The sequence below is a fragment of the Oncorhynchus masou genome, chromosome 24 (genome assembly GCF_036934945.1).
Source record: "Oncorhynchus masou masou isolate Uvic2021 chromosome 24, UVic_Omas_1.1, whole genome shotgun sequence".
In the NCBI taxonomy this organism is placed as follows: domain Eukaryota; kingdom Metazoa; phylum Chordata; class Actinopteri; order Salmoniformes; family Salmonidae; genus Oncorhynchus; species Oncorhynchus masou.
In genome coordinates, this window is record NC_088235.1 from 97,320,138 (window position 1) to 97,443,736 (window position 123,599).

The following is a 123,599-nucleotide window of genomic DNA, read 5'->3' on the forward strand; positions in this document are numbered from 1 at the left end:
TCTGTAACAGTTTGGGTCCAGGGTGTCTCCCCCTTTGAAGAGGGGGATGACTGCGGCAGCTTTCCAATCCTTGGAGATCTCAGATGATATGAAAGAGAGGTTGAACAGGCTGGTAATAGGGGTTGCGACAATGGCGGCGGATAGTTTCAGAAATAGAGGGTCCAGATTGTCAAGCCCAGCTGATTTGTACGGGTCCAGGTTTTGCAGCTCTTTCAGAACATCTGCTATCTGGATTTGGGTAAAGGAGAACCTGGAGAGGCTTGGGCGAGTAGCTGCGGGGAGGGGGGGGAGCTGTTGGCCGAGGTTGGAGTAGCCAGGAGGAAGGCATGGCCAGCCGTTGAGAAATGCTTGAAGTTTTCAATAATCATGGATTTATCGGTGGTGACCGTGTTACCTAGCCTCAGTGCAGTGGGCAGCTGGGAGGAGGTGCTCGTGTCTCCATGGACTTCACAGTGTCCCAGAACTTTTTGGAGTTGGAGCTACAGGATGCAAATTTCTGCCTGAAGAAGCTGGCCTTTGCTGACTGTGTGTATTGGTTCCTGACTTCCCTGAACAGTTGCATATCGCAAGGACTATTCGGTGCTATTGCAGTCCGCCACAGGATCTTTTTGTGCTGGTCGAGGGCAGTCAGGTCTGGAGTGAACCAAGGGCTATATCTGTTCTTAGTTCTGCATTTTTTGAACATGCTTATCTAAAATGGTGAGGAAGTTACTTTTAAAGAATGACCAGGCATCCTCAACTGACGGGATGAGGTCAATGTCCTTCCAGGATACCCGGGCCAGGTCGATTAGAAAGGCCTGCTCACAGAAGTGTTTTAGGGAGCGTTTGACAGTGATGAGGGTGGTCGTTTGACTGCGGGTCCGTAGCGGATACAGGCAATGAGGCAGTGATCGCTGAGATCCTGGTTGAAGACAGCGGAGGTGTATTTGGAGAGCCAGTTGGTCAGGATGACGTCTATAAGGTTGCCCTTGTTTACATATTTAGGGTTGTACCTGGTGGGTTCCTTGATGATTTGTGTGAGATTGAGGGCATCTAGCTTAGATTGTAGGACTGCCGGGGTGTTAAGCATATCCCAGTTTAGGTCACCTAACAGAACAAACTCTGAAGCTAGATGGGGGCAATCAATTCACAAAAATAGAGGGGGGGTCGGTAGCAGGCGGCAACAGTGAGAGACTTATTTCTGGAGAGAGTAATTTTTAAAATTAGTAGTTCGAACTGTTTGGGTATGGACCTGGAAAGTAAGCCTGCAAAGTAATGTCAATCTCTGCAGTAGACTGCAACTCCTCCCCCTTTGGCAGTTCTATCTTGACGGAAAATGTTATAGTTTTGGGGATGGAAATCTCCGAATTTTTGGTGGCCTTCCTGAGCCAGGATTCAGACACGGCAAGGACATCCGGGTTAGCAGAGTGTGCTAAAGCAGTGAGTAAAACAAACTTAGGGAGGAGGCTTCTGATGTTGACATGCATGAAACCAAGGCTTTTTCGATCAGAGAAGTCAACAAATGAGGGTGCCTGGGACATGCAGGGCCTGGGTTTACCTCCACATCACCTGTGGAACAGAGGAGGAGTAGTATGAGGGTGCGGCTAAAGGCTATCAAAACTGGTCGCCTAGAGCATTGGGACAAAGAATAAAAGGAACAGATTTCTGGGCATGGTAGAATATATTCAGGGCATAATACGCAGACAGGGGTATGGTGGGGTGCGGGTACAGCGGAGGTAAGCCCAGGCACTGGGTGATGATAAGAGAGGTTGTATCTCTGGACATGCTGGTTGTAATGGGTGAGGTCACCGCATGTGTGGGAGGTGGGACAAAGGAGGTATCAGGGGTATGAAGAGTGGAACTAAATCAAATCAAATTTTATTTGTCACATACACATGGTTAGCAGATGTTAATGCGAGTGTAGCGAAATGCTTGTGCTTCTAGTTCCGACAATGCAGTAATAACCAACAAGTAATCTAACTAACAATTCCTAAACTACTGTCTTATACACAGTGTAAGGGGATAAATAATATGTACATAAGGATATATGAATGAGTGATGGTACAGAGCAGCATAGGCAAGATACAGTAGATGGTATTGAGTACAGTATATACATATGAGATGAGTATGTAAACAAAGTGGCATAGTTAAAGTGGCTAGTGATACATGTATTACATAAGGATGCAGTCAATGATAGAGAGTACAGTATATACGTATGCATATGAGATGAATAATGTAGGGTAAGTAACATTATATAATGTAGCATTGTTTAAAGTGGCTAGTGATATATTTACATCATTTCCCATCAATTCCCATTATTAAAGTGGCTGGAGTTGAGTCAGTGTCAGTGTATTGGCAGCAGCCACTCAATGTTAGTGGTGGCTGTTTAACAGTCTGATGGCCTTGAGATAGAAGCTGTTTTTCAGTCTCTCGGTCCCAGCTTTGATGCACCTGTACTGACCTCGCCTTCTGGATGATAGCGGGGTGAACAGGCAGTGGCTCGGGTGGTTGATGTCCTTGATGATCTTTACATTTACATTTGCATTTAAGTCATTTAGCAGACGCTCTTATCCAGAGCGACTTACAAATTGGTGAATTCACCTTCTGACATCCAGTGGAACAGCCACTTTACAATAGTGCATCTAAATCATTTAAGGGGGGTGAGAAGGATTACTTTATCCTATCCTAGGTATTCCTTGAAGAGGTGGGGTTTCAGGTGTCTCCGGAAGGTGGTGATTGACTCCGCTGTCCTGGCGTCATGAGGGAGTTTGTTCCACCATTGGGGGGCCAGAGCAGCGAACAGTTTTGACTGGGCTGAGCGGGAACTGTACTTCCTCAGTGGTAGGGAGGCGAGCAGGCCAGAGGTGGATGAACGCAGTGCCCTTGTTTGGGTGTAGGGCCTGATCAGAGCCTGGAGGTACTGCGGTGCCGTTCCCCTCACAGCTCCGTAGGCAAGCACCATGGTCTTGTAGCGGATGCGAGCTTCAACTGGAAGCCAGTGGAGAGAGCGGAGGAGCGGGGTGACGTGAGAGAACTTGGAAAGGTTGAACACCAGACGGGCTGCGGCGTTCTGGATGAGTTGTAGGGGTTTAATGGCACAGGCAGGGAGCCCAGCCAACAGCGAGTTGCAGTAATCCAGACGGGAGATGACAAGTGCCTGGATTAGGACTTGCGCCGCTTCCTGTGTGAGGCAGGGTCGTACTCTGCGGATGTTGTAGAGCATGAACCTACAGGAACGGGCCACCGCCTTGATGTTAGTTGAGAACGACAGGGTGTTGTCCAGGATCACGCCAAGGTTCTTAGCGCTCTGGGAGGAGGACACAATGGAGTTGTCAACCGTGATGGCGAGATCATGGAACGGGCAGTCCTTCCCCGGGAGGAAGAGCAGCTCCGTCTTGCCGAGGTTCAGCTTGAGGTGGTGATCCGTCATCCACACTGATATGTCTGCCAGACATGCAGAGATGCGATTCGCCACCTGGTCATCAGAAGGGGAAAGGAGAAGATTAATTGTGTGTCGTCTGCGTAGCAATGATAGGAGAGACCATGTGAGGTTATGACAGAGCCAAGTGACTTGGTGTATAGCGAGAATAGGAGAGGGCCTAGAACAGAGCCCTGGGGGACACCAGTGGTGAGAGCGCGTGGCGAGGAGACAGATTCTCGCCACGCCACCTGGTAGGAGCGACCTGTCAGGTAGGACGCAATCCAAGTGTGGGCCGCGCCGGGAGATGCCCAACTCGGAGAGGGTGGAGAGGAGGATCTGATGGTTCACAGTATCGAAGGCAGCCGATAGGTCTAGAAGGATGAGAGCAGAGGAGAGAGAGTTAGCTTTAGCAGTGCGGAGCGCCTCCGTGATACAGAGAAGAGCAGTCTCAGTTGAATGACTAGTCTTGAAACCTGACTGATTTGGATCAAGAAGGTCATTCTGAGAGAGATAGCGGGAGAGCTGGCCAAGGACGGCACGTTCAAGAGTTTTGGAGAGAAAAGAAAGAAGGGATACTGGTCTGTAGTTGTTGACATCGGAGGGTCGAGTGTAGGTTTTTTCAGAAGGGGTGCAACTCTCGCTCTCTTGAAGACGGAAGGGACGTAGCCAGCGGTCAGGGATGAGTTGATGAGCGAGGTGAGGTAAGGGAGAAGGTCTCCGGAAATGGTCTGGAGAAGAGAGGAGGGGATAGGGTCAAGCGGGCAGGTTGTTGGGCGGCCGGCCGTCACAAGAAGCGAGATTTCATCTGGAGAGAGAGGGAGAAAGAGGTCAGAGCACAGGGTAGGGCAGTGTGAGCAGAACCAGCGGTGTCGTTTGACTTAGCAAACGAGGATCGGATGTCGTCGACCTTCTTTTCAAAATGGTTGACGAAGTCATCTGCAGAGAGGGAGGAGGGGGGGGGGGAGGAGGATTCAGGAGGGAGGAGAAGGTGGCAAAGAGCTTCCTAGGGTTAGAGGCAGATGCTTGGAATTTAGAGTGGTAGAAAGTGGCTTTAGCAGCAGAGACAGAGGAGGAAAATGTAGAGAGGAGGGAGTGAAAGGATGCCAGGTCCGCAGGGAGGCGAGTTTTCCTCCATTTCCGCTCGGCTGCCCGGAGCACTGTTCTGTGAGCTCGCAATGAGTCGTCGAGCCACGGAGCGGGAGGGGAGGACCGAGCCGGCCTGGAGGATAGGGGACATAGAGAGTCAAAGGATGCAGAAAGGGAAGAGAGGAGGGTTGAGGAGGCAGAATCAGGAGATAGGTTGGAGAAGGTATGAGCAGAGGGAAGAGATGATAGGATGGAAGAGGAGAGAGTAGCGGGGAGAGAGAGTGAAGGTTGGGACGGCGCGATACCATCCGAGTAGGGGCAGTGTGGGAAGTGTTGGATGAGAGCGAGACGGAAAGGGATACAAGGTAGTGGTCGGAGACTTGGAGGGGAGTTGCAATGAGGTTAGTGGAAGAACAGCATCTAGTAAAGATGAGGTCGAGCGTATTGCCTGCCTTGTGAGTAGGGGGAAGGTGAGAGGGTGAGGTCAAAAGAGGAGAGGAGTGGAAAGAAGGAGGCAGAGAGGAATGAGTCAAAGGTAGACGTGGGGAGGTTAAAGTCGCCCAGGACTGTGAGAGGTGAACCGTCCTCAGGAAAGGAGCTTATCAAGGCATCAAGCTCATTGATGAACTCTCCGAGGAACCTGGAGGGCGATAAATGATAAGGATGTTAAGCTTGAAAGGGCTGGTAACTGTGACAGCATGGAATTCAAAGGAGGCGATAGACAGATGGGTAAGGGGAGAAAGAGAGAATGACCACTTGGGAGAGATGAGGATCCCGGTGCAACCACCCCGCTGACCAGAAGCTCTCGGGGTGTGCGAGAACACGTGGGCGGACGAAGAGAGAGCAGTAGGAGTAGCAGTGTTATCTGTGGTGATCCATGTTTCCGTCAGTGTCAAGAAGTCGAGGGACTGGAGGGAGGCATAGGCTGAGATGAACTCTGCCTTGTTGGCCGCGGATCGGCAGTTCCAGAGGCTACCGGAGACCTGGAACTCCACGTGGGTCGTGCGCTGGGACCACCAGATTAGGGTGGCCGCGGCCACGCGGTGTGGAGCGTTTGTATGGTCTGTGCAGAGAGGAGAGAACAGGGATAGATAGACACATAGTTGACAGGCTACAGAAGAGGTTACGCTAATGCAAAGGAGATTGGAATGACAAGTGGACTACACGTCTCGAATGTTCAGAAAGTTAAGCTTACGTAGCAAGAATCTTATTGACTAAAATGATTGAAATGATACAGTACTGCTGGAGTAGGCTAGCTGGCAGTGGCTGCGTTGTTGACACTACACTAATCAAGTCGTTCCGTCGAGTGTAATAGTTTCTACAGTGCTGCTATTCGGGGGCTAGCTGGCTAGCTAGCAGTGTTGATTACGTTACGTTACGTTAAAAGAACGACAATAGCTGGCTAGCTAACCTAGAAAATCGCTCTAGACTACACAATTGTCTTAGATACAAAGACGGCTATGTAGCTAGCTAGCTACGATCAAAGAAATCAAACCGTTGTACTGTAATGAAGTGAAATGAAAATGTGATACTACCTGTGGAGCGAAGCGGAATGTTGACCGGGTTGTTGAAGTTTAATTCGGTAGACGTTGGCTAGCTGTTGGCTAGCTAGCTAGCAGTATCTCCTACGTTAAGGATGACAAATAAGGACGACAAATCTTTATGGCCTTCCTGTAACATCGGGTGGTGTAGGTGTCCTGGAGGGCAGGTAGTTTGCCCCCAGTGATGCGTTGTGCAGACCTCACTACCCTCTGGAGAGCCTTACGGTTGAGGGCGGAGCAGTTGCCGTACCAGGCGGTGATACAGCCCGCCAGGATGCTCTCGATTGTGCATCTGTAGAAGTTTGTGAGTGCTTTTGGTGACAAGCCAAATTTCTTCAGCCTCCTGAGGTTGAAGAGGCGCTGCTGCGCCTTCTTCACGATGCTGTCTGTGTGAGTGGACCAATTCAGTTTGTCTGTGATGTGTATGCCGAGGAACTTAAAACTTGCTTCTCTCTCCACTACTGTTCCATCGATGTGGATAGGGGGGTGTTCCCTCTGCTGTTTCCTGAGTCCACAATCATCTCCTTAGTTTTGTTGACGTTGAGTGTGAGGTTATTTTCCTGACACCACACTCCGAGGGCCCTCACCTCCTCCCTGTAGGCCGTCTCGTCGTTGTTGGTAATCAAGCCTACCACTGTTGTGTCGTCCGCAAACTTGATGATTGAGTTGGAGGCGTGCATGGCCACGCAGTCGTGGGTGAACAGGGAGTACAGGAGAGGGCTCAGAATGCACCCTTGTGGGGCCCCAGTGTTGAGGATCAGCGGGGAGGAGATGTTGTTACCTACCCTCACCACCTGGGGGCGGCCCGTCAGGAAGTCCAGTACCCAGTTGCACAGGGCGGGGTCGAGACCCAGGGTCTCGAGCTTGATGACGAGCTTGGAGGGTACTATGGTGTTGAATGCCGAGCTGTAGTCGATGAACAGCATTCTCACATAGGTATTCCTGGGCATTTGATTTGAACTAGGGGCCCCATTGTAAGCTAAAACAATGATAACTAACCTGAACAACAGTATACAAGGCATATTGACATTTGAGAGAGACATACAGCGAGGCATACAGTAATCACAGGTGTTGATTGGGAGTGCTAGCTAAACCAGTAGGTGAGACAACAGCTAATCAGCTAGCACAACAACAGCAGGCAAAATGGTGTTGACTAGGCAGGGAGGGTCGGATTTACTACACACAGAGCCTGAGTGCGGCTGGTGCCGACAGATAAAACATAACCAAACAGAATGGAGTACCGTGATGAATGGACAGTCCAGCAGGCATCAGCTATGTAGCCAAGTGATCACGGTGTCCAGGGGGCAGCGGTGGATGGGACAGGGAAGCTAGACTGGCGAGTATTATCCAGGCTAATGAGTGAATTAACATGTTCAATGCTTTCATGAGCTTTTTCTCTCACTGCCCTGAGTCTAAGACAATGGTTTAGCTATCTTAGAATTAAGAACATTTCCAATAACTTTATTTTCAATAATCTAACTTCTTAACATTAAAACAGCACAATACATGTTCCAAGAACCTTTTTGAGGAATAGCTACTTTAACTTTCTTCTTAAGTTTATAGTTAAGGAAAAAAATGTCAGTTAAGAAGACATTTCTTCTTAAGAAGGTTTTGTGAATCTGGGACTAGGCTTAGCGGTTAAGTTTAGGGTAAGGGCTAGGTTTAGGTGTTAGGTTTAGTTTCAGTGTTTGAGGTTAAGGTTAGGGAAAACAGGATTTTGAATGGGAATACGTTTTTTTTGTGTGGTTGTTTGTGTGGGTGTGCGTGTTGCATGGCAGGCTCACCGAAGGGTGAGTTTTCAGGGAACTAAGTATGCACTCTGAAATATTAAAGACTAAGCGTTGCACTTAGTCAATTAGCCTTTATTAAAGTATGTACAGCATCACAATTATCCTACTTTATCCTGCTGGTGTGTGTGTGGAAAGCTCTCCCCACAGCAGCAGCACAGACATATAGTGCATTCGGAAAGTATTCAAGCCCCTTCCCTGTTTCCGCATTTTGTTACGTGAGCCTTATTTTAAAATGTATTAAATTAAATGTTTTCCCCATCAATCTACACACAATACCCTGTAATGACAAAGCAAAAACAGGTTATTAGGCATTTTTGCAAATGTATTAAAAAATTACATTTACATTTAAGTCATTTAGCAGACGCTCTTATCCAGAGCGACTGATACCTTATTTACATAAGTATTCAGACCCTTTGCTATGAGACTCGAAATTGAGCTCAGATGCACCGTGTTTCCATTGACCATCCTTGAGATGTTTCTATAACTTGATTGGAGTCCACCTGTGGTAAATTCCATTGATTGGACATGATTTGGAAAGGCACACACCTGTCTATATAAGTTCCCACAGTTGACAGTGCATGTCAGAGCAAAAACCAAGACATGAAGTCAAAGGAATGGTCCATAGAGCGCCGAGACAGGATTGTGTCGAGGCACAGCTCTGGGGAAGGGTACCAAACTATTTCTACAGCATTGAAGGTCCCCAAGAACAGAGTGGCCTCCATTATTCTTAAATGGAAGAAATTAGAAACTGCCAGGACTCTTCCTTGAGCTGGCCGCCTGGCTAAACTGAGCAATCGGGGGATAATGGCCTTGGTCAGGGAGGGGACCAAGAACCCGATGGTCAATGTGACAAAGCTCTAGAGTCCCTCTGTGGAGATGGGAGAACCTTCCAGAAGGACAACCATCGCTGCAGCACTCCGGCAATCAGGCCTTATTGGTAGAGTGGCCAGACGGAAGCCACTCCTCAGTAAAAGCCACATGACAGCCTGCTTGGAGTATGCCAAAAGGACTCTGACCATGAGAAACTAAATTCTCTGGTCTGATGAAACTAAGATTGAACTCTTTGGCCTGAATGACAAGCGTCACGTCTGGAGGAAACCTGACACCATCCTTACAGTGAAGCATGGCAGTGGCAGCATCATAATATGGGGATTTTTTCAGCAGCAGGGACTGGGAGACTAGTCAAGATCAAGGGAAAGATGAATGGAGCAAAGTACAATGAGATCCCTAATGAAAACCTGCTCCAGAGCATTCAGGACCTCAGACTGCGGCGAAGGTTTTACCTTCCAAAAGGAGAACGACCCTAAGCACACAGCCAAGACAATGCAGGAGTGGGTTCGGGACTAGTCTTTGAAGGTCCTTGAGTGGCCCAGCCAGAGCCCGGACTTGAACCCAATCGAACATCTCTGGAGAGACCTGAAAATAGCTGTGCAGCGACGCTCCGATATCAAACCTGAAAGAGCTTGAAAGGATCTTCAGAGAAGAATGGTAGAAACTCCCCAAATACATGTATGCCAAGCTTGTAGGGTCATACCCAAGAAGACTTGAGGCTGTAAACGCTGCCAACAGTGCTTCAAAGTACTGAGTAAAGGGTCTGAATAAATGTGATATTTCCATTTTATATTTTTAGAAAAATTTGCTAACATTTCTAAAAACCTGTTTTTGCTTTGTCATTAGGCGGTATTGTGTGTAGGATGAGAATTTAAAAAAATTAATTTAATACATTTTAGAATAAGGCTAACGTAACAAAATGTGGGAAAATTGGATGGTTCTGAATACTTTCTGAATGCACTGTATTCCCAGGGAGATGTGACTGATTGGGAAGAGGAGAGGGCATCAGGGGAATTATAACATAGTAGAGTACAGTGGAACAGCCTCTTTGGTCCCTCAGGGGAATACTAAAGGACCTGCCATGACTATTTATGATCTACTGGTCTAAACCATACTATATTGCACACACCAACTACTGCATACTTAGTGCTACCAAAACATAAGCGGCTGCATTATCACTTTGATAATGCCCTGCCTTTAGAACTATCTGTTTTCTGTTATCCACCTGGGGTTTCCTCCGACACATTGGTCTCTCCCAAGACCCTACGGGAGTTGTAGCGATGAGACGAGATAGTAGCTACTAAAACAATTGGATACCACGAAAAAGGGGTAAAATAAAAAATAAAAAAGGTTTTACATATTTCCCCATTAGGCACCAATCCATAAACTGATCCTCATTATGGCCAAGGAATGTTACATGGAATCCTCATTTTAGATCCATGCACATAACTCAAAAGTTCCCCTTTGACATCCTTGCATGGTTTACATTTTGTATAACACAAAAGTATAACATGCTGACCAAACCGTCTGCGTTCGGTGTGCGAGCACCGAGTACAGATGCATGTTATTCAACGTGCTTCTTTAGACTCGAGACCCTTTTGTTGCCTGTTTTGCATGTTATTTTATCATTAATATGTGTCACATATCAGTTTGCAAACAATGAGTTAATAAAGCTTCATACAAAACATGGACTCTTTTTTGTTTTCTTGATTAAGGCAGCCCCAAAATGCAGGTGTTTCAGCCTGGCTCAGTGCTTTCTGTGGTGGTGGGGCAGCCAGCAGAAAATACAAAGCATAGGGGTTGGCAATGTCACTCATGGAGACACTACATCACCGCAAAATTTACAGGTAGAGCTCGAAAATTTAAATCTCTTGGGTGCTACCATAGAGTTACATTAGACGTGCCCATCCAAGAAGGCTCAAGGTCATTGGCTGCAGATAAAATGACGTCAAATCACATATCTACCGTAGTTTTGATTGGATTGATTATGTCAACATCATACTTTCAAAATCTTAGCTAGCAAGCTTGACAAGCAGTCATCATCAGGAATCATGTCAAAAATCTACTGGCAAATCCTTTTCAATCCTTGAAATATAAAGTGAAATTATAGATAAAATATCCTCATCAGCCATTGGACATAAACATTACACAGGTTGGAAATCGGTTGCCAACCGCAATATAAAATCCACAGAAGAACAAATGATGATGATATTAATTTTACATTTAAAAAAAAAATGAACTAGGTTCCCCCTTTAATCTGTGGGTTAAATGTCAGAGTAGAGAACACACGACTCAAAGTGGGTCAAAAAGATCCAGCGAAAAAAGAAACATGCATTTCAGGTAAAACAACAACCCAATATTTATCTCCCAGGACAAATTAGCTAGCAACAGCAAGCAAGCTAAATGTCCATGAATGTTTTGTGTAGAGGTCAACCGATTATGATTTTTCAACGCCAATACCGATAATGATTATTGGAGGACCAAAAAAGCCGATACCGATTAATCGGCAGATTTTTAAATGTATTTATTTGTAATAATGACAATTACAACAATACTGAATGAACACTTATTTTAACTTAATATAATACATCAATAAAATCAATTTAGCCTCATAAATAATGAAACATGTTCAATTTGGTTTAAATAATGCAAAAACAAAGTGTTGGAGAAGAAAGTAATATGTGCCAATATGCAATATGTGCCATCTATGTGCCATGTAAAAATGTGTGCCATGTAAAAAAAGCTAACATTGAAGTTCCTTGCTCAGAACATGAGAACATATGAAAGTTGGTGGTTCCTTTTAACATGAGACTTCAATTTTCCAAGGTAAGAGGTTTTTAGGTTGTAGTTAATATAGTATTTATAGGACTATTTCTCTCTTTACCATTTGTATTTCATATACCTTTGACTATTGGATGTTCTTATAGGCACTATAGTATTGCCAATGTAACAGTATAGCTTCCGTCCCTCTCCTCGCCCCTACCTGGGCTCGAACCAGGAACACATCAACAACATCCCTCTCCTCGCCCCTACCTGGGCTCGAACCAGGAACACATCGACAACGGCCACACTCAAAGCAGCGTTACCCATCTCTCCACAAAAGCCACGGCCCTTGCAGCGCAAGGGGAATAACAACTCCAAATCTAAAAGCGAGTGACGTTTGAAACAGTATTAGCGCACACCCAGCTAACTAGCTAGCCATTTCACATTGGTTACACCAGCCATTAGGCTGATAGGCTTGAAGTCATAAACAGCGCTGTGCTTGTGAAGAGCTGCTGGCAAAACGCACAAAAGTGCTGTTTGAATTAATGATTACGGGCCTGCTGCTGCTCAGTCAGACTGCTCAATCAAATCAGACTTAATTATAACATAACACACAGAAATACGAGCCTTTGGGAATTAATATGGTCGAATCCGGAAACTATAATTTCGAAAACAAAACGTTTATTCTTTCAGTGAAATACGGAACCGTTCTGTATTTTATCTAACGGGTGGCATCCCTAAGTCTAAACATTCTTGTTACAGTGCACAACCTTCAATGTATGTCATAATTAAGTAAAATTCCGGCAAATGAGTTTGCAATGAGCCAGGCAGCCGAAACTGTTGCATATACCCTGACTCTGCGTGCAATGAATGCAAGAGAAATGACACAATTTCACCTGGTTAATATTGCCTGCTAAACTGGATTAGTAGTTATGACTAGTGATTATGATTGATTTTTTTTTATAAGATAAGTTTAATGCTAGCTAGCAATTTACCTTGGCTTCTACTGCATTGGCGTAACAGGCTGGCTCCTCGTGGAGTGCAATGGTTAGAGCGTTGGACTAGTTAACTGTACGGTTGCAAGATTGGACCCCCTGAGCTGACACGGTGAAAATCTGTCTTTCTGCCCCTGAACAAGGCAGTTAACCCACTGTTCCTAGGCCGTCATTGAAAATAAGAATATGTTCTTAACTGACTTGCCTAGTTAAATAAAAGGTATAAAAAAAAAATACAAAAATTAAAAATACATTTTAAACAATCGGAAATCAGCGCCCAAAAATACAGATTTCCGATTGTTATGAAAACTTGAAATCGGACCTAATTAATTGGCAATTCCGATTAATCGGTCGACCTCTAGTTTTGTGTGTTTCAACCTGTCCCCAAAGTAAAATAGTTGGTTCACAGTTGGTTTGGTATTTTAACCTGCGTTTCATGAACTTGTCTGGTGGGGACAGGCAAAATCAACATGCACACGATGGTGGACAACATGTTCTGAGTGTGGATCTTAAGTTAGGATTCTAGAGTCTGGGGCTCAATTCAGATGTTTTGAATGTTTTGGTGCCATTGGCATTTCCAGAACATTTATGTAAAGGGTATTAGCATTCAGCAGTAAAATCACTTGAAAGAGACATCCAGAGTGCAAATTATACCGTGACAGTCGGGGGCCTGATATGTGTGCACAAACAAAAATTATTCATGGTGTTTATAGTAAAGACATGTCATTTAACAGTAAAAATGTATTACCTTTTAATGTGCCATGAACACATCTAATTGATTGTCTAACAATCACTTCAAGAAGTAGGTTATCTGCACACGTTAATCTCCTCCAAAATGAGTCCAGCATCCCAACAGTGCACCTGCCATTTGAATGGAAAGGGGCATTCGTTACAAAAAGTCTTACTGTCAGTGTAGGTTTTGGAAAAAATTATCAATATATTTAGAGGCCACCCAACCTGATCTCATAGTTTCACTTCGTAACTTGCCGTAATTGTATGAACGTCAATTGTTTTACCCATTAATTCTGCACGGTTACACGGTTAATTCCGCGTGGTTGCAGGGTTAAAACTGAAACAACTTAAAGGATTAAGTTAAGGTATTCATTTCGAGTGGTTAAGGTTAGGGCTGTGATTTGGGTAAGGCTTAAAATAAAATACTTAAAAACAATGTGCTGTTTCCATTGAGTATCATTGAGCCCTCTCCCTGCTTGCTAAAGGACTGTGAGCTGCAATGGTCTAAGCAGTGTGCTCTGGCTCTGAGCCTTGTGAGATTGAGCCCAGTGTCGTACCATATATCAACATCCTCAGGACCTTTTCAAACGTCCAATATCGAAATCTTTATCTTTGAAAGACAGGGTCCTGAAAAGGGGACGTTTTTTGATCTGCAGAGAAGAATGGGAGAAACTCCCCAAATACAGGTGGGCCAAGCTTGTAGCATCATACCCAAGAAGACTCGGTGCTGTAATCGCTGCCAAATATGCTTCAAGAAAGTACTGAGTAAAGGGTTTGAATAATTACAGTGGGGCAAAAAAGTATTTAGTCAGCCACCAATTGTGCAAGTTCTCCCACTTAAAAAGATGAGGCCTGTAATTTTCAACATAGGTACACTTTAACTATAACAGACAAAATGAGAAAAAAAATCCAGAAAATCACATTGTAGGATTTTTAATGAATTTGCAAATTATGGTGCAAAATAAGTATTTGGTCACCTACAAACAAGCAAGATTTCTGGCTCTCACAGACCTGTAACTACTTCTTTAAGAGGTTCCTCTGTCCTCCACTCGTTACCTGTATTAATGGCACCTGTTTGAACTTGTTATCAGTATAAAAGACATGTCCACAACCTCAAACAGCCACACTCCAAACTCCACTATGGCCAAGACCAAAGAGCTGTCAAAGGACACCAGAAACAAAATTGTAGACCTGCACCAGGCTGGGAAGACTGAATCTGCAATAGGTAAGCAGCTTGGTTTGAAGAAATCAACTGTGGGAGCAATTATTAGGAAATGGATGACGTACAAGACCACTGATAATCTCCCTCGATCTGGGGCTCCACGCAAGATCTCACCCCGTGGGGTCAAAATGATCACAAGAACGGTGAGCAAAAATCCCAGAACCACACAGGGGGACATAGCGAATGACCTGCAGAGAGCTGGGACCAAAGTAACAAAGCTTACCCTCAGTAACACACTACGCCGCCAGGGACTCAAATCCTGCAGTGCCAGACGTGTCCCCTGCTTAAGCCAGTACATGTCCAGGCCTGTCGAAAGTTTGCTAGAGAGCATTTGGATGATCCAGAAGAAGATTGGGAGACTGTCATATGGTCAGATGAAACCAAAATATAACTTTTTGGTAAAAACTCAACTCGTCGTGTTTGGAGGACAAAGCATGCTGAGTTGCATCCAAAGAACACCATACCTACTGTGAAGCATGGGGGTGGAAACATCATGCTTTGGGGCTGTTTTTCTGCAAAGGGACCAGGACGACTGATCCGTGTAAAGGAAAGAATGAATGGGGCCATGTATCGTGAGATTTTGAGTGAAAACCTCCTTCCATCAGCAAGGGCATTGAAGATGAAACGTGGCTGGGTCTTTCAGTATGACAATGATCCCAAACACACCGCCCGGGCAACGAAGGAGTGGCTTCGTAAGAAGCATTTCCAGGTCCTGGAGTGGCCTAGACAGTCTCCAGATCTCAACCCCATAGAAAATCTTTGGAGGGAGTTGAAAGTCTGTGTTGCCCAGCAACAGCCCCAAAACATCACTGCTCTAGAGGAGATCTGCATGGAGGAGTGGGCCAAAATACCAGCAACAGTGTGTGAAAACCTTGTGAAGACTTACAGAAAATGTTTGACCTCTGTTATTGCCAACAAAGGGTATATAACAAAGTATTGAGATAAACTTTTGCTATTGACCAAATACTTATTTTCCACCATAATTTGCAAATAAATTCATTAAAAATCCTACAATGTGATTTTCTGGATTTTTTTTTTCATTCTGTCTGTCATCGTTGAAGTGTACCTATGATGAAAATTACAGGCCTCTCATCTTTTTAAGTGCGATTACTTGCACAATTGGTGGCTGACTAAATACTTTTTTGCCCCACTGTATGTAAATGTGAGTTTTTTTCTTTTTATTATACATCTGAAAAAAAAGTAACTTCTTTTTGCTTTGTCATTATGGGGTATTGTGTGTAGATTGATAAGAAAAAAATGGCATTTTAGAATAAGGCTGTAATGTAACAACATTTTGGAAAAGTCAAGGGGACTGAATACTTTCTGAACGCAATGGAAAAGACTTCAAATGATAAATTTAAAAAATACTGCAGAAGCCAGCTAAGTCTACATGAAGGTTGGTGTCCTTAATTCAATGCTGACATTAATGAAGGTCAATAGGTGTGGTGCTTGGCTGTGGGGCAGAGAAGGCAGAGATGTCGCTGCACTGCACTGCACTGATTAACAACATGTTACTGATGGACCTGTGGGATAGTGGAGCAGGTGAACCAAGACATCAGCATTCTGAGGGGTATCGAACACACAAGTAGACCTACATGCAGAAAGACACACGCAATTAATTTACATACATTTACAAAAAATATGAGTGCTACGCACAGTTCAAAAGCTAACCTCCAAACACAATAAGCAAGGAAAGTAACCTGCTTTGAGAAAGGACTTCCTTCAAAAAAAAAATGCAGGCATGATTCATTATTCTACACAACAACAAAGAAAGATTTTGGCTGCCATTATGTTTTGCTTTATCATAATGTGTTAACATTACATAATCAATTCATGTTTTATGCCAGAATGTAGTGTCTCTTGTAGAATATACTTCATTTGGCGGAATTTGACGTGAACCAGATTACTTCATGCAGAAATCAACTGACCAAATTTAGTTTAGTCGAAAAGTTTGTCTTGTTTGGGGGCAGAGCTCATTAGAATAACATCCAGCATGCTCTGCAAGTGTTTTTTATTTTCATTTTATTTTTTTACATTTTGGTGGCTTAGAATTCACTTTTATCCAGAGAAACTTCAGTCGGTGCATTCAACTAAGGTTGATGAAACACCACAAAAGTTCAATGTTTCTGTAGCCATTACTGAGAATGTAGTTCTAGTTAAAGTGGTCTGTTGGTTGGGTAACTTTTTACATAATTGCTGCCAGTTCTGAAGAAAATTAAAAGGCTCACAGAAGAGCAACAGACATATGGGTGCGATAATGTTCTGTACTAACCCCAGGCATGTGCTGCTGCTGCTTGAACCCCTATAGAAGGGACTGGCCAGTTAGTTTTATATTAATTTTCTTCATCAGCCAGCGCTCTCTACAGTTTAGCCTGGGGATGAGGTATGTTTTATATTGACCCACCCTCAAGCATTATGAATACATTAGTGTGTGTGGTACATGTGAAGGAGGCCAGGAGGCTTAAAACCGGCCACTAGACTCACAAGTGTGATATATTGATTTTATGCTGCTCAACTTTCCCTGTGGCAGGCTACTTTGAGTGGACAAAAACTGCTGAAAATATATGTAGGCCAACATAATAGCCACCCATGTCCAGCCTTGTTAGTTCCTCCAGCTAATACTGTAGGCTACTCGGACTGAATACCCATGGTAGTTAAGCAAGTCATCATGTGTGCTTTTCAAAGGTGCAAGGTGCACTTCAACATGTGTGTGTGTGTCACAGTGATGTGTCATTCTATCACTGACAGTGCACAGAGAAACAATTTATACGCAGCAGGTCCAACTGTGCACAGTGTGAGCGCGCAGTGTGACAGGGACTGCCCCATGGTCAGTATGACAGTCTCCTTATTCTCGCTGTTTCGGGTCGCGTATCCTGACAGCTCTGTCACTGTGGAATCCAACTGTGGCTGTGCGCCATGGTAAAGCGTAAGGTTGACCAACCTTCCCAATTGTTACAGCAAACAAAACACTCCGTGCTGTCATCCACATAGCCTACAATTCTTTGTCAGGTCTGACGCATGCGGCACCTGTGGCTATCCATCCTATATACATCCTCTGCCTAAAATCACCCACCCACCACCCTCTCCTAGTACATCGAGCCTTACCTCTGTGGTTCTCTGACTCTGCCAGTCTCAGTCTGTATAATTCCCTGTGAATCGAGGGAACTCCTCCCGTCATGGCGCGAGGATGCCTGTGCGCAGTTGACACTTCACCTGTGAGTGAACGGAAACGGTTCCACACGTTCAAAAGACGTTCATGACAACGCGTGAATAAAGGACACTTCCTCTCATGTTAAATCAGAATGGCAGTCCAATCAGGTACAGCGCGAAACGTGGGTAACGGGGGAGGTGTGTACCAAAATCCAATATCCTCCGGCTCAACGCGCATGGCAGTGGGGCAGTAGTGGCGAACTCAGTATTTAGTCAATTTAAAAAAGCCCAGCATGCCGCGGGATTAGTCAATGACGATACGACATGCCAGTTCACCCGGGTGTCCGCAGATTTCTTTGAATATATCGAAAAGTTCGGATTTAAAGCTACTAGTTTGAGCTGGGGAACAGCCCTTTTTGGGTGGGAGATTCATACACATGCTTATCAGACCAATTAAGGAACCCATTGGGTTCTTTTCCGAAAGAACGACTCTGTGAATGAGGTCACTTTCTCACTCCACAGCTGAGGTCAGGTATTGAAGATACGGCTGAGCCGAGCGCGCCTCGAGTGCCCCTTTCATGTTCGACAACACAATTATCTAATTATTTTTCAGAAAAGGATAATAAACCAGCCTCAAAACGTGGTTGCCCGTCTGTTATTATTAAGGTGCTATAATAGCCTAACCAAATACTGTTTCTGAGAAATAGCCAACGCTATTTCATAACTCATTCATAAGTAATATAGCCAAATGTTAAGATTTTTCGAGCTTTTCAGAAAATCACGATAGGTCATCCGATCATAAAACCAAAGGGACAAGAGGCCCTCCGGGTGCACGTGCTTACCTCGGGTATTAAGTAGTCTCTCGTTGGCAGACTAAGTAAACATATCAGACCGAATTAAGTGAGATTTTAGTTGTGTTGAACGAGATTGCTCAGGTTGTGGCGTGTGCAGGTGTGTCAGTCAAATGCGTGATAAAACACTCGAGCACGAAACAGGTCGGTCATTGGAGCATTTTATTTAACATTATTGGAAGTGATGCACGTTTACCCTTTACCTGAAGTCAAGGGAATCTAAAACATCCCTTAACTCAATAGGCTAATAAGAAACGCTTATTTTTTCCGGCAAAATAACAGACGGAAATAGCACCATACGAGGTTCGAGTGTAGCCTACTTGTCACCAATGTTAACCCTAAACTGCGCGCATGCCGCACTCCTCTTGGACTGCCGCCGCACAGAAGAAATGCTAAGCCGCGCAGAGACGAGTTCGCCTCATTAGTTTGCAGCATATAGAGTTTTTTTCTGTTATCAAATCAACATTCAATCATCCCCTTTTCAATAGAACAAATCAAATCTAACTATGCAAGACTGAGTCTATGGTTTTGTTGTAGGGAGAGGCACAGCGCAACAGAGTATACATATATTGTCACGGGTAGCCCACGCGCGAGTGAATGCGCTTTTCAGTTCAGATCACAGCGCAGAGCAGCGCGTTTGCAAATTTGTTGATATTATTTTCATGTTAACGAGTTATTAGCCCAATTATAGACAAGTTTACAGTCGTGGCGGCCAAAAGTTGAAAATGACACAAATATACATAAAGTCTGCTGTCTCAGTTTGTATGATGGCAATTTGCATATACTCCAAAATGTTAAAAAGAGTGATCAGATGAATTGCAATTAATTGCAAAGTCCCTCTTTGCAATGCTAATGAACTGAATCCCCCAAAAACATGTCCACTGCATTTCAGCCCGACCACAAAAGGACCAGCTGACATGTCAGTGATTCTCTCGTTAACACAGGTGTGAGCGGCATTCAACACCATAGTACCCTCCAAGCTCGTCATCAAGCTCGAGACCCTGGGTCTCGACCCCGCTCTGTGCAACTGGGTACTGGACTTCCTGACAGGCCGCCCCCAGGTGGTGAGGGTAGGTAACAACATCTCCTCCCCGCTGATCCTCAAAACTGGGGCCCCACAAGGGTGCGTTCTGAGCCCTCTCCTGTACTCCCTGTTCACCCACGACTGCGTGGCCACGCACGCCTCCAACTCAATCATCAAGTTTGCGGACGACACAACAGTGGTAGGCTTGATTACCAACAACGACGAGACGGCCTACAGGGAGGAGGTGAGGGCCCTCGGAGTGTGGTGTCAGGAAAATAACCTCACACTCAACGTCAACAAAACTAAGGAGATGATTGTGGACTTCAGGAAACAGCAGAGGGAACACCCCCCTATCCACATCGATGGAACAGTAGTGGAGAGAGAAGCAAGTTTTAAGTTCCTCGGCATACACATCACAGACAAACTGAATTGGTCCACTCACACAGACAGCATCGTGAAGAAGGCGCAGCAGCGCCTCTTCAACCTCAGGAGGCTGAAGAAATTCGGCTTGTCACCAAAAGCACTCACAAACTTCTACAGATGCACAATCGAGAGCATCCTGGCGGGCTGTATCACCGCCTGGTACGGCAACTGCTCCGCCCTCAACCGTAAGGCTCTCCAGAGGGTAGTGAGGTCTGCACAACGCATCACCGGGGCAAACTACCTGCCCTCCAGGACACCTACACCACCCGATGTTACAGGAAGGCCATAAAGATCATCAAGGACATCAACCACCCGAGCCACTGCCTGTTCACCCCGCTATCATCCAGAAGGCGAGGTCAGTACAGGTGCATCAAAGCTGGGACCGAGAGACTGAAAAACAGCTTCTACCTCAAGGCCATCAGACTGTTAAACAGCCACCACTAACATTGAGTGGCTGCTGCCAACACACTGACACTGACTCAACTCCAGCCACTTTAATAATGGGAATTGATGGGAAATGATGTAAATATATCACTAGCCACTTTAAACAATGCTACCTTATATAATGTTACTTACCCTACATTATTCATCTCATATGCATACGTATATACTGTACTCTATATCATCGACTGCATCCTTATGTAATACATGTATCACTAGCCACTTTAACTATGCCACTTTGTTTACATACTCATCTCATATGTATATACTGTACTCGATACCATCTACTGTATCTTGCCTATGCTGCTCTGTACCATCACTCATTCATATATCCTTATGTACATATTCTTTATCCCCTTACACTGTGTATAAGACAGTAGTTTAGGAATTGTTAGTTAGATTACTTGTTGGTTATTACTGCATTGTCGGAACTAGAAGCACAAGCATTTCGCTACACTCGCATTAACATCTGCTAACCATGTGTATGTGACAAATAAAATTTGATTTGACGAGGACAAGGCTGGAGATCACTCTGTCATGCTGATTGAGTTTGAATAACAGACTGGAAGCTTCAAAAGGAGAGTGGTGCTTGTAATCATTATTCTTCCTGGGTCAACCATGGTTACCTGCAAGGAAACACGTGCATTCATCATTGCTTTGCACAAAAAGGGCTTCACAGGCAAGGATACTGCTGCCAGTAAGATTGCACCTAAAATCTACCATTTGCCGGATCATCAAGAACTTCAAGGAGAGAGGTTCAATTGTTGTGAAGAAGGCTTCAGGGCACCCAAGAAAGTCCAACAAGCGCCAGAACCGCCTCAGGCAGGTGAGAGTGCATTTGCACGCACAGTGAGGCGAAGATCTTTGGAGGATGGCCTGGTGTCAAGAAGGGCAGCAAAGAAGCCACTTATTTTGAGGAAAAACATCAGCGACAGACTGATATTCTGCAAAAGGTATAGGGATCGGACTGCTGAGGACTGGGGTAAAGATATTTTCTCTGATGAATCCCCTTTCCGATTGTTTGAGGCATCCAGAAAAAAGCTTGTCTGGAGAAGACAAGGTGAGCGCTATCATCAGTCCTGTGTCATGCCAACAGTAAAGCATCCTGAGATGATTCATGTGTGGGGTTGCTTCTCAGCCAAGGGGGTGGGCTCACTCACAATTTTGCCTAAGAACACAGCCTTGAATAAAGAATGGTACCAACACATCCTCCAAGAGCAACTTCTCCCAACCATCCAGGAACAGTTTGGTAACGAATAATACCTTTTCCAGCATGATGGAGCACCTTGCCATAAGGTAAAAGTGATAACTAAGTGGCTCGGGGAACAAAACATCAATATTTTGGGTCCATGGCCAGCAAACTCCCCAGACCTTAATCCCATTGAGAACTTGTGGTCAATCCTCAAGAGGCGGGTGGACAAACAAAAACCCACAAATTCTGACAAACTCCAAGCATTGATTATGCAAGAATAGGCTGCCATCAGTCAGGATGTGGCCCAGAAGTTAATTGACAGCATGCCAGGGCGGATTGCAGAGGTCTTGAAAAAGAAGGGTCAACACTACAAATATTGACTCTTTGCAGCAACTTCATGTAATTGTCAATAAAAGCCTTTGACACTTATGAAATGCTTGTAATTATACTTCAGTATTCCATAGTAACATCTGAAAAAAATATCTAAATACACTGAAGCAGCAAACTTTGTGGAAATTAATATGTGTCATTCTCAATACTTTGGCCACGACTGTAGGTCAGCAATGGGGAGTTACTGCTTCTCACAAGAGCAGGGAACGCGTAGACGACATTTCAAGCTGTCTTAAAGCTGTCTTAAAGCCAGTCAGGTAAAACGTTTGTCTTAAAGGGGTAGTGTTGCATTTTGAGACAGGCTTGAATATGCAAATAAGCCAATAGGCAGAGGGTGAGCTTACATTGTTTAATTATCTGTATTGTAATAATAATAATAATTTTTTAAAAGTGGTTTCTTGCAACATACAACACTGTGATTTAGTCAGCTGTTTGGCCCATGGAGTTACAGACCATTTAAAAAATACATTACTGTAAAGTTCAGAGAGAATCTCATGTTAAATATTGTTTTAGAAATATAGCTACAGGTTCCTCTGCCTCACCTACAGCCCATTCTGGTGGGAAGCTGCTATATACCACCAAGTCAGTATCTGGATAACATGTGTGAAATGCTTGGTAATGTATGTGATTTCAAGAGAGGTATATTGTCTGGGTGATTTGAATATTGACCAGCATTCATAAGGCTGCCCACTCAAGAGAAAGCTTCAAACGATAACTACCAGGGTAGTTACAAACAGTACAGGAATGAAATCGTCAACATGTATGGATCACATCTTAACAAATACTGCAGAAATTTGCTTTAAAGCAGTTTCCAAATCCATAGGATGTAGTGATCACAAGCCATACCTAGTAGCCATATCTAGGAAAACCAAAGTTCCAAAGGCTGGACCTAATATAGTATAGGAGGTCATATAATAAGTTTTGTAGTGATTCCTGTTGTTGATGTAAAGAATATTTGCTGGTCTGTGGTGTGTAATGAGGAGCAGCTAGATGCTGCACTTGACACTTATATTGCTTGTCCTCGTTACTTATACGCATGTACCCATTAAGAAAATTACTGTGAAAACTGTTAAATCCCTGTGGATTGATGAACTGAAAAATGGTTTGGTTGAGAGGGATGAGGCAAAAGGAATGGCAAATAAGTCTGGCTGCACAACTGATTGGCAAACATACTGCAAATTGATAAATCATGTGACTAAACTGAAGGAAAATAAACTACACTATAAAACAAAGATCCATACAAAGAATGATAGTAAAAAGCTTTGGAGCACCTTAATAAATTACATTCTGGGGGAAAAAAGGCAAACTCTGCTCCATCATTCATTGAATCCGATGGCTCATTCCTCACAAAACCCATTGATATTGCCAACTACTTTAATGATTTTTTAATTGGAAAGATTAGCAAACTTAGGCATGACATGCCAGCCAGAAATGCTACTCATCCATGTATAACTGATTAAATTATGAAAGACAAGCATTGTAATTTTGAATTATGTAAAGTGAATGTGGAAGAAATAAAAATATTGTTGTCTATCAACAATGACAAGCCACCGGGGTCTGACAACTTGGATGGAAAATTACTGAGGATAATAATTGACTATATTGCCAATGATATTTGAGATATCTTCAATCTAAGCAAATGTGTGTGCCCTCAGGCATGGAGGGAAGCAAAAGTAATTCCGCTACCCAAGAATAGTAAATCCACCTTCACTGGCTCAAATAGCTGACCAATCAGCCTGTTACCAACCCCGAGTAAACTTTTGGAAAATGGCGTTTTACCAGATACAATGCTATTTTACTGTAAACAAATTGACAACAGACTTTTAGCACACGTATAGGGAAGGACATTCAACAAGTACAGTACATACACAAATCACTAATGATCGGCTGAGAGAAATTGATGGTAAAAAGATTGTTGGAGCCGATTTGTTAGACTTCAGTGCGGCTTTTGACATTATCGATCATTCTGCTGATGGAAAAACGTGTTATGGATTTACACCCCCTGTTATATTGTGGATAAAGAGTCACCAGTCTAACAGAACACAGAGGGTGTTCTTTAATGGAAGCCTGTCCAACATAATCCAGGTAGAATCAGGAAGTCAACGCTTAATAAAGAGCAGCAGTTAGTTTCAGAATTGGTGGCAAGGAATAAGTTAGTCCTAAATATTTAAAAATCCAAACAAAAGCATTTTATTCGGGACAAATCATTCACATAACCATAAACCTCAACTAAATCTTGTAATAAATAATGTGGAAATTGAGCAAGTTGAGGCGACAAAACTGCTTGGAGTAACCCTGGATTGTAAACTGTCATGTCCTACGGGTTCTAGTTTTTTCGCACCTGGACTACTGTTCAGTGATGTGGTCAGGTACCAGAAAGAGGGATCTCAGAAAGTAACGGTTGGCTCAGAACAGGGCAGCACGGCTGGCCATTAAATGTACTCGGAGAGCTAACATGAATAATATGTATGTACATCTCTCATGGCTCAAAGTGGAGGAGAAATTGACTTCATCATTAACTGTTTTTGTAAGAAGTGTTGACATTCTGAATGCACCGAGGTGTCTGTTTAAACTACTAGCACACAGCTCAGACACCCATGCATACTCTTCAAGACATGCCACCAGAGGTCTCTTCACAATCCAAGTCAAGAACAGACTATGGGAGGCACACAGTACTACATAGAGCCATGGCTACATGGAACTCTATTCCACATCAGGTAACTAATGCAAGCAGAATAATCAGATTTTAAAAAACAGATAATACACCTTATGGAACATCAGAGACTGTGAAGAGACACACACACAATGATTTCGTATTGTAGATATGTGGTGATGGAGTGGTGGCCTGAGGGAACACACTGAAAGTGTTGGGTCAGGTGTTATGAAATGTAATGTCATGTAGTATTTTAAACTGTATGTACCCATCTGGACCCCAGGAAGAGTAGCTGCTGCATTGGCAGGAACTACTGGAGATCCATAATACAACTGCAAATAATGTAAAAACATTCTTAAAAGTCTCATGCAATGTAAGCCTGCAATGAACACCACATATAGGCTACTGCAGGCTATATCATAGAAATTGAAAGCTATTTCCATGTGAAAATGTTATAGGATTTGCTCCATTTGTTTTGTTTGTAGGCCAACATTATACTCAAATAGCCACTGTCTAAAACTGTAAGGGTACAGCCTGCACCGGAAGTTGTACAAAATTCCCCCAATTATCAAGTTTCTGAATTTGCTCAGTGGCCCAAAACATTTGAGGGAACATTGCTTGCCACCAACCACCTCGCAGAGTGAACCATGGACAGTGATAAAGCAAGGTTCAGCATCAGAGCCACACACAGAACCCCCCTCATGTGTGCAGGGGCAGTTGAGAAGGGAATAGAGCAGAAAACACATTACTTTTGTTTTCTGTCACTATGGACAACAAAGTTCTTGGCCTATTGTATTATTATTGTAATATCTTGTGCTCTGAATTTACAGCAAGCTTTGTCAACCTAGGTATGTCACATAACTGTCACTGGTTGTTTTGCAACATGGGGTTAACTGTAATATGCTTTTTGAAGGTGAGCATCAGAGCCCATGAAGAGATGAGTGTCCAATTGTCACCATTTGGCACAGCTGTAAATTGAGAGGAGTAGGAGCCAGGGGTGTTGCTACTGGGAGAATCACAGGTAGGAAGTGTTTGAGTGGGCAGGGATAATCAGGGGGAAGGAGCCATTTCTTAGCCTGATCCCAGATAGGTTTGTGATGTCTTGCAAACTCCTACAGGCAGCTAGCCATTACTGTAGCATGTGTCTGAGTGGACTCTCTCCCAGACCTGCTGTCTCGATATCTGAATGTTCGCCTATGAAAAGCCAACTGACATTGAACTGTTGCACCCTCTATAACCACTATGGTTATTATTTGACACTGCTTGTCATCTATGAACGTTTGAATGTCTGGCCTTAATGGCCATGTACAGTGCATTAGAAAATGATTTAAACCCCTTGACTTTTTGTAAATGTTGTTACGTTACAGCATTATTTTAAAATTGATTAAATAAAAACAATTCCTATTCAACCTATACTCAATACCCCATAATAACAAAGCGAAAGCACGTTTTTCAAAATGTTTGTAAATGTATAAATTACATTTATTTTCATTTTTTATACCTTATTTACATAAGTATTCAGACCCTTTGCTATGAGACACAAAATTGAGCTCAGGTGCATCTCGTTTCCATTGATCATCCTTGAGATGTTTCTTCAACGTGATTGGCGTCCACGTGTGGTGAATTCAATTGATTGGAAAGGCACACATCCGTGTCAGAGCAAAAACTAAACCATGGCGTCAAAGGAATTGTCCGTAGAGCTGAGGCAGGATTGAGTCAAGGCACAGATCTGGGAAAGGGTACCAAAACAATTCTGCAGCATTGAAGGTCCCCAAAAACACAGTGGCCTCCATCATTCTTAAATGGCAGAAGTTTGGAACCACCAAGACTTTTCCTAGAGCTGGCCGCCCTGCCAAACTCGGCAATTGGGGGAGAAGGGCCTTGGTCAGGGAGGTGACCAAAAAAACGATGGTCACTCTGACAGAGCTTTAGAGTTCTGCTGTGGAGATGAGGGAACCTTACAGAAGGACAACCATCTCCACAGCCCTCCACCAATCAGGACTTTATGGTAGACTGGCCAGGCGGGAAGCCACTCCTCACTAAAAGGCACAACAGCCCGCTTGGAGTTTGCCAAAAGGCACCTAAAGGACTCTCAGACCATGAAACAAGAATCTATGGTCTGATGAAACCAATAATGAACTCTTTGGCCTGAATGCCAAGTGTCACATCTGGAGGAAACCTGTAACCATCCCTACAGTGAAGCATGGTGGTGACAGCTTCATGCTGTGGGAAGGTTTTTCAGTGGCAGGGACTGGGAGACTAGTCAGGATCGAGGGAAAATTGAATGGAGCAAAGTACAGAGAGATCCTTGATGAAAACCTGATCCAGAGCACTCAGGTCCTCAGACTGGGGCAAAGGTTCCCCTTCCATCAAGACAACACCCCTAAGCACACAGCCAAGACAAAGCAGGAGCGTCTTCGCGACAAGTCTCTGCATGTCTTTGAGTGGCCCAGCCAGAGGCCGGACTTGAACCCGATCGAACATCTCTTGAGAAACCTGAAAATAGCTGTGCAGCGATGCACCCCATCCACCCTGACAGAGCTTGATAGGATCTGCAGAAAAGAAAGTAATAAAGTCCCCAAATACAGTTGTTTCAAGCTTGTAGCATCATAACCAAGAAGACTTGAGTCTGTAATCACTGCTGAAGGTGCTTCAACAAAGTACTGAATAAAGGGTCTGAATACTTATCTAAATAAGTATTTTTAGCAGTCCCCAACCGATTGTGTTTTTTTGTTTGTTTATTTGCGTTGTTTGTTACTTGTTTTTTTAAAGCTATTTTATATATAATGTTACCGCCACCGTCTCTTATGACCCCCCAAAAATTCTGGACATCAAGACTGCGATTAATCACCATGGACTGGCAGAATCCTTTTTTCCTTTGACGAGCCCGATGCAAACGATATACTGCTTTCTCGGGAACAAGCCCAGATCCCCTTTGATTTGCGAGGCAGAGAAAAAAGGGCCAGAGGGCGGGCTGTGTTCTGAGAATTCGTAGGCGATAAATAAACCCCCACTTCCTTCCATTCTGCTAGCAAACGTGCAATCTTTGGAGAATAAAATAGATGACCTATGGGCAAGACTAAACTACGAGTGGGACATTCAAAACTGTAACATCTTATGCTTCACCGAATCGTGGCTGGACAACGACACTTTCAACATACAGCTGGCTGGTTATACACTGTCCAGCAGGATAGAACAGTAGTGTCTTGTAAGACAAGGGGCGGCGGACTATGTATTTTTGTAAATAACAGTGGGTGCATGATATCTAAGGACGTCTCAAGCTATTGTGCGCTTGAGGTAGAGTATCTCATAAGCTGAAGATCACACTACCAAACCAGAGAGTTTTCATGTGTATTTTTTGTAGCCGTTTACATACCACCACAGTCAGAGGCTGGCACAAAGAAATCATTGAATGAGTTGTATTCCGCCATAAGCAAACAAATGCTCAAGCAGAGGTGGTGCTCCTAGTAGCCGGGGTCTTTAATGCAGAGAAACATAAATCCGTTTTACCAAATTTCTATCAGCATGTTAAATGTGCAACCAGAGGGGGAAAAAAAAAACCAAGCTCTGGACCACCTTTACTCCACACACAGAGAAACTTCTCACACACCCTCCATTTGGCAAATTAAACCATAATTCTATCCTCCTTATTCCTGCTTACAGGCCAAAATTAAAGCAGGAAGCACCAGTGACTAGGTCAATGAAAAAGTGGTCATATGAAGCAGATGCTAAGCTACAGGACCATTTTGCTAGCACAGACTGGAATATGTTCTGTGATTCCTCTGATGGCATTGAGGAGTACATCACATCAGTCATTGGCTTCATCAATAAGTGCATCGATGACGTCGTCCCCACTGTGACAGTACGCATATACCCCAACCAGAAGCCATGGATTACAGGCAACATCCACACTGAGCTAAAGGGTAGAGCTGCCGCTTTCAAGGAGCGGGACTCTACCCGGAAGCTTATAAGAAATCCCACTATGCCCTCCAACGAACCATCAAACAGGCAAAGCTTCAATACAGGACGACGATTGAATCGTAGTTCACAGGCTCTGACGCTAGTCGGATGTGGCAGGGCTTGCAAACCATTACAGACTAAAAAAGGGAAGCATAGCCGAGAGCTGCCCAGTGACACGAGCCAACCAGACGAGCTAAACCACATCTATGCTCGTTGAGGCAAATAACACTGAAACATGCATAAGAGCACCAGCTGTTCCGGAAGACTGTGTGATCACGCTCTCCGCAGCTGTTGTGAGTAAGACCTTTAAACAGGTCAACATTCACAAGGCCGCAGGGCCAGGCGGATTACCAGGACATGTACTGCGAGCATGCGCTGACCAACTGGCAAGTGACTTCACTGACATTTTTAACCTCTCCCTGTCCGAGTCTGTAATACCAACATGTTTTAAGCAGACAACCATAGTGCCTGTGCCCAAGAACACAAAGGTAACCTTCCTAAATGACTACAGACCCGTAGCACTCACGTCTGAAGCCATGAAGTGCTTTGAAAGGCTGGTCATGGCTCACATCAACACCATTTTCCCAGAAACCCTAGACCCCCTCCAATTTGCATACTGCCCCACAGATCCACAGATGCAATCTCTATTGTACTCCACACTGCCCCTTCCCACCTGAACAAAAGGAACACCTATGTGAGAATACTATTCACTGACTACAGCTCAGCATTCAACCCCACAGTGCCATAAAAGCTCATCAATAAGCTAAGGACCCTGGGACTAAACACCTCCCTCTGCAACTGGATCCTGGACTTCCTGACGGGCCGACCCCAGATGGTAAGGGTAGGTAGCAACACATCCGCCACGCTGATCCTCAACACAGGGGTCCCTCAGGGGTGCGTGCTCAGTCCACTCCTATACTCCCTGTTCACTCATGACTGCACAGCCAGGCACAACTCCAACACCATCAGTTTGCAGATCAAACAACAGTGGTAGGCCCGATCACCGACAACGAGGCAGCCTATAGGGAGGAGGTCAGAGACCTGTCCGTGTGGTGCCAGGACAACAACCTCTCCCTCAACGTGATCAAGACAAAGGAGTTGATTGTGGACTACAGGAAAAAGAGGACCGAGCATGCCCACATTCTCATCGACAGCGCTGCAATGCAGGTTGAGAGCTTCAAGTTCCTTGGTGTCCACATCACCAACAAATTACAATTGTCCAAGCACACCAAGACAGCTGTGAAGAGGGCATGACAAAATCTATTCCCCCTCAGGAGACTGTAAAGATTTGGCATGGGTCCTCAGATTCTCAAAAGGTTCTACAGCTGCACCAGAGAGAGTATCCTGACTGGTTGCATCACTGCCTGGTATGGCAACTGCTCAGCCTCCGACCGCTAGGCACTACAGAAGATAGTGTGTACTGCCCAGTATATCACTGGAGCCAAGCTTCCTGCCATCCAGGACCTCCATACCAGGCCCCCCCCCTCTTTTACACCACTGCTACTCAGTTATCATCTATGCATAGTCACTTCAATAACTCTTACCTACATATACATATTACCTCAACTAACCAGTGCCCCCTGTATATTGCCTCACTATTGTTATTTTACTGCAGCTCTTTAATTACTTGTTACTTTTATTTCTTATTCTTATCCTTATTCTTATCCGAGGACTAACTGGCTACTCCTTCGGATCCAGTTTTTTTCTTCTTAGTTTCCTGCCTTTCTTTTCCTACCCACTGTGCTTCTACATCTGCATTGCTTGCTCTTTGGGGTTTTAGGCTGGGTATGTATGCATGCATGTCAGGATGTGTACATATGTTTTACACTTGTTTGGTTACTACATGTGTGTTATTTCTTAGTTTTGATGTCTTCACTATTATTCTACAATGTAGCAAATAGTCAAAATAAAGAAACCCTTCAATGAGTATGTGTCCAAACTTATGACTGGAACTATATATTTATATTGTCGTCATTTAGCAGATACTTTAATCCAGAGTGATTTACAGGAGCAATTGTTCAAGGGCACCGACAGATTGTTCACGTAGTCAATTCTGGGATTCAAGCCAGTGAAATTTCAGTTACTGGCTCAACACTTAACCACTAGGCTACCTGCCTCCCCAGGTAAGTAGCTTTGTCAGTTGGTGACAACTGCCTATGTAAAAAGGGCTTTATAAAATATTTGATTGATTGACTATACCTTGATCCTGAAGCAATGCCAAGGAAGTGCAAGTGTGTGTGCCAGCACGAAAGAGTGACAGGACAGAATGAAGACATCACTCTTAATGCATTCAAATCATAAAAAGCATGATAAGTGCAATCTATTTAGCAGAGATGGCATTGAGACGAAGCAGACGAACAGAGGCTAATTGAAGTTTGGACTACATTCATTGCATCTACAATCAACCCTTCCTTAAACCATAATAAAAGAGGAAGTCATTAATGTTGCCAATCATATCAGATCTTTTTCAGAGCTGATCTGATTGGTCAATAGACAAATTAGTGAGGTAGAAAGGAGCCTATGTCTGCTTCCCAAATGATACCCCATTCCCTTTATAGTGCGCATAGGCCTCTGGTCAAAAGTAGTGTAATGGAGAATAGGATGCCATTTGGAAAACATCCTAAAACTTAGTCTATAAAGTAGAACTACAAATCACAACATTGTCTACACATAGGGGAGACGGTTACTTTCCCACAGCCCATATCATTGGTAACATTTTTATTTCTATTTACAGTAAATTTGTTATAAATATAATACATAATCTGAAAAGCATTTGAGTAAATACATACATTTAAATAACAGCTTGAGCACAAGGTGGAGGTCCAATGAGGGAGATGTATAGGGATCATGTTGACTTTACTGGTTCATACGTTGGTTTGTTTTGTAGAAAACTAAATGTGTGCACGTGGTGACTGACAGCACGGTCAGTCCAGATGGACTACAAGCTCACAGACAGGTGGGCAGGCAGTATCTGTATTAGAACCTCTCAGTCAGTTTGTTTGTCAGTCACATACTGTAGTATAGTGGTTAAACGCTGGGTCATATTCTAAAATGTTTGTGATGTGCTGATGGTCTGGTCCATGTGACCACACAACAGAAAACCCTGGTCATGGTCAGTCTCATTGAGGCAGAGGCAGTTTTTCCTACTTTCTCATCCTGGTTAATCCAAGAAGTAAATGACATCTGTCGCCACGGTGACAAATGCTCAACAACATGCGTTTAGTTGTTCAACACTAAAAATAAAAATAAATCTCTGGCGGTAGACAGACGACACCAGTGTCGTAGGAGACAGATGTAAACTCAGACGACACCAGTGTCGTAGGAGACAGATGTAAACTCAGACGACACCAGTGTCGTAGGAGACAGATGTAAACTCAGACGGCAACAGCGTGTCTGTTCTCCTCCCCGTTCACAGGTCAATTTCATCAAATAAAAAGGTCAAAACCAAAGTGCATCAGCTGAGATGACAGAGGAATAATACACAGAGAGACAACAGATCCTTCTTCCACATGTAAGTCCATGATGCTTTGCTTTGTTGCTGGGACATAACATAGCTACTGGGGGGTTTATTTAACAACAGTCTGACCATCGCAGTGGTTACAAGCTCAATTGATGCCCAATTCCATTCAAACATTTTATATATATTTTTTAAATACATCTTACATCAAAACTGCTTTCCTTAGTCCAGTATTGAGTGTACTAGTTTGGAAAAATGGTTCAAATTTTTAGGGAGTGGAGTGGATGATTTGAGACTTGGTGGAAAGATATTTCTGCTTGGTAGCTGGTTCCGAGCTTTCAACAGTTTCTTAACCAATGGGGAGCCTTGGTAGTGGTGATTTGCAGATAATTGTTCATTGGTTATTGTTGGGTGGGCGGGCAGGCAGAATTAGGATCCTAATCATTAGGGCACACTGTAGGGAAACCTTTTGCAACAGAAAATGAAAAATAGCCTTTCAAGTAGTCCCTCCCTGTTTTCTTCAGGTTTATGCCTAATGAAGACAGCCCAGTGTTCAAGCATTGTTGATCGTAAAGAGCGGGTGATGTGGGATTTGGAATATATTTCTTGCTGGGTGGGTCTCTGAGCTCTCAACCCTGTTGTTGCCAACCAATGGGGAGTCTTACTAGTGATGATTGACAGATGGTGGTTAATTAGTTGAGGATGGGGGGCAGGACAATGTTCAGGTGCTGTTAATGATGATTAGTGCAGGCGTGGCAGTCTGCTGGCTGGTCTCACACATGGCTCCCTGGTCCGCCAGCTTGGCGAAGACCCGTGGAGTTCCCAGGTTATAGACGCCCGCATGCAGGAAGCCGGCTCTCAACGGCAGCCGCATCACTTCCTGTGCCCTCAACTGCAGCTTGTATTGAGTCTGGCCCAGCCATGTAAATGAACCATGCACCTCAAAAGACTCAGGACTGATGGAGGGAGGAAGAGAGAGAGAAAAAGGGATGATGAAAGAGGTGGATGAGAGGAAAACAATGAAAATTAAAACCTGGAGGATGAACGGGACGCAGTTATCAGGTAAACATTTGCTCAGGGACATGAGGAAAAGTTGGCAGATTTAAAGATGCACTGTGCAGAAATCGCTCCGTCATTTCCTGGTTGCTGAAATTCTAAGTGTGCCTAATTTAAGTTTGTGTCAAAACAATGAAGTATCATGTAGAGAATCATTGCGTCATCTAAACCGCTGTGAAATATATTTTTCATAACCAAAAAGATTGTATTTTGAAGCTGGTGTACAAAACCAAAAGATGCAAAAATGAAAGATTAAGCAAGGGAAGCATAGAAATAGTGCACATAGAACATATCTACTGCTTCTTAGACTTGCCTTCAATGAGAATGACAGATCGACAAGTACAAGTTCTACGTGAATTTAGTTGGGTCGCCCAAAAAGTTACATATTGCATCTTTAACAGTACAGTGTGGAGCTAACGCACTAATAGGAGAAAATAGGACTAGGGACTACTGTGGGTGTGCGTGTGATTATATTTACCTGGTAGTTTTGTGTCGAAGGTCAATGATGGCATCAACTTGAGCCAGGGAGCAGTTAGATAGAGTCAAAATGACTGGAACCATACAGAGACTACATATAGACAGAGGGGGAGAGAGGCAGAGGGCGGGTAGTGAGGGGGAGAAAAGGGAGGGGGAGTGAGCGACAGCGGGGGCGAGAGGGGGTGGGGGGTGAGGGGGGTGGGGTTTATTATACTCATTCTATGTCACATTAGCACTGCACTTAAGGTTCCCGACGATCAGTCTGTTTCTCCTCAGTGTCTCCAAACCACACTAATAGTTATAATTGAATCTCCTCAAAGCACCTCTCTTCTGCCAGCAACAACAGTTCTAGAAATAATGACATTAATAGAGTTTAGAACAAAGTCATGTCAAAAGATAATCGTGTAAGTCCAGTTCTGACTAGTGAATTATGCGAGAGTACGCGTGTCACACAAACAACCACCCAGGCAGGCTGACAGATTCCTCATGAACGGTTTAAGTTTAGAGTAGATTAGTATAGTGCCTGCTCAGAAGTAATTCTGCTCTCCCATATCCTGTGGAGATCCGAGAGAGAGCAAGAGCGAGAGAGAGCGAGAGAGAGAGAGCGAGAGAGAGACATTGCACTATCATCACAGCCCTAGCATTTCTGTCTTCCTGTCTCTTCCCCTGTCTGTATTTCAGTGCTCCAGGTGTCACCTGGCCCCTGAGCCATTCTTTTCTTCTGTTTAGAAGTCCAGTCATTGATACTGCTATAGGGCAAGTGGCATCCAAACCCATACAACCAGGACAGGTACCAAGACGAATGGGGAGAGAGAGAAGCAAAGAGATCTCTCCCCTTTTCTTGGCTGGGTTGATAATGCATGCGTGCAAACATGTCTGTGTGCGTTGTGTATGGAATGTGTGTGTGCGTGTGTGTGAACGTGGGAGTGCGTGTGAACGTGTCTGTATGCGTGACGTGTTACCTCTTCTGTACGAAGGAGTGGCTGTAGCTTTCGGGGTAGTGCAGGTTGGTCTTGATGAGGTGGGAGAGCTGTTCCATGGAGGGCCGTGTCATAGGAGGAGGAAGCTCTGGTTTAAACTTCAGCAGCACCATCTCTTGAGCCTCCTACAATTCCACAGGTCAGAGGAACACAACAGAATCCACACCATTATACACACAGCCTCCTACAACAGGACAGAGGAACACAACACGAGGTCAGGACACAGGGACAGATGCCATTTCAACACACCATCTATACATCTCCTAAACCTCCTACTAAACAACAGAAAAACAGAGACCATTGTGTCAAACAAACACTGCATTTATATACATGTAGTTACAGACATTTTGTTATGGCATAATTTGTTCGCCATTGTGCAGCCTGCCCCGTCCAGGACGTTTGCCGTTACAAAATATAATGAACGGCCTCTTTGGCAAAATGACTCGATAGAGACATTCGGAGAACGATAATTAGATGTTTTGACAAAAGACAACTTTTCAGTTGGTGTGCGCGCAGTCGTGGCCAAAAGTATTGAGAATGACACAAATATTAATTTTCAAAGTTTGCTGCTTCAGTGTATTTAGATATTTTTGTCAGATGTTATTATGGAATACTGAAGTATAATTACAAGCATTTCATAAGTGTCAAAGGCTTTTATTGACAATTACATGAAGTTGATGCAAAGAGTCAATATTTGCAGTGTTGACCCTTTTTCAAGACCTCCGCAATCCGCCCTGGCATGTTGTCAATTAACTTCTGGGCCACATCCTGACTGATGGCAGCCCATTCTTGCATAATCAATGCTTGGAGTTTGTCAGAATGTGTGGGTTTTTGTTTGTCCACCCGCCTCTTGAGGATTGACCACAAGTTCTCAATGGGATTAAAGCCTATTTATTTTGTTACAAGCCGTGTTTTGTTTAAAAGCCTATTTATTTTTGTTACAAGCCGTGTTTCGTTTAAAGGCTGTGTAAAGTTCATTTGTTTCAATGTACCGGTAGGCACCAGCGGCTTATAGACATGTGCAGCTTATTTATGTACAAAATACATATATTTTTTAAATTCAGTGGGTGCGGTTTATATTCAGGTGCGCTTAATAGTCCAGAAATTACGGTACATCAAGCTTTTGAGTCTACAAATATGTTGGATGCATTTGCTCTTTTTTTTAGTTGTGTTTTAGATTATTCTGTGGCCAATAGACATGAATGGTAAATAATGTAGTGTGTCATTTTAGAGTCACTTTTATTGTAATTAAGAATAGAACGTTTCTAAAAAACCTCTACAGTAATGTGGATGCTCCCATGATTACGGATAATCCTGAATGAATCGTTAATAATGATGAGAATGATATTCGTGCATCTAACTTTCTCACTTATCATTATTCACCCGATATGGATGAAAATACCCGTAAATTAAGGTTGACCGTCTGCACTTTACCCTCAGTCATTGTTTGATTTCAAATCAAAACTTTTGGAGTATAGAGCAAAAGAAGAATAAAATGCTTCACTGTCCCAATAATTACAGAGGGCACTGTATGTACGTGTGTGTGTGCCTGGAGTGTGTGCACCTCTTTCTGTCTGAGGGAGCAGGCCTCTTTGCCAATGGTCTGTAGTGCCACATGAAGCTGTCCTTCCAAGATCACCTGCTTGTTGTCTTCAACAACAAATGCCTGTCAACAACAAACAAATATTAGCAACCAACAACATATGCCTGTCAACAAGCATAAACAAATATTAGCAACCAACATACACCTGTCATCAACAAACAAATATTAACAACCAACATACGCATGTCAACAAACAAATATTGTCAACAAGAACAAACAAATATTAGTAAATTCATTGGCCTGATGTCAATAGCAAAACAGCAAAAACAACTTTAGCAATCAGCTCAACAAAAACTTGACATAAAATTGATTATCAACGCATAATTAAACAATGAAACAGGATGGAGAAAAACAACAAAAAACAACTTCAGCATTTATTGACAACATCTTCAATAATGACATGAGCTAAATATACACTGCTCAAAAAAATTAAGGGAACACTGAAACAACACAATGTAACTCCAAGTCAATTACACTTCTGTGAAATCAAACTGTCCACTTAGGAAGCAACACTGATTGACAATAAATTTCACATCCTGTTGTGCAAATGGAATAGACAACAGGTGGAAATTATAGGCAATTAGCAAGACACCCCCAATAAAGGAGTGGTTCTACAGGTGGTGACTTCAGACCACTTCTCAGTTCCTATATTTCCTGGCTGATGTTTTGGTCACTTTCGAATGCTGGCGGTGCTTTCACTCTAGTGGTAGCATGAGACGGAGTCTACAACCCACACAAGTGGCTCAGGTAGTGCAGCTCATCCAGGATGGCACATCAATGCAAGCTGTGGCAAGAAGGTTTGCTGTGTCTGTCAGCGTAGTGTGCAGAGCATGGAGGCGCTACCAGGAGACAGGCCAGTACATCAGGAGACGTGGAGGAGGCCGTAGGAGGGCAACAACCCAGCAGCAGGACCACTACCTCCGCCTTTGTGCAAGGAGGAGCACTGCCAGAGCCCTGCAAAATGACCTCCAGCAGGCCACAAATGTGCATGTCTGCTCAAATGGTCAGAAACAGACTCCATGAGGGTGGTATGAGGGCCCAACGTCCACAGGTGGGGGTTGTGCTTACAGCCCAACACTGTGCAGGACGTTTGGCATTTGCCAGAGAACACCAAGATTGGCAAATTCGCACTGGGCGCCCTGTGCTCTTCACAGATGAAAGCAGGTTCACACTGAGCACATGTGACAGGCGTGACAGAGTCTGGAGACGCCGTGGAGAACGTTCTGCTGCCTGCAACATCCCCCAGCATGACCGGTTTGGCGGTGGGTCAGTCATGGTGTGGGGTGGCATTTCTTTGGGGGGGCCGCACAGCCCTCCATGTGCTCACCAGAGGTAGCCTGACTGCCATTAGGTACCGAGATGAGATCCTCAGACCCCTTGTGAGACCATATGCTGGTGCGGTTGGCCCTGGGTTCCTACTAATGCAAGACAATGCGAGACCTCATGTGGCTGGAGTGTCAGCAGTTCCTACAAGAGGAAGGCATTGATGCTATGGACTGGTCCGCCCGTTCCCCAGACCTGAATCCAATTGAGCGCATCTGGGACATCATGTCTCGCTCCATCCACCAACGCCACGTTTCACCACAGACTGTCCAGGAGTTGGCAGATGCTTTCGTCCAGGTCTGGGAGGAGATCCCTCAGGAGACCATCCGCCACCTCATCAGGAGCATGCCCAGGCGTTGTAGGGAGGTCATACAGGCACGTGGAGGCCACACACACTACTGAGCCTCATTTTGACTTGTTTTAAGGACATTACATCAAAGTTGGATCAGCCTGTGTGGTTTTCCACTTTAATTTTGAGTGCGACTCCAAATCCAGACCTCCTATGGGTTGATAAATTTGATTTCCATTGATCATTTTTGTGTGATTTTGTTGTCAGCACATTCAACTATGTAAAGAAAAAAGTATTTAATAAAAATATTTCATTAATTCAGATCTAGGATGTGTTATTTTAGTGTTCCCTTTATTTTTTTGAGCAGTGTACATTCCATCTATGTATAATTGGAGAAGGGAACAGCAACACCATAGAAGTCCTGGACTAGCGTGGGAGAACTAACAGTAAGTGAGTTGTAGTGGTTTAGGATTTTAGGATTTATTAGGATCCCAATTAGCTGCTGCCTAGGCAGTCCAAACAGGACCCGTCAATTTCATTTTTTATATATAACAAACATACTATTGATGCGTAGGCTATGGTGTAATGGAATGTTTTTCCTTATGTGGTAGGTTTTGTGGGTTGACACTTATGTAGATGTCATAACCAGCCATAAAATAACGCAATACATGTCACAACAGGTCTAAATATGTGTCATAAGTGCTGTGACCATATAACAGGTTATGACAAGTTATATCAGCTGTTATGACATTATGACATGATTATGCCCGTGTCATAACGTGCTATGACGCTGGGTGTCAAGTAAAGTGTTTACCAGTAATTGCAATAGAGGTCTATTTAAATTATGCAGTCGTACTAATCCTAATACAATTAGTAATAGTAGTGTATTTTAATTTTGTGATTTACCTTCCAGAGGACGATGATGTCGAGGTCCACCTCGTTGCACTTCCTGACCACACCTGTTATATCCTCAGCCCCACCCCCAGGACCCGCCCCCTGACTCCTGAAATGTCTCCCCTGTGTCTCCACAGCAATAAGCGGTCTCCAAGACTCCGAGGGCTGACACCTCCGGAAGAAGAAGTCTGCACACGGAGTGGTGGAGCTGATGATCTGAGGAGAGGAGGAGAAGAACAAGGGAGGAGAGGAGGAAGGAGAGGGGAAGACAAGAGGAAAGAAGAAAGGGTGAGTAACAAGATAGCAGATAAAAAAGGGGGAGAGGAAAAGAGATGGAGGAAGGAAAACGTGGGAAAGGAAAGAAGGGAGGGAGAGAAGGTTTGGGTGGAGAGGGTAATGGTACAGCTATTTATTTTTATAAATTCAGCAACACCGACCAGCAGTGACAGATAACCATTATAAGAGGACAATAACAGTGTTAACATACCTGTTCATTTCCAAGGCTCAGGTCTGCAAAGGTGTACTTCTCTAGTGACTTTGAGGTAGCTAAGACACAGAAGATAAGTCAGGAGAGAGAAAAGAGATTCTCCTCATTGTCTGACATTGTTGGTAATGAGAGTGTGTACCTTCGTGGGGTTTGCATCGTGTTGCTCTGAAGCACAGCTTGCCCCTCTCTCTGGTGGTGAGTTTGCAGTCTGGAATGACAAGAGGAGGGTGAAAGAAAGAAAGAAAGTGTCCATGTCCTGTCTCCATCTGAACCGAACCCCCAACTCTAACCCCTAAGCCTAAAATAGCCCTTTTACAAGTGAGGACTGGCTAAATGGCCTCACTTCTCAGAATTGTAGTTAGTTTACTATTCTTTTGTCCACTTCTGGTACTCACAAGTATAGTAAAACATGTACAAACACAACACCTCTCTAAAGGCCATCTGATCACATTGGAGAGACCCTGGATGTTCTTTTCAGCTTACTTATTACTATGGGCCAGCTGCAGCTCAGTGTCCTAAGCAGATAGTGTGTGAGTGAGTGTGATCAGTGTTCTAAGCAGATAGTGTGTGAGTGAGTGTGATCAGTGTTCTAAACTCAAAGATGTGTGTGATCAAAAAACAGTTGTTACTATTACAGGAGAAGGAAACCCTGATGTAGCTTAATGTATTGTTATTACAGGAGATGGAAAACTGTTTGTAGGCAACTAGCACTCTAGCCTCAGGCTGTGAACTAGTATGATCAATCAGTGGAACAGAGAGGGGAAGAGAGATGGAAAGAGACCATTTTGGCATATATACAGTACCATCTCTCTATAATCAGCAGCAGCACACGAGTCAGACAGGGAGAGACCAAATAGGACAGGATTGAATAAAATAGCATATATGGGTGTGGGGTGGTCTCTCTTTGCCACTCTGTCCTGGTCACTGCCAACTCTATAATCACCACATTTCCCTATTTGATTACAGAGCGAACAAGAACAAAGTGACCTACTTGCAAAATTCCCCCCGGTGGTGTGTGTGATTATTGGAACTACCCATATCGCACACTGCTCTAGAGAGCAGCTAAAAGATAATTCTGCCCTCGGCTATGTGTCCTGGCCACCAGCCACACCACTGGTCTTCAGTTACAAAGCTAGTTCCCACAGGGATCATCTACCCAGCCTGGCGGAGCTGAATAAGCTGAATAACAAGCTCTGAATGAAAGCATTTAACACTGTATGAACTGCGAAGGGCGGTCCCATAGCTATAAATACAACATGAAAAGCCACCAATTGTAAGCCGCTCTGGATAAAAGTGTTGACTAAATTACTTAAATGTCAAATGCACTGTGACTTAGCAGCATACAAGATTCAGTAGCCTACTCTTACCATCTGAACAAGGCTAGATAACCTAACCAAGCTTACCGCACTGATCAAACCACCAAAAGGCATATATCTAATGAACACAACATCTAAGGAACACAACCCAATACACCAAAGCAATCCAATAGATGCCAAATAGCTAAACTGGAAATTACTTTGTTTTCACAGAGACACCGTTCCCTCTAATATTTTTCAGCACTGAACAAATTTCAGGAGTTGTGAGCGGAAACGTGATTTTTTATTCTGTGAGACTTTAAAAAAACGTTATGCACATTATGACAACAATTTTGGGACTGATGTTTTACTTGTCCGAAAGCTCAAATCACTTTAAAAAAGAAATTATATGTAACACAATTGGCCAAATAGGTGACTTGCAGAGGGTAGTATTTGAAAAATTGAAGCTTGTCTCAAAACAGGACACTGCCCTTTTAAAAAAACTCTGTACTTGACTTGCTTTTCAAAGACAATTAGATATGTACAAGTTTTGTATTCTTGTAGGAAGCAATCACTCCCTCAAAATGTGCTGTAACTGGGCTAGACCCTCTGTGATCTCAAATGCACATCTATGCTTCTCTCTGAACACAGATGGAAAAAATGCTTGTGCTCGTGAAATAGGCTACTCTGATGCACTCCTCAGCCTACAACAAAATCAACAACTCGGTCTTGAATTTAAATTTGGTTTGTTGCATTGAAATGGACTAATGGTGATTCAATCCCAAGTTCCACAGTAGAGGGAACATTTGATCTGTTTAAAGCCATCGCGGGCTAACAATTCTTCTGCGTAGGACTGCTATATTGCATTTCACCTAGGGATGCAGACTCCTCAGCAACATAAAAAGACTGAATGTAAATGTACAAATCAAAACCTGACACCAAAAAGTCAAACAGTTATCGAGTAAATGAGTTTAAAACTATTGTAGTGCTATCTGAGAGGGTTACGGAGAGTAGAGGGACAAACCTTTGTTTTCTGCTGGGTTTATACACTTGTGTAGTCTCCACTGTTTACTGCTGCTAGAGACCTGAGCAATGTGGAACTCACGCACCCCAGCCTCACTCTGTGGATGGAGAGAGTGGAAGAGAGAGAGTGCAATTTTTAAAGTCTCCATACTGCAGTGATTCCCCTCTATTCATTTAGCAGCAATGGGCAAATGTTTTTATTTTTGAAAATACTTTTCGGGATGGTAAATCATTTTCAGTGTAAAGTAATACCTTATACCAGATAAAGTATGTAGAGAAGATAATGGACCTATATATTTTATAATAAGGTCATCTTTGAGAACTAACAATCACCCAAATAAAAATAAGACAGTCAAGGAGAATATAAAATTCTAAAAAAGTCATTGCACGGGGACCCCAATGATTTTGTTTTGATGTTTGAAGTCATGGCTCACAACGTCATCCTGGAAACCCAAGACCCACTCCAATTCGCAAACCACACCAACAGATCCACAGATGACACATTCTCAATTGCACTCCACACTGCCCTTTCCCACATGGACAAAAGGAACACCTATGTGAGAATGCTGTTCATTGACGACAGCTCAGTGTTCAACACCATAGTGACCAAAGCTCATCACTAAGCTAAGGACCCTGGGACTAAATACCTCCCTCTGCAACTGGATCCTGGACTTCCTGATGGGTGGCCCCTAGGTGGTGAGGGTAGGCAACAACATCTGTCATGCTGATCCTCAACACAGGGGCCATTCAGGCGTACGTGCTTAGTCCCCTCCTGTACTCCCTGTTCACCCACGACTGTGTGGTCAAGCACAACTCCAACACCATCATTGAAACACAAATCGGGAGGAGATCAGAGACCTGGCAGTGTGGTGCCAAGACAACAACATCTCCCTCAACATGAGCAAGACAAAGGAACTGCTCGTGGACGACAAGAAAAGTAGGGCCAAACACACCCCCATTCTCATCGACTGGGCTGTAGTGGAGCGGGTTGAGAGCTTCAAGGTCCTTGGTGTCCACACCACCAACAAACTATCATGGTTCAAACACAGATGACACGACAATGCCTATTCCCCCTCAGGAGACGGAAAAGATTTGGCATGGCTCCCCAGATGCTCAAAGAGTTCTACCGCTGCACCATCGAGGGCATGCTGACTGGTTGCATCACCGCCTGGTTTGGCAACTGCTTGGCATCCGACAGTAAATAGCTACAGAGGGTAGTGCGTACGGCCCAGTACATCACTGGGGCCAAGCTTCCTGCCAGAGGCCCTCTATACAAGGCAGTGTCAAAGGGAGATTTTTTTGTTGTCAAAGACTCCAGTCACAAGTCATAGACTGGTCTCTCTGCTACAGCACGACAAGTGATACCAGAGCACCAAGTCTAGGTCCAAAAGGCTTCTTAACAGCTTCTATCCCCAAGCCATAAGACTGCTGAACAATTAATCAAATGGCCACTTGGACTATTTGCATTGACACCACCCCCCTTTGTTTTTACATTGCTGCTACTCTCTGTTTATTATCTATTCAGTTACTTTACCACCTACCTACAGTGGTTTGTCCTTTAAAAGTTGCAACGAACTGCAGCACAGCTTGCGTAGTGCCGCAGAATTCTATGGCACATTATTTAAGTGCCAACCACTGGTACCATTAATGCTAGTTTTACCACCACAGGGCATCTTTGAGAAGCATTTGATAGCCTTCAAAAGTTGCTGTACTAGAGAATTTAAAAACTTTTTTGTAAGAACATAGTATATGGGACTGATTTTTAAGAAAATTTGCTTAATTAATTTGCTTAATATTATGGTGTTTCTCTACCAAGAAAAGTTAAAAACCCTCGGAAAATATGGAGCTGTACAACGTGACGTTCGGGAGTAGGCTACAGTACTGGGCTATTTAGCTAAATAATCCCTGTGTCGTGCGGGCACGCGGGAGACCAGGTTTCAATTCCCCGACGGGGAGGAAGGAGTAGCCTGTCCTTGTAAATTATTATTTGTTCTTAACCACCCATCCCGGATCCTGGATAATTGTCATCAGCAACGCTGAATAGCATAGCGCCACAGTCAAATAATATTACTAGAAAATATTCATATTCATAAAATCACAAGTGCAATATTGCAAAACACAGCATAGCCTTTTGTTAATCCAACTGTCGTCTCAGATTTTGAAATTATGCTTTACAGCGAAAGCAATACAAATATATTTGAGATTTTGTTTTCAAATAACATTTCTCTGGAGCCAGGAGGGCCGGAATGCATGTGACCATGAATAACAATGTTCCATCAAATGTCAGCTTGACAGAGTGATTAAGTGGTATATGAGTATCGTGTTGACGTGTGTTGAGCTCACTGTGTTGATGTTCTCCACATCGACAAAGACCAGCATGCTGCCATTCCTCCCCTCCTCCTCGGGCAGTGTGTTACTATGGCAGGCGGTGGCCCGGACCGACAGAGAACGACTGGCACAGATAAATACTGTGTGACGCAGCACCCTGTGACTGAGGGAGGGGGAGATGGAGGGTGATTGGGGAGCGAGGGAAAGGAGAGGGAGCAATAGAGAGAAAGAGGAGACAAGAGGCAGGTAGGAGATGGAGAGAGGGTAGAGAAAGAAACAGGTAAAAGCAATGAGAGATTGAGTAATATAACTATGTTCTTCTTCTTAAGTAGCATGAGCATATGCTTTCTCAAAAGTGCCCTGATTTGACCTCATTCTATCACCAATGAGCTCAGCAGTGAGCACCGTCATTTAAAGCGAGACTGACGAACATTCAGGATAACTAAGGCTGCATTTACACAGGGAGCAAAATATCAGAATTTAGCTGCCTGTGCAACTTGGGGTGCCGACACCTACAATAAGTACCGGAACCATTTTTTATTCTACATCTGCATCTCAGTGTTGAAGGTGTCACTACAGACCCTGGTTCGATTCCAGGCTGTAATCACAACCGGCCGTGATTGGGAGTCCCATAGGGCGGCTCACAATTGGACCAGCATCTTCCGGGTTTGGCTGGGGTGGGCAGTCATTGTAAATAAACATTTATTCTTAACTGACTTGCCTAGTAAATGAAGGTTAAATAAAAAAAATTAACTAATTTAATTAAATATACTTTACATCAGTATGAATATACTTTACATCATAGTATTCCCTTTGAAGAAGAGACATGAGGAATCTCTTTCATGATTCACTCTTTGGTTCGTGTACTTGTGAATAACTTTCAACTCTCCTTATGCTTCGGTCCTACTTGAATATAAAAGGCTGCTCTTGCTCCCCTAATCTTTCACATCACACTACTTGGCTTGTGTAATGTGTTGTTGTAGGTAAATAGACGTCTTCTCTCTCTCTCCCTACCTGATCTCCACTTGTGTGTGTAGATTTCATGATTATTTTTTTTACTGGATCACCTCTGTTCTTTTTCTTTATCGTAATGATAATAGATAGTTTCTTGCATCAGGCAGCTTTCCCACAGCCCTACCTGAATATAATAGCTCCTCTCTCCTACCTGATAAGCAGTCTTCTAGTAGGCCTAATGTGTAGCGAGTAAAACGCTTCTCTTGGAGAACTCTCCCCTATGTGATTATAACAGGGTGCTCCTTCTCTCTCCACTACTTGATTAACAGGGTGCTTGCGCTCCCCTACCTGATTACAACAGGGTGCTCGTTCTCCAGTACCTGATTACAACAGGGTGCTCCTTCTCTCTCCACACTCCCTGATTACAACAGGGTGCTCCTTCTCTCTCCACACTCCCTGATTACAATAGGGTGCTCCTTCTCTCTCCACACTCCCTGATTACAACAGGGTGCTCCTTCTCTCTCCACACTCCCTGATTACAACAGGGTGCAACAGGGTGCTCCTTCTCTCTCCACACTCCCTGATTACAACAGGGTGCTCCTTCTCTCTCCACACTCCCTGATTACAACAGGGTGCTCTCTCCACACTCCCTGATTACAACAGGGTGCTCTCTCCACACTCCCTGATTACAACAGGGTGCTCTCTCCACACTCCCTGATTACAACAGGGTTCTCTCTCTCTCTCTCGCTCTCTCTCTCTCGCTCTCTCTCTCTCGCTCTCTCTCTCTCTCTACTACTTGATTACAACAGGGCGCGCTCTCTCTCTCTCTCCCCCCACTACCTGATTACAACAGGGTGCGCTCTCTCTCTCCCCAGTACATTATTACAACAGGGTGCGCTCTCTCTCTCCCCAGTACATTATTACAACAGGGTGCGCTCTCTCTCTCTCCCCTACCTGATTACAACAGGGTGGGCTCTCTCTCTCTCCACTACCTGATTACAACAGGGTGCTCTCCCTCTCTCTCTCTCCCATACTTCAATGGCTGATGTAATGTGGCTTGTGTAGTGTGTACCGAGTTCTCTCTTGAATAACTCTCCCCTACCTGATCTTGACTTGCGAAGTGTGTAGTTAGAATACCAGACTGCTCTCCCCACCTGATCTTTCCTCCTTTCTCGGCGCCCTCGTAGTAGAACAGGAAGTTGATCTCATGGACTCCTTCCTGGTCTGGTCCTCTTAGCCACAGGGGCAGCTGGGTAGATTCTCCAGGCATTAGCGTTCCCTCTCCTAGAGGGATCTCTGCTACCCTTTTACCCCCCGTACCAGACACTACTCCCGACCCAAAGTCAGCGGCCGACACTAGCGTTACCGCGGTTACCGACCCGGGCGTGGCTCCTGGGGGTGTGGCCAGGGTCTTGTAGGCAGAGCAGTTCTCAAAGGAGGTGGGGCTGAGGGGGGTGAGGGGTGTGGCTAGGGAGGAGCTTCCGAAGGTAAAGAAGTCTGGGTGCGTGGACGCCACCCGCAGGCCGCACAGGGGAACGTGACTCACATTACAGAATTCTACGTAGGCCTTCCTGATTTCACCGCATAGTAGGGCAGTAGGGAACTGGATGAAGAATACCTGGAAGGGTAAAAAAACAAAAAAAACAAAAAAAGTAGAATTAAAGCAGACAGAGACAGACAGGGGGGGAGAGAGATGGTGACTGAGACATGGGGACAGATAGAGGTAAGTTATTGTGCAACCTAATCCAGTGTAGCGGTCTTCCTCAGGAGAAAGACAGGCAAATATAAAATCAGAAGCTGTTGGCTGCAAGTCATTTTTAAATATATACTAGTCTGAATTACTCCCATACTGTCCAGTTCAATCTAAAATGCTAAAACAACAAAAAAAGTTATTAAAAATGTAAACAAGTAGATGAAATCCTTGAAGATGAAATAGTTAGAAACCACCCCCATTTTATTTCCACAACTATGTATGGAACATATTATGTATGTGCATGGACCAAAGACACATATACACCTAAACAAAAAATATATACAGCACCAGTCAAATGTTTAGACACACCTACTCATTCAAAATGTTTCTTTATTTTTACTATTTTCTACATTGTAGAATAATAGTAAAGACATCCAAATTATGAAATAATACATACGGAATCATCTAGTAACCAAAAAAGTGTTAAAGATTCTTCAAAGTAGCCACCCTTTGCCTTGATGACAGCTTTGCACTCTCTTGGCATTCTCTCAACTAGCTTCACCTGGAATGCTTTTCAAACACTCTTTAAGGAGTTCCCACATATGCTGAGCACTTATTGGCTGCTTTTTCTTCACTCTGCGCTCCAACTCATCCCAAACCATCTCAAATTGGGTTGAGATCGGGTGATTTTGGAGGCCATATCATCTGATGCAGCACTCCATAACCCTCCTTCTAGGACAAATAGCCCTTACACAGCCTGGAGGTGTGTTGGGTCATTGTTGAAAACAAAATGATAGTCCCACTAAGCGCAAACCAGGATGGCGTACCGCTGCCATCATTCATGCAGTCTCTTCTAAACGATTGATGTTGAGATGTATCTGTTACTTGAACACTGAAGCATTTCTTTGGGCTGCAATTTCTGAGGCTGGTAACTCGAATGAACTTATACTCTGCAGCAGAGCAAACTCTGGGTCTTCCTTTCCTGTGGCAGTCCCCATGAGAGCCATTTTCATCATAGCGCTTGTTGATTCTTTTAAAACAACTCAAATAAATATAGCTAGCTGCAAGAAGCAATGCCCGGGGTTCAAGCTTTGGCCCCATAGCACCACCAGCAGGACAAATTGCCCTAGGATGAGCTAATTATGTACTCCATATCATGCTTTACAAATAATAGAACTCAACATCAAAAAAATCATGCAATATACTTTTGATGTATTTTGGACCATTTTCAATGATGTTGACTACATTCAAATACCTTCTCTAGAACCGTTGCGCCGATTGGCAACAAATATGGAATATAGAGTCTATTTACCCTTCTATTTTCCAGGACTAGTGCAAACAATATGGCCGTTATGAGCCAATGAGCTTGTGTGAATGGTTTTTCCTGTCCACCATGCGGTCAAACTTAACCATAGTTTACAGCTAACAATAGGAGTTGTTGTCCACAAAGCAGCATGGAGGGCTCACAAGTGCCTGTCTATTCCTTACTTTGGATGGTGGATACATTATTTTAATATTCAATTAGAGTTGTTGACGTCAACCGCCTGTATTCTATGAAGAGAGATGCTACTTACCTCATGTCATGAATATGAATAGCAATATAAAGGGCAATTTTTTTATAATAAATTTGCTGGAATGTTACATGTCCTACTTATATCAGTACACTCAAATAAACCTCACGTAGCAAATAAGCCATTAAATGTTTTGTTGACCAAATTCGAAACACTTTGACCTACATAAAAAAAACTCTGCTAGGTGAGTGAAAGAAACTAAACAACGCCTCCTGCTGGAGAAGACAGATTTTCACCTCTTCCTTTCTGGCTAGTATGCTCATATCTGAGCATGCGTGCCAAACAGGTCAATAGATAAATATGTGCCGGTTATAGCGCCACCCTATGGTAAATCTGAAAGTGCTTGCATAATGTTGAGTCTTGGCAGTGTTTGGAACATGTGTACCAAGTTTTGTTACAATATGATGGCTTGTTATTGAGCCACCATGTGGCCAATTGGCACGGCATGAGATGATGTGACATATGGGCCTTGGTAAAGTTGCACCTTCCTGGGCCTTACCATCTTGCTGGAATTAGATTTTTTTCCACCCATTTGGCATAAAGTACATAATTTGACCCATAATATTGGGTCAAATGACATTCATTAGACCTGGATTCATTGAATAGTTTAGTTCCAAAATGACGAAAAAAACACTGAAGCTCATTTCTGGGTAAGGGGTAGTGGACAGTGGTGAGTCAGTACCTCCAGCAGGGGCATGGGAGGGGTGATGGTGGGGTCAAGACGTCGGTCAGGACCGTGGCTGACAGAGGTCTTCTCCTCTTTGGTCTGGTTTAACCGCGGTCCCTGAATCTCTAGGTCCTGTCGACCACGAACCAATGTCCCCGCAGTCGCTGAGGGACCTTTAGAGAGTACCGCAACCACAACAAAGGTTGGGTGAGAAGGACCAAAACAAGTTTATAGCACTGGTTTTACAGTGTGTGTGTGTGTGTGTGTGTGTGACTGCATGACCATGTGTATGTGTTACCTCTGTTGCTGTTAATAGTATAGTCTCCAGTAGAAGGGGTGGAGGCCAGGTTATAGACTAGACCCAGGATGGTGAGCTGACCAGTCTGGCGAGGAATTAGCTTCAGACGAGCCTGCCAGGAGAGGAGGGAAAATACCGTTGAAGTCAGAAATTTACACACACCTTAGCCAAATGCATTTAAACTCAGTTTTCACAATTCCTGACATTTAATCCTAATTCCCTGCCAGTTAGGATCACCACTTTATTTTAAGAATGTGAAATGTCAAAATAATAGAAGAGAATTATTTATTTCAAATTGTATTTCTTTCATCACATTCCCAGTGGGTTAGAAGTTTGCATACACTCAATTAGTATTTGGTAGCATTGCCTTTAAACTGTTTAACTTGGGTCAAACGTGTCAGGTAGCCTTCCACAAGCTTCCCGCAATAAGTTGGGTGGATTTTGGCCCATTCCTCCTGACAGAGCTGGTGTAACCGAGTCAGGTTTGTAGGCCTCCTTGCTCGCACATGATTTTTCAGTTCTGCCCACACATCTGCTATAGGATTGGAGGTCAGGGTTTTGTGATGGCCACTCCAATATCTTGACTTTGTTGTCCTTAAGCCATTTTGCCACAACTTTGGAAGTATGTTGGGGTCATTGTCCATTTGGAAGACCCATTTGGAACTAAGCTTTAACTTCCTGACTGATATCTTGAGATGTTGCTTCAATATATCCACATAATTTTCTCTGCCTCATGATGCCATCTATTTTGTGAAGTGCACCAGTCCCTCATGCAGCAAAGCACCCTCACAACATGATGCTGCCACCCCTGTGCTTCACGGTTGGGATGGTGGTTCTTCGTGGTGGTGGTTCTTCGGCATGCAAGCTTCTCTCTTTCTCCTCCAAACATAACGATGTTTATTATGGCCAAACCATTCTATTTTTGGTTCATCAGACCAGAGGACTTTTCTCCAAAAAGTACGATCTTTGTCCACATGTGCAGTTGCAGACCGTAGTCTGGCTTTTTTATGGCGGTTTTGGAGCAGTGGCTTCTTCCTTGCTGAGTAGCCATTCAGGCTGTGTCGACATAGGACTCGTTTTACTGTGGATATAAATACTATTGTACCCGTTTTCTCCAGCATCATCACAAGGTCCTTTGCTGTTGTTCTGGGATTGATTTGCACTTTTCGCACCAAAGTACGTTCATCTCTAGAAGACAGAACGAGTCTCCTTCCTGAGCAGTATGACTGCGTGGTCCCATGGTGTTTATACTTGCGTACTATTGTTTGTACAGATGAAGGTAGTACATTCAGGTTTATGGAAATTGCTCCCAAGGATGAACCAGGCGAGAGGTCTACAATTTTATTGCTGAAGTCTTGGCTGATTTCTTTTGATTTTTCCATGATGTCACACAAAGAGGCACTGAGTTTGAAGGTAGGACTTGAAATACATCCACAGGTACACCTCCAATTGACTCAAATGATGTCAATTGGCTTTAGAAGCTTCTGATAGGCTATGACATCATTTACTGGAATTGTCCAAGCTGTTTAAAGGCACAGTCAACTTAGTGTATGTAAACTTCTGACCCACTGGAATTGTGATAGTGAATTATAAGTGAAATAATCTGTCTGTAAGCAATTGTTGGAAAAATGACTTGTGTCATGCACAAAGTAGATGTCCTAACCGACTTGCCAAAACTATAGTGGTTGTGGTTGAAAAACGAGTTCATGATTCCAACCTAAGTGTATGTAAACTTCTGACTTCAACTGTATCAGAAAGAAGAGTCGTATACTGTTATCACATGACAATGACGAGCGGGGGGGAGAAAGAGAGAGATTGAACATGGAGTTAGAGAGAAGTCACAGAAAATAAGAGGCGGAGAAAGAGGTAGAGAATGGGGGAGAGAAAAAAATGTTAAGAGATGCCACATCTTACCACTCTTGTCTCCTCGGGGTTCATGAAGAACTCTGGGATGACTTCTGTGGTGATGATGCTATCTTTCTGCACTGTCTGTAACGAGACCGGTTGTAAAAATGAGAGGTTTACTAGTTGAATGTGATGAGTTGAATGAAAAGTAACTACTCTTACAGCACTGTAGCATCACAGAGCAAAGGTAACACCAACAGTTGCTCTGATTCAGATGGGTTGGGAAGACACATTTCAGTTCAAGGCATTCAGGTGTACAATTGACTAGGTATCCCCCTTTCCATTTCTTACCCTGGGAGCGATGGCTTCCTTCTCATTGGTGATGGTGACAGCGTCTCCAACCATGACGTCCTGCGGTTGTGGTCGAGAGAAGTCTTTGAGCGTGAACTTCCAGAGCAGCGAGAGGTCTGAGAGAACCAGCGGAACCTTTAGAGGGTTCCGGAACGCCACCTCAACTATGATGGGTTCTACATAGGAGCAGAAAGAGAGACACCAGGATGAGGACAAACACAACCAAAGAAATGTGAGATTATCTAAGTATAGCGAATTCAAAACCACATGTAATATGCAGTACACGGAGTACACAAAGATGAAGAAAACCTTCCTAATATTGAGTTGCACCCTTTTATGCCCTCAGAACAGCCTCAATTCGTTGGGGCATGGACTAGAAAGTGTCCAAAGCATTCCACAGGGATGCTGGCCCATGTTGACTCCATTGCTTCCCACAGTTGTGTGAAGTTGGCTGGATGTCCTTTGGGTGGTGGACCATTCTTGATAGACCCGGGAAACTGTTGAGCATGAAAAACCCCTCTCTCAGTTCTTGACACACTCAAACCGGTGCACCTGGCACCTACTACCATAACTCTACCATAACTCGTTCAAAGGCACTTAAATCGTTTGTCTTACCCATTCACCCTCTGAATGGCACACATACTAGGGCTGACTCCATTTAGTCAACTGGTTGATTGTTTGGTTCTGACTTCAAATATATCAGAAAGAAGAGTCATATACTGTTATCACATGACAATGATGAGCGGGGGGAGAGAAAGAGAGAGATTGAACATGGAGTTAGAGAGAAGTCACAGTTGGTTTGACCCGAGATTCCATTAGGCAAGAAAAAAAAGTTACTTGTGCACAAAACACCTGTCTGAGTGGACTAATCCATTGAATAATGCATAATCCATTGCGGAGTCCAAGACATGTGCTACCGAAATTGTGTATGGTTATATTTCGTAAGAACAATGGTGCAACACTAATACAAATATTATTTTGTAACAAATGTGTTTTCTCCCGCGTTGGATAACGGTGGTTGTCCACAGTTCTGAAATACCAGCGTGCTGTTGAATTGGCACCTTTCCCTAGACCATGTTGCTCTATGCCTAATAGCAAAGTTGCCCATATTGGTGTTGAGGACAATGCCGCAGAGTTTGGAAACGAGAAAACAGCCTTTCAATTTTTCAGAACTTATTTAGCAGGCGAAACCCTTTTTTTTTTTGAGGTCACTCTTTTCAATGGGTTTTCATTGGGAATCCACTTCCACTGCATGTCACCAGTCTTTAGAAATTGGTTGAGGTTTTTCCTTTGTGTAATGAAGAAGCCCTGTTCAGAACGAGGGTCACTTGTAGAGTACTGTTAGATAGAGGCGCGTGACCAGAAAGCTAGCTACAATTTGTTTTCCTCCTGTATTGAACACAGACCATCCTGTCTTCAATTTTATTGAATATTTACATTAAAAAAATACCTAAAGTTGTATTACAAAAGTAGTTTGAAATGTTTTTGCAAAGTTTACAGGTAACTTTGAGATTTTTTGTAGTCACATAGCGCAAGTTGGAACCGGTGTTTTTCTGGATCAAACACGCCAAATAAATAGACATTTTGGATATGATTCGACGGAATTAATCGAACAAATGGACCATTTGTGATGTTTATGGGAAATATTAGAGCGCCAACAAAAGAAGCTCGTCAAAGGCATGAATTATATTTTTATTTCTGCGTTTTGTGTCGCGCCTGCAGGGTTGAAATATGCTTTTCTCTCTCTGTTTACGGAGGTGCTATCCTCAGATAATAGCATTGTTTGCCTTCGCCGAAAAGCCTTTTTGAAATCTGACATGTTGGCTGGATTCACAATTAGTGTAGCTTTAATTTGGTATCTTGCATGTGTGATTTCATGAAAGTTTGATTTTTATAGTAATTTATTTGAATTTGGCGCTCTGCATTTTCACTGGCATCCCACATATCCCAGTGAGGTTAACTAGGCAAGTCAGTTAAGAACAAATTCTTATTTTCAATGACGGCCTAGGAACAGTGGGTTCTTACCTTGTCAGCTCTGGGATTTGATCTTGCAACCTTTCGGTTACTAGTCCAATGCGCTAACCACTAGTTAACCTGCTGCCCCTCGTATTAACTGTCTATGAAAAATGAGGAGAGAGGAAACCCCAACTTAATTAGGTATATAATCAATAGCCTAACTGTTAAATAAACCGTTCCATGTCGGCAATTGCATTCACAAATGCATGCGACTGATTTTAGTCGTGCTCAGAAGACCACTCTTCCAGAACGAATACAAGGAAACAAGCAACTAAGAGAAAGGCTATTGTGACATCTTGTGGACAATCAGAGACTTACACCTGAGAACGAAGGAGACTGCCATCCAAAGAACAAGGCCTACGTCGAACCTATAAGACCTTAAACACGTAAATATATGCATTACACTTCTTACCCATAAGAGTGGCAGTTCGGGGCAAGGTATTATGGCTAAACTAAGCGTAGTTTACAAATGGATCCAAGTGTTGTTTCTCTTTAAAGCCCATCTTGTATAACACGTGTCATATTGTGTTGGTCCGCAAGGGACCTGTTGTCATGGTACTAAGTTTCAAGTCAATAACCTATACAGTGTGTGTGTGTAATGTAAAATATATATATATATATATATAAAATTATCATTTAGCTTGTTAGTCAATAAATGACAAATCAATTTTTGTGGTACGAATGATCAGTGAGACCCGAGTCTACAATGTTCAGAATAAGACTGTATGAGGAAATTATTAAATTGATGACTGGCATGATATCTATATACTCAAGTTAATTTGGGAAACGTTACCTCATTTAAACACACTTTTCCCATGGTGCCCCAGATTCCTAATGAGTTAGTTGTGACATGATTAATTTAAGTCTAATAATAATTCAAACGAAAGGAGGTAATTATTAGATGAATAGCAGTCATCACATTAATGATAGTCACGTCACATGTATATACACTACCGCTCAATAGTTTGGGGTCAATTAGAAATGTCCTTGTTTTTGAAAGAAAAGCACATCTTTTGTCCATTAAAAAAAACATAAAATTGATCAAAATACAGTGTAGACATTTTCTTTTTCTTTTTACCTTTATTTTACTAGGCAAGTCAGTTAAGAACAAATGCTTATTTTCAATGACGGCCTAGGAACAGTGGGTTAACTGCCTGTTCAGGGGCAGAACGACAGATTTGTACCTTGTCAGCTCAGGGATTCGAACTTGCAACCTTTCGGTTACTAGTCCAACACTCTAACCACTAGGCAACCCTGCATTATTAATGTTGTAAATAACTATTGTAGCTGGAAACAGCTGGTTTTGAATGGAATATCTACATAGGCGTACAGAGGCCCATTATCAGCAACCGTCACTCCTGTGTTCCAATGGAACGCTGTGTTAGCTAATCCAAGTTTATAATTTTAAAAGGCCAATTGATCATTAGAAAACCCTTTTGCAATTATGCTAGCACAGCTGAAAACTGTTCTGATTACAGAAGCAATAAAACTGGCCTTCTTTAGACAAGTTGAGCATCTGAAGTATCAGCATTTGTGGGTTCGATTACAGGCTCAAAATGGCCAGAAACAATTAACTTCCCTTTTGAAACATATCAGTCTACTCTTGTTCTGAGAAATTTAGGCTATTCTATGCGAGAAATTGCCAAGAAACTGAAGATCTCGTACAAGATCTCTTATCTACCAACATAGACAGGGCTCCAACTCCTCTTGCTCCACAATGAAATAGGGTGCAGGCCAGGCAGCAGGCTGTTAGCCAGCCTGCCATCTTAGTGGAGTCTGCCACTAGCACAGTCAGTGTAGTCAGCTCAGCTATCCCCATTGAGACCGTGTCTGTGCCTCGACCTAGGTTGGTCAAAATTAAACATGGCGGTGTTCGCCTTACCAATCTCACTAGGATAAAGACCTCCTCCATTCCTGCCATTATTGAAAGAGATTGTGATACCTCACATCTCAAAATAGGGCTACTGAATGTTAGATCCCTTACTTCAAAGGCAGTTATAGTCAATTAACTAATCATAATCTTGACGTGATTGGCCTGACTGAAACATGGCTTAAGCCTGATGAATTTACTGTGTTAAATGAGGCCTCACCTCCTGGTTACACTAGTGACCATATCCCCTGTGCATCTCGCAAAGGCGGAGGTGTTGCTAACATTCACAAAAGCAAATATCAATTTACAAAACAAAAAAAACGTTTTCGTCTTTTGAGCTTCTAGTCAGTCTAGCTACTGTTTACAGGCCTCCTGGGCCATATACAGCGTTCCTCATTGAGGTTCCTGAAATTCTATCGGACCTTGTAGTCATAGCAGATAATATTCTAATTTTTGGTGACTTTAATATTCACGTGGAAAAGTCCACAGACCCACTCCAAAATGCTTTCGGGGCCATCATCAACTCAGTGGGTTTTGTCCAACATGTCTCTGGACCTACTCACTGTCACAGTCAAACTCTGGACCTAGTTTTGTCCCATGGAATAAATGTTGTGGATCATAATATTTTTCCAAATAATCCTGGAATATCGGACCACCATTTTATTACGTTTGCAATTGCAACAAATAATCTGCTCAGACCCCAACCAAGGGGCATCAAAAGTCGTGCTATAAATTCGCAGATTCATAAATTCAAAGATTCCTTTATGCCACATATGTCAGAGTCAAGGCCCGCGGGCCACATCCGGCCCGCGAGAAGGTTTTTTACGGCCCCTGGGATGATCTTGATTTATTATTAGAACCGGCCCGCAGACCGCAGCAAGCCGGCAGCCCGCAGATCTTTTACACGCACCAATACTACATTTCCCACAATGCAACGGTGACGCACCGAGCAGTAGGCTGCTTCATTTCAATATTTATTGGCACAGCAGTCGTCAGCATCACAGTAAAATTAACTTTCAGATACCCATCAAAAATGGCAAAACGGAAGGTGGACACTGAGAACCGGGGTTTCAAACAAGGTGGGAGTCGGAGTATATGTTCACGGAGGTAGCTGGAAAACCTGTGTGTCTTCTGTGTGGAGAAAGTGTGGCGGTACTGAAAGAGTATAATCTGAGACGACATTATGAAACGAAACACGCGGACAAAAACAAGAATATGGACATGGAACAAAGGCTACAAAAGGCAGAGGAATTAAAACGAGGCCTCAAATCTCGACAGGCTCTGTTCAAAAAAGCCAAATCACAAGGCCAGGCTGCTGTCAAGGCCAGTTTTATTTTGGCAGAAGAGATCGCTAAATCAGCCCGGCCATTTACGGAGGGGGATTTCATCAAAAACTGCATGATTAAAGTTTGTGACGAAGTTTGCCCAGAAAAAGGCAACTCTTTTTAAATGTGAGTCTGAGCAGAAACACCATTGCCGAGAGAGTAGACCAGTTGTCCATCAATCTAAAAGAGCAGCTTGTGAAAAAGGGAAAAGATTTCATTGCATATTCCTTGGCTGTGGATGAGAGCACCGACATTTCTGACATTGCCCATTTGTCAATTTTCATCCGCGGAGTGGACTCCAGCCTAAGCGTGACAGAGGAGTTTTTGGCTTTACGTCCTATGCATGGCACAACTACGGGGCATGATTTGTATGAAGAGGTGTCAAGATGTGTAAATGAGATGGAGCTGCCTTGGGAAAAACTCGTGGGTTTGACAACCGACGGAGCACCTGCGATGTGTGGACACAGGAGCGGACTGGTGGCGAAGATACGGGAAAAGATGCAAGAGGAAAACGCGACAGGTGAGCTGACAGCTTATCATTGTATCATACACCAGGAAGCGTTGTGCGGTAAAGCCTTGAAAATGGAGCATGTAATGAGCATCATCACGCGCACAGTTAACTTTATCAGAGCCAAAGGTTTGAATCACCGCCAGTTCAAGGCATTTCTGACGGAGTTAGAAACGGAGCATGGTGATTTGCCTTATCACACAGAGGTGCGATGGCTAAGCCAGGGAAAGGTGCTTCAAAGATGTTTCGAGCTTTGTCTGTTCTTGGACAGCAAAGGGAAAGACACAACACAACTCCGAGACGAAATGTTTCTGTGTGAAATGGCTTTTCTGTGTGACATTACGAGTCATCTGAATGCAATGAACTTGCAGCTGCAGGGTCGGGATCATGTCATCTCTGATATGTACAGTACAGTGAAGGCATTTAAAACCAAACTGACTCTGTGGGAGACGCAGATGCGGAAAGAAAATTTGAGCCACTTTCCCAGCTGCCAGACCATGAAAGAGAAGCTCTCTACCAGTGCGTTCCCGAGCGCACAGTTGGCTGATAAAATAGGTATGCTTGCCGCTGACTTTCGACGCCGATTTGCTGACTTTGAAGCACAAAAAAGCAGGTTGGAACTGCTCGGTAACCCATTTGCTGTTGACGTGGAAAGCTCACCAAAACCTCCAAATGGAGTTGATTGACCTCCAATGCAATGATGCACTGAGGGCAAAATATGCGGCAGTGGGTGCTGCGGAGTTCGCCCGTTTCCTCCCCGACACAATGCCCCAGCTGCGCATCCAGGCTGCTCAAACGTTGTCTATGTTTGGCAGCACATACCTGTGTGAACAACTTTTTCTTTGATGAACCTGAACAAAACATCACACAGAAGTCGACTTACTGCTGAACACCTCCACTCAATTCTGAGGATTTCCTCAGCTCAGAGCCTTACCCCGAACATTGATGAACTTGTGGAAAAGATGGGACACCACCAAGTATCACCCTCAACCTCAAACAAGTGAACATTACTGTGCAATCACATATTTAGAGTTTTTACTCAGTTCAAGTTTAAAAGTTAAAGTTTAATATTTGTTTTCACTGCATGTTACTTCTCCTTAAACAAAGTGTTGTTTTTGATTAATAGATTTTTGCACTTTATTTTATTGTATTTCAATCCAATTATATTTTAAAAATATTTCAGTTGAGTGGATGATAGAAAATTGCTATTATTGTTTTTTTCTTTGAAGTAAATTTAGCCCACTTTTGCTAAAATAGAAAATATAGGCTACTGATGGTGCCTTGAATACCGGTTTCTTTCATTTAATGTTCATGTTATGGGGATTTTTATATAAAGGAAATTTGTCTTTTGTGTCTGTTGAAAATTAAAGATTACTGACAGAGCCATAAGAAAATATTGCTTTATTTATCTGATCATATTGGAATATATTTGTTAGGTTTTCAGTAGGTTCAATTAGGTTCACTAGACTATATGCGTCATTTAAAAATTTTTCAATGAACATTCGAACAGTTTTCAATGAACATTCGAACAGTCCGCCCTCGGCTTGTAAAATTTTTTATTTGGCCCTCCGTCCATTTGACTTTGACACCCCTGCTTTATGCCCTTCGACTCCCTGTGCCTACCCAAGGACTTCAGAGGACAACAATCAGTTAACCACCTAACTGAGGAACTCAATTTAACCTTGTGCAATACCCTAGATGCAGTTGCACCCCAAAAAACTAAAAACATTTCTCATAAGAAACTAGCTCCCAGGTATACATTGGAACGGAAATGGCGCCACACTAAACTGGAAGACTTCCGACAAGCTTGGAAAGACAGTATCGAGCAGTATTGAAGAGCCCTCACTGCTGCTCGATCATCCAACTGAGGAACTCAATTTAACCTTGCGCAATACCCTAGATGTATTTTTCCAACTTAATTGAGGAAAATAAGAACAATCCGAAATTTCTTTTTGATACTGTCGCAAAGCTAACTAAAAAGCAGCATTCCCCAAGTGAGGATGGCTTTCACTTCAGCAGTAATAAATTCATGAACTTCTTTAAGCAAAAGATCATGATTATTAGAAAGCAAGTTACGGACTCCTCTTTAAATCTGCGTATTCCTCCAAAGCTCAGTTGTCCCGAGTCTGCACATCTCTGCCAGGACCTAGGATCAAGAGAGACACTCAAGTGTTTTAGTACTATATCTCTTGACACAATGATGAAAATAATCATGGCCTCGAAACCGTCAAGATGCATACTGGACCCTATTCCAACTAAACTACTGAAAAAGCTGCTTCCTGTGCTTGTTTATTATGTTCAACACAGAATGGCCGTCTCTCTATCCACTGGATGTGTACCAAACTCACTAAAAGTGTCAGTAATAAAGCCTCTCTTGAAAAAGCCAAACCTTGACCCAGAAAACATAAAAACTATTGTCCTATATTGAATCTTCCATTCCTCTCAAATTTAGAAAATGATGTTGCGCAGCAACTCACTGCCTTCCTGAAGACAAACAATGTATACAAATTGCTTCAGTCTGGTTTTAGACCCCATCATAGCACTGAGACTGCACTTGTGAAGGTGGTAAATTACCTTTTAATGGCATCAGACCGAGGCTCTGCATCTGTCCTCGTGCTCCAAGACCTTAGTGCTGCTTTTGATACCATCGATCAACATATTCTTTTGGAGAGATTGGAAACCCAAATTGGTCTACACGGACAAGTTCTGGCCTGGTTTAGATCTTATCTGTCGGAAAGATATCAGTTTGTCTCTGTGAATGGTTTGTCTTCTGACAAATCAACTGTAAATTTTGGTGTTCCTCAAGATTCCGTTTTAGGACCACTATTGTTTTCACTATATATTTTACCTCTTGGGGGTGTCATTCGAAAACATAATGTTAACTTTCGCTGCTATGCGGATGACACGCAGCTGTACATTTCCATGACACATGGTGAAGCCCCAAAATTGCCCTCATGAGAAGTCTGTTTCAGACATAAGGAAGTGGATGGCTGTAAACTTTCCACTTTTAAACTCTGACAAAACAGAGATGCTTGTTCTAGGTCCCAAGAAACAAAGATATCTTCTGTTGAATCTGACAATTAATCTTGATGGTTGTACAGTCGTCTCAAATAAAACTGAAGGACCTTGGCGATACTCTGGACCCTGATCTCTCTTTTGACGAACATATCAAGACTGTTTCAAGGACATCTTTTTTCCCCACCTACGTAACATTGCAAAAATCATTAAATTTCTGTCCAGAAATGATGCAGAAAAATGAATCCCTGCTTTTGTTACTTCTAGGTTAGACTACTGCAATGCTCTACTTTCCGGCTACCCGGATAAAGCACTAAATAATCTTCAGTTAGTGGTAAATACGGCTGCTAGAATCCTGACGAGAACCAAAATATTTGATCATATTACTCCAGTGCTAGCCTCCCTACACTGGCTTCCTGTTAAGGCAAGGGCTGGTTTCAAGGTTTTACTGCTAACCTACAAAGCATTACATGGGCTTGCTCCTACCTATCTATCTGATTTGGTCCTGCCGTACATACCTACACATACTCTACGGTCACAAGACACAGGCCTCCTAATTGTCCCTAGAATTTCTACAGCTGGAGGCAGGGCTTTCTCCTATAGAGCTCCATTTTTATGGAATGGTCTGCCTACCCATGTGAGAGACGCAGACTCTGTCTCAACCTTTAACCTCTTGAAGCTAGGGGGCACCATTTTCATTTTTGGAAAAATAACGTGCCCAAAGTAAACGGCCTATTTCTCAGAACCAGCTGCTAGAATATGCATATAATTGACAGCTTAGGATAGAAAACACTAAAGTTTCCAACTGTAAAAATATTGTCTGTGAGTATAACAGAACTGATATTGCAGGCGAAAGCCTAAGAAAAATCCAATCAGGAAGTGACTCATGTTTTGAAACCGTTGTGTTCCTATGCACCCCTATTGGCCATTGAAAGGGATATCAACCAGATTCCTTTTTCTACGTATTCCCTAAGGTGTCTACAGCATTTTGACGTAGTTTCACGCCTTTTATGTTGAAGAATGAGCGTAAACGACTACATTGCGTAAGTGGCCAGCTGAGGGCTCTCAGAGTGATTCTTGCGTAAAAGACAGAGGTGGTCATTTTTCCTCTCGCTCCTACTGAAAAGCCAATTGTCCCAGTTGATATATTATCGAATAGATATTTGAAGAAAAACACCTTGAGGATTGATCATAAAAAAAAACATTTTGTGACCGCTATTTCCGGTGGATTTCTCAACATATAACGTGACCAACAAACGGAGGTATTTTGGGTAGAAAAATAATCTTTATGGAGCAAAAGGAACATTTGCTGTCAAACTGGGAGTCTAATGAGTGAAAACATCCGAAGCTCATCAAAGGTAAATTAATAATTTGATTGCTTTTCTGATTTTCGTGACCAAGCGTCCTACTGCTAGCTGGACATAATGCTATGCTAGGCTATCGATAAACTTACAGAAACACTTGTCTTGCTTTGGCTGTAAAGCATAATTTCAAAATCTGAGATGACAGATTGATTAACAAAAGGCTAAGCTGTGTTTCACTATATTTCACTTATGATTTCATGGATATGAATATTTTCTAGTAATATTTTTTGACCACTGCGCGATGGTAATTAGTGTAGTTGATGACATTTCTCCCGGATCCGGGATGGGTAGTTCCAAGATTTTAAACGGCTTGGAAAATTCCAGAAAATGATGTCATGGCTTTAGAAGCTTCTGATATGCTAATTGACATCATTTGAATCAATTGGCGGTGTACCTGTGGATGTATTTCAAGGCCTACCTTCAAATTCAGTGCCTCTTTGCTTGACGTCATGGGAAAATCAAAAGAAATCAGCCAAAAATTGTAGACCTCAACAAGTCTGGTTCATCCTTGGGAGTAATTTCCAAACGCCTGAAGGTACCACATTCATCTGTACAAACAATAGTACGCAAGTATAAACACCATGCCGTCATACCGCTCAGGAAGGAGATGCGTTCCGTCTCCTAGAGATGAACGTACTTTGATGCAAAAAGTGCAAATCAATCCCAGAACAACGGCAAAGGATCTTGTGAAGATGCTGGAGGAAACAGGTACAACCGCCAGATGACGGTTTGCAACTGCACATTGGGACAAAGATCCTGCTTTTTGGAGAAACGTCCTCTGGTCTGATGAAACAAAAATAGAACCGTTTTGCCATAATGACATTCATTATGTTTGGAGGTAAAGGGGGAGGCTTGCAAGCCAACGAGCACCATCCCAACCGTTAAGCACGGGGGTGGCAGCATCATGTTGTGGGGGTGCTTTGCTTCAGGAGAGACTGGTGCTCTTCACAAAATATATGGCATCATGAGGAAAGAACTATGTGGATATATTGAAACAACATCAATCAGGAAGTTAAAGCTTGGTCGCAAATGGGTCTTCCAAATCAAATTTATTTATATAGCCCTTCGTACATCAGCTGATATCTCAAAGTGCTGTACAAAATCCCAACCTAAAACCCCAAACAGCAAGCAATGTAGGTGTAGAAGCACGGTGGCAGAGAGAGAGAGAGAGAGAGAGAGAGATATCTCATATATATATATATATATATATATATAGAAAAGTCAGTCTCTTGCTCATCACAGCCCTAGCATTTCTGTCTTCCTGTCTCTTCCCCGGTCTGTATTTCAGTGCTCCAGGTGTCACCTGGCCCCTGAGCCATTCTTTTCTTCTGTCGCAACCATCCGTGACCGGGAGGTCCGTGGGGTGCACAATTAACCTATCGTTGGTCGGTAGGAATATCCTTGTCTCATCGTGCACCAGCGACTCATGTGGCGGGCCGGGCGCAGTGCACGCTAACCAAGGTTGCCAGGTGCACAGTGTTTCCTCCGATACATTGGGGCGGCTGGCTTCCGGTTTGGATACGCGCTGTGTTAAGAAGCAGTGCGGCTTGGTTGGGTTGTGTATCAGAGGACGCATGACTTTCAACCTTCGTCTCTCCCGAGCCCGTACGGGAGTTGTAGCAATGAGACAAGATAGGAGCTACTAAACAATTGGATACTGCGAAATCGGGGATAAAAAGAATGAAAAAATAATTTACACAAAAATCCCACTGAAGACTTAGTAAAGACTTCAGTCAAGACTTAATGACTTTTTTAATGACTAATCAAAGAGTATGTAAACTTCCAACTTTAACTGTGGCCTTGTTATTGTTATCGTGTTAATTATTATTACTTTTTATTTACTTTGTAAATATTTTCTTAACCAACAGTGCAGATCAAGAAGAGTTAAGGACTTGTAAGTAAGCAGGTGCTGACCTAACATAATCATAAGGTGTGCTTTCACCGTAAAGCCTTCTAGAATTCTGACATTAAGGAGAAGTTGCATTAAGGAGAAGTTTATCGATATTTCCATGCATAACACTTGTATCTTTAATCAATGTTTATTATGAGTATTTCTGTAACTTGATGTGGCTCTCTGCACGTTCACCGGATGTTTGTTTGAGACAATGCATTTCTGAACATAAAACAACAATTTCAAATTAGGTTTTTGGACATAAAGATTAACTTTATCCAACAAAACACACATTTATTGTGTAACATGAAGTCCTGTGAGTGCCATCTGATGAAGATCAAAGGTTAGTGATTCATTTCATCGCTATTTCTGACTTTTGTGAGGGCTCTCCTTGGCTGGAAAATGGCTTTATGGTTTTCTGTGACTAGGTGCTGACCTAACATAATCGTTTGGTGTGCTTTCACCGTAAAGCCTATTTGAAATTGGACACTGTGGCTGGATTTACAAGACGTTTATCTTTAAAATTGTGTAAAATACTTGTATGTTTCAGGAATTTTTATTATGGGATTTCTGTTGTTTTGAATTTGGCACCCTGCAATTTCACTGACTGTTGGCGAGGTGGGAGCTAGCGTCCCACATGTCCCAGAGAGGTTTAACAAGTGACATTAGTAAGGGATCATAGCTTTCACTTGGATTCACCTGGTCAGTCTGTCATGAAAAGCAGGTGTTCCTAATGTTTTATACATTCAGTGTGTGTGGGTGCAGGTATGGGGTTGTATGGGCTAACTATCGAGTTTCCAGACTCATTCTTTAATGAGAAAGTGAGATACGAAAAGTGATGAGGAAATGGGAGTGTTGTTGTACGGAGGAGAGTAACTGTTCTTACCTTCTACTACAGCCAGCGGGAAGTGGAGATTGTCTGTTTGACTGTTGAGGCAGCACTGGGTAGGGTAGAACGTTGACGGGACAACCCCACGGTTGGCGGCGGCAACCAACTGTTCCTCGAGGTCCTGCCACACGGCAGCGAGGTCCTGGTCGAACTCCTGGTCCAAGGACACATGGGTGGCAGCCTGCTTCTCACCTGATCAATAACCAATATCACAATAAATACATTTATCAATCAATCAGGTCATTATGGATCAAACAAGCACTATCCAGTAGATGCCTGGGAAATTAAATATATTAATAACACAACTTGACAAGGACATTGTGGATCAAAACAATTACTGTGTGAGTAGGTTGGTGCAAAAGGGATACATACACTACCCTCCGTATGCATTTGCAGTGAAGCTAAAATATTCAATTTGGCTCTATACTGCAGCATTTTGGAAGTTAATGGTGAATAACGTATTGTGTCAAAAAAATGCTCATCTCCCTGTTATTGGTAATGGTGATATTTTATCGTGTTGTTGAAGCCTCTAATCTTCATTGGGGCGGCAGGATAGCCTCGTGGTTAGAGTGTTGTACTAGTAATCGCAAGGTTGCAAGTTCAAACCCCCGAGCTGACAAGGTACAAATCTGTCATTCTGCCCCTGAACAGCCAGTTAACCCACTTGTTCCTAGGCAGTCATTGAAAATAAGAATTTGTTCTTAACTGACTTGCCTAGTTAAATAAATGTAAAATAAATACAATTATTAAAATGACAATATCAGGATTAATTTAGAAGTGTTCAGAAATATCTTATCTACTCAACTAAAGTTATCATTCACCATTCTGTTTCTATTGGGCAAAACATAACGAAAGCAAATCTATTCAACAAGTGTGTAGTCACAAGCTTGACGTAGTCATTGTGTGCTAGGAATATGGGACCAAATACTAAACGTTTTAAAGTAGTCATACACCAAGAGATGAAGATTAACCAAAACCCGATTGCGAAATAATGCTTTTTGGGGTATTCATTGATGAAAATACCAGGTGATGTAAATACATTTGAAGGGTTATGCTCATCTGTCTATGGGTTCATTTGAATAATTTCGTAGAATTAAATTGGTGTTAAATTCGTTATGAATCTTAGTTATCACACACAGCATACAGATAGAGCCTTTTAAGCAGAAAATCTGTCAGGCAGCACTTTTATAAGCCAATCATTGTGCAACAATTCTAAATGCAATGTTCTGCTAAAAATATTTTTGGGGTTACCATTAAAAATAACTAATATTTAAATTTCTCAACTGGTAATTGAAGCACGATTCCCATTCGCCATTCAAATGCATAGGCAACGGAAGGCAGGGTTCATCAATGCATCACACACCACTTTGCCATGAGCTGGAGGCAGTATGGATCTTGAAAACATATACAGTGGGGAGAACAAGTATTTGATACACTGCCAATTTTGCATGTTTTTCTACGTACAAAGCATGTAGAGGTCTGTAATTTTGTATCATAGGTACACTTCAACTGTGAGAGACGGAATCTAAAACAAAAATCCAGAAAATCACATTGTATGATTCGTAAGTAATTAATTTGCATTTTATTGCATGTATAAACTGATCGGCCATATCCCCGGTGTACATTATAGTGCTGCTGTCCAAATGTCTAGTGCCACATTTCATAATAGAAACCCTGACACACACACACAGAGAGACGACGACACACACAAACTGACAACGGCGCGCACCCGCCCACACACCCTTTCCATGACGCACACCCACCGACCGACGATACACCGATGACGACACGCACACACACCCACCCACCGACCGACGACACACACACACACAATGACACACACAAACGATGACACCCCCCCCCCCCATCCCCAACGACGCGCACGAGAACTTTGAAAGTTTCTACAAATGCAGTCGCAAAGCACTATGACGAAACTGGCACTCATGGGGACCGCTACAGGAAGGGAAGACCCAGAGTTACCTCTGCTGCAGAGGATAAGTTCATTACAGTTAACTGCACCTCAGAAATTGCAGAGTTCAGGTAACAGACACATCTCAACATCAACTGTTCAGAGGGAACAGCGTGAATCAGGCCTTCATGGTCAAATTGCTGAAAGGAAACTAATACTAAAAGGACACCAATAAGAAGAGACTTCCTTGCATCAAGAACCACGAGCAATGGACATTAGACCAGTGGAAATCTGTCCTTTGGTTTGATGAGTCAACATTTTAGATTTTTGGTTCCAATTGCTGTGTCTTTGTGAGACGCAGAGTAGGTGAGCGGATGATCCTCGAATGTGTGGTTCCAATCGTGAAGCATGGAGGTGGTGGTGTGATGGTTCTTTGCTGATGACACAGTCAGGGGATTTATTAAGAATTCAAGGCACACTTAACCAGCATGGCTACCACAGCAATTCACCATCCCATCTGGTTTGCGTTTAGTGGGACTATCACTTGTTCTTCAACATGACAATGACCTAAAACACACCTCCAGGCTGTGTAAGGGCTATTTTACAAAGGAGAGTGATGGAGTGCTGCATCAGATTACCTGGCCTCCACAATCACCCGACCTCAGACAAATTGAGTTGGACCGTAGAATGAAGGAAAAAAATGCCAACAGGTGCTCAGCACATGTTGGAAAAACATTCCATGTGAAGCTGGTTGAGAGAATGACAAGTGTGCAACGCTGTCATCAAGGAAAAGGGTGGTTACTTTAAACAACCTTTGTTACATACATACATACATGCATACATGCATACATGCATACATGCATACATGCATACATGCATACATACATACATGCATACATACATACATACATACATACATACATACATACATACATACATACATACATACATACATACATACATACATACATACATACATACATACATACATACATACATACATACATACATACATACATACATACATACATACATACATACATACATACATACATACATACATACATACATACATACATACATACATACATACATACATACATACATACATACATACATACATACATACATACATACATACATACATACATACATACATACATACATACATACATACATACATACATACATACATACATACATACATACATACATACATACATACATACATACATACATACATACATACATACATACATACATACATACATACATACATACATACATACATACATACATACATACATACATACATACATACATACATACATACATACATACATACATACATACATACATACATACATACATACATACATACATACATACATACATGCATACATGCATACATGCATACATACATACATGCATACATACATACATACATACATACATACATACATACATACATACATACATACATACATACATACATACATACATAGTGGGGAGAACAAGTATTTGATACACTGCCGATGCAGGTTCTCCCACTTACAAAACATGTAGAGGTCTGTAATTGTTATAATAGGTACACTTCAACTGGGAGAGACGGAATCTAAAACAAAAATCCAGAAAATCAAACATGTATGATTTCTAAGTATCCCCAAAGAATGATTTTTCCACCCTCATGCTTCAAGGTTGGGATGGTGTACTTGGGGTTGTACTCATCCTTCTTCTTCCTCCAAACACGGCGAGTGGAGTTTAGACCAAAAAGCTCAATTTTTGTCTCATCAGACCACATGACCTTCTACCATTCCTCCTCTGGATCATCCAGATGGTCATTAGAAAACTTCAGACGGGCCTGGACATGTGCTGGCTTGAGCAGGGGGACTTTACGTGCGCTGCAGGATTTTAATCCATGACGGCGTAGTGTGTTACTAATGGTTTTCTTTGAGACTGTGGTCCCAGCTCTCTTCAGGTCATTGAGCAGGTCCTGCTGTGTAGTTCTGGGCTGATCCCTCACCTTCCTCATGATCATTCATGCCCCATGAGGTGAGTTCTTGCATTGAGCCCCAGACCGTTGGTGATTGACCATCATCTTGAACTTCTTCCATTTTCTAATAATTGAGCCAACAGTTGTTGCCTTCTCACCAAGCTGCTTGCCTATTGTCCTGTAGCTCATTCCTGCCTTGTCCAGGTCTACAATTTTATCCCTGATGTCCTTACACAGCTATCTGGTCTTGGCCATTGTGGAGAGGTTAGAGTCTGTTTGATTGTGTGGACAGGTGTCTTTTATACAGGTAACGAGTTCAAACAGGTGCAGTTAACACAGGTAATGAGTGTAGAACAAGAGGGCTTCTTAAAGAAAAACTAACAGGTCTGTGAGAGCTGGAATTCTTACTGGTTGGTAGTTCTGGATTTTTGTTTAAATTCCGTCTCACAGTTGAAGTGTACCCATGATAAAAATGACATACCTCTACATGCTTTGTAAGTAGGAAAACCTGCAAAATCGGCAGTGTATCAAATACTTGTTCTCCCCACTGTATACACACAGTTATTTAGCAGCTTTAAATATGTGACTGGGGAGCAATGCTTGGCGGTGAAATTTGTGTGTGTGTCAGTCTTACCCTCTGCCAGGCGGCGTTCGTGGCCAAAGTAGACCCTGGTAGCAGAGCTGTTGATGCAGGGTAGGGGCAGCTGGGGTAGTGCCACCTCACACAACCCTGGCACATTCTGGAGGAACAGGTAGAGTAAGGACATACTGTCAACAAACACTGAAGCCGAACATTACACACACACTAAAATATAGCTTGTGCAAGACTCACTAACGGACTCTGCATGCTGAGTTAGTGCTATAATAATCAAGACTTAAAATTGGGTTCAGCTCGCACACACACAGCTTCCTCACTGGTGGAGGGTAAGAACACACGCGCACACAAGCACTTCTGACTCATCCAGACCAAGCTCAACACATTTCCGATTCCTAAAAGCACACACTAGAATTCTACTAGAAGTAACTTATTTTAATAACCAAACTCTTAAATCACATTGATATTCTGGAGCTGACGCATAGGCTTAAAGTTCTTTGATGTATTAATCAGAGAGCAGTACTAATATAACCGGTTTGTGAAGGACAAGTTCTGTAGTGTGTGTGTCCACATACTTGAGATGAATTGTCAGATTTCAGGTGAATGTTTCTTCAGAAACAGTGGGACAGAGTGTGACTAAGGAAGGATCCCTGAGGTTGTATCACGGTTATGTATAGGTTGTGTTGTCATCTTTTCATGTCTATGAGGAAGGCTCCCTGCTAACAATGTGTTATGGTTGTGATATGGTTGTATTAACATTGTGAGTGTTACCCTGTAGACATAGAGGTACTCCCGGAGGAAGGCTCCCTGCTGTGTGGCGGTCTGCTGGCTGTCGTTGGTGAGGATGTGTCTGAAGGCTAAGACAGCGTTCTCTGGTTGGCGCAGCGTAAAGGACTGGCGGCCGATAGTGAAGTTGATATGGTCCTCAGCCAGGGACCAGCCTTTACCCTTATACACCTGCATGGCCTGGCAGTAACACCGCAATGCATGACGCTTCTACAGCGAGTGAGAGAGAGGTGGCATGTGGGGGGACGAAGACAGGGAGGGGGAAATGGGAGAGAGGGATAGAGAGGGTGGGGAAGAGGGAACAAGGTACAGGTAGAGAGGGAGAGCAAGAAGATGGAACACAAAGAAAGAAAAGCAGAAAATGACAGAACAGAGGGGAAAACGAGAGGGAAAGAGTACAATCAGTCAAAAGTTATAAATGGAATGCTCTAACGGTTCGAGAACTTCATTGACATCATGCTGCTCTGAACATAGAAGACAACAAGTCTTAAACCTCTCTGACCCACCTAGCTACCTGTAAATCACCGGTCTATCTCAGATCACCTTGTTCTGTTCATCTGATGATCAAACATTTTTTAAATTAGTAATAAATGTCAGCAAACATGAATAACCTAGTTCTGTTTTTAAAAGGCCTGGCTGTTTGTGCATACACACAGGTATGCACAAACAAATATGCACGAACACAGGTTGTGTTCCACTTACCTGTCCTGCCTTGCTGAAGCGGTGTCCTGCCAGGATCATGTGGAAGGCAAACTTCCTAACCATGGGGTTTCGCATGTTAATGAAGCAGTGGGCTGCTTGCTCCAATAGGAGGGCAGAACACAGATCAGAATCCTGAGAGTGAGATTGAGACATACAGGTTAGCTAATACCATGGACATATCACACATACACATTAATTTAACCTTTATTTGTACAGAGAGACCTGTTCAAGACAGTGGCAGGCAGCAACATTAAAGGTTTCACACATAAATACAGTGTAATTCGGAAGTTCACATACACCTTAGCCAAATACATTTAAACTCAGTATTTCACATTTCCTGACATTTAATCCTAGCAAAAATTCCCTGTCTCAGGTCAGTTAGGGTCACCACTTCATTTTAAGAATGTGAAATGTCAGAATAATTGTAGAGAGAATGACTTATTTCAGCTTTTATTTCTTTCATCACATTCCCAGTGGGTCAGAAGTTTACATACACTCAATTAGTATTTGGTAGCATTGCCTTTAAATTGTTTAACTTGGGTCAAACATTTTGGGTAGCCTTCCACAAGCTTCCCACAATAAGTTGGGTGAATTTTGGCCCATTCCTCCTGACAGAGCTGACAGTAACTGAGTCAGGTTTGTAGGCCTCCTTGCTCGCACACGCTTTTTCAGTTCAGCCCGACAGATTTTCTATAAGATTGGAGGTCAGGGCTTTGTGATGGCCACTCCAATACCTTGACTTGTTGTCCTTAAGCCATTTTGGCACAACTTTGGAAGTATGCTTGGGGTCATTTTCCATTTGGAAGACCCATTTGCGACCAAGCTTTAACTTCGTGACTGATGTCTTGAGATGTTGCTTCAATATATCCACATAATTTTCTTCCTCATGATGTCATCTATTTTGTGAAGTGCACCCCCACAACATGATGCTGCCACCCCCGTGTTTCACTGTTGGGATGGTGTTCTTCGGCTTGCATGCCTCCACATTTTTCCTCCATAACGATGGTTATTATGGCCAAACAGTTATATTTTTGTTTCATCAGACCAGAGGATATTTCTCCAAAAAGTACCATCTTTGTCCCCAAGTGCAGTTGCAAACTGTAATCTGCTTTTTTATGGCGGTTTTGGAGCAGTAGCTTCCTCCTTGCTGTGGATATAGATACTTTTGTACCCGTTTCCTCCAGCATCTTCACAAGGTCCTTTGCTGTTGTTCTGGGATTGATTTGCACTTTTTGCACCAAAGTATGTTTATCTCTAGGAGACAGAACGAGTCTCCTTCCTTTCCCTCTGAGGTCTTGGCTGATTTCTTTTGATTTTCCCATGATGTCAAGCAAAGAGGCACTGAGTTTGAAGGTAGGCCTTGAAATACACCCACAGGTACAACTCCAATTGACTCAAATTATGTCAATTAGCCTATCAGAAGCTTCTCAAGCCATGACATTTTCTGGAATTTTCAAAGCTATTTAAAAGGCACAGTCAACTTAGTGTATGTAAACTTCTGACCCACTGGAATTGTGATACCGGGAATTATAAGTTAAATAATCTGTCTGTAAACAATTGTTGGAAAAATTACTTGTGTCATTCACAAAGTAGATGTCCTAAACGACTTGCCAAAACTATAGTTTGTTAACAAGAAATTTGTGGAGTGGTTAAAAAATGAGTTAAGTGGGTGTAAACTTCCGACTTCAACTGTATATGATACACGTAACATTCAATAATCTGACTTCCACAGAAATGCACAGAGCCAGAGGTCAATCTACAGAATAAAAACATAGAACCTGTGGTCCAAATGAGAAGTAGTGTGTTCTTCTCACCTCACTGGTCATCTTGATGAGGAGGGTAGCAGCATCAGAGTACTTGGCCTGACTCTTCAGTACCTCAGCACTGAACAGAGCACAACGCTCAGCTAGGACCTTGTTCCTGTGGGGTGGGACATTTATAAAACATTCATACACACTACCACAGGAGTTGGAGAGCCAGTGCATTGTAGTTGTGTGTTTTGTGACTTGTATGCGGCTGTTGAGATATGAGGCTGGGTATTTTAGCTTCCTGGATATTGTTAATCAATGTGTGTTTTTGTGACAACACATGCAGCTGTGTGTGTCAATGCCGTACTTGCACACATCTCTGTAGGTCTGAATTGCCGTGTCCATATAGTGTGCTGGATACGGCCGTGGAGCCCCACCCTGGAGAAACGCAGACACTGCTGCCATCTCCTACAGACAGACCGACAGAGAAACAGAGAGATAACGAGAAAGAGGGTGCAGCAATATGAGAGGAGAATGAAAACCATTTAAAATATATCCATTTCTCATATATTCAAATATCAATTAGTGTTGAGTGTCATAAGTGGTAATATGGTGGGTGTGTGGAGGATAGGAATGGACACGTCACAGCTCCAGACAACATCAGAATGTCAAACATATTCTGGCTATTACAAACACACGCACCTGTACGAGTTTCAAACACAAACAGGTCTGCTGTTAATATTCCCGTGACCCAGATAGCCATGAGGCGTGGCCGCATCGTTAACACAGCGGAATGCTAGGACAAACTCCACATTGCCTCTTTTTCTAGTCTGTGGTAGATACCGCACTGCTCAGGACTCTGTTGTTTTGTTGACGTCATTCAGAGGTGCAGGAAAGATTGGTGTGTGCTCAGCCACAGTATTGTACTGCATGTGCTACTGCTACTAAGCACTAACTTTCTGGCACCTGAACCTTTGCTCCTGCTGTGTCCTTTCTACAAGACTGTTCATTACCTTCATGACAATGTACTGTGTGTGTGTGCATGTGACGTGTGTGTGTGTGTGTGTGTGAGAGCATGTACAGTATTCACTTGTGTTTATCTGTGTAGGTTATCTGATTATTGTGGCAGAAGAATCAGAATTAGCTCAGTAATATCGTCAACCATTTTGAAAAGAAGGTCGACGACATCCGATCCTCGTTTGCTAAGTCAAACGACACCGCTGGTTCTGCTCACACTGCCCTACCCTGTGCTCTGACCTCTTTCTCCCCTCTCTCTCCAGATGAAATCTCGCTTCTTGTGACGGCCGGCCGCCCAACAACCTGCCCGCTTGACCCTATCCCCTCCTCTCTTCTCCAGACCATTTCCGGAGACCTTCTCCCTTACCTCACCTCGCTCATCAACTCATCCCTGACCGCTGGCTACGTCCCTTCCGTCTTCAAGAGAGCGAGAGTTGCACCCCTTCTGAAAAAACCTACACTCGATCCCTCTGATGTCAACAACTACAGACCAGTATCCCTTCTTTCTTTTCTCTCCAAAACTCTTGAACGTGCCGTCCTTGGCCAGCTCTCCCGCTATCTCTCTCAGAATGACCTTCTTGATCCAAATCAGTCAGGTTTCAAGACTAGTCATTCAACTGAGACTGCTCTTCTCTGTATCACGGAGGCGCTCCGCACTGCTAAAGCTAACTCTCTCTCCTCTGCTCTCATCCTTCTAGACCTATCGGCTGCCTTCGACACTGTGAACCATCAGATCCTCCTCTCCACCCTCTCCGAGTTGGGCATCTCCGGTGCGGCCCACGCTTGGATTGCGTCCTACCTGACAGGTCGCTCCTACCAGGTGGCGTGGCGAGAATCTGTCTCCTCGCCACGCGCTCTCACCACTGGTGTCCCCCAGGGCTCTGTTCTAGGCCCTCTCCTATTCTCGCTATACACCAAGTCACTTGGCTCTGTCATAACCTCACATGGTCTCTCCTATCATTGCTATGCAGACGACACACAATTAATCTTCTCCTTTCCTCCTTCTGATGACTAGGTGGCGAATCGCATCTCTGCATGTCTGGCAGACATATCAGTGTGGATGACGGATCACCACCTCAAGCTGAACCTCGGCAAGACGGAGCTGCTCTTCCTCCCGGGGAAGGACTGCCCGTTCCATGATCTCGCCATCACGGTTGACAACTCCATTGTTTCCTCCTCCCAGAGCGCTAAGAACCTTGGCGTGATCCTGGACAACACCCTGTCGTTCTCAACTAACATCAAGGCGGTGGCCCGTTCCTGTAGGTTCATGCTCTACAACATCCGCAGAGTACGCCCCTGCCTCACACAGGAAGCGGCGCAGGTCCTAATCCAGGCACTTGTCATCTCCCGTCTGGATTACTGCAACTCGCTGTTGGCTGGGCTCCCTGCCTGTGCCATTAAACCCCTACAACTCATCCAGAACGCCGCAGCCCGTCTGGTGTTCAACCTTCCCAAGTTCTCTCACGTCACCCCGCTCCTCCGCTCTCTCCACTGGCTTCCAGTTGAAGCTCGCATCCGCTACAAGACCATGGTGCTTGCCTACGGAGCTGTGAGGGGAACGGCACCGCAGTACCTCCAGGCTCTGATCAGGCCCTACACCCAAACAAGGGCACTGCGTTCATCCACCTCTGGCCTGCTCGCCTCCCTACCACTGAGGAAGTACAGTTCCCGCTCAGCCCAGTCAAAACTGTTCGCTGCTCTGGCCCCCCAATGGTGGAACAAACTCCCTCACGACGCCAGGACAGCGGAGTCAATCACCACCTTCCGGAGACACCTGAAACCCCACCTCTTCAGGAATACCTAGGATAGGATAAAGCAATCCTTCTCACCCCCCCTTAAATGATTTAGATGCACTATTGTAAAGTGGCTGTTCCACTGATGTCAGAAGGTGAATTCACCAATTTGTAAGTCGCTCTGGATAAGAGCGTCTGCTAAATGACTTAAATGTAATGTAATGTAAATGTAATATAGATTATTAAGATGTCTTATCTGCATAATATGCTTATTTGATTGAACTGTTGAACTCTTGCTATTAGAATGTATCCCTTTGGACTCTGATGTTAGCAGTTGCACTTCCGCCCTCATATAGGCTTCAGTCATCTGGGGCCCAGAGAGGGGAGAAGTCAGGCTTGTCTATCACATGTCCCTTTTGCTATGCAGAATATCAGAAAGAGAAGAGGACAGGCTGGAACATTGTCTTCATATGTGAATGTGTATTTACCTATTTTAAACCATGTGATTAAATGGGGAACCAATTACTTGTCTCCAGAATGTCTGTGCACCAGTTACTCCCTCCTTTGGACTTGGGGGAGATCAGGTCTGAGAAAAGGTGTGTATGGTAGTGTCTGGAACCACTGTACGTCATCTCTGATGTTGCACCTATCTTGGGATAGTGTATGACCCAGAGGCTCACTCCCCTCAGGACTTTACAATTGATTTATGCCATAGAATGAGTTGGTGTTTCTGTACTGTGAAGGACCAGGGACTAGATCTTCGGGGGCTAACTCTGTAGAATAAGAAAGGTCTTCATAACAAATGCCATCTGGCAGGGGGATACTGCTTTCTCATATATCAAGTATCACCTTGTGACCCATTCCATACATCTGTTGTTTGTCATGTAGACTAAGAAGGTGCATCTTTGCTATAAAATATATTTGACATTCTTTGTATGTCAGAGCAGCTCACTGTTGAGTCAACCAGCCTCATTATTGCAGAGCAATTACTCTATGCCGCATTATAAATAAGTTGTGAATAAAGTAATATTCTGATCAGTGATTGACCTTGTCTCTCCTTCTTATTGATTAGAATTTCCACAACAGTGTGTGTGTGTGCCACATCTCTCTCTCCCTTTCTGTGTGTGTGTTCTCACCAGCGCTCCAGCGGCATAGAGCATGGCCTGGTCAGATAAGAAGTCCTTCTTGGCCGTGTGGTAGCAGCTGTAGGCCAGCTCATAGTGCTGAACCAGGAAACACAGGTCAGCCATCTTTCTGATTTGCAGCTCAGGGGCTTCTGGATGATAGCTGATGACATCACACAGGGCAGAGGTCAGAGGTCATATACTCAGCTGAGGTATAGGTGGAGGCGTTAGAAAACACCATCCAAAGTCAGACTCAAATGGCACCCTATTCTCCTATTGACAGCAATACATTTGACCAGGGCCAACAAAGCTCTGGTCAAAAGTAGTGCACTGTAGTGAATAGGGTGCCATTTGGGACACATCCAAACTGTGCAGTGCATTCGGTAAGCATTCAGACCCCCTAACTTTTTTCACGTTGTTACATTACAGCCTTATTCTAAAATGGATTAAATAAAATCCTCAATCTACACACAAAACCCCATAATGACAAGGGAAAAAAAGTTTGATAATTTTTGCAAATTAGAAATAAAAAAACAATCTTATTTACATAATTATTCAGACCCATTGCTATGAGACTCGAAATTGAGCTCAGGTGCATCCTGTTTCCATTGATCATCCTTGAGATGTTTCTACAACTTAAATGGAGTCCATCTGTGGAAAATTCAATTGATTCCACAAAAGCTAAAGAACATATGCACATTCAGGTACTTTCTGCAGGTGCTGGAGTTGTCAGTCAAATCTGGTTGCTTGTCATTGTACAAGCTGGACATCCATTAGGTCTCTGATACACATTGGAATAGAAATGGTCAAGATGTCACGCAGGGGAAGGGACATTGAGAGGAAACTTCAAGTAAATAAATATCACCTGGAAGCATGAGCAGTAGTGTGCTGCGTTTTAAATTAAATTGATTGGAAATTATTTGGAAAGGCACGCAGCAGTCAATATAAAGGTCCCACAGTTGACAGTGCATATCAGAACAAAAACCAAGCCATGAGTTCGAAGGAATTGTCCGAAGAGCTCAGAGACAGGATTAGGTCAAGGCACAGATCTGGGGAAGGGTACCAAAAAATGTCTGCGTCATTGAACGTACCCAATAACACAGTGGCCTCCATCACTCTTAAATGGAAGAAGTTTGGAACCACCAAGACACTTCATAGAGCTGTCTGCCTGGCCAAACTGAGCAATCGGGGGAGAAGGGAATTGGTCAGGGAGGTGACCAAAAACCCGATGGTCACTTTGACAGAGCTCCAGAATTCCTCTGTGGAGATGGGAAAACCTTCGAGAAAAACAACCATCTCTGCAGCACTCCACCTATCAGGACTTTATGGTATAGTGGCCCGCTTCGAGTTTGCTAAAAGGAACCTAAAGGACTCTCAGAAAATGAGAAACAAGGTTCTCTGGTCTGATCAAAACCAAAATTGAACTCTTTGGCCTGAATGCTAAGCGTCACGTCTGGAGGAAACCTGGCACCATCCCTACGGTAAAGCAGTGTGGTGGCAGCATCATGCTGTGGGGATGTTTTACAACAGCAAGGATTAGGAGACTAGTCAGGATGGAGGGAAATATAAATGGATAAAAGTACAGAGAGATCCTTGATGAAAACCTTCTCCAGAGCGCGAAAGACCTCAGACTGGGGCAAAGGTTCACCTTCAAACAGGACAACAACCCCAAGCACACAGCCAATACAACAGCTTCGGGACTTGTCTCAATGTCCTTGAGTGGCCCCGAGGATCTGCAGAGAAGAATGGGAATAACTCCTCAAATACAGGTGTGCCAAGCTTGTAGCATCATACTCAAGAATATTTGAGGCCGAATCGCTGCCAAAGGTGCTTCAACAAAGTACTGAGTAAAGGGTCTGAATACTTACAGAACCGATCAAAAGATGACAACTACCCATTCAAGGGTTTTTCTTTATTTTTACTATTTTCTACATTGTAGAATAACAGTGAAGACATCCAAACTATGAAATAACACATATGGAATCGTGTAGTAAAAAAGTTATACAAATCAGAATATATTTTCAATTTGAGATTCTTCAAGATTCTACAAGTAACCACTCTTTGCCTTGACAGCTTTGCATTCTCTCAACCAGCTTCATGAGGTATTCACCTGGAAAACTTTTCCAACAGTCTTGAAGGAGTTTCCACATATGCTTGGCTGCTTTTCCTTCATTCTGCGGTCCAACTCATCCCAAACCATGTCAATTGGGTTGAGGTTGGGTGATTGTGGAGGCCAGGTCATCTGATGCAGCACTCCATCAATCTCCTTCTTGGAGAAATAGCCCTTACACAGCCTGGAGGTGTGTTTTGGGTCAATGTCCTGTTGAAAAACAAAATGATTGTCCCACTAAGTGCAAAACAGATGGGATGGCGGATCGCTGCAGAATAATGTGATATCCATGCTGGTTCAGTGTGCCTTGAATTCTCAATAAATCACAGACAGTTTCATCTGCAAAGCACCCCCACACCATCACACATCCTCCTCCATGCTTCACAGTGGGAACCACACACGCAGAGATCATCCATTAACCTACACTGTGTCCCACAAAGACACGGCGGTTGGAACCAAAAATCTCAAATTTGGACTCATCAATGGACTAATGTCCATTGCTCGTGTTTCTTGGCCCAAACAAGTCTCTTCCCTTTCCTTTCTTATTGGTGTCCTTTAGTAGTGGTTTCTTTGCAGCAATTCGACCATGAAGGCCTGATTCACGCTGTTCCCTCTGAACAGTTGATGTTGAGATATGTCTGTTACTTGAACTCTATGAGGTGCAATATGACGTGCAGATAATTGGTAATTGCTGAGACTGGTAACTCTAATGAACTTATCCTCTGCAGCAGAGTTAACTCTGGGTCTTCCTTTCCTGTGGCGGTCCTCATGAGAGCCAGTTTCATCTTAGCACTTGAAGAAACTTCTTGAAATTACCTTCATGTATTAAAGTCATGGACTGTCATTTCTCTTTGCTTATTTCAGCTGTTCCTGCAACAATATGGACTTGGTCTTTTACCAAATAGAGCTATCTTCTGTATACCACCCCTACCTTGTCACAACACAACTGATTGGCTCAAACGGATTAAGAAGAAAATAAATTCCACAAATTAAATTTTAACAAGGCACATCTGTTAATTGAGATGCATTCCAGGTCACTACCTCATGAAGCTGGTTGAGAGAATGCCAAGAGCGTGCAAAGTTGTCATCAAGGCAGAGGGTGGCTACTCTGAAGAATCGCAAATATAAAATATATGTTTTGAAAAGGTAACATTTTCTGGTTACTACATGCATGTTATTTCATAGTTTTGATGTCTTCACTATTATTCTACAATGTAAAAATTGGTCAAAAATAAAATAAACCCTGGAATGAGTAGATGTCCAAACTTTTGACTGGTACTGCATGTAAATGTGATATTTCAGTGATTCAAAAAAAAATAAAACCTGTTTTGGCTTTGTCATTATGGGGTATCATGTGTAGATTGATGAGGGGGAAAAAACATTTTAATCAATTTTAGAAGTCAAACTTCTAAACATAAAATGTGGAAAAAGTCAAGGGGTCTGAATACTTTCCGAATTCACTGTACATATACACTATCTTGGGTGAAAGCCTAAAGCTAATCTTTGACTTCTCTCTCTATCCTCGTTTTCTGCACCTCTGATTGGACACATGGACAGTTTAACTCAGTAAATGTGTGATTGTGTTCATACTGTATGTACCAGACATACAGCCAGCAGCATACCACCCTGCTGGCTTGCTTCTGAAGCTAAGCATGGTTGGTCCTGGTCCTGGATGAGAGACCAGATGCTGCTGGAAGTGGTGTTGGAGGGTAGGAGGAGGCACCCTTTCCTCTGATCAAAAACAAAATCCAATGCCCCAGGGCAGTGATTGGGGACATTGCCCTGTGTCGGGTGCCATCTTTCGGATGGGACATTAAACGGGTGTCCTGACTTTCTGTGGTCACTAAAGATCCCATGGCACGTATTGTCGGGGTGTTAACCCCGGTATCCTGGCTAATTTCCAAAATCTGGCCCATAATACCATCATGGCCACCTAATCATCCCCAGCTTACAATTGGCTCATTCATCCCCTCTCCCCTGTAACTATTCCCCAAGCCATTGCTGGAAATGAGAATGTGTTCAGTCAACTTACCTGGTGGTTGTGTTCATACCGTATGTACCAGACAGTGTTCACCGGAAGTGCTACCTTGTCCCGGACATGCTATTTTCGACTCCCTCTTCCGCACCTGCTGTCTCTAACTCTGAATGCTCGGCTATGAAAAGCCTACTGACATTTACTCCGGAGATGCACCCTCTTCAACCACTGCGATTATAATTATTTGACCCTGCTGGTCATCTTTGTACGTTTGAACATCTTGGCCATGTTCTGCTATAATCTCCAAACGGTACAGCCAGAAGAGGACTGGCTACTCCTCAGAGCCTGGTTCCCCTCAAGGTTTCTGCCTTTCTAGTGAATTTTTCCTAGCCAACGTACTTCTACATCTGCATTGCTTGCTGTTTGGGGTTTTAGGGTGGGTTTCTGTACAGCACTTTGTGACATTGGCTGATGTTAAAAGGGTTTTATAAATACATTTGATTGATTGTGGAATCCGAGGTGTAATCTGTTAATGAGAGACCCTTGCCATCTTTCAAAGCATTGGTCAGTGAGAAATGTGATATTAAGTACCAAGACCACAGCTTACTGGATAACCTCCTTGCTACTGGTGAAGTAGATCAGAGACGGGCAAAAAACAATTGTGGGGGAAACAAAAAAAATCTGAACTCATCACGAAGGGCCACTCTGACTCGCGGGTCTGCAAACCCACATCCATACAGCGCTGGCCGGCACTAGCCTTTTGGGCCCCCTGACATAAGAGAAACTGCTGATGCACAACCAAATTTCCAAGTTGCACACTGTGTATTCTACCTCTCAACAGTAAATTGAGACACCGATTGAGTTCCCCAAAAAAACAAGACCCGCTTGCCACCAGTAGCCCTGCCCATCTATGATGCAGATTACACTTCTTTTTTTCTTTTTCTTTTTTTAACTAGGCAAGTCAGTGAAGAACAAATTCTTATTTACAATGATGGCCTATCAAAAGGCTGGGAGATGGGATAATAAAAATGTTAAAAAATATGTCAACACACATCACGACAAGAGACACCACAACAAGAGAGACCTAAGACAAGATAGCAAGGCAGCAACACATGACAACATGGTACCAGCACAAAAGATGGTACAAACATTATTGGACACGGACAACAGCACAAAGGCAGGAAGATAGAGACAACAATACATCACGCAAAGCAGCCACAACTGTCAGTAAGAGTGTCCATGATTGAGTCTTTGAATGAAGAGATGGAGATAAAATGGTCCAGTTTGAGTGTTTTTTTCTAGTTCGTTCCAGTCGCAAGCTGCAGCGAACTGAAAAGAGGAGAGACCCAGGGATGTGTGTGCGTTGAGGACCTTTAACCAAAAGTGAACGGCAGAACAGGTGTTGTATGTGGACGATGAGGACTGGAGTAGGTATCTCAGAGGGAGAGGAGGAAGGGGACATAAGAGGAGAAGGAGGATGATGAACTTACAGAAGGCCGGAAGTGTTCTTCAGCTCAGCGATACTCTTCTCTGGAACTTTCCCTCCTCCAAACAACTTCTTAGTGACTGAGAACAGAGAGCGACTCAAGCCTTTCCTGGAGACCAGCTACAGGCGGAGGGGAAGGAGGGAGAGAGAGGGAATGAGATTAGATCATTAGAATGCCTAAGGCCATATAATATATTGTGTCCATCTATCATTAAATCAGTCCTTCCAGGATTTCACTGCTATTTTTGTGTCAATACACCCTGACCGATTAATCAACACACCAACTGACAGGAAGTACATACGCTTAGATATGGCAATAGTCAGTCGACAGTTACCAAAAATATGACAATACAAGACAACACAGTGGTAAACTGTGGTAGCTGAGAGGTCTCATTGTCATCTTGTGTGTGTGTGTGTGTGTGTGTGTGTACCTGGTCATTGAGCTGTCTGATGTTCTTCTCTATGTGAGGGAGTAGTCCCCTGAAGGTAAATTCCTGGATGAATAGTCTTAGGCGGTTGTGGTCATTCAGCGTAAGACATGCCCCATGGCTGGTGCCCGCCGCCACTCCTGTGTAGACTGTCGTAGTCTTGGTTTCAGCGGCGACGGCACTGAGGGAGTCCAGGTTACCGGGCATGTCAATGGCAGCCTCCAGCTGGAGAGGGTGGGTGTTGTCCAGACTGTTTACAGAGACTCCGTCTGATACACAAAACATTGTCAACAACACAGTGTCAACAATGTAAAGGTGTGTGTCCAGACTGTTTGGAGATTCCGTCTGGATAAAGAAAGTATTGTCAAGAACCAAGGCACACTTCAAATGAGGGTGTGTGTCCAGACTTCATGGAAACTACATCTGAATAAACAATACATTGTCAACCCAGGCATGCTTCAGATGGATTAGTAATAGGCATATAGTTTCTCCATCTGGGTTAAATAATTAAACTCTACTACAGCAGTGTCTTTCTTGATCCTTCATCAATCTTTCAATAAGGGGGCCTGGCGCTGAGACGGATGCACAACGGTGGGGAAGAAGTTTCACATATACAAAATGTGTATACACACACGGAGGTGGGGAAGAAGTGTGTATATATACACACACACGGAGGTGGGGAAGAAGTGTGTATATATACACACACGGAGGTGGGGAAGAAGTGTGTATATATACACACACGGAGGTGGGGAAGAAGTGTGTATATATACACACACGGAGGTGGGGAAGAAGTGTGTGTATGTATATATATATATGTATATATATATGTATGTATGTATGTATGTATGTATGTATGTATGTATGTATGTATACACATATATATATATGTATATATATGTATATGTATATATATATATGTATATATATATATATATATGTATATATAGTGGGGAGAACAAGTATTTGATACAATGCCGATTTTGCAGGTTTTCCTACTTACAAAGCATGTAGAGGTCTGTCATTTTTATCATAGGTACACTTCAACTGAGAGAGACAGAATCTAAAACAAAAATCCAGAAAATCACATTGTATGATTTTTAAGTAATTAATTTGCATTTTATTGCATGACATAAGTATTTGATAACCTACCAACCAGTAAGAATTCCGGCTCTCACAGACCTGTTTGTTTTTCTTTAAGAAGCCCTCCTGTTCTCCACTCATTACCTGTATTAACTGCACCTGTTTGAACTCGTTACCTGTATAAAAGACACCTGTCCACACACTCAATCAAACAGACTCCAAACTCTCCACAATGGCCAAGACCAGAGAGCTGTGTAAGGATATCAGGAATAAAATTGTAGACCTGCACAAGGCTGGGATGGGCTACAGGACAATAGGCAAGCAGCTTGGTAAGAAGGCAACAACTGTTGGCGCAATTATTAGAAAATGGAAGAAGTTCAAGATGACGGTCAATCACCCTCGGTCAGGGGCTCCATGCGAGATCTCACCTCGTGGGGCATCAATGATCATGAGGAAGTTGAGGGATCAGCCCAGAACTACACAGCAGGACCTGGTCAATGACCTGAAGAGAGCTGGGACCACAGTCTCAAAGAAATCCATTAATAACACACTACGCCGTCATGGATTAAAATCCTGCAGCGCACGCAAGGTCCCCCTGCTCAAGCCAGCGCATGTCCAGGCCCGTCTGAAGTTTGCCAATGACCATCGATGATCCAGAGGAGGAATGGGAGGAGGTCATGTGGTCTGATGAGACAAAAATAGAGCTTTTTGGTCTAAACTCCACTCGCTGTGTTTGGAGGAAGAAGAAGGATGAGTACAACCCCAAGAACACCATCCCAACCGTGAAGCATAGGAGGTAGAAACATCATTCTTTGGGGACAGGACGACTGCACCGTATTGAGGGGAGGATGGATGGGGCCATGTATCGCAAGATTTTGGCCAACAACCTCCTTCCCTCAGTAAGAGCATTGAAGATGGGTCGTGGCTGGATCTTCCAGCATGACAACGACCCGAAACACACAGCCAGGGCAACTAAGGAGTGGCTCCGTAAGAAGCATCTCAAGGTCCTGGAGTAGCCTAGCCAGTCTCCAGACCTGAACCCAATAGAAAATCTTTGGAGGGAGCTGAAAGTCCCTATTGCCCAGCGACAGCCCCGAAACCTGAAGGATCTGGAGAAGGTCTGTATGGAGGAGTGGGACAAAATACCCACTGCAAGTGTGTGCAAACCTGGTCAAGAACTACAGGAAACGTATGATCTCTGTAATTGCAAACAAAGGTTTCTGTACCAAATATTAAGTTCTGCTTTTCTGATGTATCAAATACTTATGTCATGCAATAAAATGCAAATTAATTACTTAATCATACAATGTGATTTTCATTTTAGATTCCACCTCTCACAGTTAAAGTGTACCTATGATAAAAAATTAGACCTCTACATGCTTTGTAAGTAGGAGAACCTGCAATATCGGCAGTGTATCAAATACTTGTTCTCCCCACTGCGTGTGTGTGTGATATATATATATAAAACTCTAGAGCACTGAGCACCTCATCTCTGCAGCGCCTGCGAAATTCTGCTCTGTACTTTGCCTGGGTCTTCCGGGAATCACGATCCATCATTGCCAAGTAGAGTAACACCAATCTAATTTCACTCTTTAACCCGCAGACTTCTCGGCTTAAACTCAATAAGATATTTCAGGAAACGTTGAACATCGGCACGGGACATTTTTAATGTGGATGGGACTATACCACAGTCTTCAACTTGGCTACACCACCCAGAAACACGTTTTAAGTATCCAGGGAACACAGTCCTTCATCGGCCTTGCCCTCTGACATACCTCGGAGGAATCCCCTTACTCGGGAAACACTACTGCCAGGGTTATCAATTAGTTTCAATTAAGGGTTTTTACCCAGAAAGTGCTCATATTCAGTCAAAATTGCATTCCCCTCAATGCTGGATGCAAATTCATCCCTCTCGCTGTTTGCTGAAGTCTCCCCGACGCAGACTTGCTCCATCGGTTCCAAACGTGGTTCACTGGGCTTCCCTGATGTCTTGTGGTCGAATCCTGGCTAGATTTCTCCCATTCGATAGTCCCAAACATAAGGGCATGGGCAGACATGAAATGTTTGTCTATCCGCACGATATTCTGCTAGGAACAGAGCAGACCACGTTTTTTCCTGGTATTCATAGCTTCTTTTTCCTGCCTTCCCGCACTTCCCTTTGTTTACTCCAACGGCCGCCAACGAAGTAACCCCAACTAGGCAAGTCAGTTAAGAACAAATTCTTATTTACAAAGACGGCCTAGGAACAGTGGGTTAACTGCCTTAAGGGGCAGAACAACATATTTTTACCTTGTCAGCTCAGAGATTCGATCTTGCAAGCTTTCGGTTATTTGTCCGACGCTTTAGCCACAAGGATAACTGCCGCCCCAGGAGTGACTAATGATATGAAATCTTCAGCTCGAGTATTTCTAAGTGGCTTAGCTCACCATTCTCTGCTGAGTCATGTCCGTCCATCTCTGGTGCTCCGTCCATCTCGGGTGCTCCTCCTATGTTGTTCTCTACAGCCGTGTTGTTCACCACTACAGGGGTTGGGGCTGGCTCCTCAGACTGATCCTAGAACAGCCAGGAGCAAACATGACAATATATGGGTCATGATCAATAGGCACAAAACTGAAGATAGTAGAACCTGACCGATATGGGATTTTTAGATCCAATACTGATACCGATGTTTGGGAGGCAATAGTCAACGATTAACGATATTTCTGCCAAAATACAGTACCAGTCAAAAGTTGACACCTTCTCATTCCAGGGTTAATCTCTATTTTTACTATTTTCTACATTGTAGAATAATAGTGAAGACATCAAAACTATGAAATAACAAATGGAATCATGTAGTAGCCCTCCCCCCCAAAAATTGTTAAAATCAAAACATATTTTATATTTGAGATTCTTCAAAGTAGCCTCCCTTTGCCTTGACAGCTTTGTACACTCTTGGCATTCTCTCAACCAACTTCATTAGGTAGTCACCTGAATGCAATTCAATTAACAGGTGTGCCTTGTTAAAAGTTCATTTGTGGAATTTCTTTCTGTGGTAAACAGAAGATAAAACTATTTGGTAAAAGACCAAGTCCATATTACGGCAAAAATAGCTCAAATATACCACATTTTCCAGATTGATTGACCTTCAAGAACTTTGAAAGTCTCTTAAAGCGCTGTCGCAAAAACAATCAAGCGCTATGGTGAAAATGGCTCTCATGAGGACCGCCACAGGAAAGAAAGACAGAGTAACCTCTGGAGAGGATAAGTTCAGAGTCACCAGCCAAAGAAAATGCAGCCCAAATAAATGCTTCAGAGAGTTCATGTAACAGACATCTCAACATCAACTGTTCAGAGGAGAATGCATGAATCAGGCCTTCATGGTCAAAATGCTGCAAAGACAATACTACTAAAGGACACCAATAAGAAGAAGAAACTTGTTTGGGACAAGAAACACAAGCAATGGACATTTGACCGGTGGAAATCTGTCCTTTGGTATGATGAGTTCAAATTAGAAATGTTTAGTTCCAACCGCAGTGCATTGTGAGATAGAGTAGCTGAATGGATGATCTCATGTGTGGTTCCTTCCGTGAAGCAAGGAGGTAGTGTGATGGTGAATTGCTGGTAATATTGTCAGTGATTTATTTATAATTCAAGGAACACTTAACCAGCATTGCTACCACACCAGCGTTACGCCATCCTATCATTTGTTTTTCAACAGGAAAAATTACATAACACACACCTCCAGGCTGTGTAAGGGCTATTTGACAAAGGAGAGTGATGGAGCGCTGCATCAGATGACCTGGCTTCCACAATCACCGGACATCAACCCAATAGCGATGGTTTGGGATGAGTTGGACCGCAAAGTGAAGGAAAAGCAGCCAAAAAGTGCTCAGCAGATGTGGGAACTCCTTCAAGACTGTTGTAAAAGCATTCCTTGTGAAGCTGGTCGAGAATGTCAAGAGTGTGCAAAGCTGTCATCAAGACAAAGGGTGGCCCTTTTTTGGTTACTACATGATTCCATGTGTGTTATTTCATAGTTTTGATGTCTTCAATATTATTCTACAATGTAGAAAAATAAAGAAAAACCCTGCATTGAGTCGGAGTCCACACTTTGACTGGTACGGTGAGATCTCGCATGGAGCCCCCGACCGAGGGTGATTGACCGTCATGTCTTTATTTTTGGTGTAATGAAAAAAAAGGCCTTTTTATCACAAATTGTGGTCCAAATGATTAACAGAAATTATAATTTAGTAACTAAATATTAAAATGAACATTATTTAAGAATAATTTTCAGAATGCACTGTATATCCTCTATAAATATAAAACAATTGGTCAGTTTACCTTCTTAGGTAAAACTTAAAGATTTGTATATCTATGGCACTGGATAAAAATGTGTAAGTGTTTGTACTGAAGCACCACAAGTATCCTAATACACGAGGGCTGAATGAATTGAACTTAGTTACAAAGTAAACCTTAAACTAAACTGTTCAATAAGAATGCAGTGAAACCCAATAAGATGCAGTTCATGATATCGCCACTAGATGTTAGAATCAGCATTTGTATTGAGTAGATTCACTAGTGTTTACAACAAGGTCATGTAAAGAGCTATTCATGGCAAACTCACAATGAGAGCCTGTTACGACAAGCATACACTAGGAGTTCATTGCAAAACTGTTTTCTTACTGAAACCATGAAGTAAATTACAGTTATTCCATATAAAATATACTGGCTATATATTTAAACTGAAAATGGCATAAGAAAAAAATGTGCGCTAACCAAGGTTGCCAGGTGCACGGTGTTTCCTCCGACACATTGGTGCGGCTGGCTTCTGGGTTGGATGGCACTGTGTTAAGAAGCAGTGCGGCTTGGTTGGGTTGTGTATCGGAGGACGCATGACTTTCAACCTTCGTCTCTCCCGAGCTCGTACGAGAGTTGTAGCGATGAGACAAGATAGTAGCTACTAAAACAATTGGAAACCACGAAATTGGGGAGAAAAAGGGGTAAAATTCAAAAAAATATATATAATACAAATAAAACAGTACTGTAGCAATGAGGTTTGTGCACTAAGCTATAGGCCCAATACATCATCACTGCATACTGGCTTTGCTTGAATTTACCTGCCAATGCATTGTTGTTTGGGACATTTTGTTAAAATTAAATTTCTAAATTTGAGGTAGGCTATATGACCACACCGGTAATAGATCCATTGTTGTATTACTTGTGAGGCACATCTGAGTAAGGATACATTTAAATAATTACATTTTTATTTTACTAGGCTGATGGTGGATTTCCTCTCCAAGTCCACCAAAAAGGCAGAGTTTGTACCTTCAGACAGGTACAGTTCGCCTACCCGGTACAGTTTGACTACACGGCTCAGGGCAGCGAAATTGGCCGCACCTTCCACCAACAACCAGAGACTAATAAAAAAAAAATATGAACACAAGGCTTTATCTTTGGGTTTTTCAAATCAAATCAGTTTGTCACGTGCACTCAATACAGCAGGTGTAGTAGACCTTACAGTGAAATGCTTACTTACAGGCTCTAACCAATAGTGCAAAAAAGGTATAAGGTGAACTATACAGTGGGGAGAACAAGTATTTGATAACCTGCAAAATCGGCAGTGTTTCCTACTTACAAAGCATGTAGAGGTCTGTAATTTGTATCATAGGTACACTTCAACTGTGATAGACGGAATCTAAATCAAAAATCCAGAAAATCACATTATATGATTTTTAAGTAATTATTTTGCATTTTATTGCATGACATAAGTATTTGATCACCTACCAACCAGTAAGAATTCCGTCTCTCACAGACCTGTTAGTTTTTCTTTAAGAAGCCCTCCTGTTCTCCACTCATTACTTGTATTAGCTGCACCTGTTTGAACTCGTTACCTGTATAAAAGACACCTGTCCACACAAATTACAGACCTCTACATGCTTTGTAAGTAGGAAAACCTGCAAAATCGGCAGTGTATCAAATACTTGTTCTTCCCACTGTAGACAGGTAAAGAAATAAAATAGTAAAAAGACAGGCTATATACAGTAGCGAGGCTACAAACAGACAGGTTAGTCAGGCTTATTGAGATAGTATGTACCTATGGTTAAAGTGACTATGCATATATGATGAACAGAGAGTAGCAATAGTGTAAGGGCGGGTGGTGAGTGGGACACAATGCAGATCGCCCGGTTAGCCAAAGTGCAGGAGCACTGGTTGGTCGGCGAAATTGAGGTAGTATGTACATGAATGTATAGTTAAAGTGACTATGCACAGATGATAAACAGAGAGCGTAAAAAGAGGGGTAGGGGTTGGCCAGGTCTGAATTCCTCCCTATAGGCTGTCTCGTCGTTGTCGGTGATCAGGCCTACCACTGTTGTGTCGTCAGCAAACTTAATGATGGTTTTGGAGTCGTGCCTGGCCATGCAGTCGTGGGTGAATAGGGAGTACAGGAGGGGACTGAGCACGCACCCCTGGGGAACTCCAGTGTTGAGGATCAGCGTGGCAGATGTGTTGATACCTACTCTCACCAACTGGGGGCGGCCCGTCAGGAAGTCCAGGATCCAGTTGCAGAGGGAGGTGTGTAGTCCCAGGATCCTTAGCTTAGTGATGAGCTTTGAGGGCACTATGGTGTTGAACGCGGAGCTGTAGTCAATAAATAGCATTCTCACATATGTGTTCCTTTTGTCCAGGTGGGAAAGGGCAGTGTGGAGTGCAATAGAGACAGCATAATCTTTGGATCTGTTTGGGCGGTATGCAAATTGGAGTGGGTCTAGGGTTTCTGGGATAATGGTGTTGATGTGAGCCATTACCAACCTTTCAAAGCACTTCATGGCTACAGACATGAGTGCCACGGGTCTGTCGTCATTTAGGCAGGTTGCCTTTGTGTTTTTGGGCACAGGGACTGTGGTGGTCTGCTTGAAACATGTTAGTATTACAGACTCAATCAGGGACATGTTGAAAATGTCAGTGAAGACACCTGCCAGTTGGTCAGCACACGTCCTGGTAATCCGTCTGGCACCGCAGCCTTGTGTATGTTGACCTGTTTAAAGGTTTTACACACGTCAGCTATGGAGAGCGTGATCACACAGTCGCCTGGAACAGCTGATGATCTCATGCATGCCTCAGTGTTGCTTGCCTCAAAGCGAGCATAGAAGTGATTTAGCTCGTCTGTTAGGCTTGTGTCACTGGGAAGCTCGCAGCTGTGCTTCCCTTTGTAGTCTAATAGTTTGCAAGACCTGCCACATAAGACGAGCGTCAGAGCCGGTGAAGTATGATTAAATCTTACTCCTGTATTGATGCTTTGCCTGTTTGATGATTCATCGCAGGGCATAGCAGGGTTTCTTGTAAGCTTCCGGGTTGGAGTCCAGCACCTTGAAAGCGGCAGCTCTACGCTTTAGCTCAGTGCCAATGTTGTCTGTAATACATGGCTTCTGGTTGGCGTATGTCCGTAGTCATTGTGGGGTCCTGTGTGGCTCAGTCGGTAGAGCATGGCGCTTGCAGCGCTTGCAACGCCAAGCGTCGTGGGTTCGATTCCCGCTAGGGCCACCCATATGTAAAATTAGTGGCCCCAGCCGACTTGTAAGTCGCTTTGGACAAAAGCGTCTGCTAAATGGGATATATTATATTGTGGGGACGACGTCCTCAATGCACTTATTGATAAAGCCAGTGACTGAAGAGTACACCACATCAATGCCATCGGAAGAATCCCGGAACATGTTCCAGTCTGTGATAGCAAAACAGTCCGCGTCTCTATGTGTGGAGTACAGGTGATCAATCATTTTTTTCCCTCTGGTTGCACATTTAACATGTTGATGGAAATTTGGTAGACCTGATTTAACTTTCACTGCATTAAAGTCTCCGGCCACTAGGAGCGCCGCCTCTGGTTTTACAGAAATGTTTGGCAATCGACAAGAAATGCCTTGAAGATCGACAAGTTGAACGGGTCGACCGGTTGGCGATCACTGAATTAGATACTTGGAAAACTTTGTCTGGGCTCTACCGTACCTGGCTTTGCAGACTGCTCTTGTTAAGGTACTGGCTCCATGGGTCCGGTATCTGTTCATCTGTTCCTGCTGCAGCTGTACGAGAGTTGATCTTCAGAAGGTAACAACCCTGAGAACTATACCGCTGCTTCATATCCTCATACACAGAGTCAGCTCTGAGAGCACAAAAGAAAAAAATGTATACAATTACAATGACAGGCTAAGAATGACACATTAACAGTTTAAAGCAGTGGTAAAATAAAGTGGAAGTGTACATACATACACTGTTCAAAAAAAATAAAGGGAACACTAAAATAACACATCCTAGATCTGAATGAATGAAATATTCTTATTAAATACTTTTTTCTTTACATAGTTGAATGTGCTGACAACAAAATCACACAAAAATAATCAATGGAAATCAAATTTATCAACCCATGGAGGTCTGGATTTAAAGTCATACTCAAAATTAAAGTGGAAAACCACGCTACAGGCTGATGCAACTTTGATATAATGTCCTTAAAACAAATCAAAATGAGGCTCAGTAGTGTGTGTGGCCTCCACGTGCCTGTATGACCTCCCTACAACGCCTGGGCATGCTCCTGTTGAGGTGGCGGATGGTCTCCTGAGGGATCTCCTCCCAGACCTGGACTAAAGCATCCGCCAACTCCTGGACAGTCTGTGGAGCAACGTGGCGTTGTTGGATGGAGCGAGAGATGATGTCCCAGATGTGCTCAATTGGATTCAGGTCTGGGGAACAGGCGGGCTAGTCCATAGCATCAATGCCTTCCTCTTGCAGGAACTGCTGACACACTCCAGCCACATGAGGTCTAGCATTGTCTTGCATTTGGAGGAACCCAGGGCCAACCGCACAAGCATATGGTCTCACAAGGGGTCTGAGGATCTCATCTCGGTACCTAATGGCAGTCAGGCTACCTCTGGCGAGCACATGGAGGGCTGTGCAGCCCCCCCACAGAAATGCCACCCCACACCATGACTGACCCACCGCCAAACCGGTCATGCTGGAGGATGTTGCAGGCAGCAGAGCGTTCTCCACGGCGTCTCCAGACTGTCACGTCTGTCACATGTGCTCAGTGTGAACCTGCTTTCATCTGTGAAAAGCACAGGGCGCCCAGTGCGAATTTGCCAATCTTGGTGTTCTCTGGCAAATGCCAAACGTCCTGCACAGTGTTGGGCTGTAAGCACAACCCCCACCTGTGGACGTTGGGCCCTCATACCACCCTCATGGAGTCTGTTTCTGACCATTTGAGCAGACATGCACATTTGTGGCCTGCTGGAGGTCATTTTGCAGGGCTCTGGCAGTGCTCCTCCTGCTCCTCCTTGCACAAAGGCGGAGGTAGCGGTCCTGCTGCTGGTTGTTGCCCTCCTACGGCCTCCTCCACGTCTCCTGATGTACTGGCCTGTCTCCTGGTAGCGCCTCCATGCTCTGGACACTACGCTGACAGACACAGCAAACCTTCTTGCCACATCTCGCATTGATGTGCCATCCTGAATGAGCTGCACTACCTGAGCCACTTGTGGGTTGTAGCCGCCAGCATTCAAAAGTGACCAAAATATCAGCCAGGAAGCATAGGAACTGAGAAGTGGTCTGTGGTCCCCACCTGCAGAACCACTCCTTTATTGGGGGTGTCTTGCTAAATGCCTATAATTTCCACCTGTTGTCTATTCCATTTGAACAACAGCATGTGAAATGTATTGTCAATCAGTGTTGCTTCCTAAGTGGACAGTTCGATTTCACAGAAGTGTGATTGACTTGGAGTTATATTGTGTTGTTTAAGTGTTCCCTTTATTTTTTTTGAGCAGTATATACAGTGCCTTGCGAAAGTATTCGGCCCCCTTGAACTTTGCGACCTTTTGCCACATTTCAGGCTTCAAACATAAAGATATAAAACTGTATTTTTTTGTTTAGAATCAACAACAAGTGGGACACAATCATGAAGTGGAACGACATTTATTGGATATTTCAAACTTTTTTAACAAATCAAAAACTGAAAAATTGGGCGTGCAAAATTATTCAGCCCCCTTAAGTTAATACTTTGTAGCGCAACCTTTTGCTGCGATTACATCTGTAAGTCGCTTGGGGTATGTCTATCAGTTTTGCACATCGAGAGACTGAAATTTTTTCCCATTCCTTCTTGCAAAACAGCTCGAGCTCAGTGAGGTTGGATGGAGAGCATTTGAACAGCAGTTTTCAGTTCTTTCCACAGATTCTCGATTGGATTCAGGTCTGGACTTTGACTTGGCCATAATAAACCCTGGATATGTTTATTTTTGAACCTTTCCATTGTAGATTTTGCTTCATGTTTAGGATCATTGTCTTGTTGGAAGACAAATCTCTGTCCCAGTCTCAGGTCTTTTGCAGACTCCATCAGGTTTTCTTCCAGAATGGTCCTGTATTTGGCTCCATCCATCTTCCCATCAATTTTAACCATCTTCCCTGTCCCTGCTGTAGAAAAGCAGGCCCAAACCATGATGCTGCCACCACCATGTTTGACAGTGGGTATGGTGTGTTCAGGGTGATGGGCTGTGTTGCTTTTACACCAAACATAACGTTTTGCATTGTTGCCAAAAAGTTCAATTTTGGTTTCATCTGACCAGAGCACCTTCTTCCACATGTTTGGTGTGTCTCCCAGGTGACTTGTGGCAAACTTTAAACAACACTTTTTATGGATATCTTTAAGAAATGGCTTTCTTCTTGCCACTCTTCCATAAAGGCCAGATTTGTGCAATATACGACTGATTGTCGTCCTATGGACAGACTCTCCCATCTCAGCTGTAGATCTCTGCAGTTCATCCAGAGTGATCATGGGCCTCTTGGCTGCATCTCTGATCAGTCTTCTCCTTGTATAAGCTGAAAGCTTAGAGGGACGGCCAGGTCTTGGTAGATTTGCAGTGGTCTGATACTCCTTCCATTTCAATATTATCGCTTGAACAGTGCTCCTTGGGATGTTTAAAGCTTGGGAAATCATTTTGTATCCAAATCCGGCTTTAAACTTCTTCACAACAGTATCTCGGACCTGCCTGGTGTGTTCCTTGTTCTTCATGATGATCTCTGCGCTTTTAACGGACCTCTGAGACTATCACAGTGCAGGTGCATTTATACGGAGACTTGATTACACACAGGTGGATTGTATTTATCATCATTAGTCATTTAGGTCAACATTGGATCATTCAGAGATCCTCACTGAACTTCTGGAGAGAGTTTGCTGCACTGAAAGTAAATGGGCTGAATAATTTTGCACTCCCAATTTTTCAGTTTTTGATTTGTTAAAAAGTTTGAAATATCCAATAAATGTCGTTCCAGTTCATGAATGTGTCCCAATTGTTGTTGATTCTTCACAAAAAATACAGTTTTATATCTTTATGTTTGAAGCCTGAAATGTGGCTATATATATATATATATATATATATATATATATATATATATATATAATTTTCTGGAACTACCACATGTACAGATCTCATTGTTATTAAATTATTACAGACAAATTGTTTTTGTACCCACCATGCGTCATGGCCGAAATGGTCATGTGAGGTTATATGTGTATATTTTGGGATATGAGCACTCAGTTTGTTTGACTTGACGAAGATCCGTTTCGGATCGAAACGTTGTCAATAAAGTGGAGAACTGGGAGCTTTAACAGTGTGCGGGCCTTCTTGTTCTATACTGTCCATGGCAGACGCAACATTCCCCAAAGCTTGTCCAAGTCAGGCCAGTGGTGTCTGAGATATCATGTGTGACTAACAAACAGTCACACATGGTCATTTTTTTAAACGTACGAATGGACAGAGACAAATCCATAGACTCATAGAGAATTTAACATTTTAAAAAGGCAACTACTTAGCCCAACCAGTAAACAGCATCCGGCCATATTTTTACAGCCAGTAAAATAAAATAAAATGATTCACATCCCGCCATTATTTTATTATAAAAATACATTCTCAATCCACCTGAATCATCCCTTGGTTCATTCATGCATCACGTTTAGGCTAATAATGAGGTTTTAATTCAAGTACTGGTAAAAATAAAAGGATTCCATAACTGCCGGTGGGGAACAAAATCAACACCCTCCTCTTTATTGCTTTGGTCTAATGATGCAGAGGGCCACACCCACACACAGAAGAGCTGAGGTAATAGACTTGGCTCTCGAGAGAAACCGAGAGACCGTGTCTGTGTGTGCATGCAAGTGTGTGTGCGTGTGTGTCTATTACCCACCTCTGTTCGTCCCCCTGGCTCATGTCATGCAGGAGGACGTAGTATTTGAGTGTGTTGGGGATGAACCACTTGGGGTTGGTGTACTCTCCATTGTGCTGGATCATGTGCTGCTCCTGAGACAGCTTGAGGAACTGCTCCACTGGTACAGCCTCACTGGACGACACCACCAACAGACCTGCGGAATCACCAGTCAAGGAACCACAACCAGAGAGGGGGGGGGGGTAGCGCAGCGAGAGCAGCAAAAGGAGAGGAGAATGAGTAGGGAGTGTGGGGAGAGAGGATGAAATTAGAAAAGGGGAAATAGCTGGAGAGTGACAGAGGGACAAACTGAAAAATGATAATGCCCTTAGTGTAAGAGCTGTTTGAAAAGACCGTCTTTTGATTTGATATTGAGACCTTTAAAAATAGTTCTGAGACTTGTGCAGTAGGCTGTAGGCTCAACGCATTATCACTAACGCCCTGACTTTTCCCACATTTTGTTATGTTACAACCTGATTATAAAATTGATTAAATCGTCCTCCACCCCTCAATCTACACACAATACCCCATAATGACAAAGCAAAAACAGGTTTTGACTAAACTTTTTGCTAAACTTAACTAGGCCAATTAGATAACAAGGCCATTTACGTAATTAATCATTCAGACCCTTTCAGTGTACCTTGCTGAAGCACCTTTAGCAGCAATTACAGCCTCGAGTCTTCTTGGTTATGACACTACAAGCTTGGCACACCTGTATTTGGGGAGTTTCTACCATTCCTCTCTACAGATCCTCTCAAGCTCTGTCAGTGTGGATGGGGAGCATCGTGCACAGCTATTTTCAGGTCTTTCCGATGATGTTAGATCAGGTTCAATTCCAGACTCTGGCTAGGCCACTCAAGGACATTCAGAGACTTGTCCAGAAGCCATTCCTGCATTGTATTGGCTGTGTGCTTAGGGTCGTTGTCCTGTTGGAAGTCTGAAGTCCTGAGTGCTCTGGAGCAGTTTTTCATCAAGGATCTCCATACTTTGCTCCGTTCATCTTTCCCTCTAACCTGACCAGTCTCCCAGTCCCTGAAAAACATCCCCACAGCATGATGCTACCACCACCATGCTTCTCTGTAGGGATGGCACCAGGTTTCCTCCAGACATGACCCTTGGCATTCAGGCCAAAGTGTTCAATCTTGGTTTCACCAGACCAGAGAATCTTGTTTCTCATGGTCTGAGTCCTTTAGGAAAACGGCAAAGCGGGCTGTCATGTGCCTTTTACTGAGGAGTGGCTTCTATCTGGCCACTCTACCAAAAATGTCTGACTGGTGGAGTGCTGCAGAGATGGTTGTCCTTCTCCCATCTCCACAGAGGAACTTTATCGGAGTGACCTTCGAGTTCTTGGTCTCCTCCTTGACCAAGGCCCTTCTCCCCCAATTGCTCAGTTTGGCCAGGCAGCCAGATGGAATAGAATACTCTTGGTGGTTACAAACTTCTTCCATTTAATAATGTAGGAGGCCATTGTGTTCTTGGGGACCTTCAATGCTGCAGACACTTGCCCAGATCTGTCACTCGACCCAATTCTGTCTCGGAGCTCTACAGAGTACGGACAATTCCTTCGACCTCATGGCTTATTTTTTGCTCTGACATGCACTGTCAACTGTGGGACATTATATAGACTAGACTAGGCCGATTAATTAGGGCCGATTTCAAGTCTTCATAACAATCGGAAATCGGTATTGTTGGACACCGATTTGGACGATTTTTTTTATTTCATTTAACTTGGCAAGTCAGTTAAGAACACATTCTTATTTTCAATGACGGCCTAGGAACAGTGGGTTAACTGCCTTGTTCAGGTGCATAACAACAGATTTTCACATTGTCAGCTCTGGGATTCAATCTTGCAACCTTACTAGTCCAACGCCCTAACCACCTGCCTCTCATTGCACTCCACGAGGAGCCTGCCTGTTACACGAATGCAGTAAGCCAAGGTAAGTTGCTAGCTAGCATTAACTTCGTATAAAAAACAATCATAATCACTAGTTAACTACACACGGTTGATGATATTACTAGTTTATCTAGCGTGTCCTGCGTTGCATATAATCGATGCGGTGCAAATTCGCAAAAAAGGACTGTCCTTGCTCCAATGTGTACCTAACCATAAACATCAGTGCCTTTAAAATCAATACACAGAAGTATATATTTTTAAACCTGCATATTTAGCTTAAAGAAATCCAGGTTAGCAGCCAATATTAACCAGGTGAAATTGTGTCACTTCTCTTGCGTTCATTGCACGTAGAGTAAGGTTATATGCAACAGTTTGGGCCGCCTAATTTGCCAGAATTTTACGTAATTATGACAAAACATTGAAGGTTGTACAATGTAAACAGGAATATTTAGACTTATGGATGCCACCCTTTAGATAAAATACAGAACGGTTCCGTATTTCACTGAAATAAACGTTTTGTTTTCGAAATGATAGTTTCCGGATTCGACCATATTAATGACCTAAGGCTCGTATTTCTGTGTGTTATTATGTTATAATTAAGTCGGATTTGATAGAGCAGTCTGACTGAGCAATGGAAGGCACCAGCAGGCTCGTAAGCATTCATTCAAACAGCACTTTTGTGCGTTTTGCCAGCAGCTCTTTTCTGCGCTTTTTATGACTTCAAGCCCATCAACCCGAGATTAGGCTGGTGTAACCGATGTGAAATGACTAGCTAGTTAGCGGGGTGCGCGCTAATAGCGTTTCAAACGTCACTCACTGACACTTGGAGTAGTTATTCCCCTTGCTCTGCATGGGTAACGCTGCTTCGAGGGTGGCTGTTGTCGATGTGTTCCTGGTTCGAGCCCAGGTAGGGAAGAGGAGAGGGACGGAAGCTATACTGTTACACTGGCAATACTAAAGTGCCTATAAGAACATCCAATAGTCAAAGGTATATGAAATACAAATGGTATAGAGGGAAATAGTCCTATAATAACTACAACCTAAAACTTCTTACCTGGGAATATTGAAGACTCATGTTAAAAGGAACCACCAGCTTTCGTATGTTCTCATGTTCTGAGCAAGGAACTTCAATGTTAGCTTTCTTACATAGCACATATTGCACTTTTACTTTCTTCTCCAACACTTTGTTTTTGCATTATTTAAACCAAATTGAACATGTTTCATTATTTATTTGAGGCTAAATTGATTTTATTGATGTATTATATTATATTATTATATATAAGTTAAAATAAGTGTTCATTCAGTATTGTTGTAATTGTCATTATTACAAATGTTTAAAAATAAAAAATAAAAAACGGCCAATTAATCGGTATCGGCTTTTTTTTGGGGTCCTCCAATAATCGGTATCGGCATTGAAAAATCAATCGGTCAACCTACAGTATAGACAGGTGTGTGCCTTTCCAAATCATGTCCAATCAATTGAATTTACCACAGGTGGACTCCAATAAAGTTGTAGAAACATCAAGGATGATCAATGTTAACAGGATACACGGGAGCTCAATTTCCAGTCTCATAGCAAATAGTCTAAATACTAATGTAAATAAGGTATCTGTTTATAAGATTTAATACGTTTGCAAAAAATTCTAAAAACGTGTTTTCACTTCGTCAGTATGGGGTATAATGTAAATTGATGAGGATTTGTTTTAATTTAATCCATTTTAGAATAAGGCTGTAAGTAACTAAATGTGGAAAAGGGGAATGAGTCTGAATACTTTGTATGTGTATACCAGGTACTTAATTGTTACCTGGAAATGATTTGATTTTGAGATTTGATTTATCATGACCATAGTGTTTATTGTAGTATGTTGAAGCAGAGAAGGATACAGGCGAGGTAGTGGTTGAGGAACTCATGGTCGGAGGCAGGCATTGATTGGAGGAAGCTCTCCCTGTACGCCTCAAACCATGGAGTCGTGGCTGGAGAGAGGACAACAACAAAATGAGAGCAAGTACATCACTCTAACCTCACCTCCATGCAACACAACCCTGAGAGAGTGGAGCTGCAGAGACCACCTGAAGCCTGTACCCAGGGGTGCTGGTGAGATAGGTCTATAAACACCCAGCTCAACCAGACAGGAGATGCTGGGAAGTGGCACACACACACACACACACACACACATTGCTGAAGGGTCTGATTGTGTAGCTGCAACAAATGATACTCAGGGAGAGAAATAAATGAATGATTAGCCAGATGAAAGAGGGGAAGGATTTTTACCAGCACTCAATTCTTCTTTTATCTTAAACCCCATTGAGATGCAGAGAACATCTTGCTGCTTATTGCAGACTATATTTGTCACCAAGAGATACACCCAGTGTTGTCAGAAGAACAACCAGCGTCAGGCAGTAATGTTGACAGGACAATGAGGATCAAAGCAAGTGTAGATACCTATGTAACGTAACACCTGGATGAGTGAGGAAATAGTACCGAAGTCAGTATGCAGACAACACTATCAGAACTCGTCCAATAAAAAGCTCTAGTCTTTAAAAGGTGTGCCCTTGCATCCTGGTAATTCCACCATCTCTGGTTCTCTCGCTCTTCGCAACACAAACACAGCAGGCTCTGTGTTTGGACTAGATCCACTGATAAGTGAACTGTACAGAGCTGCCGGTGTCTCGCTCTATGCGTGGAAGCCAAAACCGACAGACTCACGTATATTTTTGGACAGAGGACAGCTCTTCTCGTCAGCTCTACAAAAATATAGGCCTAAATAAATAGCACAGCAAGAAGCAACAATCAAATCAAAAGAGACCATCGAATCTGAGATTCAATCTGAATATGGATGGAGAAACTTTAAACCAAGACTACCAGTAAAACAATAATTTGGTTATATAGCAGTGCATTTACTATAGTAGAACACAGGCACAACAGCACAATGAGGCAGATGAACCTATAAACCTCTGGGCACGGCTCCAGTCCATTTTCCAAAAAGATTCGGCAGTAGACATTTACATTAATCATTGTATGGCAGAGAAATCATGGGAAAGGGAACCTAAAGCCACCAGAGGTCAGTCTAGTGCTGCACGGTATATACCGAAACTTCAGTACTTTTTCGATACTAGAACATGAAAAATGGTTTGGTACCAGAATTTGTGTTACTTTAGGAACATCTGTCAAATGTGTCTCACGTCATATGCCAATTGAGAGGATCGAGTCTGTCTTGTAATTTGTCTGAAGCTTTTCAAGGGGGCAGTCTCAAGCCAGGCGGCGCTTATGCATACAGCACAAGTAACTTTTGAAAAGCAAGCGAGAGATCATAGATCAACATTCTAAAACGACAAAAAAACTTTATTTTTTTACACATGACATTTGCAATGTAACTGTCATTATTCTACTAAATTTGAATTATTTGAGTGACAATGACATGAACATATATATATTTTTAAACCTTTATTTAACTAGGCAAGTCAGTTAAGAACAAATTCTTATTTTCAATGACGGCCTAGGAACTGTGGGTTAACTGCCTTGTTCAGGGGCAGAACGACAGATTTTTTCATTATCAGCTCGGGGATTTGATCTTGCAACCTTTCAGTTATAAGTCCAACGCTCTAAACACTAGGCTACCTGCCTATATTCAGCATGACATTCATGTGAGCATTATAATATGATTACACAAGTGAAAAATTATGTGAAATGCACTCATAACTTGACAGCAATATATTTAGACTACTTTGCATTAGACTGGGCTTGCTAGCAATAGCCACTAGCCCTGGGTGGAGAATTGCACCCCGGGAAGTGAAATGTACTATGCTGTGTAAATTCCATTGTATTTCTATTGCGTGTAGACTATTACAATATAGAAGCTTCAGAAAGTAGGTTCAAAGTATTTCTTATTTTGTAACTATTAATTTAATACATTTAATACATCAAATTACAGTCTAAAGAATGTAATTTGACACAATATTATGGCCATAGATGAGAAGATTAGCCTTGATATGTAACAAATTATATTTCAGTTTTTGTAAATACTTTTTGTATGCTGAGTCTCATACATGGTTTTGCATAATTAACATTTTTGATATTCTTGCCATTCCACTGCTGGCTTGCTTCTGAAGCTCAGCAGGGTTGGTCCTTGTCAGTCCCTGGATTGGAGACCAGATACTGCTGGAAGTGGTGTTGGAGAGCAAGAAGGAGGCACTCTTTCCTCTGGTCTAAAAAAAATATCCCAATGCCCTCAAACCATCATGGTCACCTAATAATCCCCAGTTTACAATTGGCTCATTCATCCCCCTCCTCTCCCCTGTAACTATTCCCCAGGTCATTGCTGTAAATGAGAATGTGTTCTCAGTCAACTTACCTGGTAAAATAACAGATAAATAATATAAAAATATTTTTTTCTTTTTGCTGAATATAGAATATATTCTATTTATTCTACTATTTATCAACATATTGTTCAATGTTTTAAAAAATTAAGCCGAGTGGTTATTCTGTGAGTTTAGCTAATATGTTTTATTTTTGTTGCCATGGTATCATTCCAGTATTGTTCTGGTATTGAGTATTATGATAAACTAGATATCGAAGTATAACATTTTAAAAAATCTGCATATCGTGACAACACTAGGTCCGTTTTTGGAAAATGTAGAGACAACGGCGTAAATATGTATCCACTGTCCTGCACAATTAATTTAGTGCCATATATGTACTAAGGAAATTTAGCCAAACCTGAAATGAGTCATTGAATGATTGGTTGTTACTTTTAATAGCGTAGTTTGTACCTTGTTAACAAACAAGCAAACCATGTGTCACCCATAATCATTTCCTATCCTTTACTTTTCAGAGAGGCCCACAGGTTAAAGCTGATTGAGAGAGAACAGAAGGACGCAGGAGTTATATGCTACTAACACACATACATAGGTTTAAAATACTATTTGAAACCATTTCAAATATATTAGCTGTGCTTGATTGAGCTTGCCTGGCACAATGGAACCAATATACCAACCAAGGAAAGGCCAGTTTCAATTATAAAAATGGAGGATGTTAGGAGAGAAGGACAGTCTGCTACAGTTATGCTACGGATAGAAAGAAGAACAGAGGGAGGGATAGCTGTAAAGGGAAAGAAGAGAGGGGGAGAGGTAGATATTGTGAGGTTATGTCAGGTGAGGCCAGGTGAGATGAGAGTACAGGTACCTGTATAATGCTTGGAGGTGCTGAGTTCCGTTAGTGTGTCCCTCCAGTCACTGTACCAGGGGACGCTAGCTTTAACAGAGCGATCTGACGAGGGGAGAGAGTCAGGGACTAGCGTTAGCAACATCCCATTAACTGTACAGAATCTCCCACTGATGTTTACCACTCATAGCTCATCCACAGTACCAATATCATAGATAGTATACATCACATTGTAGATACCACATTGTTGCTACTTGACCACTGTAGGGAAAACCAGTGAAGAGCAGCAGTATATGAGACTGTGCTGCTGGAGAGGGTCATTCTCACAACCATGGCTTCCACTTTGACCTACAAATGTGACCTACAGCTTGGAAAAAAGGTTAGCCCAAAATCACAAGCTTAGCTTCCAGTTTAGCTTCCAACAAAACAGTGAAGACATAACATACAATTTCTATGCTCCATTCATAGGTCTAAAGGAGAAATAGGAGAGCCATAGTTGGGTTGACTTGACTGTAGATTAGGGTTAGAGGAGGCTGTTTGATCCAAGCAAGGTCCACTAATAGGATGGGAGTAATAGAGTGGATTGGAGAGGTTTATGGATGTGGACCAGCAGGGGGAAACACACGCTTTGATAGAGTCTACACAAAGTTGCTGCACTGCTACCCAAAGGTCATTCCTTGTGGAAATGGAACAGGAATCTCCATTAACTTTCCTGAAATATCTCTCGGGTGTATTCATAAAAATAAAATAAAAATCACCTTTATTTTACCAGGTAGGCAAGTTGAGAACAAGTTCTCATTTACAATTGCGACCTGGCAATATAATGAACCAGGTGTTCATCCAGCATCTTTGTGAGCAAACATTATGACAGGCCTAATGGAAACACCAAATGTTGCGGTGAAACTTTCCAAATGTCCACAAAACAAAATACGAGTGGGATCTTCTAAAAGTTGTTAACTCTTACGCGCAAATAATGAATATAACATCCATCATATCGAAGTAAATTTGGAGTCACACGACGACATGTGTGGCTCTCCAACTACGACTTCGAAAAGCATGCAGTTTTTTATTTTATTTTATTTTTTTATTTTACCTTTATTTAACTAGGCAAATCAGTTGAGACTCTAGCGGCAGTATTTCATTTTTGGATGACAAACTCTTTTCTTGTTTTTGTGAAAATGTTGCCCGCTGAATGCTAGGCTAAATGCTATGCTAGCTATCAATACTCTTACACAAATGCTTGTTTTGCTATGGTTGAAAAGCATATTTTGAAAATCTGAGATGACAGTGTTCTTAACAAACGGCTAAGCTTGAGAGCTAGCATATTTATTTCGTCTCATTTGTGATTTTCATGAATAGTTAACGTTGCGTTATGGTAATGAGCTGTATGGCTGTATTTACGGGATGGGATGGCTAGTATCAAGAAGTTTTGTTCTTACTTTCAATGACGGCCTAGGAACAGTGGGTTAACTACCTTGTTCAGGGGAAGAACGACAGATTTGTACCTTGTCAGCTCGGGGATTTGAACTTGCAACCTTTTGGTTACTAGTCCAATGCTCTAACCACTAGGCTACCCTGCCGCCCCAGGCTACAGATTAAATAAGCTATGATGAACTTCACAGGGTGGTGAATGTGCAAGGTGATGAGCTTGATGCTCCTTTCTAATAAAAATCAAGGGTCTTATTATGGTGATACGATGATCAATGCTTGGCTGCCGCTTGAAAATAAAAACATATTTAACTCCTTTGTCATTAGTATCATCAAGTAGGCTATATCCGCACTGTATCTGCCAGCTGTTGGCTTGAGCGCACATGCCAATACCAGAGTTGGCATATTTGTGTTAAAACCATCAGTAGATTTGAAAATGAGATGGAAACCCATTTAACTGCTTTTTTTTTTTTTTTTTCTCGATACATGGTAATTTAACTACAACATTTATTTTTATGTGCAGTCACCTCACACAGCCTTTTATCTGCAACAAGTCAATTTGCTGGAAACACATGTCTGGTGGGAAATTGTACAAATTGTTTTCATGCAGATTTGTGAATATCCACATGAAAATCTATCGCCAATTGGATGGAAACATAGCTATATACACTGAAAAATAATATGTCCTGCAAAAAGCATTTCTCTGAGCTAAATTTCAGGTAACTAAAACTGTTTAGGGATATTTCTGTTCCACTGTCAAATGGCTTGACCTGCAACGTTGTAGGTTAGAGGACGGAGGTTGAAGTAGGCTCTTACCCAAGGGCCGTCCAGGTCAATAAAAGAGAAAATAAAACGAGAAGCTCATAAATTACAAAATGAACAAAATAAATTAACATGGAAATCACTCCCATATTGAAATATGTTTGCTGTTATTGTCTGTCTGGAAAACAATTTATTTTAAAATAAATCCTTCCAGTAATGCCTCTCTCCTGCCATCTGCAGGACAGTCTATAAAACTACATTACAAGTATCACATTCATCATCAATAAACAGAACATTCCTACAACTCATTAAACACTCCATCCTTTACCTATGTCACGCTCATCCCCTTCTTTCTCTGTCCAAATTACTCACCACTAATATTAAGGTCATAGTCTCCGGCGGTGATGACATTGGCCACACCCCCCTCTGCTGGTTGGCTCGCTGACACCACCTCGCTGAGGAGCCGTCGCTGGGCGGGGCTATGGACGCCAGAGGTGGGGACAGACGGGCGTGTAACCACATTGTTTACACTGATGCGAAGGTTCTTCACCACCTGCACCTGGTTGTTAGGGTCCCTCATGTGACCTATTGAGAGACCCGTATGGGAAAAGATTAGGCTACATACGCACAATCACACATCATATGTCTTTGAGCTGGACATGAGAAAATATAGGCTATTCAGATGTCACCAATAAACCACATGAGAGCGTTGATTGAAGTGTGCATCTCCTTTTTCCTTTCAGATACAGACAGTCAAATGAAGAAAATAATTTGACATTTTAACAAAAGGGGGGGTGCTAAACGTGTGAAGAGACGTGGATGTGAGACTAAATTAAGGTAATATAAAACACCCAACTACTTTTGACTACTGCATGAAGGATCCACAGAAACAGCGTCATACAACTTCATGCAGTAAGAACATTATCATGAGGCAGCATGTTTGGACAGCCAGACATCAAAGCACTCACATTCAAATGGTCATGTAGCCTAACTCTTATGGCACTTCTCCATAGCGAAGTGTTTTGTGTCCTCCTCTTAAGTCTGTCTGGCCTGTCAGCAATTTGGAAACATTCCTACAGAAATTAGATTACATTTGACTGAAAAGCAAGCACACACATACAGACCACTGAAAAGCAAAATCTATGTAAACAATGTGTGAGAATGCCACAACCTGTTTGCGGGAGTAACCTCTCAATTTCGAGGAATTTCCCCCAGAATACACACAACACCAGCTCAGCAGCTGCTAAATTGTTAGTAAGTCTATTGTTGTTCTACAGGTAGCTGTGACAACCGTGCTGTAATGTAGGGCTGTGACCCTCTGGGGAGACAGGTGCAGGAAGACAATAGGAAACCCCTAGTCCAACTCCTCTCCTCTTGAGCAGAATATGTAAGCTATGCATTCCACAAATATAATGTACATGGTGTCTTATGTGTCTATGAGAGGGTTATTTTTATTTATTAATTTACCCGTGGACAGTGCCTTAGACCGCTGCGCCACTCGGGAGGCCCGAAAGGGGTAGTAAGACAACCAGGGTTATGACAGGTCAGTGACTATAATGGATGTGATTTTATCATAGCCTGATGATTAAAACCCAGTCTTGTTTATTCCAAAACATGACAGTTTTCCAATTTCACATGAGCCATAGCAAAAAGAAACATGGTATCTATGGATGTGATTGCTATGCCTTTGTAGCAAGACTATATGGTAGCTATGGATATCAGTTGGAAAGTACATAGCTAACTAGCTAGCTAGATTGCATAAAGAGTAAGGTAGCCAGGACATTTCATTGTCAGACCTTGAGTAACCTGGAATTTTAAATGCCAGTGGTAAACTAGCACTAAGCCAAATTACTAATACAAGTACAGTTGAAGTCGGAAGATTACATACACCTTTGCCAAATACATTTGAACTCGGTTTCACAATTTCTGACATTTAACCCTAGCAAAAAAATCCCTGTCTCAGGTCAGTTAGATCACCACTTTATTGTAAAAATGTGAAATGTCAGAATAATAGTAGAGAGAATGATTTATTTCAGCTTTTATTTATTTCATCACATTCCCAGTGGGTTAGAAGTTTACATACACTCAATTAGTATTTGGTAGCATTGCCTTTAAATTGTTTAACTTGGGTCAAACGCTTTGAGTAGCCTTCCAGAAGCATCCCTCAATAAGTTGGGTGAATTTTGGCCAATTCCTCCTGATATAGCTAGTGAAACTGAGTCAGGTTTGTAGGCCTCCTTGCTCGCACACACTTTTTCAGTTCTGCCCACAAATGTTTTATAGGATTGAGGTCAGGGCTTTGTGATAGCCACTCCAATACCTTGACTTTGTTGTCCCTAAGCCATTTTGCCACAACTTTGGAAGTATGCTTGGGGTCATTGTCCATTTGGAAGACCCATTTGCAACCAAGCTTTAACTTCAATATATCCACAATTTTCCCTCCCTCATGATGCCATCTATTTTGTGAAGTGCACCAGTCTCTCCTGAAGCAAAGCACCCCCACAAAATAATGCTGCCACAAGAGGTCGACCGATTATGATTTTTCAATGCCGATACCGATTGGGTGACCAAAAAAGCCGATATCGATTATTGGAGGACCATAAAAGCCGATATCGATTATTGGAGGACCATAAAAGCCGATACCGATTCATCTGCCGATTTAAAAAAAAAAATTATTTGTAATAATGACAATTACAACAATAGTGAATGAACACCTATTTTAACTATATAAAACATATATAAACTATTTAAAACATCAATAAAATCAACTTAGCCTCAAATAAATAATGAAACATGTTCAATTTGGTTTAAATAATGCAAAAACAAAGTGTTGGAGAAGAAAGTAAAAGTGCAATATGTGCTATGTAAGAAAGCTAACATTTAAGTTCCTTGCTCAGAACATGAGAACATACGAAAGCTGGTGGTTCCTTTTAACATGAGTCTTCAATATTTCCAGGTAAGAAGTTTTAGGTTGTAGTTATTATAGGACTATTTCCCTCTATACCATTTGTATTTCATATACCTTTGACTATTGGATGTTCTTATAGGCACTTTAGTATTGCCAGTGTAACAGTATAGCTTCCGTCCCTCTCCTCTTCCCTACCTGGGCTCGAACCAGGAACACATCGACAACAGCCACCCTCGAAGCAGCGTTACCCATGCAGAGCAAGGGAAACAACCACAGGCTCAGAGCGAGTGATGTTTGAAATGCTATTTGCGTGCACTAACTAGCTAGCCATTTCACTTCGGTTACACCAGCCTCAGGAGTTGATAGGCTTGAAGGCAAACAGCGGAATGCTTGACGCACAACGTAGAGCTGCTGGCAAAACGCACGAAAGTGCTGTTTGAATGAATGTTTACGCGCCTGCTTCTGCCTACCACAGCTCAGTCAGATACTTAGATACTTGTATGCGCAGTCAAATTATATACAAAGCAGGACACGCTAGATAATATCTAGTAATATCAACCATGTGTAGTTAACTTGTGATGATTGATTGTTTATAAGATAAGTTTAATGCTAGCTAGCAAATAACCTTGGCTTACTACATTCGCGTAACAGGCAGTCTCCTTGTGGAGCGCAACGAGAGCGGCAGGTCGTTATTGCGTTGGACTAGTTAACTGTAAGGTTGCAAGACTGGATCCCCCAAGCTGACAAGGTGAAAATCTGTCATTCTGCCCATGAACGAGGCAGATAACCCACCGTTCCTAGGCCGTAATTGAAAAAAAAAAAATGTTTTACCTTTATTTAACCAGGCAAGTCAATTAAGAACGAATTCTTATTTTCAATGACGGCCTACGAACAGTGGGTTAACTTCCTGTTCAGGGGCAGAACGACAGATTTGTACCTTGTCAGCTCAGGGGTTTGAACTTGCAACCTTCCAGTTATAAGTCCAATGCTCTAACCACCAGGCTACCTCAGTTCTTAACTGACTTGCCTAGTTAAATAAAGATTAAATAAATATATTCATATATACATATGTATTTTGTTGTTGTTTTGTTTTTAAAATCGGCAAAAATCGGGTGTCCATAAATACCGATTTCCGATTGTTATGAAAACTTGAAATCGGCCCTAATTAATCGGTCGACGTTTAGCTGCCACCCCCGTGCTTCACGGTTGGGATGGTGCTCGTCGGCTTGCAAGCCTCCCCCTTTGTCCTCCAAACATAACGATGGTAATTATAGCCAAACAGTTCTATTTGTTTCATCAGACCAGAAGACATTTCTCCAAAACGTACTCTCTTTGTCCACAAGTGCAGTTGCAAACCGTAGTCTGGCTTTTTTATGGCGCTTTTGGAGCAGTGGCTTCTTCCTTGCTGAGCGGCCATTCGGGTTATGTCGACAAAGGACACGTTTTACTGTGGATATACATACTTTTGTACCCGTTTCCTACAGCATCTTCACAAGGTCCTTTGCTGTTGTTCTGGGATTGATTTGCACTTTTTGCACCAAAGTATTTTCATCTCTAGGAGACAGAACGAGTCTCCTTCCTGAGCAGCATGACGGCTGCCTGGTACCATGGTATTTATACTTGTGTACTATTGTTTGTACAGATGAACGTGGTACCTTAAGGCGTTTTAAAATTGCTCCCAAGGATGAACCAGACTTGTGGAGTTCTGCAATTTTCTGTCTGAGGTCTTTGCTGCTTTCTTTTGATTTTCCCATGATGTCAGGCAAAGAGGCACTGAGTTTGAAGGTAGGCCTTGAAATACATCCACAGGTGCACCTCCAATTGACTCAAATGATGTCAAATAGCCTATCAGAAGCTTTAATGCCATGACATAATTTTCTAGAAAGTTCCAAGCTGTTTAAAGACACAGTCAACTTAGTGTATGTAAACTTCTGACCCACTGGAATTGTGACACAGTGAATTATGAGTGAAATAATCTGTCTGTAAACAATTGTTGGAAATTTACTTGTGTCATGCACAAAGTAGATGTCCTAACCGACTTGCCAAAACTATAGTTTGTTAACAAGAAATTTCTGGAGTGGCTGAAAAATAAGTTAATGACTCCAATCAAAGTGTATGTAAACTTCCGACTTCAACTGTAGCCGCTTTCTTTCTTTCTCAGACTCCATCTTCCTCCTGTTAGCCAGCTTTTTAGCGTATGGTATGTCAAATATGGTCGGGCGTTGTTCAGGGTAGCCTAGTCGTTAGTGTTGGACCAGTAACCGGAAGGTCTCAAGTTCAAACCCCCGAGCTGACAAGGTACAAATCTGTCGTTCTGCCCTTGAACAGGCAGTTAACCCACTGTTCCTAGGCCGTCATTGAAAATAAGTTGTTCTTAACTGACTTGCCTAGTTAAATAAAGGTAAAATAAAATAAAAAGTCAGTGACACTGTCCCACAAGATGACTGGCTGTTAGCTGGCTAAGCACCTTTGAAGTTGGTTAAAATAGAAAGCAGACAGTCTACTTTCAAGTTGCAGCAAAACAACTTAGTATGACAGGAGACGCGTAACTCCCACGTCCCTGTCAGTCCCACTTAACGTTAGTCTAACTGGGCCTCTTCCCAGCCCTTTGACACCAGAAAGCCTTCTTTGCTAACGGCATTAGCTGCAAAGACACCCAAGACGGTTGCAGACGTACGACAATGGCGGACATATCGTGTCCTATCGGGTGACACATTGAAGAAACAAGACAAAGGCCTCTGTTTCAGCACCACATCTGCTACTGGTTAACCATTCCTGTCACTTGACTTGACTGCCAAAGTGACGGCAGTAGCTGTGGAGTGTAGCTAGCTAGTTAGCTTAGCTAACGTTAACGAGCTTAGCTGGCTAGGATAACATGCTAAGTTAATGATGAATAGCTAGCTAAAAACGGTGGACATAAAACACACAAATGTCGCAATAGCTTGATTTTAGATTCCCCTTGTGTACGGTGGAAGTTCGAGCATGAAAACGTCAAGTTGTTGTGTATAAAAGTCCTTACCTTCGGAGGTTAACCGGCAGAAAGGTCTTAATAGCTCCGAGAAATTAAGGTTGTTTTTACGAGTAATTTTTTCCGCATCTTTGCTGCACAGGACAGCCACCATTGGAACAAACGAGTCCTGGATGAACTCCTGCACAGACTGTACGCACTGAGCCATTGCGGTCTGCTTGAGAGGCCCAGACTATGAAATTGTATTTCTCTCTGGATTTCGATAGTGAAAAGCTCTCCGCTTCTGAGTTGAAAACAACTCCCCTACTGACAGTGCAAGGCAGCCGTGTTGAATTCTACAGTTGCCTGATTCGCTTAGGTCGTCACTAGTTACCACAGTCACAAAGTATAAACTCCGCTTCATTTTAAAATGTCTCTTCATTATTTAACCACACTACAAACATTATGCGTAACTCTAACCTTAAATTAAGATAAAAAAGTACATTTTTTTAAATGCATTTTTACGATATAGCCAAATGTGACTTTGTGGCTATGCTATTTAGTGGAAACCATTCGCTTCTGAGAAATGTGCAATTGCAGCCCGCAACTCCTGCATCTGAAGGAACCCCTTTATACTTATATTGGTAAATGTTTAAACTACAATAACCGAGAGATAGGGGCACAGTAGGTACCAGTTGGATGCCAACCGCCGATAAACCCCACAAAAGAAGAAGCGAGGGCTACAACAGTAGACAGTTGTTTCGGTATGACAAGTTTGTCGGCTACTGTTTTAATGGGAGTGATTCTGATTCATGCCTATGGGGACTGATTCATGTCAAAATGAAGCCTAGTAAGGCTACTGATACCTTTCACCAAGTCACCTAACGTCTCCCTAGCCCATAAGATACCGTCATGAATTAACGGGGACACGTTTTTTAGAAGGCACCAAACTGCTGACATGTTCATGTCACAAGTGGAGGCTGCTGAGGGGAGGATGGCTCATAATAATGGCTGGAATGGAGCAAATGGAATTTCATCAAACACATGGAAACCACAGCCATCCTCCCCAATTGTATTTATTTATTTTTTACTGGGTTATATTTGGCAGCATTGTTGTTGTGAAATAGGACGCCGATTCTAAATTTAATTTTAGATTGGAGATATGAGTCTGGAATAAGAGTTTACAGTCTAACCAGACACCTAGATATTTGTAGTTGTCCACATATTCTAAGTCAGAGCCGTTCAGAGGAGTGATGCTAAAACAAACTTAGGGAGGAGGCTTCTGATGTTAACATGCATGAAACCAAGGATTTTACGATTACAGAAGTCAACAAATGAGAGCATCTGGGGAATATGTGTAGTGCTGGGGGCTACAGGGCCTGGGTTAACCTCTACATCACCAGAGGAACAGAGGAGGAGTAGGATAAGTGTACGGCGAAAGGCTATAAGAACTTGTCGTCTAATGCGTTGGAAACAGAGAATAAAAGGAGCAGATTTCTGGGCATGGTAGAATAGGTTCAGGGTATAATGTAGAGACACGGGTATGGTAGAATGTGAGTACAGTGGAGGTCAACCTAGGAATTGAGTGACGATGAGAGCGGTTGTGTCTCTGGAGGCACCAGTTAAGCCAGGTGAGGCCTCTGCATGTGTGGGGGCGTGAGACAAAAGAGCTATCTAAGGCATGTTGAGCGGGACTGGGGGCTCCACAGTGAAATAAAACAATAATAACTAGACAAAACAGCAGTAGACAAGGCATATTGACATTAGGGAGAGGCATGTGTAGCCGAGTGATCATAAGGTCCAATGAGCAGCGATAGATTAGTCAGGAAGCTGTTCGGTAGTCACTACTACGCTAGGCGAGTGGGAGACACGGCGCTCAGAAAGCTAGCGGGCCGGGGTTAGTAGATGGGTCTTCGGCGACATCGCAACAGAGAATCCTGTTAAAACCGTATTGGACGATTACGTGGCAGACCAGTCTTGATGGATCGCAGGGCTCCATGTCGGCCATAAAGGTTCCAGGCCAATTGGCAAAATAGGTATTGTAGCCCAAGAATTAGCTGGTATACGTCTTCGGCTAGTCGGGAGATGGGCCTAGCTCGAGGCTAGCTCAAGGCTAACTGGTGCTTGCTTCGGAACAGAGGCGTTAGCCAGCAATAGCCACTCGGTTGCAGCTAGCTAGCTAGTGTAATGGTGTAATGGTCCAGAGCTGGCGCCAGGAATCCGGTGATGTGGTAGAGAAAAGCAGTCGGATATGCTCTGGGTTGATATCACGCTGTGCAGACTGGCAGGTATTGACCGAGCTAACGCTGGCTGGTGTCCGATCTAACGGTGAAGACCGCTAGCAGTGGCTAACTGACTGGCTAGCTTCTGATCGGGGTTCCAGTTATAAAGTATAAAAATAGCAGATCCGTACCACCTTGGGTGAAGCGGGTTGCTGGAAAGTATATTTAGTTCAGAGATGGAAAGTGAGATTAAAATATATATGAAAAAAAAAAAACTATTTACACGGGACAAGACAAGACAAACACACGTCTGACTGCTACACCATCTTGGGTCCTATCTTAATTGAGGTGCCACCAACCTCCTGTGACATACAGGTCATGTAGAAGTAGTGTCACATTGTGGACACTTGACACTGACATGTCAAGTGAAAGATCTCACCATGAATGCCTTAAAAATATGAGTAAAAAAAATAAAAAATATGAATCAAATTGTAGATGTCACATGCGCCGTATACAACAGGTGTGGACCTTACCGTGAAATGCTTACTTACAAGACCTTAACCAACAATGCAATTCAAGAAATTGAGTTAATCAAATATTTACTAAATAAACTAAAGTTTAAAAAATCGAATCAATCACAAGTTAGCACAATAAATTTACATAACAATAATGAAGCTACAGTATACACAGGGGGTACCGGGTCTATATGCGGGGGTACAGGTTAATCATTCAATCAATCAAATGTATTTATAAAGCCCTTCTTACATCACCTGATGTCACAAAGTGCTGTACAGAAACCCAGCCTAAAACCCCAAACCGCAAGCAATGCAGGTGTAGAAGCACGGTGGCTAGGAAAACCCCCCAAAAAAGGCTAGAACCTAGGAAGAGACCTAATCTTAATTGAGGTAATTTGTAAAGTGACTAGGCATAGATAATAAACAGCGAGTTGCAGCAGTGTAAAAGCCATTTGATTAGTTTAGTTTTTCAGCAGTTTTATGGCTTGGGGGTAGATGCTGTTAAGGAGTCTTTTGGTCCTAGACTTGGCGCTCCGGTACTTCTTGCCGTGAGGTAATAGAGAGAACAGTCTATGACTTGGGTGACTGGAGTCTTTGACAATTTTCTGGGCCTTTCTCTGACACCGCCTAGTATATAGGCCCTGGATTTCAGGAAGCTTGGCCCTAGTGATGTACTGGGCCGTACGCAATACCCTTTGTAGCGGCTTCCGGTCAGATGCTGAGCAGTTACCATGCCAGGCGGTTATGCAACCAGTCAGGATGATCTCGATGGTGCAGCTGTAGAACCTTTTGAGGATCTGGGGACCCATGCCAAATCTTTTCAGTCTCCTGAGGGGAAAATGTGTTGTCGTGCCCTCTTTACAAATGTCTTGGTGTGTTTGGACCGTGATAGTTTGTTGGTGATGTGTGACACCAAGTAACTTGAAACTCTCGACTCGCTCCACTTCAGTCCTGTCGATGATAATGAGGGCCTGTTTGGCTCTCCTTTTCCTATAGTCCACGATCAGCTCCATTGTCTTGCACACATTGAGAGAGAGATTGTTTTCCTGGCATCTCTGACCTCCTCCCTATAGGCTTCAGAGAAGGGCTAAGGATTCATAAAATTATTATTATTATATTATTCTTTTCAATGATGTTCTGATTTCATCTCTTCAGTTTTTGTTTTCTTTCTATCGACCCTATACAGTGGTGTAGAGGTACCTGGAGAAGTGGGTATACTCTAATTTTGCCAAAGATATCCCAAAAATGACCTGCCCAGCGAAAGAAAGGCACCCAGTTTGAAAAGTCCTATGATTTCCTTTATTTTTTAAATTAGTTTTCCAGTATATTTTTCAGATTTTCACTCTCAAAATCATAAAAATGTGATGTTCTAAGTCCACAACAATGCTTAAACCACACCAGGACACCATTTTGGAGGTCTGAGGAATATTTTTGTACTAATAATGTATATGTTTTCTGATTGGGTGGGCCTGGCAGGGACCGGCTCCCCAGTGGTTGGGCATGTGTCCACCCAGACCAACTCATGCCTCTGCCCCTGAGGCAAACAGAATAGTAGGTAATTATTAAACATAGTAGGTAATTGTTCATTAAATATCAGTCATCACATTAATGAAAGTCACGTCACGACACTATATACTATGAGTTTATTTTAGTATACTATAAACTAACGGTATCGTTTCAGTTGAGCGTACTAGAGCTTCACCTGTCTGCCGGAAGTTGATGCTGTTGCTATGCAACAAATGACTAGATAAACATTTTACGATTTGGGGTGTGTTCGTAAATTCCATCTGGAGTGCCGGAGCGTGCTCTGGGCATGAATAAATCCAAAACATTGTCAAATTGTCCGTTTGTAAATTCAGAGCTTTTTGCTCTCGGAGCATTCAGAGCACACACTGGAGTAGGGTTGATCCGAGCGTTCAACGGCAGTCAAGCACCCAAGCTAACTGACTAATGTTGGCTAGCTACTTCCAGACACAAGTGAGAGAACACCTCACTTTGACTATTTTACTCGCCCTAGCAGAGCTGGTTCGGTGACTGTAACTGTGCTGTTGGCAACAATTTAATTCGCATTTTTTGCCAACGTTTACTGACACCGACCATATTCAACGGTGTTGAGCGTTTGTAAATTCATGAGTTATTCTGCACAAAAATGCTCTGAAATCGGAGTAGATAGCCATTGAATCACACAACTATACCAATAAGCTAAGAATTATGTAAATAATCAAGTCTATAAACATAGGGTAGTTAGTTAGATAGCAGATAGTTAATATACTGCCTTGCAAGTTTGATGTATTAGTAGCCAACTAACATTACAGTAGGTAACTAGCTAACATACTGCTGTAATGGATAGCGTTAGCTAACAAATTGTCAGTCAACATAACGTGCAACGTAACTTATTGGAAAGGCATTACTTATTACATTTTTCAACATTTTATTAACATTTGTCAAAATTAGTTAAAGTAATACATTTGTATACACTCTCATCGGACTTCGGCAACATGTTTCCCGCCATTTTCTTCAAATCTGAAAAGGGATGAAGCCACGGCTGTTTTCTGAAGAATTGCATTATGGGCCCTAAAACCACGGAAATAGTGTCCACTGCATGTATACTTTGTATTTTGGCAAATGTATTACGTACTTTTGGCATATTAACTATATCCATATTATGACCAATAGTGATACTATATTAGAATGTTAGAATGAGTATTCGAACACAGCTTAGGTCTCTAGTGCCGCCTTCAAAACAATTGGGAACTCGGAACTCTGCAGTCTCTGACTTCTGGCTTCAGTAAGTTCACGACAACTGGGAACTCTGAAAAAAAAAAGAATTCTGACTGGTAAAAATAGTTTTCAACAGTCATCCAACTCGGAATTCCAATTTGAAAAAAGTCTGGCATCTTTCTCCAAATGTCCTACCTGAAACTCACTGATGTCATGATTTGACCTTCTTTTTCCCCCAGAGTTCCCAGTTTACCACACATTTACCTGTTTAACCAACACAATCACTGTCACCATGTCTTATGGTCAGTGGTGATTTTAGCATGTATATCTTGGTGAGGGAAAAATAACTTCTGGGATGCATACCAGCAAACCCACAACACTAAACTATTTTTCATCAAAATCTGGCATTCTCTGGATTTATAGTGCTTTCAGTGCAACTGAGAACTCTGGGAAAAAAAGGTTGAATAATGATGATGTCAGTGTTCTTCAAGTCATAGGTCTTGAAAGAGGCCAGAGTTCCCGATTCAAAATTCAGAGATGGATGAAAGTTCAAAACATATTTTCTCAGTCGTAGCTCATTTTTCCCAAGTTCCCAGTTGTCTTGAACTCACTGAAGTCAGATTTAACAGTTCCAAGTTAACAGTTGTTTTGAGCATGGCACAAATCATAACTAATTGACAGCATGGCCAATGTTGAATGTTTATAATTTTAAACTAGGAAAAGAGACCCTTAATCTTAGTGTTGGGACCACACAGACACTCCTCTGAATAGCAGGCTAATGATTGCTCTGCAATGCTTGCAGTTAGCCACTGATTCCTTCCAAACCACTCATTGTTGAATTTGCGATTTCCAACTTGTTGTGTAATGTTTATGTCCAATGGCCGATGAGCACCGATACGTTTTATCTATAATATAATAATTTATCTATAATTTATCTATAATTATTTATCTTCATTTGACAAGGATTAAAAAGGATTTGCCAGTAGATTGTCGACGTGATTCATGAAGATGAGTGCTAGCTAAGATTTTGAAAGTATGATGTTGGCAGTCCAATCAAAGCTACTGTAGATATAACATAATTTGATGTCATTTTATCTGTGGCCAATGACCTTGAGCCTTCTTGGATGGGAACTTCTAATGTAACTCTATGGCAGCACCCAAGGGGCTTGAAATTTCGAGCTCTATCCTTAGACTTAACGGTGACGTAGTGTCCCCATGAGTGACAGAACACTGAGCCAATCACGGCGCAACACTCTATTTTTTTCTGGTTTGCCCCACCACCACAGAAAGCACTGAGCCAGGCTGAAACACCTGCATTTTGGAGCTCTCTTACTCAATAAAACAAAAAAGAGATGATGTTTGTATGCAGCTTTATTAACTCAATGATATATATATTTTTTCACATTGTTTGCAAACTGATATGTGACAGGTATTAATGCCAAAATAAAATGCAAAACTGGCAATCCCCCCTCAAAAAAAATGTGGGGCTCAAAACAGGTGCCATATCCCATTTTTGTCAAGCAGTCTATCGCATACAGTTTGATACATATGTTTGATAAATCCAACATATGCACCACACTGAACGCACTGCAACGCAATGCTGAAAGGCAAACGCAGCATTTCATTGGAAATGAATGTAAATCTGATGTACCAAAATGCAATGATGCTGTCATACCTACATTTTGGTTCATACATTTCCAATGGATAGAACATGCCAGCAGTAGGTGAATGTTGAACTTTTGTTGAATACATATCCAGATGATGCTGCGTAACATTTTGTGCAATGACACTGTTGGTGTGTTCAAAGCTAACTGCCTCTGCAATGCAATACTGCAAGGCAAACACAGCGTTCTATTGGAATCCATTGAAAATGTATGAACCAAAATGCAGGTATGACAGCATCATTGCATTTTGGTACATCAGAATTACATTCATTTCCAATTAAACGCTCCGTTTCCAATCAAACAAATTCAGTGTTTCATTAGAAATGAATGTAATTCTGGTGTAATAAAATGCAAAAACGATGTCAGTGTTTTCGAAGTGTTACAGCATGTTCTGTGTGGAGTTGGATTTATCGAGCATATGCTCAAACTGTATGCATAGACGGCTTGACAGAAATGGTAGCAGAAGGTGAATGTTGCACTTTTGTTGCACACATATCTATATGATGCTGCGTACTATTCTGTGCAATGACACTGTCGGTCTCAGCATGCATAGAAGTAAGCTACGTTGCCTGCTTGCAGGTGTGTGCTAAATGTGGGGATATTACATAGTATTTCTGATGATCTTATCTCATCACCACCAATGAACCAATGATTGAACCATCTAGAACTTAAGGATTCTTCTGCTGTTCCCGTAGGAAAAGCCATTGAAGAAGTATTTTTGGTTCCAGGTAGCACTCCTGCGGTTACTATGTAGAATCCTTTAGGGTTCCATTACACAGAGGGTTCTACATGGAATTCAAAATTGTTCTACCTGGAACCAAAAATTGTTATACCTGTAACTAAAAAAGGGTTCTCTTTTGGTGAAAGCCAAAGAACCCTGTTGGAACCCCTTTTCAAGGTTTTTTACTATCGTGGAATTTTGGCTTCTAGAGTTCTCTTGCTGCTTAGGAGAATCAAGTGTTTTATGACACAAGTCAACATTATTTGGTATTTATTGTGAAAGCAAACCATAACCAATAAGATATTAAACACCAGATTGTGATTCCCCAGTTCTTGAATATTACTGGACCAGTTTTTGAGGCAAAATAAAATCCATGAAACATACAAATACAAATGCTAAGTACTACTGCCCACATCCGTTTTGCAACATTTCAAACTAAAATCAACTTAAACGTACATATTTATTTTTAAGCTACATTCTTCTCATCATTGACATCAATTTTCATCAGCAATGACAAAAGGAAGACAAAAGAGATCACCCCACAATAATTTTCTACATTTCCATAGTTCAACAGATGAAAATCATTCATCAAGATGCTCCCAGAGATAGCAGGACATTCAGTATTCACTGAATGAAGTAGGATACCAATCCCCATTTACAATTTAACTAATAAATTATTCTAGAGCACATTCAATTACATTGTTAATTTAGACTATAGACTACTCCTGAATCTACCTTGTAGAAATTATTATTATTATTTTTTAAATTTGATTTAATCTTTATAAAACTAGGCAAGTCAGTTAAGAACAATTTATTATTTACAATAACGGCCTACCGGGGAACAGTGGGTTAACTGCTCAGGGATTTGATCCAGCTAGGCTACCTGCCGCCCATAATACCATAATCATTGAATGAAGTATCGTACCCATCCACATTTACAATATAATTTATCAATTAGATAAACAATACTAGCACATACAGTTACATTATTGTAAAATAGGCTACTCCTGTATCCACACTATAATAGGATAAGATTATGATTTCATTGGTCTTGTCAGGCATTATTTTAGGTCATCAATAGAAGCTGTATGTTGTACCTCGTTTCTATCCTTCAGGGGAAAGTAGTTATCTGAGGCAGACACTCTGGGGCAGCTATCTGGGGAAGACACTCTTGAAAATCCTGTCTGCCGCTTGTTGTGTGCAACAGTTTCATTTCAATAATAACATTTTTGTTTCTCAAAATCATTGTCATGTGGTTAATCATAAAAATTGGAAGTAAAATGCTAAAAATCTAAAAAATAAAAATGTAACTATGGCGAGCGCACCAGCCTCTGCCATGTGGACACACTGGGATCCATTGAATTATTATCCTTACACTTTCAAAAATACTATTTTATTTTACCAGGCAAGTCAGTTAAGAACAAATTCTTATTTTAAATGACAGCCTAGGAACAGTGGGTTAACTGCCTGTTCAGGGGCAGAACGACAGATTTTTACCTTGTCAGCTTGGGGGTTTTAAACTTGCAACCTTCTGGTTACTGGTCCAATGCTCTAACCACTAGGCTACTCTGCCGCCCCTAGGTGAATAAGACATGGGATAGATGACGAATTTTGGCAAAGAGATGTACTTATAGACTAATACAAAATCAGTAGCGGATTTAGGTACGGGCGGTATCTTGCCAAGGCCGCAAGGGGTGACCCCAGGTGCAATGTAGGCTAAACTGACAACAGAGTGCAGAGCAGAAATCTCAACTAGTAAGCAAGTCGCAGCAATGAACAAAGCGAAAGGGAGGAGAATTCTGGCAGGGGGGAGATTTTCGGCACAACACCGGCTAAAGAACTGAGAGCACAGGCCTTTAACTTCCATCATCGACTAAGTAAAATGCATAGGCCTAAAGCCGATAAATAAAAACTGTTGAACATATCCTGATGATAATTCTGGTTCTTTTAATCACATTCATCTCTCTGTTCCACCTGTCTGCCTCCCTTTATATCTGTCTTGATTTGAGCTATTTCTAGTGAAATTCAACATTGGGTCTAGCCAGAAGCTGTCGCTAGCGAACTTGCAACATTGCATCAACGAGCCTATTACAGCACCTCAGAGTTCCCTGGGCAAGTGAGCTCTGGACAGACAGCTGTTTTTTTTAGGAAATTTCCAATGGATATATGGGACCATCAAATCGTGATATTTTGCTCTTTCAGACGAGGCTTGTTGATTATCGAGGCCGGGAGTGTTGGAAGAATTGTTCAATTACTGAGGAATGGATAAATTTGCAATGGATAAAAAAATACTTTTTGACTTGTGTGAGGCGAAGATAAAATTACTGATAGGTTATGCTTATTAGTAGTGTACGTGGTGAGTTAAGACAATCAAAAATCAAACATTGCCAAATGGGCACTTTCCTACATATGCATGCATTCCAGAGAGAGACACACCATATCATCCTCACACACCCCTCCACTTTCTCTTGATGCAACATTTTAAATTATACTCAAGACATTTTATCTTCACACATATTTTAGATACTTTTCTTAGATAGCCGCAACTCAATCAGCAAGACATATTGCCAAGCGCACTACCCAAATTGCAGGCTTCCCAAATAGGCATAGGAAACTCACTTGTGATTTGAAACAATCCACAGCTATTTTTTACTTTAAGAAGCGAATGATTCTCTGTGGCTCTGTCATACTCCTTGGTGAAGTATTTTGAATGATTTTATTTAGACAGAAGTAATTACAATTTAAGTTGGAAGTTTACATAAACTGAGTTTACATGTATTTGGCTACGGTGTTTCACAATTCCTGACATTTAATCCCAGTAACAATTCCTTGTTTTAGGTCAGTTAGGATCACCACTTTATTTTAAAAATGTGCAATGTCAGAATAATAGTAGAGAGAATGATTTATTTCAACTTTTATTTCTTTCATCGCATTCCCAGTGGGTCAGAAGTTTACATACACTCCATTTGTATTTGGTAGCATTGCCTTTAAATTGTTTAACTTGGGTCAAACATTTCGGGTAGCCTTCCACAAGCTTCCCACAATAATTTGGGTGAATTTTGGCCCATTCCTCCTGACAGAGCTGGTGTAACTGAGTCAGGTTTGTAGGCCTTGCTCGCAGACGCATTTTCATTCTGCCGACAGATTTTCAATAGGATTGAGGTCAGGGCTTTGTGATGGGCACTCCAATACCTTGACTTTGTTGTCCTTAAGCCATTTTGGCACAACTTTGGAAGTATGCTTGGGGTCATTGTTCATTTGGAAGAACCATTTGAGACCAAGCTTTAACTTCCGGACTGTTGTCTTGAGATGTTGCTTCAATATATCCACATAATTTCCCTCCCTCACGGTGCCATCTATTTTGTGAAGTGCACCAGTCCCTCCTGCAGCAAAGCACCCCCACAACATGATGCTGCCACCCCCATTCTTCACGGTTGGAAGGTACTCTACGGCTTGCAAGCCTCCCCCTTTTTTCCTCCAAACATAACGATAGTCGTTATGGCCAAACAATTTTATATTTGTTTCATCAGACCAGAGGACATTAATTTAAACAGTATGATCTTTGTCCCCATGTGCAGTTGCAAACCATAGTCTGGGTTTTTTATTGCGGTTTTGGAGCAGTGGCTTCTTCCTTGCTGAGCGGCCATTCAGGTTATGTCGAACTAGAAGCACAAGCATTTCGCTACACTCACATTAACATCTGCTAACCATGTGTATGTGACAAATACAATTTGATTTGATTTGATTTAAAGGACTCATTTTACTGTGGATATAGATACTTTTGTACCCGTTTCCTCCAGCATCTTCACAATGTCCTTTGCTGTTGTTCTGGGATTGATTTGCACCTTTTGCACCAAAGTACATTCATCTCTATGAGACAGAACGCGTCTCCTTCCTGAGCGGTAAGATGGCTGCGTGGTCCCATGGTGTTTATACTTGAGTACTATTGTTTGTACAGATGAACGTGGTACCTTCAGACTTTTGGAAATTGCTCCCAAGGATGAACCAGACATGTGGAGGTGTACAATTTATTTTTCTGAGGTCTTAGCTGATTTCTTTTGATTTTCCCATGATGTCAAGCGAAGAGGCACTGAGTTTGAAGTTAGGCCTTGAAATACATCCACAGGTACACCTCCAATTGACACAAATTATGTCAATTAGCTTATCAGAAGCTTCTAAAGCCATGACATAATTTTCTGGAATTGTCCAAGCTGTTTAAAGGCACAGTCAACTTAGTGTATGTAAACTTCTGACCCACTGGAATTGTGATACAGTGAATTATGAGTGAAACAATCTGTCTGTAAACAATTGTTGGAAAAATTACTTGTGTCGTGCATAAAGTACAGTGGGGCAAAAAAGTATTTAGTCAGCCACCAATTGTGCAAGTTCTCACAAGTTCCCACTTAAAAAGATGAGAGGCCTGCAATTTTCATCACAGGTACACTTCAACTATGACAGACAAAATGAGAAGAAAAAAGTCCAGAAAATCACATTGTAGGATTTTTAATGAATTTATTTGCAAATTATCGTGGAAAAATAAGTATTTGGTCACCTACAAACAAGCAAGATTTCTGGCTTTCACAGACCTGCAACTTCTTCTTTAAGAGGCTCCTCTGTCCTCCACTCGTTACTTGTATTCATGGCACCTGTTTGAACTTGTTTTCAGTATAAAAGACACCTGTCCACAACCTGAAACTGTCACACTCCAAACTCCACTATGGCCAAGACCAAAGAGCTGTCAAAGGACACCAGAAACAAAATTGTAGACCTGCACCAGGCTAGGAAGACTGAATCTGCAATAGGTAAGCAGCTTGATTTGAAGAAACCAACTGTGGGAGCAATTATTAGGAAATGGAAGACATATAAGACCCCTGATAATCTCCCTCAATCTGGGGCTCCACGCAAGATCTCACCCCGTGGGGTCAAAATGATCACAAGAACGGTGAGCAAAAATCCCAGAACCACACAGGGGGACCTAGTGAATGACCTGCAGAGAGCTGGGACCAAAGTAACAAACCCTACCATCAGTAACACACTATGCCGCCAGGGACTGAAATCCTGCAGTGGATGATCCAGAAGAATCCAGAAGAAGATTAGGAGAATGTCATATGGTCAGATGAAACCAAAATATAACTTTTTGGTAAAAACTCAACCCGTCGTGTTTGGAGGACAAAGAATGCTGAGTTGCATCCAAAGAACACCATACCTACTGTAAAGCATGGGGGTGGAAACATCATGCTTTGGGGCTGTTTTTCTGCAAAGGGACCAGGACGACTGATCCATGTAAAGGAAAGAATGAATGGGGCCATGTATCGTGAGATTTTGAGTGAAAACCTCCTTCCATCAGCAAGGGCATTGAAGATGAAACGTGGCTGGGTCTTTCAGCATGACAATGATCCCAAACACACCGCCCGGGCAATGAAGGAGTGGCTTCGTAAGAAGCATTTCAAGGTCCTGGAGTGGCCTAGCCAGTCTCCAGATCTCAACCCCATAGAAAATCTTTGGAGGGAGTTGAAAGTCCGTGTTGCCCAGCAACAGCCCCAAATCATCACTGCTCTAGAGGAGATCTGCATGGAGGAATGGGCCAAAATACCAGCAACAGTGTGGGAAAACCGTGTGAAGACTTGCAGAAAACGTTTGACCTCTGTCATTGCCAACAAAGGGTATATAACAAAGTATTGAGATAAACTTTTGTTATTGATCAAATACTTATTTTCCACCATAATTTGCTAATTAATTAATTCAAAATTCTACAATGTGATTTTCTGGATTTATTTTCTAATTTTGTCTGTCATAGTTGAAGTGTACCTATGATGAAAATTACAGGCCTCTCTCATCTTTTTA

At 42.7% G+C, this 123,599-nt stretch overlaps 1 protein-coding gene and 1 pseudogene across 4 annotated transcripts; both read right to left on the reverse strand.

The window, feature by feature from the left end:
- Nucleotides 1-2,659: 2,659 nt before the first annotated feature.
- On the reverse strand, nucleotides 2,660-3,763 carry LOC135511761 (uncharacterized; annotated as a pseudogene).
- Nucleotides 3,764-31,147: 27,384 nt separating this feature from the next.
- On the reverse strand, nucleotides 31,148-110,273 carry trappc8 (trafficking protein particle complex subunit 8). 4 transcript variants are annotated; one of them, XM_064935794.1, is made up of 31 exons: nucleotides 109,985-110,068; nucleotides 105,026-105,130; nucleotides 104,430-104,642; nucleotides 101,889-101,972; nucleotides 98,591-98,680; nucleotides 94,795-94,969; nucleotides 90,580-90,733; nucleotides 85,026-85,152; nucleotides 81,523-81,788; nucleotides 81,096-81,211; nucleotides 75,533-75,683; nucleotides 72,014-72,114; nucleotides 71,713-71,818; nucleotides 69,899-70,030; nucleotides 69,182-69,406; nucleotides 68,450-68,555; nucleotides 63,911-64,105; nucleotides 51,036-51,211; nucleotides 50,754-50,828; nucleotides 48,840-48,951; nucleotides 48,557-48,714; nucleotides 45,765-46,228; nucleotides 43,672-43,819; nucleotides 41,330-41,426; nucleotides 39,150-39,218; nucleotides 39,011-39,069; nucleotides 38,536-38,739; nucleotides 35,979-36,080; nucleotides 34,397-34,539; nucleotides 33,436-33,525; nucleotides 31,148-32,857 (listed from the first exon to the last, which is right to left on the reverse strand). In XM_064935794.1, exons 3-31 carry the CDS (start codon nucleotides 104,635-104,637, stop codon nucleotides 32,623-32,625), a joined length of 4,368 nt encoding a protein of 1,455 aa, XP_064791866.1. In that variant the 5' UTR covers nucleotides 104,638-104,642; nucleotides 105,026-105,130; nucleotides 109,985-110,068; the 3' UTR covers nucleotides 31,148-32,622. The 4 variants fall into 4 exon arrangements, with proteins under 4 accessions (XP_064791866.1, XP_064791864.1, XP_064791865.1 ...); XM_064935792.1 differs by lacking the exon at nucleotides 105,026-105,130 and having other exon boundaries at nucleotides 109,985-110,273; XM_064935793.1 differs by lacking the exons at nucleotides 98,591-98,680; nucleotides 105,026-105,130 and having other exon boundaries at nucleotides 109,985-110,273.
- Between the last annotated feature and the right edge of the window lie 13,326 nt (nucleotides 110,274-123,599).

Coding starts and splice junctions, on each gene's coding strand:
- trappc8 (XM_064935792.1), bottom strand. CDS start 110,141: ATGGCTCAGTGCGTACAGTCTGTGCAGGAGTTCATCCAGGACTCGTTT. Junction 85,153..90,579: donor AGAGCAGTCTGCAAAGCCAG/GTACGGTAGAGC, acceptor TGGCTGTTCTAG/GATCAGTCTGAGGAGCCAGC. Junction 81,789..85,025: donor ACATGACTCAGCAGAGAATG/GTGAGCTAAGCC, acceptor TTTGTGTATCAG/ACGGAGTCTCTGTAAACAGT.